The 144,179-nt window shown below is 38.8% G+C and overlaps 1 protein-coding gene across 3 annotated transcripts; it reads left to right on the forward strand.

Moving 5' to 3' along the window:
• The first annotated feature begins 15,134 nt into the window (after window positions 1–15,134).
• On the forward strand, window positions 15,135–112,969 carry LOC149227964 (Homeodomain-like transcriptional regulator). Of its 3 annotated transcripts, none has more exons than XM_089378013.1 (19): window positions 15,135–15,478; window positions 23,821–23,938; window positions 24,142–24,789; window positions 52,081–52,142; window positions 53,640–54,026; window positions 54,720–54,806; window positions 55,016–55,229; window positions 56,110–56,210; window positions 64,049–64,135; window positions 64,519–64,671; window positions 87,442–87,600; window positions 108,015–108,137; window positions 108,330–108,624; window positions 108,705–108,964; window positions 109,411–109,764; window positions 109,926–110,525; window positions 110,887–110,991; window positions 111,101–111,308; window positions 112,251–112,969. In XM_089378013.1, exons 2-19 carry the CDS (start codon window positions 23,842–23,844, stop codon window positions 112,268–112,270), a joined length of 3,960 nt encoding a protein of 1,319 aa, XP_089234139.1. In that variant the 5' UTR covers window positions 15,135–15,478; window positions 23,821–23,841; the 3' UTR covers window positions 112,271–112,969. The 3 variants fall into 3 exon arrangements, with proteins under 3 accessions (XP_089234139.1, XP_089234141.1, XP_089234140.1); XM_089378015.1 differs by having other exon boundaries at window positions 53,664–54,026; XM_089378014.1 differs by having other exon boundaries at window positions 15,136–15,478; window positions 87,442–87,591.
• Window positions 112,970–144,179: the final 31,210 nt, after the last annotated feature.

Genomic DNA, 144,179 nt, shown 5'->3' on the forward strand with positions numbered 1-144,179 from the left:
AAGAAAAGGATAAGTTCTATTGATGGGTCAAAATCTTAAGGCTTGAGTAATAGTATCTTTATATGATTTTGATCTGTTATATGTGGCGCACCCTTGATCTATAAATCTGATAATCTGGGTTAACTAATGTCTGAATATTTGAAGGAGTAAATTATCTTTATAGATCTGTACGCAGGTTCAGTGAAGCTAAGGCGCGTATACACGCAGTTTCTATAAGCCAAAAGTGCGTATACGAAGGTTGGTCTTAACACAAGAGTGTATGCACGCAGGTTTCTGAATATTGAAGTAGCGTACATCTCTTAAATTATGTTCTAGCTGCTTCTGTTGATTACTGCAGTGATCTGGGTTCAGAATTGGTGTATGGTTACTGTTACTGTGTTCTGGGTATAGCTGTCAGAGAAGTGTCTACTTGGTTCAGTTTTAATTGGTGAAGAGGAGATTGTTTGATGTAGAGATTCTTGATGTTTGATTGATGTTATTCATGGATCCAATCTGAAAATTTATGAAACGTGGTCCCTGGAAAAAAGAGAAGGTTGTAGCCTTCTGTAGGTCAACACCTACGTACTAGTACCTCAGCTAGTACAAGAGCTAAGGGGGTTGTAGCTCCCTTCCAGGAGAGGCTGGAAAACGAGAGAAGGTTGTAGCCTTCTGCAGGTTGAAGCCTGCGTACTGGTATAAGTCTGCACCAATACAGAAACATTGTAAAAAGAAGTTTCTAATTAAAAGAAGATAGAGACGAATTGCAGTAGGTGGTTTTCACCCACATTGGGTTTCCACCTTATATCTTGTGTTCTTGTGTGTGATTGTCTTCTTCTCTGTCTTACTGTTCTTGGTCACTGTTTATATGATTCTGATGCACAAATTAATGATCAACATCTGTAGAATAAATTAAATTATAAGTCTGCATGGTATACGCTGGTTTCCTTATCTGTAGTTGCGTATATACGCGGTTTTCTCTAACTGAAGTAGCGTATATGATCTGGGTGTGAAATAAAAATAATTGACTTGATAATACTGATTCACCCCCCCTCTCAGTATTATTTCCAACACATTATGTATATGCATACATATAAGTTATAAAGTATTGTTATTTTTTTTAAACTAAATATTTATATTAATCAAAATCTGCTTTACATGGCTTTACAAAAAATTCTAGAGTGACCATAGGGGACACATATATCTGTAGCAAACCCCATCGTTCAACCAAACTATAAGAATCTCAAATCCCACCAAGACCACAAACACCAAACCCCATATTTCATTAGAGCCAAGGATAGAATTGGCCTGCAACATTACCCCACATACCCGCACAAAGCATATATAATTCCAAAACAAACCTTCAACACACACACACACACACACATATTAATATTTATATAAGTTATAAAGTATTGTTAAAAAACTATTTGTTTTTTCTTTTTGTAACTAAAGCTTTTGATCTGAACTTAAAGAGGAACGCAACAAATTACAGATATAACCATAAACATAGAGATGCAGCATAAATAACACTTCATTTCATTAATATCAAACACTGAAATATGCTTACAAACAGAATGGAAATAAAACTAGCTCGGGCGATGGTAGCTTATCTCTAAGAAGAGATGTGGTGACTACATGCCTCTGAACTGTGTTACAATGAGGCTCAAGGGCCTATTTATTATTGAAAAACAAAAGAAAACCTTATAAAACAAAAAACATAACCCCAGGAGATGGAACACCAAGAGTTTGTGGGCCCCATTGGGTTAGTTGGGCAGCTAATTTCCTGGGGTCGTAACTTGGTCATATTATCTCTGTTTGGCATGTACGATACCTTGTCGGAAAGATCTCTCCTAGTACTACAGTATTTGCAATAGGCCCTTGCACTCAACTATGAGCCTATTGCGGACCTCGAAAATACCTCGTTTAGGGGGGTCAAAATTGCTTCGGAAGTTCATGACCTGAAAAACTGCTAAATATAGTAAATGTTGCAATAAACAAGGAAACAAATGAAACCGACTGGAGTTATAGGTGGAATAGGCAGGTGGCCACCAATATCCACCTAGATCATTTCCCCTTCCTTAAGAAGCAATGGTCTTTATTGCATGCAGGGCCTCCATGAGGTGAGGAAATTTTTGTTGAACCTGATCCCTCGTGAACCACTTGCTCTAATGAAGGAGTTGGTCTACTTTGACAACTTGATATATATGGACCCTCTGTTGGTGCATGTTCTTGATTTGTGTTTCCATGATCTGATCAATTGTGGCATGTTCCATGCAATACGGGTTTAGCTCTGTTGGTGTGAGTTGTTCTGTAATGTCAGATGTATCAAATGTTAGAGAATCTAGGGCAAAGTAGTGTGGTGATGATTCTCTGAGACTTGATAAAAATTTGTGAAGTCTTTTTACTTTTTCTTAGTTAGCTTATACTTATTAGTCTTCTTATTAGTGCATATGTGTGTGCTTCATCAAACTTCTACCAAAACAAAATAACAAGAACACAAAATTTGGCTCTTTGCTAGGGACAAACCCTTTCCACTCTTGAGAGGGAAACCCTTTGTAAGATTTCTCTTATTGAAGCTTCTTATTTGAACAACTGCCAAACCCTAGACCCTCTACTACGATATCCTCCAAGTACGAGTCAAATCCTTCCTCTTTCTGCTAGGGACAAACCCTCTCCACTCTTGAGAGGGAAACCCTTTGTAAGATTTATCTTATTGAATCTTCTTATTTGAACAACTGCCAAATCCTTCCTCTTTCTGCTAGGGACAAACCCTCTCCACTCTTGAGAGGGAAAACCTTTGTAAGATTTCTATTATTGAAGCTTCTTATTTGAACAACTGCCAAACCCCGGATCCTTGACTAAGATATCCTCCAAGCACAAGTCAAATCCTTCCTTTGTCTTCCAACACTTTGTCTCCTAGGTTAGGAAACCCTAGAATATTAGGGCTCCTTTACTTCGCTATAAGGAGGACCTTCTTTGCTTCCTTTGAGATACCTTGTAGACCTTAAAGTACATTCAAGTGAGACTTCTCATGCTGCTGCCCTTGACTGTTGTCAAACCTGTGAAGTTTGCTTGTTGTACGTGTGAATAGAACCTTGGAACAATCCTCCTTTTCCTCGTCTTCTTTTCCTTTCTTCTTTGCTGGAGAGAGAGACCTTCTAGGACTAGATTGCACCCAAAAATAGGGAGATGTAAGGGCCCACACCTTACTTTTGTTGTAGCAGCAGGCAGTCCTTACTCCTTCGCATGTGTGACTATGTGTATGCCCTAAAGACAATCTTTTCTTCTTTGTTTGTAGGGTTGCCTTCAACGTTGGAGTATGAGGCCCTTTTAGGCCTAATTACTAGCCCAAACTATAAGGTATATACCTCTGTCACTTCACTGTTGTTTTGGCCACAAATTGTACCTTATCTCTTCGCACATGTGGTTGTTGATGCCCTAGAAAGCAAACTTGTACCTTCATTGTCCTTCCTCCTATCTTCGCTGCCCTAACAGACTTCTTTTGCCCTTGTCTTCGTCTCTTTTATCCTTCTCTTGTATGCAGATTTCAGAGTGTAAGTGTGTCCAAATGAGGAGTGGACAACCTCTATAAATAGAGGTCTATCCCTCCTCTCTCAAGCTGACATGACTATCCATTAGGCCAACTTGACTATATTCTAGACCGACTTGACAGTTGCATTATATTTCACATTTATTCATCGTTTTTGCTGCTTGTAGACTTCGTTGGTGCTAGGAGAAGATTTGACCATGCATAGAGTAATTTCCTTGACCTTGTATGATGACTTACATGATGTAACGTGCCCTCAAAGGGTCTTTCCATAATTACATTTTGACTTTGACTCTTTAGAAGCACTTCAAAATGTGCTTAACCTATTTTCATTTAGCAAGAAACTCATTGACAAATAATACAAAAATAATTTCTCTTTTCTTGAATAAGTACAAATATCAAAATTACATTTATGAAGACCGAACCTAGTTACATTTTCTCCAACATCAACCGATGGTGGGAAATATCGCTGAAGGCGGTCTACATTGAACACTAGGTGCAGACCAAGGAAAGGTGGGATGCTGAGCTTGAAGGCATTGTCCCCTACATCCTTGGTGATGGTGTATGACCCATATTGGAGCAGGTGAAGCTTGTAGTGGGGTCCAACAAGGCGCTCCTTATACAAATGTAGCCAAACTTTGTTGCCCAATTGGAACTTGTGCAACACTCGATGTTGATCATGGCGTTGCTTGTATTTAGCATTGGCTCTATCCAATATACCATGGACCTGCTGGCGGATGTGTTGAATGCGCTCAATGAAGTTGTTAGCCCTGTCGGCTTCGACTGGACGTGAGTCGAATCTACCTAAGTGGCTGCAAATGGTATAGCCACATCAATGGGACATAATGGCTAAAATCCCAGCCCTACCTAAAAGGGGTTGTGTCTTGTTGAGCTATGGAGAGCTTTGTTGTAGTTGTGCTGGACATAGGGGAGGCTTTCATCCCATGTGTGTGGATGCTTCGAGTTGTACATGCACAAAATGTGTACGATCATCCTATTGACGACCTCTGTTTGGCCATCAGTTTGGGGGTGGAAAGTCGTGGACTTAGTAAGTTTGGTATCCAGCATCGACCAGAGACTTGACCAAAATTCACTTAGGAATCTACTATCCCGATCTGAGACAATGAACTGTGGGATCCCAAAGTGTACCCACACTCGCTCAAAGAAGAGCATAGCAGTGGTCTCTATTTTGATACAAAACACAGTCGTTGCCGTGCTTAGTAGAAGGAAGGCCCGACATGTAATCTATGGAGATGGATTCCCAAAGTCGACTAGGAGTAGGCAGAGGAGTGTATAGGACTTACTTCTTGATGGTTGGTTTGGCAATGGTGTAGACATTGCGAGATCAAATGTACTTCCCAACATTTTAACAAAGGTTCGGCCAATAAAAATACTTCTGCAATACTATCACTATTTTCTCTATTTTGAATGTCTAGCAACCCGACTATAGTGCACCTCCCAAATCATCTTGGCACGCTCACTTGAAGGAACACAGATGTGTCCCAAGTGGCATAACAATGCATATTGGAGGTGAAAATTTGGAACTTACTTACCTTCCAGGAGTGTCTGGTATGTGTTGCCAAATTCTTGATCACTCTTGTAAAGATGTGGCCACCCCGAAGTCTCGTGCCCACAAGAGTCGAGCACAGGGGTTGGTGGTTTGTGTGAATGATCGTTTCCTTCCCCAGAATGTAATGCTTCCATTGATAGCAGGCCTGCACAATGGAATACATTTCTTTGTCATAGGTGGGATACTTTCAGACTGTGTCTGAAAGTGTCTCATTGTGGTAAGCCACTGGATGCCCCTACTGAGTAAGAATTGCACCAATAGCATAGTCAAAGGCATCTGTCTCAATCTCAAATGGTTGTTGCAGGTTTGGTAATGTGAGCACTGGTGCATAGCAGAGGTGATGCTTCAACTCGACAAACACCTTCTTTTGGGTTTCAGGACAAAAGAAATTTTCTTTCGCTCTGCCCTTGATGACTTAACTTAAAGGCCAAGTGATATGAGAGAACCCCAACACGAACCTAAGGTAGAAATTGGCAAGACCTAGAAAGTTGCAGAGCTCTTTTATAGTGGTTGAGGTTGGCCAATCCCAAATTACTTGTATCTTGGCTGGGTCCACATGCACACCTTGCTCATCAATGATGTACCCCAAATATTGAACTTGGGTCATGCCAAAAGTGCATTTCTCCAAATTGGCACACAACTTGTGTTGTCGCAGGGTTTGGAGGACCTGTTGAATATGGTGGAGGTGCTCTTCCCAACTCTGGCTGAAGATTAAGATGTCATCTAAATACACCACCACGAATGCATTGGTGAAGGGTCACAAGATGTCGTCCATCAATCTCATGAAGGTTGCGGGGGCATTCGTCAACTCGAAAGGCATGACCAACCATTCGAAAAGGCCCTCCTTGGATTTGAAGGCAGTCTTCCACACATCAAAGGGTTTGATAGGCACCTTGTGATAACCAAACTTCAAATCAACCTTGCTAAAATATTTGCCCCCTTGAGCTGGTCCAGAAGGTCATCAATCTGTGGGATTGGGTACTTATTCCACACAATGATCTTATTCAAAGCCTGATAGTCAATATAGAGTCTCCAGGTCCCATCCTTCTTCTATACCAATACAATCGGGCTCCCACAGGGTGATGAGCTTGGCTTGATGTGCCCTTCCTGCAACAACTCTTGAATCTGGCTCTTGATCTCATCATTCTCCATAACAGAGTGTTGATAGATCGATCCATTGGGTTGCGGCGTGCCCGGGGTCAAATCAATGGACCGCTTGATCTGATAGTGCAGCAACACCCCCGTAGGTGAGGAGAAAATGTCCCTGTACTCCTCCACAACCTTGTCCATCTGTTGTTACTGTGCGAAGGAGCCCTGTCTGGAAGTTGTGGCCATAATCTTCTTCTTTCCCTGAGCGCAAAATAAGGAAAACAAATATCTTGGTATATGAAATGATCTTACTGCATTTCTTTGCAGTGATCAAAGAGATGGTGGTAGATAGGACTACCTTCGGTATCTTGTACAACTTATTGCCCAAATTAATAGTCACAGAGCGAGATCTAGACTCATATATAGCATGTCGCTTCCATAAGTATGGTTGTCATAATAATACATCACAAACTTCAAGAGAGGCAACATCACATAGTACCTCAACCGTGAAGGGCTTGATGTTGTAGAGAAGTTGACACTGTTGGCTCACGCAAAGATCTCGTCCTTGGTGGAGCCACCCAATGGTGTATGGTTGCGGAAGTGTTGTAGTAGATAGGCCCAACGACTTCACGATCTTTGCTGAAATGAGGTTCTTTTGGTTCCTGTTGTCGACAATGAACTGAAGTGGAGAACCTTTCAACCACATCTATGAGTGGAAGAGGCATCCCCCCTCCTCTGGATCTTCAGGCTCATTCTTCTGGATCTTGGTGGTGGCCATGGTGGCACTGGGCGCCACATTAATGATCTACTTCCTTTGTCATTCCCCTTGTCGGGCTTTGATTCAGAGTCAGAACATGCATTTGATTTGGAACCCTTCAACTCAGCCAAGAGTGACTGCTTGGCCCAACACTTGCTCGTGTTGTGAATGGGGCTCTTATGGAACTCACACCATTTTCCCATGTCCTTATATGGCTTTGTGATGTTGTTCTTTGCTTGCGGCTTCAGTGGGTTGTCCTGGGTCGTCTTGCCTTGCCTTTGTCCTTTTCTCTACAGTTTGGGGGTGCCTTTCCCTTTCTTTAGAATTGCAAATCCAAAGTATTGCTTCTTCTGTTTAAGCTTCTGCTCAATCTTGACAGTGTATCGGTACACCGTGCCGAGCGAGGAGATGCCCAGGAACTCCATCTCGTCCTAGATGCACTTGTGTAGGCAACTACGGTACTTGAGTACCAAATGTCGCTCAGAATCCTTGATACCCAACTTTGTGCGAAGGGTATGGAAAACATTGGTTAACTCTGACATGTCTTAGTCCCTTCCTTGCCACAGTGTGGTCCACTTCATGTATTTATCCTCATAGCTCCCGACAGGGTAGTACTGCTCCTTGATGGCATCCCATAATGAATTCAAAGTGGGTGCGGCTGAAAATAGTGAGGGTGTACTCTCGTCCTTCTTCTCACAGTAGTTTTCTCACCAGTCCTTGACATTGGGGGCGACTTTTAGAAGTGAAAAAAGTAATATTTTTCTAGCTAGAAAATCATGAACAAAAAAATATCCTTCTAACAGATTTAGCCATTTATCTACTGCGTCTGCATCTATCTGACCTTCAAATATGGGGATGTCAAAGTTAACATGTACCTTAAAGAGTGTGGAGCTTCCATAGTAGATGTTGGAAGGAGATGTGTCGCCTTTGGGTAGTTGCTAAAGGATCTGGGCAAAGTTGTCCATCATCGCATTCCTCTATCACTCGAGGGCTTCTTCGAGCAAGATTTTGAAAGGATATTCAACCCCCTCGTATTTTTTCTCTTCTGCCATGGGAGGCTATCAGGATTTGCGAGGCTTATCTTGCAAAGGTTCGACCAATTCGAGCCCTAACTCCTTATATCCTGATCTCGTTGGGGAGATGCAAAGAAAAACAAAGAAAGAGCAAACCAGTCTGATAACACTGATCCAAACTTAAACATGAACACAAAAACATATAGACATAACCATAAATACATAGATGCAGCAGAAATAACACTTCATTTCATTAATATCAAATACTGAAATATGCTTACAAACAGATTGGAAATAAAACTAGCTTGGGCGATGGTAGCTTATCTCTAAGAAGAGATGTGGCGACTACATGCCTTTGAACTGTGTTACAATGAGGCTCAAGGACCTATTTATTATTGAACAATAAGGGAAAACCCTAAGCAACCAAAACACTAACCCAGGAGATGGAACACCAAGAGTTTGTTGGCCTCGTTGGGGTTAGTTAGACAACCAACTTCTCGGGGTCGTAACTTGGTCATATTATCTCCGTTTGGCATGTACGATAGCTTGATGGAAAGATCTATCCGAGTACTACAGGATTTGCGGCAAGCCCTTCCTATGTTTGCAGGCCTGTCGCAGACCTCAAAAAAACATCGTTTAGGGGGTCAAAACTACTTCGGAAGTTCAGGACCCAAAAAATTGCTAAAAATAGTAAATGCTGCAATAAACAAGGAAACAATGAAACCGACTGGAGGTCTAGGAGGAATAGGCTAGTGGCCACCAATATCCACCTGGATCAGCTTTATATTAATCAAAATATGCTTTACATGGCTTTACAAAAAATTCTAGAGTGACCATAGGGGATGCATATGTCTATAGCAAACCCCATCATTCAACCAAACCAAAAGAGTCTCGAATCCCACTAAGACCACAAACACCAAACCCCATATTTCATTAGAGCCAAGGCTAGAACTGGCTTGCAACATTACCCCACAAACCCGCACAAAGCATATATAATTCCAAAACAAACCTTCAACATCCATGACCTTTACGTTGCAAAGGGGTAGCCTAAAACACATGAAACCAAACATATTTTTCAAACCCCATTTACAAAATATCTAGACCAAGGTAATCATCCAGGACTTATATACATTAACACACACACACAAGTTATAAAGTATTGTTTTTTTTTGGTAACTAAAGATTTATATTAATCAAAATCTACTTTACATGGATTTACAAAAAATTATAGGGTGACCATAGGGGATGCATATATCTATAGCTAACCCCATCATTCAACCAAACCAAAGAGTCTCGAATCCCACTAAGACCACAAACACCAAACCCCAAATTTCATTAGAGCCAATGCTAGAACTGGCCTGCAACATTACCCCACAAACCCACACAAAGCATAGATAATTCCAAAACAAACATTCAACATCCACGACCTTTACGTTGCAAAGAGGTAGCCTAAAACACATGAAACCAGACATAATTTTCAAACCCCATTTACAAAATATCCAGACCAAGGTAATCATCCAGGACTTGAGTGCTGTTACGAGCCAAAGAACATACAACAAACAAACCATAGTAACTATCACATGCCCACCATATTGGGCCAGGACCAACCTTAAAGACCAACATGCAACAAGGAAGCCATTAGAAATGCGACACGACCATCCAAACGAGCTAGGAGCCACCACACAAAACCATTGAATTTCACCTCAACCCACTGTGTTCTCTAATCATTGCCAGAAGAAGAGATGTTTGCCAAGCCCTCGCACTAGACCTAGAAGGATCCATTAGGTCCCCCCCATTCGATTCACACGCTATGTGGCTTTCTACATGAGCCAATCGAGAGTCAATTCTATCTAAACAAAACCATTGGTTCTTGAGCATTCTCTTGACATCTTCTAGGAATGCGAAATTATTGTACTTCTCCACTTGTTTGTCCCTCAAAACCATGCCTAGAAGGGTATTCATTTGCTAATGAAGAGCTGTTGAGTTAAGATATTGTTTCTTCCTTCCCCTGGTGTGACTAGGTGTTGTGGCCACAACCACTAAGGAACAACTGCTGTTCCCTAAAGGGAACAACACCGAGTGTTTTTTGTTGTTCCCTCCAGGGAATAGCTGCTGTTCCCTAAAGGGAACAACACCAAGTGTTTTTTGTTGTTCCCTCCAGGGAACAGCTGCTGTTCCCTCTTGGGAATAGCTGTTGTTCCCTCCAGGGAACAACTATTGTTACCTCCAGGGAACAGCTACTGTTCCCTCCAGGGAACAACTACTATTCCCTCAAGGGAACAACACTTTTTTAGTTTTTGCTGTGGCCACAACCACCACCCTATTAATACCTGCTCTAGGGGCAAATTTGAATGGGTCCCTTGAGAAGTTTGAGCTTTCGTCTCTCTGAATGATAACTGTAGTTGTCAGATGGAATTATGTCCTTAAAGCTGAACGGTTCAATGGTTTATTAATTATGGTTGCAATCCATTTTTAATCATCAGTTCCCAAATAAAGATCACCACGCCCTCTTGAAACTTAGAGCCCGAAGGACTCACAGAGCTCCCAGTTACAGAGTCTGTCTCTTTATGAAAGTTTTAATGAAGGCAAGGTTTGTTTTGGGGCCTTTCTATCTTATCTCTCATAATAATAGCTAATGTTAATTATTTCTACAAGCAAGGACCAAGAGAAGAAAAGCGAGGTCGACGAGCTGATGCATAAGCATCAAGAATGGCTACGGGGAGAAGATGCAAGCGAGACTTAGCCGAAACAGAGGAATTTATGACAAGCAACAGGGAAGGCATACACAGTGGGGAGCTACGCAATAGACTACGTGTTCTGTGGATCCTAGAAAAACACCTTCATCTGCTGGATCTGTGCAAGTTTGATAAGGCTTGATGGACGGAAACAACCGCACAACACTCTACCTTGCAATCTGTCGAAGAAATGTATGAACACATCGAAGAAACTTTGAATGAGTACGAAGTCATTGTTGATCGCTGGCCTGAATGCTCGGTTGATTTGAAAAATGCAATCACAGTCATAGAGAGGTAAATACACATGGACAACATATAGCTAAACTCTAAAGAATTCTTCGAGATGCAAAGGGATCAGAAGGTGGTAATGAAATTCGAGAAAGCAACGCAGCCTTTAAATGATCATAGCATGAACAGTACGCCTAGTCCACATGATACCTCTACCAGCTGGATTTTGTTGCCATGTGTTGTGGTTTTGGGACAGAATGGGGTAGGACATCCTAAAATTCTAAGAAGACAGGAAGTAGAACAGATGTTGGTATAAGGGTTCTTGTGTTGCTTTGGGGACTCTAGATGACACCTTTGCATCATCGATGTCGGTGTTGCAAAGACATACTCCGCAAGAAAGGGATATGGAACCACCACATTGTATAATGGAGGCACGCTCTATACTAAGTAAAGGTACTCTTAATAGCGCAGATCCATCAAGTTATTATTACCTCTGGATACACCTTAAATCAAGCCAGATGTTGAAAAATGAGCGCACTGTCTGCATTTGCCTTCAGGGAATAAAAAGGAATAACATTCAGTCAATACGTGTGCAAAGGGATGGCATGCAGTCATTCCTCTTTCTACCGACATCCGTTCATTTTTCTTCAGGAAATAGAACGCTCCAATAGTAATGGCTTCAATGTGTTCGTTGTTTCATTAACCGTTACATTTTGTATATTTTAATTTGAATATGGAAAGGAAGAGGGAAGGTGAAGGTCGGGAGAAACCGATGGTCAATTCTCTTTCTCCATAAGTATCACCTCTGGATAGAGGAAAAGGACTTTTTTTGGCAGAAGAGGGGTCGATTTTATTATGCTAATAAAGAAGACTGTTTCGGTCAAGAAGAAGCCTTTTTTCAGATTCATTTTCCTTTTTCTTTTATGTTTGGAATCAAGGTGTTGTGACTGGCATGAGGATATATATGTTTTGTTTTTGTGCATAGTGATAACAGATAGCTTATGACTAGTCTTGGTTATTTGAATATAATTCATTATCATGGTTAACTCATGAGCGGTCTCCGATTCGAAGCTATATTAAACATCATTTGCAAGTTTTATTTGTAGAAACAGGAATGTGTATTCTTGTATGAATAATTAGATTGCAATTAAGCTTAAATACAACCTTGTTCATCGGTGAACTCAGTAATTGATTCATTTGGACTTGGAATCTATATATGATGTTTAATCTCTTTTATTATGCTCCTGTAGGATAGGTTAGAATAGTTAAGATTAACACAAGTAGGTAGAATCAGTATAGGTAGAGCTTAGTGCATATAGGTTAGCTGTTTCTTTTGTTGATTTAATTGAAGTCTTCCTCCTCCAAGAAGCAATCTTTCAACACCTATAACAGTGGACGAGATCCTTTAAAACCCGCTGGAACTAGCCACTCCAAACGAAAGTGGATCTAATTGGGGTCTGCGATCGGGTTGGTTCCCTTTGTTAGCACAACGAACATTCGACGTGTCAACACTGGGGTCAGGAACCCAAGTTGACATATCCTCCATAAGTTTCGAATATGAGAGGGATTGTCTTTCGACCCCCGCCTGTGTCTCAAGCTTACGGATTTCTCTGTGTGTTTTTGGTGGAACAACGTTGAAAAAGGTGGCAGCTGAGTCATGGGTCAAAAGACGAGCTCCACATTGTTCTTGATGGGCTTGACCACCACTCCCTCTCATACTCATCCCCCTCTGTCTCGATGACATAACTGAATTAGGTTCAGACTTCTAACAATTGCAATAAGTCCCTCTATTTATAAAAGAACATAAGACCCAACTAGACCCAACACCAAGGCGACTAGGGAACCAAGATGCTAAATTGTCATAGTAAGCATTTGACCTCGACTTTACATACGATTTAGTAATTGAAATAAAAGGAGCGACTACTTCATCCACAAGATTTTCCCCATTAACCATTGAAGGCAAGAATGATAAACTTAGGACTAACAAAATACAAATCCTAAAGGAGCATAACCACCCACCAACTTTAATAGTTTGAAGCTTATCCCCCCAAAAACCATACTAAACCCCACAAAGCACCAAATATTTTCTTTGAATGAGACTCAAAATTCCAGACTTGTGACTTGAACAAGGACCTTTGACTAAGATTCGAAAGCAAATTAGCACCAGACCCTAAACAAATACTACCACCCAAGAGCTTGTGAAACAAAAAAGTTCATAACCTAAGATTCTCAGACTAAACACAACTGACCCCCAAAAGAAATAGACCAAGAGAAGCTGATATAAAACTTGAGATTTCGCTCCACGTAAAAGGCTTAGTACCATCCAAGGCCCTCTTGCAAATCAAACCTCTAATGGTCGAGCACCAGGTCGAAAGTCCAGGAAGTTTGATGCCTTTAGACTTGGCTTGCACAAATGTACACATTTGCCTCCCAAGTTTTCAAAACCATACTCCAACCACAACACGATGGGGACTACACACTCAACCAATGCCAAGAAGCAGAACCAGGAGGTCAAGGCCCATTCCTCGACTCCTCTCCACTCACCATCAATTAACGTCCTGCCCAACCAAGCCATTTAATAGACACACTCCACCATATGTTAAATTGCATGCACATGCATGCGAAGGGAGGCTGTGACCTGCCCCCATTAATGCTTGATAGAACTATGGGGTGGCAGGTGCAACCTCCGAGGGCCTTATTAAATCAACGTTAACAACCCCATCGAGGGGTTAAAAAACTACATGTTAAAGTCTATTCACCAAATTTTTTTATTTTAAAAACTTCAATTAACCATATAACATTGCCAATAATTACTAATATCTAATTTATTCAATTCTATTTCAACTTATAAATACATAAGACAACCTCTCTTACTCTTTTATTTAGAATTTATACAGTATATAAGTAATGCATTATCAAAAGTTTTAAATGTTTTATAATTATTTTAACTTTTCATTTTAAATTACATACAACTATTACATCAAAATATTTATAATAGATTGATATAAAAAACTTTGGTCTTAATTTCACTTGTTTTAATTAAACACACTATAAATTTGGCCCTTTTCATCCACTCAAAATAATAAAAAAAGAAATAGCACTACAAAGTTGACTTTTTTTATCCACTCAAATAATAAAAAGAGAAATCAATATTTTTAAGTTAAATTTGATTGCTATTATTTTAAATTAATAAAATTGAAAAAATAAAATATTATCATTACACAATCTAAAATCTAAATCTATTTTTCCATTTAAAATAAATTTTAAAAATAACAAACCCAAAAATAAAAATAAAAAGTAAATAAAAATGTAAATCACTCCATGGCTTGATCTCACATAGAAGAGAAAGAACAAATCGATCTTAGGCCTTTGTGGGCAATGGAGGTGCTGCTGTTGAGGGTGATATTGGCCATTGTAATTCTCAATGCAAATGGAATCGATGGAAGAAAAGAAAGAAAAAAATTATTTTAATGTTTACAAGGCTAAAAAATAATGTATTTCTAAATATGAAAATGCAAAATTTCTCAATAGTTAAACAAATATAAATTATTCCTATGTTATTTTTTTGAATTTAAAAAAATAATGTGATATTTAACATAATTACTAGTAAACTTATGGAGTATACTACCTGTTATTGTTATTATCTCTGAAACCTCATTTAAAAAAAAATAGATATGAAGTAGAAGTGGACCCTACAACAGAACACGGTCACAAAATATCGATTGACATTATGGCTAGTTGAACGTGAACGTGGTAGTGCCCATAATTTGTCAGCAACCCTAGCCGCTATCAACAAAATCTGGGCCCAGGGTTTAGGGTTTTGGGCTAGGGTGTAAAACCTCCCCCTTCCTGTAACATATATTCGTTAATGAAAGATTCTATGCACCCTGACGATACCGCACATTTAATGTTAACGTCAATGGAGTTGTACTGTTACTCTCCTTGGCATAATCGTGGTCACATGGTCAAGAAATCAACAGAGTTAATCACAAAAGGTTTAATCTCCGGAAGTTTCAAGCATCAAATACCTGGTTATTAATGAAACGAAGTGACAGCATCCAAAGTCAAACAAACACTCACAGTCACATGGGGCGGATGTGAAGTCTAGTGATACCGAAGGGGTTAAAATTAATTAGGGTAGGGTTTTGGGTTTAAGATTCTGGTTTTGTCTCAGTTGTAAGCAATTTAGAGGGGATGGGGTGGCCAAAAAACTAGCCACTCATTATGCCAACAAAAGATATTTAGCGGAAGGTAGATAGATACATGGTCAGTGACACTATGCAACCTGTCGACTGCTGCTAATATATCCGATCGCATCGATCCTCCTCCAAATCAAGAGAGGGAGACGACCAAATAAATAAAAATAACTTCCATTTATCCATCCAGCTCCTGCGCTTAAACCCTCCTCTCTAAACCCTTTCAACACTCTGAACAAACATGTCTTCAACTATTTCCCCCTGGCAGGACAGAGAGGCACATCACAGCATGGCGGCTCTTTTTGTATTGAAGCAAAAACAGAGCATCTGACCTTCAAAAAACTTGGGTTCCAGCATATTTCAGGTACACATACGAAATAAGCTCTGTTCTTTATTTCTCCAGTCTTCCGAATGTTGCCTACTGCAGGACACAGTATGCCAGAGACGTTAAATTTTGTTTCCAGCTTTGAACCTTTCTGTTCCCCCCGGGTTTTGTGAATTCTGTGTTCTTTGTTCATTTCATTTCGTGTTTGTTCATTTTATGAACGGTATTCTTTTGACTCTGTCTTGCTGGCATTTTCTTTTTTCTCAACTATTGTCAATTTGAGGTCGTCAATTTCTGAATTGCTGATTTGCGAGAGCGAAAATTCATTGTAAGAGCTCAATTCTCGCGCCTCTCAACCAGTCCGATGGTCAATTCGTCCCATCAGTCCACTCATTGGACACAACCGGGGCCTTGCTGCTAAGTTCTTGACGTACTTGGATAAGATCACCTCATGAGATGCATTGTAAGTTGCAACTTGCATTACCAGCAGTCATAATGGCGGGCCTTCCCTGTCGAGAATTTTCCAAATTCCTACCAGTTTTTTCATCCCATCTAGATTCTAAACGGAGATTCCAGAACTGAGAGACTGATGAATGAGATTGTGAATGGATTGTAAATTGTAATTTGCGAGCCCTAGTGGATAACGTGAATATAATATCTCACAGCGGGCACAGTGGATTTCTTCAACTCTCTCTTTCTGAAATAGGTGCTAGAGTAGGCTCCCAGGAGTAGCAAAAGGGTTCTGTCTGCAAGCCGAATATGATTATTACATTGATTTGAACAAGTTTTGTACCAAATTTCATTGCCTGGAGGCATTTTTGCATGTGGGCGCTGGGACTGGGCAGTGGTGGAGCCATTTTTGCATGTGGGCATTAGGACTGGGCAGTGGTATTCCTCTGTAGCACGAATCTGGTCAGAATTCCAAGTTCCAACGATCACATGTATTTCTCAGCAATCTAAGTCCGCCCATAAGACACTGTTGCTTAAAAATACTCTGATTTGATATGAATTGCTAGATGTTCCTGGCACCTGCAGAGGCTGAATCAGTGTTCTTAGCTTTGGTGTTTACCAGCAATAAAGAAGCTTTTTAATTTTCCAGTTTCTCACGGAAAGCACTACGGGTAACGCTGTCCAAATCATACCCCCTGACTAAATTAGTTCGCAATTTTCCACACTTTTCTTTATCTCTGTGCCCCCTCAGACTCAACCGCCGAATTATGCACTGAAATGAAAAAGCCTTTTTAAATGAAAAATACCACCAGGTTCACGCTGATTGAACCCTCAATCTTGCTCCGTCTCCAGGGCATCATAGTTGGAGAGTTGGTGCCAATGACCGGTCTAGGGTAGCAAACCCATTGAAGTTGAGCCTCTCGGATTGGTCCTCTATAAAGCCAGCGGTATGGGCAAGCCGAGCCTTTTCTAACGCATGCCCGAGCTTGTTGACGGAGATCTTCCCGTCACCGTTATTAAGCATAAGCCCATTTCTTCTGACATAAAAAATAAGCTTAACAAATTTGTATGAGAGAAACGGAAGAGGAATTTACCAGTGCATTAAAAGAACTGTGCACTCTTTTCTCAGCTGTGGTTGCTTATCGCTAAATTGCGTGAAGGTGTTAAGTAGGGGGCTTGGTTGGTAAAACAGGGGTTTTGTTATTCGCCCAACAAGGTTTAAATCACCCCATTTGGCCTGTTTGCCTGCATAAGTAGGTGGTTTCATGTGCAAGTCCTGGGCTAATTTGATGGAGTAGATACTTCCAGTCATGGCATCTTAGCCAAAGGGTAGCTTCCACTAGTTATGAGAATTATCTGCATCATTGTAATAACCATGCTAATGGAGAAGTTGACAAGCCTGTGCAAGAGAAACAATACTAACGGAATCTAAAACAGAAAAAGAAATTTGCACATTCACAGAGTATACAGAAGATTTACTGTGGAAACTCTTAATCAGGAAAGCCAGCATAATTGAGAGCAGCACCTCTCTCCATCTCATTGTATTATTTGAGAGCAGTACTTCTCTCCATCTAATTGTATTAATTCAACCGTTCACCTAACACTGTTATCGGTATTCTGCAGCTTTCAGTTAATCTTAATTGGTCAACCTGGATTAGATTAAACTCATTACAGCGGGTCGAAACCACTGGTTGGAAAGGCGCAAAATGGACCAATTTTCTTTTTTTCCCCCAGGGTTATGCTCCTGAATCCCTGGACAGAATGCCAGCTGACCCTCCATGGCCTGGAACCCCTTTATTCAGGGGCCAGACCCCAGACCATACCAGAAAGAGGCTAAGTCTATTTGCAAAGAATACAACACATATTCAACAGTTAAAACATGCTGCTTGCACGCGTTGACTTGAGGCATCTGAAAAAACATTGCTTTAGTGCTGCAACAAGTGAGACTTTTGAATAACTAAAAAGAGTATACAAGTCATAGGATTGACCTTTCCAGACTTCCGACAAACCACCCTTGGTCAATCTTGGGATAGACATCTTTTGATGCCTTTCCAAGATTTGGGACTTAACACACAACAATTGTTTGATGATCAAATTCCTTGTTAATAGTATGAGCTTGTATGAAAAGAGTAGATTCTATTACATTTTCCTTGAACATGCGTCGCACGTGGGCAGCGCCTGGAGTGTTTCAAAAGGAGTTTAGGTAGCATCCTTTATATGTCAAGTTATTTTCAGAGAATGGTGCATATAAGCTTAGTCTACGACATTATCAATACCCATTTAAGGAGACAACAAAGTAACCAAACCTTACCCTCTGCTCAATCAGAAGTTAGCTATACAGTATTGCAAATTTAGGTATAGTTGATGCATGAATACGAAGCCATCCTTGCTGTTTTAGTTGGATGTGTTTTGTTTGTTTGCCTTCAATGTTTCCTTAGATGCTTGTTGGACACCTAATCCTAAATGGGTTAGTGTGGAAGCTGAATAGACTAAGTAGTCCAAGAGACCTTGGGATGTGAAATCCAACGGTCACAACAATGTACTATAAATGTATACCAGTTGTTAATAAAAATTGTACTCTCATGATTTATCATTCATATTGTTCTTGCTCCCATATGTGTTTAACATGGTATCAGAGCGGGCGATTGCTGGTCCTGCTCCAATTTGAGCCACTTGTTTTGTGGTCTCTATATATATGTCAGTTCTGCGTTACCTGACCTCTGACTCTGCCTTATTCCCCTCAGACCTGAGATAACCTGCCTCTGCCAGCGCTGCACATCTGTCCATATCATATTAACGCTGTCCCATAACAGTTGAATGCGTTTGAATATTAATGTTGTGCGTTGAACTGGCCTGACATGCTGATAATTGAATGCTGGTATGAGCACTGTCTGAACGCTACTGTATATTAAATCATAGCACTGTCTTTTCCAGTTTTAGCGCTGAGGCTGACACGCCACCATCGATGAAGGTCCAGCTCCTGGTATGCGTTGTTGAATGGTATGCGAATGGTATGCGTATGATTCAAGTTTGAATGCGTTATGAAGTTGAATGCGGCTGTTTGAATGCGTTATGAAGTTGAATGCGTTTTGGTATCAACGTTTGGTTATGTTCGAAGTTTGAATGCATATTGCATTGATTGTGGCTGAATCATTTGAACGCATCATTATTCTCCTGCTTAGACACTTCCACTGGCCTGAACGCTGCTCCTGTAGCTGCTCCACCTGCATACAAAACGCTGCTCTCTGCATACAAAATGCTCCTCTCTGTCTATTATTCACCTGTGATTCTCTATTATTCTCAGTATTATTCTACGCATAACTGACCTCTCTACGCTCTCTGGTCTCTCTGCCTGATATTGGTGTAGGTTTGTCACTAAGATTCATAATATGCATGACGGTTATGTAATCCTGTACTCAGGATTCACCTTAAGACAAGAAAATCTGGAGATTCATATTTGCTGATCTAAATCATAAGGGAGGGCCGACCTATCTTAAGGCTGACCTATCTTTTGTTAGTGGAAGAATGCAGACATAAACCTGGAAGAACGGATATTTAGGATCTATCAAGAATGGATTAGTGCGCCTACGCTAAGGGAGAATAAAAGGGCTTTCGGATCATATGTTGTTATGAACCAGCGTCAGACAGACGATCCTTTGTAGTTCTAGCGCATGTTTGAAAAAGGAATTTTGAGTAACACATCGATATTTGAGCAAGTTTTGATCTGGGAGGTGATATGACTACTCAAAAACAGATTTGTGATCATGTTTCCAAACATCTTTAGTCCCTCAATGAAAATCTGTAACAGCGCTTGCATTCACTTGGTATATGCGTTGTTCAAATTTTATATGTCATGTGCTTGACATGGTATCTATGTTGAATGCGTTTGAATAATAACATTTGAATCGCTTCAAATCATAGCTGTTCAAAGCTTGAAGCCGTTGAAGCCATATAAACCTACATCAATTTTGGATGCCTTGAATTGTGCACTGGAATTGTTTCATTATGTTGCGAGTTGTTTTTAAACGGTGGTGCATTGAATTGAAGAATACCTCAATACTAGTGTTGAATGGCCTGAATGACTTGCATATGCGTTGGTGATTTTTTTTAATGGTCGTATTGAAATCCGTGAATAATAAAAATTATGTGGTATATGAATGGTGACTGAAGTAGTAAGAGTGTTGAGAAGAGTCCATGCGTTTCGTGTTGAGAATATATGAATGGTGACGAGCACATTCTAGAGATTCTTGCAGAAAATGATCTTGAATGTGATGATTTGAGATCCATTTGTTTTTCGGATTCGGGAACTTGTTGCTGATGCAGCAACCCTTGATAAGTCGGCTGCCGATGCTGAGTTTCTTCTGAGTTTATGAAAGTTACTAAAATCTCCCGCTTCCTTTGATTTTGTTTCAACACTGCTGTTCTGTCTCCAAAGTAAACCTGATTCTTTGGGCTTGGAGTCCTCTCTTGAAGGAAGGATTGATAAATTTCCCAATAATTCAGTCACACGATCCAGTGCAGATGTAGACATTGATTTTGAAAGAGTGTCTGCACCTCCTCCATATTTGCTTTGCACCTTTAATGAAAAGTCTGTAACATCCAGCAACAACAATTTAGCCTCAAAATAGTGTGCTAATGCCTTTGCAAGCATTTGTAGGTATGGTTCTGCAGGCCCTGACAACAAAATTGCACGACTAGCCGGAGACAAGTTTCTTGTGTGTTTGGAAATTTCAGCTTGATTAAAATGAAGATAAGCAGCATTAGTCAATAGCACCCTTGTTTGATCACTGAGATAATATGGGAATTCATTGAAAGTAACATTACTGTCTTTGCCTTGAACGACCTGCTTGGCGAGCTCTTGCTGAATACATTCAGCCCAATTGACAGGTGGCACAACACTGCCACCCCACTTATTCAATGTCTGCTCAAATCCAAGCCCAAGCTTCTATTGGATTGTGGTACTAGACATTGTATGCTCTGTGTTTGTTAGAAGACTTCTTGGTATTATATGAAAAATAATATACGTTGCAGGCCGATATATTATTAAAATCAAATGTTTTAAAAGCATCTTCAAATCAAGTTCTATTAGTTTGTGTTCGAGTTGTCCTTTGTGGGCAGATTTTATCACTGTCAAAGAGTCAAATCTCCTTAATAATTGGCTGCATATACATCTAAAGCAGGGGCGAGTATTCTCTAATCAACTGGAGGTTTTCCTGAAACTGTGCATAGTTGGAAGGCTATTGAAAGGTCATGGTAAAATACTATGGTATATATGACCAGCACTATATAGTTTGCTAAGTATTTGGACATGTAAGGAGGTCTATCACTGCTGTTTCAGCATGCTAGAGATTCATTCCAATGCCCATGACATGGTGTTATAATTATTGAAGTTTTGATAGCCATCATTTCTGATTTGAAAGTGAAGGAGTACTTGAAGGATCCAAGCAAGTTTGCAGTTGCTGCTGCCCCAATTATGGCATTGTATTTAAAACCCATTATAGTTTCTGTCTACATATATATGCATTGATTCCTTGATTCATTTGCTGCACATTTATACAAGATATCGCTGTGTACTGTAAGTGGATATTACTTTTCTGCATTAAGTAATAATTGTGATCAATTTTTAAGGTGTAAATCTGACATTGAAGAAAAATGGCCAGAATCAGTGAAGTATTAGAGTTCATGAAAACTCTTATACAATCTACTGTTGATGACACTTTACAAATCAACATAGGATCTCTCTCAGAAATTCAGACATGTCTACAAAATGCAAAGGAAAAGATTGATTTTTTGCAGCTTGAATCTCAGCTACAGCAAGAAGAATTAAAACAGAGGAATCATCATTTTGAACCTGTTTCTGTTCAGAACAATGAAACAGACTCCCATAAACAGCAAGTCAATAATGTTACAGTTCATTCTGATAAAGCAGCAGTTGTACATGCAGATGCAGAAACTCAGTCTGCACTTCCCAAGCCCATCATCAGACCTTGGGAACAACTTGTCCACAACAAGCACAGAACTGATCTTGGATATGACAAGGACTTGTCCTTTCATATTCCAGACTACGCCAAGCCCATTCAGTTTCAGAGTGCTGGATTCATTCATGACAGTTCACCTGCTCCTCATGACAGTTCACCTCCAGGTGTTCCAGACTCTGCCTCTCTTCCACAGCAACAACAACAACAACAACAACAGATTGTAAAATGCCAACACTGTGACCGAGTTGGCCATCTGAAAGATCACTGTTTTGATCTTCATCCATGTAAGCACTGTCATAAAACCAGTCATTCTTCAAACAGATGCTTCAAAAACAAACGTCCTACAAGAACAAAGATTCATCTTGGATGGATCGCTTCTTGGCAATGGGCATCAAGAGCCAAGAAGATATTCCAAACACATGTCAGAACTTGTTCTAGAGTATTGAACAGTCTTGCAGTTGAGTTTTCTCCATCTTCTCACCTTGTATCTGATAGGGGGGGAAATGATGGTCATCTACAAGCTTCAAAGCCACATCAAGCGAGCCTGAGCCACAACCTGCCACCCCAGTTTCAGAGTTGTAGCCAGAAACAAAGATGCCCGTGAACATGCCTTCAATTGGCAATCTGGGACACTTCCTCTAGCAGAAGACTTCAGCTTCTTGCCAGTTTTGGAAGAATTCCAGGAACAAAATTGAGAACACTTCCTCTAGCAGAAGACTCCAGCTTCTTGCCAGTTTTGGAAGAGTTCCAGGAATTGCATTAAGCATTCCAGAGTTGTTGGTTATCCTTAAACCATCACAGGTTGAGACTTCCCTTTTCAGGTTGAAGTTCTCCCTTTTATGTGGGGTGAGACCTCCCTTTCATGGTTGAAGGTTTCCCTCTTTAAAACAATAGGATCACTTCCTCTAGCAGAAGACTTCAGCTTCTTGCCAGTTTTGGAAGAGTTTCGGGAACTGCACTAAGCGTTCCAGTGTTGGTGGTCATCCTTAAACCACTGCCCTTTATACCAACATTTCATAGAGCACATTCAGCCTAGTGCTGCCATGCATTTTTTGCACATTTTGTATTATAGCTCTCTTCTTGGACTCATACATAACCCTTCGGATTAAGGGGGGGGGGGAATGTTGGACACCTAATCCTAAATGGGTTAGTGTGGAAGCTGAATAGACTAAGTAGTCCAAGAGACCTTGGGATGTGAAACCCAATGGTCACAACAATGTACTATAAATGTATATCAGTTGTTAATAAAAATTGTACTCTCATGATTTATCATTCATATTGTTCTTGCTCCCATGTGTGTTTAACAATGCTTCTAATGAAAAGAACCACACATCTCATACCTCTAAGTTGAGATTTATTGAGCACATTCTAGGTCAAATAGGTCTTCCCTTTGAAAATTCCCAGTATAGCGCAAAAGCATTGTTTCGAGAACTTTGCAATTTAGTAGAATAATTGACCTATACCTTCAGATGTTCAAATGTATGAAATTTCAAGTCAGACAGCTTAGAGTGTGCTCTTGTTTGTTTAGTGAGACAACCTTCAATCTATGCTACTCAACAAAAGCTTTCCATTATAAGGTGTCGAACCTTTTGGTCAAGACACAAAAGGTCGACTTGTTGAAGTCCTTTAATATTATAAACTATAGTCACTATTGACTAGTTACTAGTTAGTGCAAAATGGTCCTCAAGGCATATTGGGTTGGAGAAGGATCATGAAGAACTTTGCATGTATATTGTGTAACGTTATCCATGTTGTGGACCTACGGTGCATGCAGACAGCTGGTTATACTGATTTTTATTTTTGGACACTAGTGGCTTAGATGAATTGTTTTGTTTTATACGTTTTAGTTCAATACAACTCTTCAGCTTGACTATACACAAGTTTTATCAGCCCTCCTGTAATTTAGACTCTTTGCCTATCTATGAAAACATATGTTTGTGTTAAATTTTGCAGCGTGATACAAATATTAGTATCATGGATTCTGTCAAGGATAATATATATCTGGAGAGCAATGGGAAAAGAAGATTAAAGACACGATCTCAAGTTGAGGGTTTGGAGAGATTCTATGCAGGTATGTTTTAGTTGTTTTAAGCACACAATTTATTACCTTTTAAAATAGGCAGGTCTTAAATTTGAAACTAAATCTTTTAGGATTAAGAATGAAATCTTTTGTATGACTTGAAAGCTGAGTTCCCATTACCGTTTACTGAATAAGCCAGCTTTCCTTTTCAAGAATATTTACTGCAAATTTGTTCTTACAAATGTTACATGCAGAGGAAAAATATCCAACAGAAGCTATGAAAGGCAAACTTGCAGTAGAATTAATGTTATCGGAACAGCAAGTCCACAAGTGGTTTTGTCATAGAAGGCAGAAGGAGAAAAAGAGCAAGATAAATGATACCAACAGTGGTGGTAAACAATATCGTGGCATTGGTTCAAGAAAAGATGGTAGCAGAAAAGTCAAACGTCTCAGTCTTTCTAGTCTCAAAAGGGTTGAAAACCAAATGCCATTAAACATTAGGAATCCTCGAAGTGCAGCCATTGAGAATGTCAATCCAGGAAACTACAATGCTATAGAGAACACTTTTGTAAGAATTATTTCATCACAGGAAAAATCAACATTGCAGAATGGGAGTCCTTGCAAAATGCAATCAACCAGATTGCGGTTACAGAATGGGAATCGTTTTAAAATGCAGCCAAATAGACCACTACACCAGAGGGAAAATCCTAACAAGATAGAATCAAAGAAGAGAAAGAGAAAGTTGGAGGTAGCTACAGGACAGACATATGTGCAGGAGGATGCTTATCATGTGGCTGTTACAGCTGTTCAGAGTTACTTGTGTGGACGCTTTCGTGAAGATGGCCCGCCGCTAAGTATTGAATTTGATCCACTTCCTCCAGGCGCTTTTGACACTCCATTAGGTTGCTCTCTCTCTCTGTATTTCAGTCTCTTATACTTATTTAACCTTTGCTGCCTCTTCTCTTGTGCCTACTTTGAAAGAGAATAGAGTAGTAGATTAATTAGGTCAACTCACTGTAACCTCTTTGGTTTTAATTGTAAAATGCAATTGAACTCTGACAAACCTTGTAATGAAGTTTCTAGTGATTTAATTAAGAATATTTTAAATGCTTACTTTGCACGTAGTTTGAGCATTGAAGGCATCTGTTATATGAGTGAGCAAGTCATCTTTTTATTCTTTATCTTTGTTGATGTATACATCCTAAGCAATTGTTATGATGTATAAATTTGGGTACTTAGTATGGGTGTAAGTTTGTCTTATTGGTGGAAAGCATGAGCATGAGTCTGAACAAGACGGTCAGAACAGGGGTACGTTCACACGAGATTTTGCTGAGGCTAATGTGGTTAATTTTTCAGCAATGTCCAATATGCCGTTGAGGGAATTTCTGAAGACTGACTGTTTAATTGAATGTGGATATGCAAACAGAGATTGCCTTGATGTTTTAGTATGAAACCGTCTTAAATCCAGGGACCTCAAAATTGGCGGTCCTTTCAAACTCAGCAAATGGAGGAAGAATATATATATATATATATATATATATATATATATGCATGTATATTCCAAGGAAAACATAACAGGATTGCCACTCTTTCACAGAATATATGGATGGAGATTGTGTCAACTGCCAGCCACAGAAGCAGCTGGTGACATAGGGGGACTCATCTGGACTATAACCACAAACCTCATCATTCACTTCAAGCTCTGCCTTAAAACAGTCTGCTCTGACCTATTGAACCTGCTGGGGTCTCTCTCTCTCTCTATATATATATAGTATATACCATGTTGCCATGCTCCCATCTGCCAGCCCATAGACAAGAATGAGATTGCTGGTACCTTGCCAGCCCATAGACAAGAATGAGATTGCTGGTACCTTGCCAGCCCCAGTGAACGATTAGCTTATGAAGAGCCACAATCGACAATCCACTTGTGAAGAGTGAACATGTTACAAATGGGATTTGAACCCGGGTGGAGAGGATAACAACTTCGGTTAAACCCAATTGACACATTGAGCTATGTATATATATTCCATGGAAGAAATTTACACCATTTTGATTTCAAGAAAAAACAGGTTATGATACATTTTGTAATCAACTTAAGTGGACTTTGACCTTAGCAGCAGAGGAAACTAGACTACCTTAAAAGCAGATGTAGGTCAGGTAACTGTGAAAAATCAGGCTCTGGTAAGCATATTCTGCACTCTGGAAGTTAACCTAAAATTCTAGATAGCCAAAAACCGAAAAGACCAATCAAAATAACAGCTATAGAGTACGATAGATGACAAACAAATACTGCTGATAATATGAACAGCAGACAAGTAGATCTGACTCTCCAGACTGTTTTTATATTAAATATGAAAGCAATGAACTAAAATGCCATAGCTCAAAAGACTCAAACTCTTGATCAAGGCAGTGGTGTGCCCTGTCTGTCCTTTATAGGCCAGGTAGAGGAGAAGGTGCAATTAATCTGGACACATGCACAATAGTGCACTAACTGAAGGTATCAAAGCCTAACTCTGATACCTCTTCCTTGCATGGATAGATGAGCCATATGGAGTGTGCCTCTATTGGAGATAGTCAAGTATGCTGGGTCCGAGGAAGGTGTAGGGGTGCAGCATAGGAGATCCAGATCAGCCAAGTAGATCAAAGATATATCTAGGGCTTGATTAGCTAGATCAGATCCAGGGTATGTATAAATGTATTTTCCTCAGGTGGGCCATTATCCGACGATGGGAGCCCAAGTAGATTCGGATTATTAATTTAATGAACAATTGACAATTGTTGATTGGGCAGAATTTGTATATGTTACATGTGATTGAGATTGGTTGTGTAATTATGCTTCTGCTGAATAATTGTGTTAAGAATGTAGTTGTGCTTTTATTGAGTAGATTTGTGATAATCCTATTAGGAATTAATTGCCAGATGCTAGGCTTAGAATTTAACATGGTATTAGAGCGAAAACACGGAGAAGCTGGTCTCAAGATGCCAAGTTCATACAGGAGTTGCAGGGACCAGGTTCGTTCGCAACTGTAAGTGGCAGCAAAGAAAATTTTATTTGCAGGGTTTGACTAGATTGTACGCAGGTTGAGGAAAAGCAGCTGTACAGTGGCATGACGCAGTGGCTGGTGATGGCTAAGGCAGTTGAGTAAAATTGATAGTTTAAAATTAAAAAAATATTAAGTGGGTGGTGGATAGGCTTGTTAACCACCCAGCCAACTTACGCAGGTGAGCAGGGCCGTGGAAGTGGTGCATGAGAGACAGCTCTCTGCGGGTTGGTCAATAGTCGAGAGAGACGGGCCGTGGATTGGGTCAACAATGCATGGGAACTAGCTGCCGCCGGATAGCAGGCCGATAGATCTTTGGGACAAGGCCAGGTAGCTAGCAGGCAGATGCAGGAAGGGTAACGGCAGATAAGGTGGCAGACAAAGTTCGGGGTTGGCAGACGGGATAGGAGCTACATGGTGTAGGGAGCTGACATGAAGAGTGTTGAGATAGCTAGTCGAACAACATGCACCACAAGAGTTGGGTAGGCGTTGTTGTGGGCTGAAAAAGGTAAATGTCATTAGAGAATCCATGCAGTGCAGGGATAGCACAATTGTAGCAGAATTGGACATGTAGGATGTGGAGTATTGTGGCCGCAAAGGAAACACTGACAAGACAAGCTGTCGAGCAGGTTAGCACAACAGGTCTGTGTAGATTAATGTATGGAACAAGTGTGCAGGCAGGAATCGACAGTTGCAGGGAGGCTGTGTGTATGCCACAACCAACAACACAGTTGACAAAACAAGGTTCGAGGACATTGGGTCGTTGTGGGTATCATACAGGGTACAACAACAAATTAATTTTGGGGTGTCTAAAGGATTACGTATATTTTCTTTCAGTAAAGCGTGCTTTACAGACTAAGTGCAGATCTTTGGCTAGATTTGGTAAGATATCTGTAGTAGTTCTTTGGTTTGAAGATAGGCTGGATAGAGCCTCAAATTTCCTGCTTGGGTAAGTTAGGGTCACATCCATTCTCAAGAAAAACGATCTCAAGGAGATTGTTGAGAAGGTGATCCCAGAGCTGACAGATGTCAGGGAGAAGGGCGCTCAATGAAAGGGGGGGATAAAGGTACAAAGAGTATGCTTGGGCGAAGGATCATTTTCATCCCTCACTTGTCCGACAAGAAGTTTGCCAAGAAGATGTTCGATGCTTAGGTGGTTTTATACCAGATCAAGACTGTTAATTGGAAAATGGTGTTGAGGGACAAACTGCAGTCTATTGTTATGTAAAAATTTAAGAAGTTTGTAATTATAGGTTAATTAGGCAAAAGGGCATGATCAGAAGGTCATGCCCTTTCGCCAAGAGGCACTCGAGGCAATATATAAGCCAGGGGCCCTTCTATGTAAAATCACCATTCATTCATCAATTAAAATATATATTTGTCTATTACTGAGTTGTATGCTCTATTTGGTATCAGAGCGGTCGATTCTCCGCCTGCAAATGCACAAATTTTTGTGTTGGGTTCGTGTTCCTTCTATCCACCACTGTTCCTTGCATGACACTGCCAGCCACCAATGCCATCGAATCTTCAACTGCCCTTTTTCTTCGTAGCCATCAAACTGTAACCCCTGCCTTTGTTGCCGCTTACATGTCCACCATCCGTCTCAGTGCCTTCGACATCCTACCTGATCCCTCGTTTCACGATTTTTTGTTGACCCTTCGACATCCTACCTGATCCCTCGTTTCACGAATTTTTGTTGATTGTCAACGTCACCGTGCCTCCATTCCAATTTCTGGGAGTTTTTCGTCCCTCGTTGACTGTAGTTGTCCCCGCTCATGTCATCTCATTTATTATACCATCCGCTCATAACATTGACAACGAATATGACTATTAACCATATAGGTATTAATTAATTAATTTATCATTATATATTAATTAAAATTGTTTAAAATAAATAAATAATTAGTTTATAATATATATATATATATATAGTTTATTAAAAGAATTAGTCTATAAAAAAATAATAATTGGTTTATAAAAAAAATAAAAATAAAAATTAGGGTCAAATTAAGGAAAAGGTTAAAGCTGGATAAATATACGCCACCACATACCCGTTCAATGTCGTCATCTATGACGATGGGTTGATTTTAGTAAAAAAATGATAGATCTTGAGGATAAGGTGTTACCAGACATTCTAATGAAATCAAGGAGCTCCAAGATGCAACAAAGAGAATAGAGAGTCAGCTCAAGCAAAATCATAACAAATTTAAAAAGGATCATGCAATCCTTTCAAATATGGTGGATCAAGCGATGGCTATGTTGACTTGTATTTGTGACAAGTTGAAGATTACACCGATCAAATACCCCAGAATAACGAAGCTACTCAACATCCCAATTCTTCAAATACATCAAACTCATCAGAGTCACATGAAACCCCTGAGTCTCCAAAAACATCTTCCATACCCAATCAACAAAATAGTAACACGAATTTTCAAAATATGTAGCTCTGGAATCAATACTCAAATATGCAGTTCTCGAATCAATACCCCTTCTTCACTCCACCAGTTACTACATATCAACGAAGAGCAAAACTTGAGCTCTCCAAATTTGACAATAACGAGAAATGCAGTGTTGCATGGTTCAATAAAGCAGAAGAATACTTTGAGATTTATGGTATTGACAATGATGATGAAAAGATCAGGCATGCATCCATGCAAATGGAAGGTGAAGCATATAATTGGTATATGTGGTGGAAGAAGACGACACTTGCTATCAGTTGGAAGAAATTCAAAAATGCATTCTTTAAGAGGTTCCAAGGTGTCAAGGAAGAAGAGTTCTTCTCAGCACTCACCAGACTGCAACAAAAAGGAGATGTGGACGAATACACTCGAGAATGGGAAACTTTAGCTACACGAGTACTTGAACTATCAGAAACTCATCTATTTCAATAATACATTGCGAGACTTAAACCCCATCTCCAGGTTGAGCTTGAGCTTCATGACGTCACTTCTATAGAAGAAGCAAGACAGAAAGCAAACGCTGCTGAAAAGAAGCACGAAAAAATGTAGTGGCCAAAAGTTGAAATAGTATATTCGAAACGAAGATTTCCCCAAATTGTGAACACGGATAATACAAATATGTTCCACCACATCTTCGTAATGGAGAAAAACTAATTTGGAAATGCAAAGAATGAAAGAAGGTAAGTGCAAACGTTGTGGTGAAAAATGGGACCCTAAACATAGATGTGGTAAGGGAAAAGAAACCAAGACCCTGTATACATGTGAAGCAACCAATGACTTAGATAGTTAAGAATCAGAGGTAGAAGAAACTGAAGATTCTCCACAATTTTCTTCGGAACCAGATAACGAGAATATTCCGCAATTGTCATTGTCGGCCATGACAAGTATATCGTAGCCCCAGACATTAAAGTTAAAAGGACATATCAGAAAGTGCAACATAATGGTTCTAATCGATACCGGTAGCACTCACAACTTTTTAGACTCAACTATGGTGAAAAGGCTCAACATTTTCGCATTTCCCATGCCCAACATGAAAGTTATGGTCGTTGACGGTAAGAAAATTGAAAAAGTAGGGAAATGCCATGAAGTCAAATTACAGATTCAAGACTATAATCTAGAATCTCCGTTCTACATTGTACCATTAGGAGGAGTTGATGTGGTCCTAGGTATCCAATGGCCACAAACCCCTAGGCACTTACTCTGCCAACCATCAAAAGCAATTTATAAAATTTAAATGGGAAGGGCAGAAGTACAAGTTATATGGGTTCCAGACCCCAGAGAATCAAATTGTATCTTCATCATCCCAGATGATGAAAATGATCTGGAAGGGAGCACCAACTTATTTAGTACAGTGTCATCAATTGGAGATGCTAACTTCAAATCTAATTAACGAAGAGTCACCTAGAGATCAAGAACTAATTCAAAAGCACGACAAAGTGTTCCAAGACCTTCTAATGAAGATGCCTCCTAAAAGAGAAATCGAGCACACAATCAAAGTCGAATCAGGATCAAATCCCGTCAACATCAAACCGTATCGATATTTACATCATCAAAAAACCAAAATCGAAAGATTAGTCTAGAATCTTTTAAAATGTGGTATTATCACAAAAAGTAGAAGTCCATATGCTGCTCCAGTTGTATTAGTTCGAAAAAAGGATGGATCATTTAGACTATGCGTAGATTACCGAGGGCTAAACAAGATAACGATTAAGAACAATTTCCAATTCCTTTTATTGATGAAATGTTGTATGAACTACATGGAGCTAAATACTTTTCAAAATTAGATTTGAGATCAGGGTACTACCAAATAAGGATAAGGTTGGAAGACATAGCAAAAACTGTTTTTCGAACACATGGTCATTATGAATTTAAGGTAATGCCCTTCGGATTAACTAATGCTTCGACAACCTTTCAAGCACCATGAATGAGGTATTTCATCCGTATCTAAGGAAGTTTGTGTTAGTGTTCTTTGACGATATTCTAATCTATAACAAAACATGGAAGGAGTATATACAAGATCTGGAGCAAGTTCTCATTATATTGGAAGAACATCAGTTTTATGCAAGATGTCCAAGTGCACCTTTGGAAAAGAAGAAGTAAAGTACCTTGGACACATAATATCCAAGGAAGGAGTAAAAATAGATCCTAATAAGATCAAGGCTATAAAAGAATGACCCAAGCCAGTTAACATCTCCAAGTTAAGAGGGTTCTTCGGGTTGACTGGGTACTATCGACGGTTTATTAAACTATGCCATGTAACTGCATCCCTAACGAACCTTCTAAAGAAGAATTCATTTCGATGGGATGATGAAGCAGGAAGGTGTTTTGAAGATCTGAAGGAAATTATATCTAATGCACTTGTATTAGCAACTCCATATTTTTCAAAACCGTTTGTAATTGAATGTGATGCTTCAGGTTTTGGCATAGGAGCAATATTAATGCAGGAAGGTTACCCAATTGCGTTTGAAAGCAGGAAACTCAACAAGAAAGAATGTCTCAAGTCTACATAAAACAAGGAAATGCTTGCCATTATGCATGCGTTAGCCAAGTGGAGACAATATCTCTTGGGAAGTAAGTTCTTAATATGAATGGACCATAATAGTCTTCAGCACCTCCTCCAGCAGAAAACGCTATCTACAGAACAACAAAAGTGGATCGAAAAAATTGCTGCCTTCGACATGGATATATTACAATTTACATAAGAAAGGGAAGGACAACGTAGTAGCTGATGCCTTGTCTAGGAAAGACGAAGAATTGTCATTATTGGCAATTTCAGTTGTTATCCCATAATGGCTTAATGAAATTCGAAGTGAGTATGCAAAAGATCCAAAAACAAGTGCTATAATCAATAACCTTCCTTAAAATTCAAGATTTGAGTGGAAAAATGATATTTTGTGGTACATGGGGGGAGAATTTACCTAAGTCCAAATTCTAAATTTAAAACCAAAGTTCTCAAGAGTCCCATGACTCACTGTTAGGCAGACATGTAGGGTTCTTTGAAACCTACTATGAAGCACGCCAATCTCTTTTTTGGAAGGGAATGAATGATGATATTCAATAGTAGAAGAATGCGATACATGCGAGAGAAATAAAAATGAGAACATTAGGACACCCAGATTGCTCCATCCCTTAAACATTCCAAATAAGAAATAGGAGGAAATATCAATGGAATTTATTGAAGGGTTACCTGTGTCTAAGGGTAAGGACAAATTTCTCGTAGTAGTCGACATACTCATCAAGTATGCACACTTCATTGGAATGAAGAAATCAGATTCATCAAAAGAGATAGCTGAGATATTTTGCAAGATTATCTACAAATTACATGGATTTCCCAACGTCATTGTTAGTGATAGAGACACTAAATTTAAAGGGAATTTTTGGAAGGAGTTTTCAAACATATCGTAACATATCTCAATATTGGTTCCGCATATCATCCTCAAACAGACGGTCAAACAAAAACTGTCAATAAATGCTTAGAAGCTTACCTTCATTGTTATGTAGCAGACAAACAAAGTAAGTGGGTTCATTGGGTACACCTTGCTGAATGGTGGTACAATTCAACTTATCACACTTTCGCAAAAATGACCCCATTTCAAGCTCTGTACGGATATGAACCTCCTAAATGTAAGGACTTAGCCATCACCGAGACAAAAGTTCCAGTGATTAAGGATCAGTTAGAAGAAACCCAAAAGGTCTTTCAAGCGTAAAAGAAAATCTAAATATTGCAAGAAATCGCATGAAGCAGCACGTTGACCAACATAGAATAGAGAGAGAATTTGAAGTTGGAGAATGGGTATTTGTTAAATGTAAGCCTTGCAAGCAATTATCCCTAAAGAAGAAGGGAAAAAACAAATTGGCGCTAAAGTTTTATGGACCATACCAGATTAACAAAAAGATCAGCCAAGTAGCATACAACTTAAGTCTTCCAGATAATAGTCGAGTTCACAACGTTTTCCATGTATCTTGTCTTAAAAAGGCATTGGGCAAACACCAATCAGCACAGACAACGCTTCTGATATTAGATGATGAAGGCAAGTTCGTTTTAAAACCAAAAGGAATTGTTAACACCAGTGAAAGGAAATTACGATCTCGAGTAATTAAAGACTACCATATCAAGTGGAAGAACCTACCAAAAGAAGGAACCTCTTGGGAGACAGAAACGTTTCGTCAACAACACCTGTTGTTACGTATGCTTTGAGGACAAACCATCTTTTCGAGAGGAAGACAATGTTATGTAAAAATTTAATAAGTTTGTAATTATAGGTTAATTAGGCAGAAGGGCACGATCAAAAGATCATGCCCTTTCACCAAGAGGCACCCGAGGTAATATATAAGCCAGGGGCCTTCTATGTAAAATCATCATTCATTCATCAATTAAAATATATATTTATGTCTATTACTGAGTTGTATGCTCCATCTATGCAGATGACTAGATTTGACTCTTTTGTGGTTACTTGATGAAGATCAGTGAAATTTGTGATTAGCTTGCAATAGCGAGGGAAAAGGTGGATGGCGAAGAGTTAGTGAATGTGGCGCTGAATGACTTCCCAGAGACATGGAATCCATTCATCAAAGGAATTTGTGCTTAGGAGAACTAACCCTCTTTTGATAGGCTATGGGATCATTGCATCTAGGAGATGAGGGAGCAGTGAAAGGCTAAGGCCAGGAAGCATGAAGGTGATGAGGACATTGTTGGTTAGACAATGAAGAGCAAAGGAAAAGTTTCGAGCGAGAGTAAGGAGTCAGCCTCATAGTTGGAGAAGAAGAAGGACTTGACTAAGGTCAAATGTTTTGCATGTCATAAGCCAGGACACTATGCCTCACGGTTCTAGAGAGGAAGAATGGCAAAAATGTTATGCACTCAGTTGTAGTTGCGTTGACAGAAGCTCAGATGAAGAGTTTACCAAGAAGTTTGAAATGAAATTCTCACTTGTTTCCTACCTTTCCTTGAACACCAACTAGTAGGTGCATAACTATTGGATAGTGGAACCACATGTCATATGGCAGGAGCACGGGACATGTTTGATATCTTAACATAGTGGGACTTAGAGTTGCATGTGGAATTTGGTGCTGATACCAAACATGCAGTGAAGGGAGTTGGGACAATGTCATTCTAGCTTGAGTTAGGAGGGATCTTGAAAGTGAAGGATGTGCTGTGGGTGCTAGAACTTAGGAGAAGTTTTCTCTCAGTCTTTATGATAGAGAAGAAGGGGCTTGTTGTAGCATTCCAGGATTGACTAACTGTTAATTTTAGTTAACAATGGTATGTTCTATGCTTAGCACAATTTACTTCAGTGTTCCTTAGCAAACCAATAACAATTTCCAATTTTCAATAGGAATCACAATAATCACATTGACAGTAAAAGAAGATAGAACATGGAACAAAATGCAGAAGTCAAGGCAAGATAAGAGGACATCAGATTTGGCGGATGCCAGGGAAAAACCCCAATGTGGGGAAAACACTTTGATCGAATCTTCTTATTATTATATCAAATGTTCAACAGAGAGAGAGTACAAAAGTCAATTTGAGTTGCCCAATTCAAAGTCAAAACAACCCTGTCAATTTCTGTAGTCAATTGCAGTCAAACTTCAGCCCTAACCAAAAAGTCAACGCCAGTCAAAGAAACAATAGAATGTCCTCAAAATAGCTCGGTCTTCCCCAATCAAACTCGGCTTGATCAAGATGTGAAAGTTAGCCCAAAACAGTGACAAAGTCAGTAGTCAAACTGGCGTCTTGAAATCTACGGTCAACATGCAATATGGTCTACGGTTAAAGTGCTTAGAAAACCTCGATTTTTGTGCCAAAAGCTGTGGCCTACTGAGACAGGAGTATCCCCAAAAGATCGAAGTCAAATGACGCCTAGAAGGGGTTGGTCAATGCTGGTCAAACTGCAGTCGACTCTGTAATTTCGGCCCTGTAATTCAGCGTCTGAAATTTGTCCTTTTTTATCCACATGTGTGAGAGAAGAATGCCTAATGTAGTATGAACCAATGGAGAGAAGGAGAGAGAATGTGTGAGTGATGAAGATGCCAAATGAGGTGGGAGGGCACTTGTATTTATGCAAGTCGATGAGGGTGAAGAGTCATGTTTATTGGGCTTCAAGAGCCTACATGATGATGTGCCGACCTGAACAAATTGTACATGAGTGGGCATAAATTCAAAATAATACTTCTGCTTGTCCAAATGAGATGATCTTGGTCCTCTCGAAAAGAGGAATCTAATGCAATCATCATCTCCATCAAGAGAGCTATCCCAAGGTGGAATTTGGCCCTAGTTGCCAATTTTAACACAAACACTGGTTAGACCCATGGGATCTAGCTTTGATGATGGCCAAATCATGGGAGTTAGAGAGGGCAACCTGAATAGGAGGGCCACTCCATGGCAAGAAGCAAAATAGTGACAGAGAACAAGGAGCAAGAAGCTCTGAAGCTTGAGTAGTTCAAAGGGAGTCAACCTTTAGGTTTAGGTGGAAAGGAGCAGTCAGTAGATCCTTCCAAGTCTGTCAAGAAGGTCTCATGGTATGAGATGACTTTATAGGATGTTCAAGAGCAGGAGGTTTCTAAGAACAAGTCCATAGGGAGCAAGTCTTCGAGGATGATTTTGAACCAGTTGGCAGGAAGGCTTCCAGTTTAGAGGGAGCAACTGTGGTAGCAGGTGTAGTTGTAGGATCAGAGCCAATTTTTGGTGGCAGAAGTACCTCCCTCGATAAGAGGGAGTGTTGATGTTTGTAGCTTCGGTAGGTACTTTTGCATAGGCTTAAGTGTCTAGGGATACAAAAGTCACCGAAAGTCTCTTTAGGAGACTTTCTCAAGTATGGAGTAAGTTACTAAGTCACATGACACGAGGACATGAGACTCAAAGGACACGTAGATACTAGTATTTGACATGAAACATGACGACCCCGGAAACAAGACACGAGGGATACATATATATATATATATATATTAAAAAAATACTGAAATATATAAGGAGACTCACTGAACTCCAAACATTTGAGGCTTGCTTGGATCTAAGACAACCCTTTGACAGACACTTAATATTCTAAGGGTTGTCAATAACAAAATGAAAGGAAATTTTGTAGGCTTCTATAGTGACCTGATTCTTATCTTGGTGAGTTTAACCATTTTCGATTTGCCAACCCAGCTGTAGCATTAGTAAGAAAAAAACCAAAAATATTAGACAAAAGGCACTTGTATGATTAGGTAGACCTCATGCTTGTTTGAGCTTTGTAGTAGGCTGCAAATTGGAAATAAATCCTCATATCCTTCAAACCAAAAGGGCTTGCATGTTCAGTTTAAAAGTGCATTTCCTTATAATGTTTGTGGATAGGCATACTTGAAGACACATGTTGCTACAGGTAGGATTCATAAATGGAAAGGATGAGACAACAAACATCCTTCAATGATATGTGCATGTCTTCACATACAAAGGAAAAAAAAGGGAATTACACTTAAATTAAATTGAAACTACAAAAGTTTTGAAGTATATTATCAATTGAGGTGTATATGTCCCATTCATTTCTTCATGCATAGACATTCATTCTCTCTAAAATGTATCTACTTGAAACCAATGTGAACCCACGAGCCACAATTATGTAGCATCTGTATGATGTAAAAATCCTCCCACAAATCCTTCTGCCCATCTACGAATGCCTTAGTCACATGCTCAACCCTGTCTCAAATCTTTTAGTTGCACGCTCAATCCTACGAATTCCTTAGTCACAACTTTGCTGATTTCCAAACAACGCTATCTCAACTACAATAAGATGTGAGCACTGAAAACACAAGTAGAAAACTCGACTCTGGTGGAATACCTCATGAACAGAGACAAAAAAAACTAGAAAAAAATCAAGATGCATGATTTTAATTTGTGATTTTCGTGGGACATGTGTCTTAAAATTGAAACATGTTAGGGCACATTTTTGCCACAGTGCAAACATGTATCATGATTTTAGGACATGATGAAAATCATGTTTGACATGTTTTATGCGTTGAGTTGTGTTCGACACGTGGAATACAGGACATGAGACCTTAAGGGACGTGTCCTATGACCTAGGTAAGTTACTACTGTAACTTAGCCGAAGTCTAACTTAGGGAAAACACATAATTAATTATGTTGGCTATTGAGCTAAGGAAACTTAGGAAAAGTAAAATATTTATTTTGGTGATCATGTTTTAATCTCAACCATTGATCTCAAGTGAGGCGAGATTTAATCTTGGCCATCCATCACTTTGGAGATTAGGGTTGGGGATTTAGCTCAATGAGAAGTTATAAAAGCAAGGCTAAGGAGAGGAGAAAGACACACGATATAGTGGCCGAAGCCATTGAGAAAGATATTTTCTTAGGTGAGGAGTGAGATACTCGAGTGTGTCGAGTCCGAGGAAGGTGTAGGGGTGCATAATAGGAGATCCAGGTCAACCAAGTAGATCATAGGAGATCCTGGTCAACCAAGTAGATCATAGGAGATCCGGGTCAACCAAGTAGATCAAGGATAGATCTAGGGCTTGATCAACTAGATCAGATCTAGGGTATGTTGTAAATGTATTTTCCTCAGTTGGGCCATTATCCTAGGATGGGAGCCCAAGTAGGTTCAAATTATTAATTTAATGAATAATTGTTGATTGGGCAGAATTTGTATGTGTTACATGTGATTGAGATTGGTTGTGTAATTGTGCTTCCACTGAATAATTGTGTTAAGAACCTAGTTGTGCTTTTATTCAGTATATTTGTGATAAATTTGCTAGGAATTAATTACTAGTTGCTAGGTATAGAATTTAATAGTCTAGCTTGCTGGAAGAGGAAAGTGCTATAGCTGGAACACATTTTGAGCCTATGTCACAGGTTTGCTGAATTCAAACCTTAAGGTTTGGAATTAGGAATCTCACTAAATTTTTTTAAGTTCATTGAGGTTCAACGATGAAATTTGTTGGCCAATCATATAGCATGTGATTTGAAGAACAAACAACCTTTTTTCTTCTCGACTATTGAAAAAGCGAAGAGAAAATACATGTAAAGGTAGGTCATCTAAAGCGGGCATTGAAAAGATTGATCTTGCTCTCTCTGAACACTAAAAAGATAAATTAAATGATAGATATGAACAACATTCAAAAGGATAAAAATAAATGATCCTTCAAATAGAACCAGTGTGCAACGAAAGGATTCCCTAAATCGTGGTCAACACGTGATTGCAAGTCTTTTTTAATTCTGCAACTGTGCTGGTTAATTTTCGCCAATCCTTTAAACTTTTGCCATAGTTCGGTTAATTTGCGTGAGTCCTTTAAATTTTAGTGACAGTGATTTAAACTTATGTTATGTAAGTTATATATGCTAGATATTAACCATATATGTCATAATGTTATTTTTAAAATTTTTTTATGTTAACTTTGTATTATATAATGTTATAAAATATTTTATATATAGTGCATTTAAAATACATGTTATAAAGTACTATATATAAATTTATGAAAAGTTATTTATTATATATAAAACATAAATATATAAAATATATTACAAACTTTATATATATATATATATATATATATCTGAACCTCATTAAAAAATTTGATTTTAAACCGAACTTTATCCTTGTCAAACTATAACTCGAACCCAAACCATGTGACTTAGGTCTGAGCTACACATAGATAAAAACTAACAACAACAACCCAGACATTCACCCATTAGCAACATGACAAAAAATTTGCCCAACAGAATGAAGGAAAAAGTATCTGTTACAAAACTTAGACTGACTGAGTATTATCTAATTTCATCCAAAGCCAAGAGAAATAATACACACACATATATTTCAAAGAAATAATTTCGTGGAGTCCCTCCCACCTTCAATAGCATCCTGGATGGAGGATGGTATTAATCACTAGGTACCCATGCACATTTGGCAACCCCAAAGTGTTTGGTGGGAATGATTTTTGACCTCCCATTAGAACTTTGCCTTTGGTGATATATAACCAACTGAGCTATCCCTTGGGGCAATATTTACGTGCACACTCACACACACATTAATTACAAGTTGCTCACGCATGGTTGGTAACCCCAAAGGGTTTGGTGGGAATGTATTCTACAACTTCCCATCAAAATTGTGCCTTTGGTGATATGGCCAAACCAACCGATCTATATATATATATATATATATATGCAGGGTGATTGCTTAACTCTGGTTGTTATAGGTCATCTAGTTGAAAAATGTTTAACTAGGTTCGATCGTTATAAATATGAAATGTACTTTTGATTCTTGTATAGTGTAATATGAAAGAAAAATTATTATTGTTATTTTGAAGCATGGGTTTTATGCTCAAGGTCTTTTATTTTAGAGGTCAAGCACCCATTGAGTGCTTCTAGGGTTTGTCCTAGGTCAAGAAGTCAAAAGAGTCATTGTCATATGTTGAAGACCCCATTGGGCACATTGTAACTTGTAAAAAGAATTATTTTTGTATTTAAAAGTGTTAAAATACCCTCCAAGACCAAGTCGGCCTGCCAGCTAAGAAGTCGACCTAATTTGAGGTACTTCATCCACCTTGGAAGCCTATATATAGGAGGGAACTCAACCTCCTATGGACACAATTCATTCTCTCATCAAGCAAGCGAAGGAGAAGAAGAAAGAGGCTAGTGAAGGAAGGATGAAGATCAAGTGATTGGGTAATTTCTCTCTCTCTTCACATGTGCAAAGGAAGGAGACTAGGGCTTCTGTTGTTGCAGGATCGAACTTGGAGAAAGTGCGGAAAGAAGGTCAAAGGAAGGCTCATTAGGTCATCCTCAAGCCCTATAAGAAGGAGAAACTCAAGCGAAGGTCTCAAGAAGTCTTAGAAGCCTAAAATAAGCTCACACGTGTGGAAGCAACTGTTGCTGGGAGGGCCGAAAATTTCAGACCTGCAGTAGAGGCCGAAATTCTGTAGTTGGCGGTCAAAGTTATGCTGTTGGAAGAGATTTGATTGGGTTTGACTTGGACAAAAGAAGCACATCATCAAGAAGGTCGGACTTGGTCTTGGTCTAGAGGTATTGGAATTCGTCAATTGAAGGATGTATAAGAAGAAGAGATTTGTAGGTTTTCCTCTCTAGTGGAGAGGTTTTGGCCCTGGCTTGTAGCCTATATCCCGTGTTCTTGTGTTTTGTTGATATTCTTGTTTTGGTAACTGTTTGATGATAAGAACAACATAATATTGAGAGAAGAACCTAATAAGTAAGAAAAAGTAAAAAGACATCACAAGCAGTTATCAAGTATAAGAGAAATCATTCTAACTATTGCCCTATAGATTTCTCAACATGGTATCAGAGCTAAGGTTGGCTAAGGGCATGATGAAGATCACTACTCCCTTGAAGAAGTTTCTAAAGAAGTGTTCGATGGTAGCAAGTCATCTCAAGAAGGGCATCAAGGCATTGTGGAATCTCCTATTTATCAAGAATGATATGACCAAGACATCTACAAAGGACGAAGGACTATTCTCAACTCTTACTGGCACATTTGAAGATGAGAACATTTGGGTAATCGACAGTGGAGCATCAAGACATATGACTGGTGAGCACAAGCAACTAAAGACCTTATCAAGAGGGAAATCTTCTTACTCTATTGAGCTTGGTGACAAGAAGAGCTATCTTGTAAGAGGAATTGGATCAACCTCGTTGGAGCTAGAGAATGGAGGAAGTATTCATCTTAATAACATCCTATTTGTTCCAGTTTTGAAAAATAATCTACTTTCTATTTCATGTTTAGAAGATGAGGGAGATAAAGTCGCTTTTATAGATGGAAAGGTTATAATATGGGATAAAAATTCTAGCATCATAAATGCAAAAATGATTGGGATTCGAGAAGGAAGACTCCATAGAGTGCTAACTCCTCTCTCTCAAGCTTTGGTTCACATTGAAGTAAGCCATGTGAACTTTGGCATAGAAGGTTTGGTCACCTTTGCTACAAAATCTTACCAAGTCTAAATTTAATCGTGAATGGCATCCCCAAACTCAAAGAGTATCATGGAGGAGTATGCAAGGGATGTGCATTAGCAAAAATGTCAAGCGACCATCTGGAAGCAATGCTTCAAGGTCAAAAGAAATTCTAGATCTCATTCATTCCGATCTCTGTTGTCTACAAAGTCTCTAGGAGGTCATCTATATTATGTGACATTCATTGATGACCATTCAAGAGAAACTTGGGTTTATTTGCTGAAATCCAAGGATGAAGTATTAATCAAATTTCAAGAATTCAAAGCTGAAGTGGAGAACCTTACAGAAAGAAGAATAAAGATTCTAAGGTTCGATAATGGAGGAGAATATACTTCAAAGGAAATCATAGCTTTCTGTAAGGAGTCTAGGATTAAGAGGGAGTTGATAGTCCCATACAATCTCGAACAAAATGGAGTTGCAAAATGAAAGAATTGATCTATTGAAGAAAGTGTAAGAGCCATGTTACATGGTCAAGATTTGCCAAAATTTCTGTGGGGTGAAGCAACGAAGGTTGCTATATATACTCAAAACCGAAGTCCTCATAGATTACTAGATAACATGACTCTTGAAGAAGCATTCACTGGGAAGAAACCAAGTGTGGACCATCTCTAAATATTTGGCTGTCCTATCTATATTCACATACCAAAGGACAAGAGAAAGAAGTTGGATCCTACAAGCATGAAGGGAACATTTGTTGGCTATAGTAATACTTCAAAGGCATATATGATCTATATAAAGGAAGGACACCGAATAGAAGTTAGTTGAGATGTGATATTTGATGAAAGTATTGCATTTAAGAAATAAAAGATCTCCCGATGGAGTCTGATGATGAAGAACTTCCTATAGTTGAAGAGGAAGGTACCAGGGAGGAAGAAGGTTCAAATCATGAAGATGAAGGTCCCAGTGAACCTGTGCAGCTTGTGGTCATCCCTAAAAGTAGAAATAGACCTAATTGGTTGAAATCTACTCTTTTAAATGCAGCGAGACATGGAGCAGCCAAAGGCACAATTAGGGAAAGTAAGAAGCCCAAAAGATATTCTGGGTATGCAACCTATATGACAAAACTCATAGAAGCAGAACCATCCACCTTTGAAGAAGTTGTCAAACATCAAGAATCGAAAGATGCCACAAATGAAGAGTATCAATCAATAATGAAAAAGGGAGTTTGGGAGATCCTACCTAGGCCTGAAGACAAATCTGTGGTAACTTCCTGGTGGCTCTACAAGATCAAACATGCATTAGATGGAAGTATTGATAAATATAAGGCAAGATTTGTGACTAGGGGCTTCTCTCAACAGGAAGGCAACAATTATGAAGAGACATTTGCTCCGACAACAAGGTATACAACTATACATTCACTGGTCTCTTTGACAGCATCAATGGGATGGAACATCCATCAAATGGATGTCAAGACTGCATTTCTAAATGGCACTATTGATGAAGAAGTCTATATAGAGCAACCCTTGGGATTTGAAGTCAAAGATAGAGAGACTTATGTTTGCAGGTTGAAGAAGGCATTATATGGCCTTAAGCAAGCACCAAGGGCATGGTATGCAAGGATGGATGCAAACCTACAAAGATTGGGCTTCTCGAAGAGTTCAACGGGTCCGAATCTCTATATCAAGATTGTGAAGGATAAGCCCATAATCATTCTTCTATATGTGGATGTTCTTCTCATGACAAGTGTGGAAGGTTGTATCCAAGAATGTAAGAAGCAACTAATAGCAGAATTCGACATGAAGGATCTAGGGCTAATGCACTATTATTTGGGACTCGAAGTTTGGCAGGGACGAGGTGAGATTTATCTAGGTCAAGGAAAGTATGTGATTGAGATGCTGAAGAGGTTTGACATGATGGATTGAAAACCTATGACAACTCCCATGATCACAAACTTGAAGAGGCTAAGAAGTTCCGAGTCAAGCCTTGTGGATCTGACCAGGTATAGACAATTGATTGGCTCGCTGATGTACCTGGTGAATACTCGACCAGACATGTTTTGCAGTGAATGTTCTCAGTCAGTTCCAAGTAGAGCCCAAGCATGATCATTAGATAACAACCAAGCATATACTGAGATATCTGCAAGGAACAATCCACTACTGCTTGAAGTATGATAAGAGGTGTTGACACCTAATCTTCGTGATTGGGTGAATTTATGTAAATAATTAAATTAGGAATGTGAACAGTCATTGAGAGATGAACTGAACAGTCACTCCCTATTGTATATAACAAAGACCTACCTAATGGAATGATACACGAATCAGTTTTGTTTTGTGGAGTTACTGCCTGGCCTGACATGGTATCAGAGCTAGCTCCTTTTTAGCTCTCATGCTCCTTGTAACTCCTCTGCCTGACACTGCCAACGCTGCTCCTCCATACTGTCCTGACTGCCCTAGCGTTTCATGATAATTATTAGCGCTGTCCTGGTAGCTTTCTCCACATATTAGGTGGTAGCCTGAAACGTTCCTCTGGCCAGCGTTGAATACGTTGATTGAATCCATAAACGTTTGCTGTTCTGACATCCGAAATGATGGCACGTCTTCCGCCCTCACCGTCTTTCTGTAGACCTCAATTTTCAAGAATCGTTTTTCCAATCATCCACAGCCAAAGCAAGCGCGCTTGAATAGCTAACCTGTGGCTGATTTCTCTTTGCCATAATCCAATTTTAAATATGCGCCGGTCGAAACCTGGAAACCTGTGCATTAAAAATCGTTGGTCGTTCATTTATACCATTGATTCATTGCGCTGCTCATCCATGCTACGATGGTAGATTTGGTATGTATGGTGTGCGTCATTGATGTGAAGATTAACTGTATGTATAGCCTGTTGCATTGAGCCCCTTTCCGTGTTGAGTGCCGAGTTTATGTTGCGTTTGCTGTCTATCAGTCACATTTTGAACGCTGTCTATAGTCACATTTGAATGCTGTCTGACCTGGAAAACACTGCTCCGTTGATTGATGGATGAAAAAAAGAACGCTGTCACGTTGAACGCTGGAAAAAAAACGCTGTCACATTGAGCGTGGTCTTGTTTGGAGTCTGATGGAGAAGCGAGGTATCGTGGAGATTTGAACACTGCTTTAGACTTCACGTAGACGCATTTGCGGTTGTTTCTAATTTGTTCACTGGTGCCTCCACGCAGGAACCACCAATACAAGGCTGCGTTGAAGATCTGGAACCATAATTAGGCGCTGGACTATTGTGTTATCTTTAAGCGGAGTTCATGTTTGTTTTCCTCATTTTGTAGATTCTTTAATTTTATTCGGCATCAAGCATGGGATTACTGAATACACAATACAAATTAACACCTCTATATGTACTCGTGCCAATTCCAAATAGTTTGAAGAGAATCCATTCATGTTGTTTCTGCACTTCACAAGTTGTTTTCAGAAAATTGAGCCATTTGTAGCATGAGTTTGGCCAAAATAACTTCATGAGAGGGTTAAATTTGCAATGCTTGTAAAAATGGCAGTGAGAAAATGAACTGTTTCTTGAGCTTATGCTGACCGGGCAGGTAAATCTCAGCCGCTGCCTTTTATTCTGATGACATGGTAATTGAGTTTTTTTTTGCCATATACATATATAATGGTGAATCATGCATATGTAATATGTTGAAGGCATATGTAATATGTAATATTTGCATGTAATGCTGGATGCATTTATATCAAACATTGGAGGCATTTGGAGAAAATACGTGGAGAAAATATGTTGCATAAAGATGTAGCGTGAGGTATTGACGTACATATTGGTATATAAGAAAGAGATTTGAAAATGCCCTTTTGAGTACATTTTACTGTATATTGGCAGAAGTATTTTTTCTATCAGCAGAAGTATTTTTTGTTACAGTATGCATTCAAGAGGAAGAGGAAGATATTTCAGAGACAGGGGGGGCAGACACCCTCAAGAAAAAAAGGCAGATTTGCACTGCAAGCTACCATGGGACAAAATTGAGCAGCAAAGAAACCAACAGAAAGGCAAAACTGATGATACAGACAAAGGTAAAGCACCTGAATCCGCTCACTATATTGTGGCACAATGTAATATTGGAGTAAATGAAGATTTATTTAATGCTTCACTTGCTTCCTGGAAAAATGATTGGTTGCTTGATTCAGGAGCAACCTGCCACATGACTCATAGAAAAGATTTTTTTGAAGATTTCGCTGACAATGTTGATGGAGCAGTATACTTTGCAGATCAATCAAAAATCAAGCCATCAGGGCCTGGCACAATCAGGCTTAAAGTGCCTGGTCTTCCAGACTTTCCTCTGGATCATGTTCTATATCTCCCACAGCTCAAGAGAAACTTGCTGTCCTTGGTCCACATCCGCCAGCATGGTCACTCCATTCATATGTTTGATGGCAAGCTTGAGGTAAGAAAAGCATCTGACCACTCACTTGTCATGAGGGGAATAGAAGAAGAAAGGCTTCTCAAACTGCAAGGAACATCTGCTCATGCACAACATTTCTCATACAATTCTCATTATGAAGAAGGTACACTTCCATCAAGTTTATTATGGCATGCTAGATTTGGACATTTGAACTATGACAGCCTCCGCTTATTGAAGAAAAATGGTGTTGCTGGTTTGCCTACAATTCCTAGAAAACTTAAGCAATGTGATGCCTGCATTCTAGGAAAGCATAGCAAACAGTCTTTTCATGATTCACATTCAAGAGCACATAGGAAACTTGAACTCATTCATTCAGATTTATGTGGTCCAATGCCTGTTCCTTCTGCAAATGGAAATAAATATATCATGACGTTTATTGATGACTACACCAGAATGTGCTGGGTTTATTTATTGAAGAACAACTCTGATGCTTTTCAAACATTCAAGAATTTTCATAAATGGATTGAAAATGATGCACAATCTCATATTGGGTCTATTCGCATTGATAATGGAAAAGAATACACATCAAATGAATTTGAAAACTATCTTGGCCAACATGGGATCAAACATCAAACAACTGTGCCTTATAATCCCCAACAGAATGGTGTAGCTGAAAGAATGAATAGGACAATCTTAAATATGGTACGATCCATGCTCTTCTTCAAGAATGTAAAGATAATGTTTTGGGCTGATGCTATTCTATGTGCTGCATATATAAAGAATAGATGTCCATCTAATGCTATTAAAAACAAGACTCCTTATGAAATGTGTTATGGACATGTTCCTTCGGTAAAGCATCTCAGGGTCTTTGGTTCCACCTATTATGCTTTGATACCAAAGGTACATAGAAACAAACTTGGTGCTAGAAGTCGTAAATGTGTCTTCCTGGGGTACTCAAACACCTCCAAAGCATACCGCCTCTATGATGAAGTAAATAAGAAGTTTGTTGTATCTAGAGATGTAATTTTTCTTGAATCATCCAAAACTGACAATGTTGTTGAGCGGCAACTTGATCGCTTGGATAGGTTCGCAAAAGCAAAATCATTTCAAGAATTTGATAATCAGATTCCACATCTTGAAGGGGGGATTCCTATACTAGATCAATATGTGGAATCTTCTTCTGAAGAACACTCTCCCCCGCATGAAACTCCAACAATGGATGATGCTTTAAGTGATGTAATTGATAGAATTGGGAGACTCAATCTTGATTCAGTCCCAACTCAATCAAGAGAGCAGCCTGGACCATCTCAGAAAGGTCCCCCAAAGTGGCTGACAAAGACACTTGAAAGTGTTCATCCTGATGAAGTTGGAAAGACGGGAACCAGAAATTCAAACCGGCGAAATGGAGGTGATGTAGATGACTCTAATTCACCTGTTGATATGGATGTTTCTTATGATTGTGAATTGAACTTGTCTACAGATTTTGAACCAACTTCCTTCAAAGAAGCTGCTTCTCATGATGAATGGAAAGAAGCGATGCAAAAGGAGTATGATGCCCTCATAAAGAACGACACTTGGAAGCTGGTTGATCCTCCATTTGGAACCAAACCAATTGGCTACAAGTGGGTCTACAAGAACAAGTATAAAGCTGATGGCTCACTTGACAAGCACAAAGCTAGGCTTGTGGCAAAAGGTTTTGCACAAAAGGAAGGGGTCGATTATGAGGAGACTTTTGCCCCCACAGCAAAATGGGCTACCATCCGGACACTCTTTGCACTAGCAGCTCAGAACGGTTGGAAAGTCCATCAAATGGATGTAAAAACTGCCTTCTTGAATGGAGATCTAAAAGAGAATGTTTTTATGTCCCAACCTGAAGGATTTGCTGTGAAAGGACATGAACATAAAGTATTCAAACTTGTGAAGTCCTTGTATGGCCTCAAACAAGCACCGCGAGCTTGGTATGAAAAACTAACTGAACATCTTCTGAAACTCAATTTCAATCATTTTGATCTTGATGATGCAACTTTATTTGTCAAGAAAGTTGGCAAAACAGTTGTATATCTTGTGGTATATGTAGATGATATTTTAATGACAGGGAACAATGAAAGCTACATTGCATCCATAAAGAAGGAATTGGGACAAGTTTTGAAATCACTGATTTGCGCTATGTTCATTACTATCTTGGCATTGAAGTAACCCAACATCCAAAGTCCATATTTCTTTCTCAAAAGAAATACATTGGAGATTTGTTGAACAGGTTTGGCATGACAGAGTGCAATCCTCTTACTACTCCAATGGAACAAAACTTAAAGCTCACATCTATTGAAGGAAAGGAATTTGAGGATGCAACAAAGTATAGACAGCTTGTAGGAAGTCTCAACTACCTAACTACTACCAGACCAGACATTTCATTTGCTGTTGGAATCCTCTCCAGGTTTATGCAAAAGCCTTGTGAGGGACATTGGTCTGCTGCAAAAAGAGTGCTAAAGTACTTGAAGGAAACTCAAGACTTTGGAATCAAGTACACACAGGTGGATGACTTTAGCTTGATCAGATACTCTGATTCAGACTTCGATGGAGACAAAGAAACTGGGGTATCTACTTTAGGATATGATATGAGTCTTGGATCAGGAGCTGTCTCCTGGAGATCACGCAAACAATCAGTTCCAGCAGATTCCACAACAGAAGCAGAATACGTGGCAGCAGCTGAAGCAACAAAAGAAATTGTGTGGCTCAGGAAAATTCTTGAAGATTTGCAGGTAAAACAAGTACAATCAAATCCACTCATGATTGACAATACCTCTGCAATAAAGTTGGCCAAGAACCCAAAGTTCCATGATCAAACGAAGCACATCAATACTAAATATCATCTGATTCGACATCATGTTGAGGCCAAAATCCATCTCTGTTATTGTTCCACAAATGAGCAAATTGCAGACATCTTCACCAAAGCGCTTGGAAGGGAAAAGCTTGAACGATTTAGAATGATGCTTGGACTCACGAACATCTCTTCAGATTAAGGGGGGGAATGTTGACACCTAATCTTCATGATTGGGTGAATTTATGTAAATAATTAAATTAGGAATGTGAACAGTCATCGGGAGATGAACTGAACAGTCACTCCCTATTGTATATAACAAAGACCTACCTAATGGAATAATACACAAATCAGTTTTGTTTTGTGGAGTTATTGCCTGGCCTGACAAGAGGAATGATGTCCACTTGATTGGATATACAGATTTCGACTGGGGAGGCAGTGAGCAGGATGGAAGAATTACTGCTGGAAGATGCTTTAGTTTGAGATACTCCATGGTTGCCTGGATGAGCAGAAAGTAAGAATCAACTGCTCAGAGTAGTGCTGAGGCTGAATATATTGCAGGCTGTGAAGTAAGCAGAGAAGTTTTCTGGTTGAGGAAGCTGCTGTTCGACTTGTTTGAAGGACCAATGGGCCCTACAGTGATACATTGTGACAACACCAACTGTGAAGACCCAATTTTTCATGGAAAGACAAAGCACATAAATAACAAGTATCACTACATTCGAAATCTTGTGCAGGATGGAGTGTTGCAACTACAGTATATCTCCACTAATGAACTAGTAGATGACATCTTGACAAAATCTCTTCCTAATAAGAAGCTTCGTACCTGAGAAATAAGCTTGGAATGGTTGATGTATCCTCCCTAGTTGAGAGGGAGGGATAGACACATCATTCTTCTCTTCACTTAGGGAAGAAAGAATGGAGGATTGGGTAAGCATCTAGCATCTGATACTCTTTGAGGATGTGGTAGGGCATCCAAGATAAGAGTAGTTGTAGAGGACTGATACTCTTCGAGGATTGGGAATCCAAGATAAGAATAATTTTGGAAGGACATAGCCTGTGAGCACCCGGGGTGGGTATGATTACTATATTTTCGTTGGTTGCCTCTTCCATGTGAGATGCATAAATTTGGTGACCTTTTCTAAAATTTTGAGAGACATTGATGATGGTGTCTATTAGCCTTTGGTCTCGCCGGCTTTGTGCTCTGATCTTGTGGAGAGATAGAGTTGTTAGTCAATATGTGACAATGCTAGTTAGTATAATGCTAAACATATGGCTTACCAATTTGACTCTTCTTATGAGATCTCTTTAGATTGAGAAAGTACATATACCATTTATGAATACCTCCCTAGTTAAGAGGGAGTGTTGACAAATGTGTAACTAGTTTTGGTCTTCATAAATATGAAATGTACTTTTGATTCTTGTATATTGTAAAATGAAAGAAAAATAATTATTGCTATTTTGAAGCATGGGTTTCATGCTCAAGGTCTTTTATTTTAGAGGTCAAGCACCCAATAAATGCTTCTAGGGTTTGTCCTAGGTCAAGAAGTCAAAAAAAGTAATTGTCGTATGTTGAAGGCCCCATTGGGCACATTGTAACTTGTAAAAGGAATTATTTTTGTATTTAAAAGTGTTAACATACCCTACAAGACCAAGTCGGCCTAATTTGAGGTACTTCGTCCACCTTGGAAGCCTATATATAGGAGGGAAATCGACCTCCTATGAACACGATTCATTCTCTCATCATGCAAGCGAAGGTGAAGAAGAAAGAGGCTAGCAAAGGAAGAAGGACTAAGATCAAGTGATTGGGTAATTTCTCTCTCTCTTCACATGTGTGAAGGAAACTAGGGTTTTTGCTGTTGGGTTAGGGTTTTTACTGCTGCAGGATCGAACTTGGAGAAAGTGCAGAAAGAAGGTCGAAGGAAGGCTCATTAGGTCATCCTCAAGCCCTAGAAGAAGGAGAAAGTCAAGCAAAGGTCTCAAGAAGTCTTGGAAGCCCGAAATAAGCTCACATGTGTGGAAGCAACTGTTGCTGGGAGGGCCGAAAATTTCAGACCTGTAGTAGAGGCCGAAATTCTGTAGCTGGGGGTTGAAGTTGTGCTGCTGGAAGAGATTTGACTGGGTTTGACTTGGACAAAGGAAGCACATCATCAAGAAGGTCGGACTTGGTCTTGGAAGGGTATTGGTCTTGGTCTAGAGGTCTTGGAATTCGTCAATTGAAGAATCTATAAGAAGAGAAGAGATTTGTGGGTTTTCCTCTCAAGTGGAGAGGTTTTGGCCTTGGCTTGCAGCCTATATCCTATGTTCTTGTGTATTGTTGATCTTCTTGTTTTGGTAGCTGTTTGATGATAAGAACAACATAATATTAAGAGAAGAACCTAATAAGTAAGAAAAAGTAAAAAGACATCACAAGCAGTTATCAAGTATAAGAGAAATCATTCTAACTATTGCCCTATAGATTTCTCAACAATAATCACTAGCTACCCATGCACAGCTGGCAATCCCAAAGTGTTTGGTGGGAATGATTTTTGACCTCACATCAGAACTTTGCCTTTGGTGATATATAACTAACTGGGCTATCCCTTGGGGCAATATTTACACACACACTCACGCACATTAATTACAAGTTGCTCATGCATGGCTGGTAACCCCAAAGGGTTTGGTGGGAATGTATTCCACAACTTCCCATCAGAACTGTGCCTTTGGTGATATGGCCAAACCAACTGAACTATATATATATATATATATATATATATATATATATATATATATATATGCAGGGTTATTGCTTAACTTTGGTTGTTACGGGTCATCTAATTGCAAAGCACATCTTACACTCTGCATGGTATTTCTCGCTGTTGTGTGAGCATTATCCTTTCTGATAAAGTATCTTTTTTATTTGCACTGACATGTTTCAGTTGTTTGGCTGTTATCTTACTATGGATACTATTGCAAATTGATGAACTGTTTATAGCCCACATATTTTTCAGGAGCACTTGGTTGTTATTTCAAGGGTTATTGATGGAAGCAGGCTTTCCAAAATATCGTCATAGTTCAAGTTAGTTGTTTAATCTGCTTTTTATTTCATATCCTCCTTTTCTGTGTTGTATTCATCTATTGTCCTTCATCGCATATTAACTATGTCTGTACCTGTTCCAATTTTTGATTCCTTCGATGCAATTATTCTGTGGCTGGCTATTGTAGTATAGATTACTCCGAGTTATTAAGGCCTCTTTGTAGATTATTTTTGATTAAATGTCAATTACATCTTTTGAAGTCTTCTGCATGCCAAGTCTTGATGATCCATTGTGCTATTGGATTGTATTTATTGTTATGCTTGCAATTGTGTGTTCTAGGTGAGTTCTCTGTACGATTATGCATCGTTGAAATAGACTCTTAATTTTCTGATGGACAAGCTTTATGAGGGATTCTTCTCTGATTAATTGATTAATTTCACTTTTCTCCGTTTCAGTAATAACTATTATGTTGTACTGTTGTTAATTTGTTTGATAAAGCTTCTCTGACTAGCCGCATTTTTACTGAATCAGTAATAACTGTTTGCCATCCTGTTATTAATTTGTTGGATAAATTATCTCTTGGACAGTGCCATGCTATGAGGAAAATCCTGCTTCTCAAGATGTCCAGCTTATGCCAACAAAGAAAAAGGTACTGGAAATAGGCAAAGTCTCATCTCGAATCTGTAGCATAGCAGCTTGGGTTCTTAACCAATTGCCCCACTGTGGGTGAAAGCTTAGTTCTTTGATAGGACATAATAAATGCAAATCTACAGATACATTTTCCTTTAATGGTTGAGATTTTTGGGGATATTTTTGAAAGCTAATTTGTGAAGTTTGTCTGTCATTGAATACTGTGCTTTAAATTCAATTTATTTGCATGTCATGCTGCTCGGTGATTTGCAATTTGTCATATATCTTACTTAAGGTTAAAGTATTTGAAAACATACTCGTGAGTTGCTGCTTGCTGATTTACATTTTGTCGTAACTTTTTTTAAAGGTTAAAGCATTAGAAAATTGATGAATTATGGTAAAGAAGGATACTCTAATGTAAGAGTAATGTGATTTGGATTCAAATGCACAACTTCATCTTTGTATGTACATATGTGAAAACATCAATTTTTGAAGCCAGTCAAATGCTAATGGTGTTAACAAAAAGACAATAATGTTTTGTTCAAATGTGCTGATCAGTTTTACATGCAGTCTTGGGTTGGAAGTTGCAAGTGGTGACAGTCATAGTTATTGGAACTGGCTGGTCCAGACCAGAATTGATAGTTATTGGAACTGGCTGGTCTAGACCAGTTCACCCCTTGCAGTGTCTGAACTGTAACACCAGGCTGGTTTGTCCTGAACTGGCTGATTCAGGTTGGTTCCAATCTGTACTGACCCTCATCTGGATGGACCCCACCCATGTTCCATTTTAACCCAATAAAATGTATCGGCTGGTTTGTCAACTCAGTTTTCTAGCTGACTCCAGTCCGGTACCAGTATGACCCTTGGACTGTTCCAGTTCTGATAGCCTTGGTGACAGTTGCTTTTCACAACTGTGGTTTTTCAAGTGGAGCAATTAATTGCATAAACTGGTTGCATCAATCTGTTTGATGAAATATGCGTTTACCGCTGGTGTCACAAAGCAAAAGTCCTGCGGAAATGTGGCTCCTTTCATGGTTCTAGTATGATGACTTGTTTTTATGTTCTTCTGTAGCATTTGTCTATAATATATATCTTCCCAGTCATTTACCAAATTGCCGAGTGGTGGAACCATACTATTTTCAAACTGTCTTTTATTTCTCTGGTCCAGTTCCTTTATCATGTATGTCAATTACAATTTATTATTTTTTCTATTTGATGAAATTCTATGGCTGTGAAAGAGGGCTAGTTTTTAAAGGTTTTTTGCACTGCAATGTCTAGAGAATGTTCTAGTCCAGATACATATGTATTTTATTGTCCCTTACTATGGGTCTGATCAATGACTTTTCCACCTTTTTGTTAATGTACATGGATTTGCAGTTTGTGCCAATTGAAGTTATTTTGTTTGATCTTTAAGTAGATGGCTGTTAGGAAGTTTTGTGTGCTTTTTAGAGACATTATTCTTTATAGTGAATTTGTACAGAGCTATTGTTGAATTATTATCTCTTGAACCTAACAGAAAGCCTGCAAACAATCTATACAGATGGGGAGAAGCTCCCATTTACCTAAGTTACATTTAAGTCAGCCAAACAGAGATTCTGCCAAAGAAGCTCCTACATCTGCCTTTTTCTCAACGGGCCTTCAATCTGGACATAATAAATTCACAGCAGGAAGATCAGGTGGGAAGGTTCTTTTGCCCCCTAGATATGCCCCAATGCATGCAGAAATTGGAAATATGGATAGGGAAGTGCAAATTGCTAGTCCAAGTGACGATGTTGATCCTTTTCCCGACGTTGAAACATATAGAGGAATCACAGATACATATGCTGGTATGCCTGATGAGTGGCAGAGTAATCTTCCTTCAGTTCAAGGGGAAGATGAAGTTCAACCTGAATATATGACTATGGTATGTATTTATGCTGAACTTCAATTGGCTGTACTTATTTTTAAACTTAATTATTCAGGTGTATATTTGTTCTGTATAGCTAATTAAAGACATGTCGATTTTCAGCCCTTGTATTGCTATTAATAGTCATTATTCCTCCTGAACTTCAATTGGCTGTACTTATTTTTAAACTTAATTATTCAGGTGTATATTTGTTCTGTATAGCTAATTAAAGGCATGTTGATTTTCAGCCCTTGTATTGCTATTAATAGTCATTATTCCTCTAAAAAGCAAAATAATTATATATGTTCAAATTCCTTTGTTAGGTATGTTGTTGATTGACTTATGGCATGGTTGAATATTTGCCACTGTTTAATGGCCCTCAAAATAATTAAACATATAAATAATTAGAGTTTGTGCAGTGGAGAATTCACGATGTATTTAGGTTCTTTTATATAAAAAATGTTCATTTTATATTAAATTACAGGGATGATTTGACAGACAGAAGTGTAGAGATGAAAGTAAATGAGTAAATATGTCCCTTCTTGTGGGAATGAGTCTACTAGATTTGGATGGGTATATGTTTTTGGAATGGGTTTTTACAGCTACTGTATTTTGTTCAGATTATATTCCGGAGAGAAGTAGCTTCATTTTCTGATTTGTTTCATTCTGCATTTGCTATTTTTTGGTGGTTTACCTTTTCTATAATTTCAGAAAAAGAGAAATCAAGAGAAAAACCTACAGAAAAAACAGGGTTATGTATTGAAGCTGAAGCGCAACATATTTCAGGAAGAAAGGAGAGTAAGTATAGTTACGTTTTGTTTTTTGAATTTATAATTTATAATTTCTGTTTAAAGCAAATGTTAGATAGGGAATGTCAGTGTAAAGTGTTTAGTAACTTTGTTCTAAGTGGCTTGGAATTGACTAAATTGTTGAGAAATTTTATCTTCTGGACACCAATGATGACTCATTCGAATTTTTGCCTGAATTCCATTTTCTAAAATATTCAGCTTCAAAGCCAAAGGGAGGTGTGCAAAAGTCAGAAGCAAAGAGACAACACAAAGGTTACTGCTGCCAGAAAAGGAAATACAAAGAAGCAATCGAGAAAGTCGGAAAAGTTAATTGAGGATGAGTGCTTAGAATTGAGAGATCTGCAAATTACATCCAATGCGGTTGGCATTGAAACTGATGAAACTGGCAGACCAAATTCCGAATATCATGAAGGTTATATCTGTTATACTTTGTTTAGAAGATTTTTTTAATCCTTGTTTTGGGCCCCTCGAGACTAATTTTATGCCATTGAAAGCTCAGATATATGTGGCTAAAGTGTTTAATCCTAGCCTTTTGTCATGCTTTTTAACAATCATGAACACAAACTCATGTTATTGAAATTTTTATTAGTAAGCAGATCTGATGTCAAGAAACCTAGTCTCTCCAATACTAAGACTAAAGTCATAGGGTCAGCATTTTTCATGAAAATATTAGATAGCGTTATACATGCTAGTATATTTCAAAACTGAAACTGTTATACGTAGACAGAACATCACTGGTATTTGCAATATTAGCCACGACCTCAAAGAGAGATGTATGTGCAATGGTTACGGGAAGCATTTTTGAACAGCACTGTAGACCTTGGGTTCTTGCTTACTTCCAGTATCTAAGCCAGAGCTTAGCTTCTTGGTTTAAGAGCTAGTTATTCACCTATAGGAAAGCAGAGGTAGTTATTCACCTAAGGAAACTTTTCTTTGTATATTCTGTCACCGATTCCTATTCCTATTCAGAGCTAGAGCATTTCCAAGATGTCTTTTGATTCTAAGCATTGGGCTGTTGAGAGAATATGGGTAAAGCCCTTAAGATTCAATTTGTGGGCCACTTATGCGATTTGATTGAGAGCCTTTTTAGCTCCCACAATGTAATTTTTCATTGTTATTTATTTCCATTGCTTTGATAACCTTTTTTCCATATGCGGTGATTTGTTTTTAGCTTTCCCAGTAAACAGAATCATTTTCATAAAGACTTCACTCTGTAATCATATGTATAAATCTCTCTTTTTGTTTCTGTTTGAAGTTGGTCTTGATGTGTGGGTTTTTTATTGCTTTTCTAGGTTTACCAGGGAGGTTTCCACCTGCTTCATTGAAAATGAAACAACTTTGTCTGGCCCATCCATGGAAGGATTCAAAGGAGAATGTCAGAAATCTGTTCATGGTGATCTTACTTTATTCCATTTGTGTTTACTTATTTTGCTTCAAAAAGGTTTATAGGATGCCATTTGAAAATAGGAATTTGGCTAAGGTTCAAGATAAATGTAACAATAGGAATTTGTAAATGGTAATAAATAAATAAGCAGAGATACCGTATTTTATTTTTTAATGTTGAGGCTGCTAGCCTGTACTCAGAACAAGAAGAATTTTAAGGACTACACTGTTTGTACTAATCTGATCCCCTAAGTAACATGACACGAGGACACGAAGATAAGAGTATCCGACACATGACACGGGGGATCCCCCCAGAACATGACATGGAGGACACATTATATATTATATATTAAAAAATATAAAAAAATAGTGAATTTACACATCAAATATGAAATATACAAAGCATTTACATGATGAGGATACAAATTCAATCACACAACTAATGCATATAACCAAAATAGCATTGAGTGCAATCCATCTCTGAACCAAAAATATATCAACAAAGGTGCCCTAAATCACCTGTATAGTCCAAAAAAAATCATACTACAATAAATAACTAGTACTACATATCATCAAAATCATTGCTTATTTTGGGATCCTCATTATCAATATCGCCCTCTAAGCATTAAAATAAGATAGAAAAAGCTTAACATGTCAAATCAAGATTCTGTTTGAGTGATGGGTACATTTTTACTATGGTCATCACATAGGAGTTCAACAATCTATGATACCAACATTGAGGTACATAGAGGTCTTGGTCCTCTTAATTAACTACTAGTTCCATACCCTCATACATGACAAACTCCAATGGAAACATTGTAATCCCCGCAATCCTGAAATCCTGAAAACTGTTAAGTCTGCTGGATTTTGAGTGGGTTCTAAAATTCTACTTTCTCCATATGAAATCTGATGAGGTCGAAACCACTTTCAAGCATTCTGTGTCAATTCATGGTAATGTTAAAAATTTAAGTAAGGAATTTAACATTACCATTAATAGCATTAGTAGGGCTTGGACAAATCCACTTCCCAACACTTGGAATATTTTCTAGCATTGCTTAATTGCCCCTAGCTGCACTCCAAAACCTTTGAGAGCTCCAAACCCGTGACTGAATTGCATGAGAATGAGGCAATAAATTGATTTTAGGATGTTTTTTTTATTGGACACGTGTCCAATTTTGGGATACCAGCAGGGCTCGTGTTTCACACCAGTGAAACTCGTGTCCTACGAACAAGCCATGAGTCAAACTTATGTCGGACACGTGAAATATGGGACACTGGGGGGGAGGACACGTCCTGTGACTTAGCTGATCCCTAATACAAAAACTGACAAGGTACTCTCTTATGATCGTTGGATCATTATGACAAAGTTATGACCCATATGTCAAAGTGAATATTTCTGTGGTTTTGTGTAATAAATCATGTTTACAACTGCTCACATTCAGGTAGAAAGTTGCCTCATATTTGTAAATTCCTAGCTAGTTCCAATGTTCTTGCTTATGGACTTGCGAAGAGCATTGTGGACCATAAGCCTTTTTATATTTGCAAGTTATACTAGATATTCTTTATATGTTTGTTCAAATCGTGATGCTATAAACAAAACATTGTCTTTAATGAAGGCCTTGTTTTTTTTAACTATAACAGTTATATTAATTATTTAAAACCGGTTGGGCCAAAACCAAAACACACATGCTTACAATATTCAGAATTCCTTTTAGTGGCAGCTCTCCTTTTCCTTACGTAGGTGTAGATTTACTCTAGATTACAGGATCGAGTTCCATGTAGGTTTTTCATCATTCTTGCTTAAGGCTCCTTGTGGCAGGAGGCATGCCAGGTTTGCTTTTGTGTCTGCTTCCTTATTTGAGCCACGTAGAATATGGAAAAGGAGATAGGAAGAGAAGTCTTGGAGCACGTCGTCTGCTTCCTTATTTGAGCCACGTAGAATATGGAAAAGGAGATAGGAAGAGAAGTCTTGGAGCACGTATCTCAACTTTTGAAGTGTCTTGTTGAGTGCCAGATTGCTGAAGTGGTCCTCCGAATTTAATATCTTTATCAAAATTTCCGAGTCCCCGAAGACTTGTATTTCCTTAATGCCTTTTTCACGTGTTATCTGACAGGCTTTTAGCAACCCAAGGATCTCTGCCTTGTTGTTGGTTCTCTGTCCAAGTCCCCAACTGAAGCTATCTTCACGAATACCCTCCCGGGAGCAGATCATTCCGCCTGCTCCTGCTATGCCTGGATTGCCTTTGGAGGCACCATCGAAAAAGATTGTTGTTTTACCCTGTTTCCTCCACCAAGCTTGAAAATTTGCGTCCGCTTCTCGTAGTCTCCATATGAGAGATTTACTGGGGCAAGTGGTGTTGTTTATCCTGTCTCGAAATATATAAGTTCCCATCCATTTTTTTTCTTCCGGGAGAAGCATGTTATCGTTTTTAAGGGGATGATTGGCCACAGTCTCAAGGAGTAATGCTTTTGCTTTTTCTGCCACCTTCAAAGGGGAGGTTAGAATGCTGTTGAAGATCTGGTTGTTTTTGGCGAGCCATATTTTCCAGCGGATGTATTTAGGTACTGCTTTCCAGATTCTGTTCCATGCTGTCTTTCTTTGGGTCATGTGGGGATAACGCATTCTCCAGGTGCTAAAAAGGTTAGCTACTTTGACTTGCGATGGGGCAGAGACATTGAGGCCTTGAAGGATGCAGTCCCAGACTTCTTGAGAAAAAGAGAAATCCACAAACACATGCTCCATGGTTTCCTGGGCTTTGCAGCAGAGAGAACACCGATGTGGCCCGTGAATACCTCTTTTAGTCAGATTGTCGCCAGTTAGCACTTTCCCATGCATTAATACCCAGGTGAAGAAATTTATTTTGGGGAGACCGAGAGGGTCCCAGACTTGTTTCCACACAGATGCAGTATGGCTCGAAGCTTGCTGTGGTTGAAGAGAGGCAAATCCATGCCTTGTGTTGTAGATTCTAGTCTTTCCCCATCCCCATTTGTCCGTCAAACGCATGTGAACCGGTGCCAGTCCCGTTAACGCTTCTTCCAGGAGGGTCTTTTGACTGCGCATTTGATCTAGAACTCGAGGGATTTCCCAAGTTCGCCATTTTCCGGAGTCGTCCCATGTCGAGATATCTGCCAGGGTGAGGACTCCTTGCTGAATGAGCCAGTTCCTGATTTCTTTGATTGCTTCATTTTTTCTCAAAGGCGACTGTCCCATTATGCTGTCTTGCCAAAGCATCGTGTTTTTTCCATTGCCAGGAATGCGATACAAGTGCTTTTGGAAGAACTCTATCCCATGGCAGCAGAGATGCCATATCGACGTCCCTTTGATGCTGTTATCTATCTGTATGTTCCTTAGCGATGAGCCTTTTAGATATTTTTTCTTTATGACCTGACTGACAGGGTGTTTGCTGTTTGAGAAGAGGGTCCAAAGTATTTTACCTCCAAGAGCCAGATTGGCAAGGCCTGGGTCTCTTATTTGTAGGCCTCCTTCAGAGATGGGGCATTTAACTGTATCCCAATTCACTAGATGGAATTTTCTTTGGTTTCCTCTTCCTCCTCTCCATAGAAAATCCCTGATAAGTCTGGAGATCTGTTCCGTGATCTTCTTTGGAGCCAGAAGAAAGGAAGCCTGATAAATAGGCAGGGAGGACAATACAGATTTTATAAGGATGAGTTTGCCAGCATTGGTGAGCCATTGACCTCCCCAAGCTGTAATCTTGGACTTAATTTTGCTTATTACCTCTTTCCACAGTGATAATTTGTTAGGGCCCAGGGTTATTGGTAACCCGAGATATTTGATTTTATCCCAAGAAGTGAATCCCAAAAAGCCTAAGGAGAGGGCTATTCTCTGAATTGCTTGTTGATCCACATTCCACTCGTATATTGCACTTTTCCTTTTATTTATAAGAGCTCTTGATATGCTGCAGAATTTTTGAAGAATTCCACTGTAAACTTTGGCTATCTTGATGGAGGCTCCGCCCAAAAGAAGAGTATCATCTGCAAATAGTGCGTGATTGAGAGGCTCTAGCCCTTTCGTCAACCTGACTCCTGGAGCTGTCCCTACTTTCTTTTCAGCTGTCAGTTTTCTACTTAGCGAGTCTGCCATCAGAATGAACAAGAAAGGGGAGAGGGGGCAACCTTGCCTTATTCCCCTCGAGGCTTGGAAATAGTTTGCTGGCTTGCCATTAACTAAAGGAGCTATCCATGGCTTTTCAGTACAAGCTTTAATCAAATTGACAAAGTTAGAGCTGAAACCAAAGGAAAGGAGGACTTTGTATAGGAAAGAAAGATTTACTCGGTCGAATGCATTTGCCATGTCTAACTTTATGAGCACACCTTACTCTTGCCGAAGATAACTGGAATGTATGACTTCTTGCACTTGTATTACATTGTCCAATATATGTCTCCCTTTGACAAAGTCGCCTTGGGTGGGAGAAATGAGTTTCCCAAGCAGTGGCTTGATTCTGTTTTCCAACAATTTTGTTAGGATTTTGTAAGATGCATTGCAGAGCGCGATTGGCCTAAACCTGTCAAAAGCGACCGGATTCACTTCTTTTGGTATTAATGCAAGGAAGGTAGAGTTAGTACTGCCTCTCACCATGGCTTTTTGATGAAAAGCTTTAATCATCCTCAGAAGATCAGTTTTTATTATTTCCCAGCAGATTCTGTAAAAATGAATTGAGAACCCGTCAGGTCCTGGTGCCTTGTCTGGTTCCATGGACCATATTACTTTACAAATTTCTTCCTCGAAGAAAGGTTTCATAAGACTAGTGTTGTCCTTCTTGCTTACCAAAGATGGAATGTGGGAGAGAAATTCAAAGGTGACTTCTTCACTCCCATTCCCTTCCTCTTTATACAGATTTTGGAAATGATCTTCTGTTGCCTTTTTTCGCTGTTCTTGACCTTTGAGCACAGTCCCATCTGAGCAAGTGATTTCAGAGATATGATTTCGAGATAGCCGGGCGTATTTCGATCTCTAGCTTTAAGCCACAGGCTACGAGACTTAAGCCTCCAAGTCTCTTCTTCATGGCGGAAAGCGCGAAATGATTTGATTTGGGCAGCTTGTTCTTTTTCTAAATCTGAAGCAAAGATCTCCTTACTTTCCAAATCCATTTGCAGATCTAATAAAAACTGAATTGTCTCCTTTCTGTTGCTGGTAGGAGAATTTGAGGGTTCTTTAATCCATTTTTCAGAGCTCTCTTGGTTATTTTTAGTTTCTGCTCCCACACGAAGCTGGGAGATCCTGTCACAGGTATGGACCATGCCTCCAGAATAGTTTCCATGAACCCTTCTTTCCCTGACCAAAGCAGGTTGAATCTAAAGGGGATAGGGCCCAAATTTTCTTCCTCTTCCAGCTGTAAGAGAATAGGTTTGTGATCTGAGGCCAACTTTGGGAGAATTTTCGAGGAGATCAGTCTTTTTCCTAGCAACAAAGAGCTTTGCGCTAGGAAGCGATCTAGGCGAGCAGAGATGTGTTCTGCCCCAGCTCTATTGTTTGTCCAGGTGTAAAGACCTTTCTTCGGTTTGAAGTCAAGAAGATCCCAATGAAGTATCAACTCCTCTACTAATGGAAGCATTTGGTCCCTGCCACTATTGCCACCTCTCTTTTCTTTTGGATCAATGACGAGGTTGAGATCTCTAGCCACTATTATATTCTGAGGGGAGTAAATGTCTAAGAAATCAGACAAGGTCTGCCAGCATTCTTTCTTCTCTGTAAGGTGGACTGGAACATAAAGGTTGAATTGAGAGATGAGAGCTTAATAGAGAGGTGTCGAAGTTCGGTGAATATCCAATGTTGGGTCTCAAAGGAGCTTTCTAGTTGATACTTGTCCTCTGAACACAATGTTGCTAGGCCGCCAGAGGTACCTCTTGCACTAATGGCCTTTCTTGCATTTTTTCCCCATTTTAATTTGTTGATCTCAAGAAGGGTTTCCCCTTCAATCTTAGTCTCTTGGAGCATGAGGATCTCGGGAGTTTCTATTTTCAGAAGATCTTTGACTGCTTCAACTTTCGAAGGGTTTCCCAAGCCTTTGTGATTCCAAGAGACTTGTTTCATTATTTAACAGGATTGGAGTGAGTTGATCCCCCCTTAGAGGGCCTTGTTTTGGTGTTTCTCCCGATAGACATTTCAATGGTGGATTGGCTGCCTTGCATTTTTTGCCTGTCCGCCTCTTCTTCCTTGGCTTCCTTATGAGATTTCCTTCCAACTCTTTTAGAGGGTCTCTCGAATGTCTCGTCTTCCGATGACCCAGAGGTTTCTGGGGGTGTTTTCCTTGCCATTTCTACATATGTGGGTGAGGAGGAGGTTCTTGCTGGGGATTCAAGTTGGGTTACTTCTATGTTCTTCTTTTCTGCTTCGAGCGAGGGAACTTGTCGTTCAATCTCCTCTATGTCTGTTTTTGGAATTTTGATTGAAGTGCTGAGGGTTTTGAATGGGTTTATTAAGGCCGTTGTCTTTAGCTGTTCTCCTCTTCCTTCTGTTTGAACCATTCCTGTTAAGGGAGTTCCAGACTCCATCGGTACCTCTTTCCCTTTATTCTTGATACTCACCTTGGCTTGGACTGCTTTCTGCACCTGGATCCATTTTTCTCCTTTCGACTTCTCTATATCTTCCTCCTCTTTTTTTTGCAGTATCTTGCGAAATGCCCATATTCATGGCAATTTCTCCATTTGAATGGTAGCTGCTTGTAGTCTAACTCTTGGATATAAGACCAGTCTGCTATTGTTAACTTTATGGCTTCAGGTAACCCTATTTCCAAGTCGACTTCGACGCATATTCTTGCACATGAATACTGATCCCTTCTCTCTGCTCTGTCCTTGTATTTTCCCAGGGTGTTACCAATCGTTTCTAGTTACTGTGGGTTCCAGCAGTGTAGTGGAAGATGAGGGAGGCGCACCCACACTGGAACTGTTGACGGCACATCTTGTGTCGGATCGAAATCTGGTGACCATGAGTTTAGATACAGACCCTGAGGTCCCATGAAATATGGTCCATTCCTAAAGATGAGATTTCTGTCTTCTACTGAATAAAAAACAAAGACAAAAAAGCCCTTACCAACCAGGAAGCTTCTGATGCCTTCCTTTACTAGTGGTCGCTAGTTCCTTTGTACCCACGCCTCGACAGCCTTGGGGGAAGGCCATAGCCTTGTAAATTGAACGATGAGCCCTCTTTCAGCTAAGTTCAAAGCAGATCTGCAAGAATCTTCAACGGGCAAGGCGACTGTGGGGATGCTGTCAAGTTTCTTTACAAACTTGCGCTGAGTTTCCCTTGCTGGGCGTTTACTACTGTCGCCGATCAGCTTCCTGAACGCAAGGATCTCTGGTGGAGGAGGTGAAGGAGGAGGGGCCTCAGGGCCCCCTCTCCGGGCCATGGCGATGGAGGGAGTACTGCACCAGGGGCTGCTGCTGCACGTGCGAATTTTCCAGAGAGCGAAGTTTTTATCTTAATGAAGGCCTTGTTATCAAAGAAGTTTGATGGCATTTATTTTTTGATTGTACATGTTAAATGATTGAAATTTGCAGTAACTTGTAGCATTTATGGTCTTGAATCTTGATAGAACTGTTTTGTTTAGTTTTCTTCTTAATTTTGAGGGGACATGAAAAATTTATTTTCCAAGCATGTCTTAGCATTCTTGTTATAACATCATTGGTGTACAAAGACTAGGATGGACAGTGCACATCTCAAGCGTTGCATTGCAAGGAAAAAAATCTAAAGGATATGTGTGCTTTTTCTTGTGTAATCTTAGAAATTACAAGATATACCTTAAAATCAGGGCATTTTCTTTCAATAATTTTCTTGTTATTGTATTGGCTGAGCTAAGGTGAAATTTGTCTTTCTGTTTCATTGTGCAGGTCTTTCGATTTTTATATACTTTAGCTGATGTGATCGGTTTGTGCCCATTCACACTGGATGAGTTTCTTCAGGCTTTCCATGACCATGTATGTTCTTTGATTGTTATTGATTATTTATTGGGTCTCAAAGAAATATATGATGGTTGTGGTTTTTGGATATGAATTGTGTATAACGCTTGATGCTCAAAAGCCAAAGCATACTAGTTCAGCAGAAGCCTGGAATACATGAAAATTCTGTAGGGTTTCATCACATATCGTGAAGATCCTGACATATGACTCCATGGATTTGCAGAACTTACAGAAAATCTGATCCATTCAATCTCTTGATCTCGCTTTGATTCCCCTTGAAGTTTTTGATATTGTACTTATTTAAGTGTATATTCTAGGATATTTTTGCAATATGAATAGTGTAGTTCTCTCTGGGTCTTGCTAATATATTTTAGTAATGTTCTAAATTTATTGGCATGCAGGATTCAAAGCTACTTGGGCAAATTCATATTTCTCTTCTGAAACTTCTTCTAGAAGATGTTGAAAGTGAACTTCAGAGCTCTGTCAGTGCTGGCAAACGGATTCAATGTGATTCTTCTCTAAATGATGGCAGCTTTCTGAGATTAACCCAAGCTGTAAGCTTTTAATACTTAGAGTAATCTGTTTTTTGTTTGTAACAAATTAAATACTAAACTCCTGGAAATTAATGTCTTCTGCTTCTCTCATAACTTCAGTTGTAGTCCAAGTTTTCTCTCAGTTTGCACATCTTCATTTAATGGTCATACTAGAAACCACACCAAGTTTGTTTCTGAATTTTACAAATTTATTTGGGTGAAGACACTTGGTGAAAATGTTTATACTCTGGAGTCTAGTTCTGAGTTGGGTAATAGTTCATCTCAACTTCCGCATCTTCTACAAGCTGTCGAATGGAATAAAATGCACATCAATATGTTTTAACTTTTGTCTGCTTATGGAAAACAGGGTTTTTTGTCAACTTGAGAATTCTTTGGTTATCACAAAAAAATATATTGGGATCCTCATCATCAATATCACTCTCTAAGCATTAAAATAAGATAGAAAAAGCTTACTATGTCAAGTCAAGGTTTACTAGGGTCATGACAGAGGAGTTCAACAATCAATGCCACCAACATCAAGGTACATAGAGGGCTTTGTGCTTTTGAGTAAATGCTAATTCCATACCTGTAATACATGATAGAGTCCAATGGAAACATTGCAATCCCTCCAATATGGAAATCCTGAAAACTGTTAAGTATGCTGGATTTGAGTGGGATCTAAAATTCTCCTTTCTCCATATGAAATCCAATGAGGTTGGAACCACTCTCAAACATCCTGAAACAATTTACTTTGAAAATTTAATATTACTATTAATTACATAGCATTAGTAGGGCACTAGGGTTGGGTATTAGGATTCCCTGCTCATTATTTCTTTTCTTTCTTTATAATTTGAATTTCAAGAGTGCTTAGTCACATCATACAGAACTGGCTGGTTCTGTACACAATCAGCTGTTTTGTCACTGAACCAGCCAGTTTCATACCAAACTGGCCTTTTCTGGTACAGGGCAATTGGCTGTACCAATTTTGCCTCCATACTGGTCTGACTGGTTGTTTACACTGGTCTTGGTCCAGTTCTAGTAACGCTGGTTTTATTATGGACACAAGTGTGCACCGCTTTCTGTTGAAAATAGTAGCAAGAAATTGATTCCTTGATTTGTGCCTTAATTCAAGGAGTCAAATTCGAGTTTCTTCTTTGGCATGCTCGATTTCTTAAAAATTAGGATGAACTATGATGCAGTTAACTAATGTGATTAAGTGGAAGGACGAGTTACTTGTCTGCTAGTGCGAGTTGATTGAGGAAAATGATGAATGGTTGAGTTTCAAGTCTTAGATTTGAGGCAAGATGAGTTGCATGAGAGTTTTCACTTACTTAACTCAATCAATCACAAAATCATTCCTTAATTATAAATTTTCTAAACTTAGCCATTCAAATTGCTTTAAAAGAAGGAACGAAGGCACAATTTGTATCATAATTTGTGTGAGCTTGTGAGATAAAAGTGCCAAGGGACCTTGTGCGAATTATTGGAGAGAGGCAATTTCCCAAGGAAGTGCGCATAGAAATAAGAGGTGAATTTGTGCAAGGAATTTGGTCATCTAGTGTGCACAGACTTAGGAGAGGATCAATATTCTTGTAGATTGTTTCAAGGTTGGTCTGAGGCTGAGCGCGTTGGAAATTGAGAGGTTTTCAATCTTATCATTAGATTTCCATTACATGATTAATTACTTGTGAAACTGTTAGCATTTTGTTATTATGTTTTCATTCTTCATCAAACAATTATCATAAAACATGAAGAACACAAAAGACAATAGAACACCAGATATAGGCTCCAAGCCAGGGCAAAACCCCTCTAAGGGGAAACCTAGAAAAATCTCTTCTTATAGAGTTAGATCAAATGAGATATCCAAAACCCATAACCACGAAGATTTCCACGTATAGATGTCAAGTCAAATCATTCTTCCATCCAACAGATTCACTAGCAAGAAACCAACAACAAGAGATGTACCAAGGCAAATCTTCTTCCAAACATAGGCCTTCCTCACCTTCTCTTTGATATTTCAGACCAAAACCATCTGAGTGTGTGTCCAAATGAGCTCCATCTACGCTCTATTTATATAGGTTAGAGGGGTGCGAGACACGTCCATTGGAGCAGAGCCGACTTGTCATGTAGGCCGACTTGGCATCTAGAGGGGTCTCTGTCCCAAAATTTACATTTAAAAATTTCTTTTCCTTCTTCTTTTACAATAGGGCCAACATAGGACTTTGACTCCTTGACTCAAAAACCTAGAAGCACAAAGAACATGCTTACCTAGAAAGAAATAATAATACATTTTCTTTTGCTTTTTATGCAAAATACATAAAGATGCAAATTATGAAGACCGAAACTAATTACATCCTCCAACACTCCCTCTTAACTAGGGAGATATTCATAATTTGTACACCTGGTACAAGGATAATCTCAAACTGAAAGATTCTCATAAGAAGAGTCAGATTGATAAGCCATCTGTAAGCATTAAGATTATGACTAGCACTATCATTGAGGCCTAACTTGACAAGCTCAACTTCATTTGACAACATTATGTTGAGAGGCGTTACGTGAGATACCACACTACCTCTAAGGCACATACCCCATTGTTAAAACTGGCAACTAGGGCCAAACTCCATGTGGGTCGTCTTATTTATGGCAGCTGATATTTTTCTTGGATCTCTCTCATTGAGAGGTGTAGGATTGATCTAAAGATCATCCGATTCCAATAAGTATTCATGGAGTTATGAAGTTGTTTGTGTTATAAGACAATTTGACAAGGTCAGCCAGAAACCAAATTGCCCCCACTTGTGCTCAACGTTTTAGTATAAATAGAGGTAGCCTTCAAGTCATTTACACACTCACACTCTTGTGATCTCTCTCTTCATTCTGTTTTGGGTTTTGATGAAGGAGAGATCTAGAGGGAGTGCCCTAGGCTCTACGCTGCCCTAATGAAGAAGCCCTAACCATCCTTAACGCAGTCATGGAGGAGACTTCTATAGCGCAGTAAGGAGAAGTCCTAACTGCCCTAAACGCGGGTCTGGAAGAGACCCTAAGCTGAGGTGAAGAGATCTAGCCCTAGCCGCAGATCTAAATGGAGTCATAGCCACAAACAAGCCCTAGCCGCAGTCATGATAAAAGCCCTAGCTGCAGGTGGAGAGGAGAGCTCTAGCAGCCGTTAAGGAAGAGGTCTGGCCGCAATTAAAGGAGGCCTAAATCCGCAGTAACGAGAGGCCAGATCCACAACAATTGAGGAGACCTATACGCAGCTAGGAGAGGAGGCTTAATCTACAGTCAAGAGGAGCTCCTATATGCTATCAAAAGGAAGTTCTAATCTACTGTAAAGCGTAGCCTAAATCTGCAGTAGAAAAGGAGACCTAGCCACGTAAGAAGGAGCCTATGTGTGCTGTAGGTGACAACATGGAAATCCATGTGTGCTATAGGTGACAACATGTTCAATAAGACAGTTACAAGGCATGAGTTGAGCACTGGGAATTCGCTGTCATAAGAAGAAGAAGTGCATTGTAGAAGTCTGCTCTCTAGGCCGAGTTTGCTGGTTAGTAGGCCAAGTTTAGGAGTGCAAGGTCATCACCTTATTTCAGTTCTGGATGGATAGTTTGTGTGGGCAACTATCTTCAGTGTAAGGTGATGACTGTGTTGCATGAACACATGACAGTGACATCTTCAGTCTAATGTATGGCATGTCAGATATATACATGCTGTAATGAATGGACAAAGATTCTGTGATGAAACAACAGGATGTCAAGTGAAGGACAGTGTTGTGGAAGGCAGTGACAACGTTCCCTTAGAGGACAGTTGCAGACAACTCCGGGCAGATTTTGTGACTGTTAGTTGGTTGCACTTTGGACTTGTTGAAGGAGTAGCTGCTTTGCTAGGCTATAAGCCATAACAAGTAGCTAATACTGGTGAGTGTAAATGATTGCAGCATATTGGAGGCAATGATGGATGCAACATATTGGAGGCAGTGATGGATGTAGCACAATGATGAGAGCAACTCAGTGATTGGGAGCAGCACAGTGACAGGTGCAACGGTATGAAGTGTACAACATGGTCATTAGGTCCAACGCTGTGACGAAGGGTGCAACATGGTGAGGCGCTGTATGATGACGAGATGCAACACAATAATAGGTGAAGGAGTCACCTTGGAGAATTAGTTGAAGCAGCATGTCTTCACCTAATCTCACGTATCATCTTCTTAGAGATGATCTATGCTCTTATGTATATAAGTCAAAGTGTTGACTTCTGTTGTAAATGTACTATCTCTCTCTCTCTCTCTGTTGAACTATTGAAGAACATATAAGAAGAATTGATCAAGGGTTTCCCCACATTGGGGTTTGTCCTTGGCTAGCACCACATCTTGTGTGTTCTTGTCTTGGCTTGTCTTCTGCGATTTATGTTTATGTTCTAGTTGCAATTTACTTTAATGCTGATGTGATTGCTAAACTGGAAAAGATATTGAGCTACCTTTGAAAATTGAAATAAATTGCTCTAAGCATAGAACATACCTAAAATTAACATGGTAACAGAGCTGAGGTGAAGACAATGCCCAAGCAAGAGTGAAAGAGCAATCATCGAAGACAATTGAGTAAGGATGAAAGGATCAATGGATTCCTCATCCCTCTTCAAATTCACCAAGGGTGAAGTCGAAGGAGAGAATATTATCAGAATGGCACAGTGGAAGTTTCTGATGGCCTACCTAAAGATCACTTCAATGGGAAGTCAGGATCTAAGGGTGGAAGGAAAGGCAGATGCCTTGGTTATAATAAGTTCGACCATTATGTGAAGGAGTGTCCGAATGGCAGGGACACATCACTTGACGATGATAACATTCATTCCAGGGACATCTTAATGATCAGAGGAATGGCAATATAGGTCATCAAGGAAATGGCCGACTCTTCAGAGAAAGCAAGGAACCCCAGGTATGAAAAATCAAATATTGATCTTGATAAGATAAAGAAGCGTTATCTTGTATTGGCACTCTCCCTCAGATTCTATGGGAATTTGGCTTATTGATTATAGTGCTTAAAGGCACTTCATCGGATAGAAGGGTGCTCTCTCGAATTTGGTAAGAGATGGAAACAATTGTGGGATTATACTTGGAGCCGATTCCACCTATCCGGGAAAGGGTGTAGGGAATGTTACCCCTCAATTGAATAAGGGTAACTTGATTCATTTACAGACTCTCTTTTATGTGCTTGATTGCAAGAAGAACCTTGTGTCCATTTTGGCAATGGAAGTCAAAGGTTTCAGGGTGGCATTCATTGATGGAAAGGTACGTGTTTGAAAATAGAATTTTCAACGCTGCTTTTACTCATGGGTTCGGGTTTGGCAATTTGTATCAAGTTGCAGGATGGTCCATTGGGGACCATGTCAATTGACACATCTCATCTATAGCACCGGAGGTCTTCTTTATGGGGCCTTACCTGTCAGATGATGACGGGGATGCTTGAATTCAAAAGGATCATGAAGGTACATGCTTGAGATGTACCGAAGGAAAACCTTACAAGGGGACCATTCCCCTCATGTAGCAGGTCCACAGGTTTGGAACTACCCGAGGAGTTTGAGATTCATGATCGGGAATCTCATGTATACAGGTGGAAGAAATCCCTCTATGGCTTGAAGCAAAACATCCCGGGCGTAGTATGAGAGGTTTGATAGCTGTCTGATGCATCTGAGATTCACTAGGAGTGAAACCGATCCAAAGTATTGCTCGAAGGTTGTGGATGATAGACCTCTCATACCAGCACCTTCTGTGGACGACCTATTTCTGACAGGTGCAAACCCTCTCATTTGCAGAGGTAAGAGGGAGTTGGATTCCAGATTTGAAATGGTGAACAACAAGCCCGCGACTACCTCGATGGAGCTTAACTTTCAGAAGTTATATGGTGGTGATGCCGGACTAGATTTGGGAAATGCCTCTGAGTTTCATAAACTCATTTGCATTGATGTTCTTGGTGAACTTTCGTCCGGATATATATTTTGCAGTTAGCATGGTGAGCTCATACATGGCTGAGCCACACTGGATTGGTGCCAAGAATCTTCTAAGATATCTTTGGGGCACAATCTCTCATGGATTGAGATACACTGCCAGAAATATAAAGCTGCATGATTATTCGAATGCTGACTAGGCAGGCAGTGTGGAGAATCTCAAGAGCACTTCCGAGTGTTGGTTCTCTTTGGGTTCTGTTCGATATCCTGGATGAGCAGGAAGCAAAAGTCGGTTGCTATAAGCACTACTGAGACCGAATACATAGCTACGAGTATGATCTCGTGTGAAGCTGCCTGGTTGTGGAAGCTCTTCAGCGAGTTGTTTGTACACATGATGGATACCACCATATCCTTTGTGTCAACCAGTGGGGGGGTTCGATTGTTGAGGAATCCCATATTCTATAATTGCTCTAGCATATAGACATCAGATACTACTTTATCTGGGATATGGTACATCGATGAGCGAGGAGGCGCTATCGCATTGAGACTAATGTACAGGTCGCAGAAATTCTGTCAAAGCCCCGGGGAAAGGTCAAATTTGTGACTTTCTCGAACGACTTGGAGTCGTTGAGAGACCTTCTTATAAGGGTCCTGCATGATGCATGCTTTGAGCTCTGGGAGCTCCGGGGGGGCTTGGGGTACTGCTTGGAGCAACACACAACCATAGGGCGACTCACCCTCCCCTAATGGTACGCTGTGTACAGGGTGAATGGCTCAGCCTTCCCCTGTGATACCCCGTGGCGACTTAGGAACAGGATGATTAGTTCTCCTGTCGAGGCATCCTACCCATGCAGTCTGGGACTCATGGGAAGTACCTCTCATCTGATCAATGAGTAGGGAAATGGGGTTAGGGACCATAGTAGTACTATCGATGGACGCATCGTTGTATCTACCATACTCCCTATGCTAGGATGACCTCCATTGATCTAGGATCAGTATGAGTGATTTGAGACACTCTCTTGTGATATTGATCTGGGATCAATTAAACTGACTTCGGGTCAGTAGAGAATGGTATGTGACATTCTCGATCAATTCTTCTCTTCATGGTTTAGCAGAGCAGAACAGAGCAGTGCAAGGCACTGATGGCAGAGATAGTACAGTTGGACATATGGATCAGCGGATGGAGTTCTCCCTAGTTGAGAGGGAGTGTTAAAATTGGCAACTAGGGCCAAACTCCATGCGGGTCATCTTATTTATGGCAACTAATATTTTTCTTGGATCCCTCTCATTGAGAGTAGGATTGATCTAAAGATCATTCGATTCCGATAAGTATTCATGGAGTTATGAATTTATTTGTGTTATAAGCAATGTTTTAAAACTTCGACTCTGACTCCGACTCCGACTCGGACTCGGCCGAGGGTCGACTCCGACTCCGACTCCGACTCCGACTCGGACGCGGCCGAGGGTCGACTCTGTCTCTGACTCCGACTCGGCATCAACTCCGCCGACTCGATTTCAATGACTCGGTCTTTGTAAAAAATAAATTAAATATTTTTTATACATAATTTTAAAGATTTTCATTCATGTCTCCAAACACACAAAATTAGAATATAGATAGAAGGCAACATATGATCAAAGTAGACTCATGAATATATCCATTATATCAAAATGGCACCCAGTGCACTGTCCAATACATATGTGATGATGATATAGAGATCAAAACAAAAACACATAACCAAGGAGGCTAGAAATGGCCTCTACAACAAAAGTAAACAATGACCAGTACTATTGGCTATTGCTAGAGGAGCCAAGATCATCTGGATCAACCACTGGTAGCATATCTACATGCTTCATAGTTTGTAACTCATTTTTAATCTTGTACCCTCATCAATCATCTTAGACCATCCCACCAAGATGGATGTTAATAGATGTATTCATGAGAAGAAACTACAAAAGCAATTTTTATGTGACACAGATCAAGATATAGGATCCCTAACGCCAAAACTTCTGCATCCACATCTACATGCAGTCATGACAGACCCATCTACACCCCATAGAATATTTTGTGGCTATTCTCTAGTTTTAGGATCCCTTGGGGCAACTTCAAGTTTGTTCCCATCAACTTTGTAATATGTATAAAGATAAACTGCGATCTTCCAAGAGAGAATTGCACCTATATAAACATTCTAACTAGGATCACATGTTTGATCAGCATTTCAATTTCATGTGCCCTCTTTATTACATGGTTATCAGATTGTATCATTGTCAATTTTTACTTAGAAATTCACATTGTTCCTTGAGGAATTTTATACAATGAAGGCAACATATGTCTTGCTCCATTCTTAAAGGAGATTTCATGTTCTTAGCAAAAAGTTCACAACATTAGATCCTATCAAATTGCCAGCGCCAGACTCATCACTTTCTATTTTCAAGTACTAAATGATTCATGCCACAGGAAACCGTGTGAACAAGTAAACAACCTACGAAAATAGTCAGCTAATGTGGAATTCATGTGTCCACCAGCTTTTAACACAAATCTCTTCACCAAAAAGCAAGTAAAAAAAAATTATTGCTTTTTTGAGTTTTCAAGCCACTGTCATCGAGCTGGCCGAGTTGTTAGACAACTCGGCCAACTTGTTAGACAACTCGGCCGACTTGTTAGACAACTTGGCTGACTTGGTAATAACCCGACCGACTGAACCGGTTCGATGGCCGAGTCGACCCGGTGAGGGTTTGACTCGGACCAACTCGGTCGAGTCGGTTTCGAGCCGACCAATTCTTAAAACAGTGGTTATAAGGCAATTTGACAAGGTCAGCCAGAAACCAAATTGCCCCCACTTGTGCTCAACGTTTTAGTATAAATAGAGGTAGCCTTCAAGTCATTTACACACTCACACTCTTGTGATCTCTCTCTTCATTCTGTTTTGGGTTTTGACGAAGGAGAGATCTAGAGGGAGTGCCCTAGGCTCTACGCTACCCTAATGAAGAAGCCCTAACCAGCCTTATCGCAGTCATGGAGGAGACTTCTATAACGCAGCAAGGAGAAGTCATAACTGCCCTAAACACAGGTCTAGAAGAGACCCTAAGCTGAGGTGAAGTGGTCTAGCCCTAGCCATAGATCTAAATGGAGTCATAGCCACAAACAAGCCCTAGCTGCAGTCATGATAAAAGCCCTAGCTGCAGGTGGAGAGGAGACTTAGCCGTAGATGAAGGAGAGCTCTAGCAGTCGTTAAGGAAGAGGTCTGGCCGCAATTAAAGGAGGCCTAAATCCGTAGTAAAGAGAGGCCAGATCCACAACAATTGAGGAGAACTATACGTAGCTAGGAGAGGAGGCCTAATCTACAATCAAGAGGAGCTCCTATATGCTATCAAAAGGAACTCCTAATCTGCTGTAAAGCGTAGCCTAAATCTACAGCAGAAAAGGAGACCTAGCCACGTAAGAAGGAGCCTATGTGTGCTGTAGGTGACAGCATAGAAATCCATGTGTGCTGTAGCTGACAGCATGTTAAATAAGACAGTTACAAGGCATGAGTTGAGGACTGGGAATTCACTGTCATAAGAAGAAGCAGTGCATTGTAGAAGTCTGCTCTCTAGGCTGAGTTTGCTGGGCAGTAGGCCAAGTTTAGGAGTACAAGGTCAAAACCTTAATCTGAGTTCTGGATGGATAGTTTGTGTGGGCAACTATCTTCAGTATAAGGTGATGATTGTGTTGCATGAACACATGACAGTGACATCTTCAGTCTAATGTATGGCATGTCAGATATATACATGCTGTAATGAATGGACAAAGATTCTGTGATGAAACAACAGGATGTCAAGTGAAGGATAGTCTTGTGGAAGGCAGTGACAACCTTCCCTTAGAGGACAATTGCAGACAACTCCGGGCAGATTTTGTGACTGTTAGTTGACTGCACTTTGGACTTGTTGAAGGAGTCTAGCTGCTCTGCTAGGCTGTAAGCCATAGCAAGCAGCTAAGACTGGTGAGTGTAAATGATTGCAGCATATTGGAGGTAGTGATGGATGCAGCATGATGGGTGCAACATATTGGACGCAGTGATGGATGCAGCATGATGGGTGCAACATATTGGACGCAGTGATGGATGCAACATAGTGATGAGAGCAGCTCAGTGATTGGGAGCATCAAGTGACAGGTGCAGCAGTATGAAGTGTACAACATGGTCATTAGGTCCAGCACTGTGACAAAGGGTGCAGTATGGTGCAACACGGTGAGGTGCCGTATGATGACGAGATGCAGCACAATGATAGGTGAAGGAGTCACTTTGGAGAATCAGTTGAAGCAGCATGTCTTCAACTGATCTCACGTATCATCTTCTTAGAGATGATCTATGCTCTTATGTATATAAGTCAAAGTGTTGACTTCTGTTGTAAATGTACTATCTCTCTCTCTCTCTCTCTCTCTGTTGAACTATTGAAGAACATATAAGAAGAATTGATCAAGGGTTTCCCCACATTGGGGTTTGTCCCTGGCTAGCGCCACGTCTTGTGTGTTCTTGTCTTTGCTTGTCTTCTGCGATTTATGTTTATGTTCTATCTGCAGTTTACTTTAATGCTGATGTGATTGCTAATATGGAAAAGATATTGAGCTAACTGTGAAAATTGAAATAAATTGCTCTAAGCATAGAAGAAGAGTCAGATTAATAAGCCATCTGTAAGCATTAACATTATGACTAGCACTATCATTGAGGCCTAAATTGACAAGCTCAACTTCATTTGAGAGCATTATGTTGGGAGGCTTTACGTGAGATACCACACTACCTCTAAGGCACATACCCCATCCAGATGTTTGCCGGGCATGTCCTTTTAGGACTATTCTTATCATGGATTTTTATCCCTCAATCCTCAAAGAATATAGGTCCTCTTTGACCATGCTTATCTTGGATACCTGTCATATCCTCAAAGAGTGTCAACATCTTTCCTTTCTTGGATTGTGTATCCTCAAGGAAACCACATATGTGTTATTCAATCCTCCTCCATTCTCCCTCCATGGCCTTCACTTAGACTTACGATTGTTAGTCCTGGTCAAGTGCATGACACATGAAGAAGAGAATGCACATGTGATGCTCATCATCACTCCCTCTCAGCCAGAGAGGATACCCACAACTTTCTTTCAATTGGAAGTAATAACCACAATATCTCTAGCTTGTTCCCATAAGAGTATCAACTATCAGTTCTTCATGGAGATAGTTACATGGTTCCTTCTTTCCTTGGTATCTCTTCCTTCAATCTAGTGACAGGGTTCGGGCCATCGACCTTGCATATCACTTTCCTTTCTTTATCATCAATGAAGGCATTATATTGAGCCTTATCAAACTTCAAGCCAATCATAGCTCCCTCTAAAAGTGATCTTCATTTGTACGAACTAGAACTTCAGGTTATCTCTTCACACTACTACCTTTCAATCCCAAGATGATGATGCAAACATCTTGACTACATGATTTCCAAAACCATATATTCAATCCATACAATTGAACTTGCCTCAATTGTCATCATGTATTCCTGCAATATCTTTCCAGGTAGAAAAACAATATGTTAACCAGATAACCAATAACAAAAATATTAACATCAAACTTACCTCATTATGATGGCCTTCTCATCAAAGCATCAACTTTCTTGAGTTCTTTGAGATCAACATCCTTTTGCATGATCCATCTCCACATGAATCTTTCTTCATGCATTCATTTTAATCAGAGTGCCCATGGATCGAGCTTGATTACCAAGCTGTAATATCTTCCTTGGAGTTGTCATTGTTAACTCCTTTCTTTCTTCCGAAGACTATACTTGATGTTGATCAACATTGTTATATTTATGCCATGCAATCTTGTGAGAGAGTCTTGTTCTCATATACCAAAGCATGTCACATTTCTTCTTTCGGACATCATGCATCCACATGGAAAGCTTACCGAGCACATTTTATATCCAACTCTTTTTGTAAGATTCTTATAGATATGAACCTTTTCCTAAAGAGTTACTTACAATATGCATACCTTTTCTTTTTATACAATCTTCTAGCCATCCCTAATGAGCTTGCTCCTGGAACTTTGACCATCTGCATTCCTTCATCCTTCAAGAGTATTGATTCCATACTAGATGGAATATATACTAGTCATAATGCTGCTATGAAGAATCTTCCAAAATGATGATTCTTATAGCATCTTTATGATCCCTTCCCTCTTTGCAAAATGTCCCTTTCTAACATAATGTTAGAAGATGCTTGGATGAACAATAATATGCAATATGGTTCCAATTGTCTTATTCTCTTTAAACTGGATGATCTTTCCCAAAGCAAATTAAATAAGTGGATGCCATGCTTTATAACAACAAAGACTCTTTTACAAAATGCAACGATGCATGCTTACTCTTTTAATCATCAATGAACTTGTTAGCATCAATTCCTTCAGGGTCCTTACAGTTCCCTCTTTCCATCATGCTCATCATTTTCAAGCAATCAACAAGCACGAGTGTTGCTTTGATTTGTTCTTTCATTCTTCTCATCTTGATTCCTTTATTATGTACCTGCAATATTCACCAACAAGTACAACCAAACAAAATATACAAAGACAAGAGTATGATGTTAATTCTGTGAATCTAGAGTTTTTATGGTATCTCAGAGGGTGTACTCCTAGGGTTCTTAAATTCAAACCCTAAATTCCTCAATCTTACCTTGATAAGGTTTTTACTTTCAGCAGAAACATCAACCCTAGGGTTTGATGTCGCATCCTAGGGATTATCCCATTTAACCCCTACTAGGGTCTACCATATACCCTAGATTCTTTTTGCAAACCGTAGATATCAAGAGCTAGAGTTTTTCAATGAGGGAACAATCATATAGGGTTTCCTTCTCTAGGGCTTTTTGATCCAAGATTCATCTAGGGTGTCAAAAACTTTTAAAAAAGTAAAATTTACAAACCCTAGATTCTTATTATGCTGCAAAACCCTAATTACTTTATAGACCCTATATATCTATGCAGACCCTTTATAACATTAAATGCACATAGAATAATTATATGTACCTCTGCAATACTATCATACCTTCTTGCATATATCCGATCCCTTTTCATGAGTCAACACTTCTTCAACAGGTGGTTTTTGTTATCCTATGTTGAGCTTTAGTTAACTTCATCAAGACTGCTTACACAATTCTTTTGATATATTTGAATCTTGAATATAGGTTGGCTTTATGATAAAGCTCAACCTGCTTATTCATATAGGTCACTGTCTAATATGAAGTTACACACATGAACCATATAATGTGTTACAGGTCCTAAAGCATCATGAGCTACTGTATATACTATAGTGTATACACGAGAGAGCCATGAGCCACGAATTTCAAGCTATTGGATTGTGTATGTCACCAAATTTCACGACCATGGTTGCACTGTCATCCCAACACTATCTCTCATGGTCACTGTCATTGGATTACGGTTTCATAGGTGTCATTGTGATTATAGTCAAACCTCAACGTTATTGCTATAGGAGCGAGATCACTATATTGCTTTATATATACATATATCCCTGACATCAAACATCATTAACGCTGCCGTACACATTCAATTATTCTGTTTATGTCCTAGTATTATTGCCATCACGTATTAATACCAAAAGTCGAGCTAGCCATTGTGATATTTTAAGCGAGCCATTGTAGCAAGTTTACCTTAGAGCATTTGTGATGCCACCACTGTAATGGAGTTAAGCCTACACTGTTTATTGATTCCAACTACCAAGCCAATCAGAGCTTTTGAGGTTATACGAAAGTCGAATGGACTTTTGTCATGTTTGCGAACTTTATATATACGTTTACCTTCAAACACAAACCAATGCAAGCTCTAGAGCGAGACAAGGGTTCTAGTCAACATTGATATGATCCATAAGCCAACAACAAGTGTCAAGAAGGAGCTAATATACACCACTTTAAGTGTGATACCATCTGCTCCAGATCATAGTCACACACTGTGTACATAAATGAAGTGATGTTACTGTAATAAGAATTCGGGCCCCTGTAATCGGGCTATAAAAGCAAGCCATGGACATTGTAATATATATGCCTCAGAGGTGATTTGATCCATTCGTCCGTGTCATTGTCTCACGAGTTTCAAAACAAAGTCAGTGCATGCGAGAGCCACTAAGGTAGCGAATTCAAAAAAAGGTGATTTGAGTGGACCACGAGCCTCACATCTTACAATCGAAGCATAAAGATAACTGCCACTGTAATTTTTGAGATGTGGGTTTTTGGATTTAACACAATGTGCCATCACACAGATATCTTTGAGCCGTTAATTATTACGACCTCAGAGTGATGTGATGCAATTCCTGAGCCATAGAGAATATGATTAATGTGAGTCCATAAATCATTCGATTCATTGTTCTATGAGTTTGGACTGAATGAGCCATAAAACAAGCGACAAAGGTATATGTATCGAGCCACAGATCTTGAGTCATATAAGTCGCTGTGATAGATTTCGTTCCCCAGACTTGATGATTTTTGCCAAAAAGTGATCTTCAAACCTCCGCAAACAAACCTTCGCTCTGATACAATGTTGGAAATCGGGAGGTTTTCAATATTATCATTAGATTTCCATTACATGATTAATTATTTGTGAAACTGTTAGCATTTTGTTATTATGTTTTCATTCTTCATCAAGCAATTATCATAAAACATGAATATCACATAAGACAATAGAACACAAGATATAGGCTGCAAGCTAGGGCAAAACCCAGAAAAATCTCTTCTAATAGAATAAGAACAAATGAGATATCCACGACCCATAACCATAGAAATTTCCACCTCTAGATGCCAAGTCAAATCATTCTTCCTTCCAGCAGATTCACCAGCAAGAAACCAACAACAAGAGATGTACCAAGGCAGATCTTCTTCCAGACTTCGGCCTTCCTCATCTTCTCCATCTTCTCTGTGATATTTCACCAAATCCATCCAAGTGTGTGTGTCTAAATGAGCTCCATCTACCCTCTATTTTTATAGATTAGAGGGGGTGCGAATAGACATGTCCATTGCGGCAGAGCCGACTTGTCATGTAGGCTGACTTGGCATCTAGGGGGGTTTCTGTCCCAAAATTTACGTTTAAAAAATTCGTTTTCTTTTTCTTTTACAATAGGTCCAAAATAGGACTTTGACTCTTTGATTCAAAAATCTAGAAGCACGAAGAACAGGCTTATCTAGAAATAAATAATATTTTTTTTTTTTTTTTGCTTTTTTACATAAAATACATAAAGGCACCAATTATGAACACTGAAACTAGTTACATTCTCCAACATCGAGATCATTGTATTCTCTATTGAAGCAAGTGTATTTGTAAGAGATATATTGCTCAAATTTCTTCAATAAAATTCTCAAGCAAACGAGGATTTTCCCAGTTGGGTTCCCTAGAAAAATTGTTCTATTCTCGTGTAAATTGTGTATTTATTTCTGTTCTATTCTGCTGCAAATTTAGTAGAGAAATTCTGTGTTTATATGAAAAGAAATTATATTTCAGATTGTTCATATTAGCAGATCAGAATTTCGTGGAATTTCTACACTTTCTTCCAATACTTGTAAGAAATAAATGTGTTCTCCAAAATACACCTTACCTATCTTGAGAGTCTTTCTTGGATTGGTTTTCTACCAAACCTTTGAACTTTTTGAATTAAATAAACACATCTGATTTCATTTTCAAAAAATACACCCACATTGTACTGGAAAAATCATCTACAAACAACACAAAATACTTGGCGCCAGAGATTTATGTTGTCTCCATAGGCCCACTAATGTCAGCATGGATCCATTGTGGAACCTCTTTAGCTTTCCAAGCTAGTCCTCCTTAAAAAGGAGTTCTATGCCGCTTACCAGCTTGACATGCTCAATGAATTCCTTATTGATTCTGTATATATGGAAGGTCATCGACTAAGCTTTCTATAACCGAATAAGAAAGGTATATCAAATTCAAATGCCCATACATTTGATGCTAAAGTTTATTGTTATTTTGACTACTCTTGGCCATCAAAGTACACGGTTTTGCTTCTCCTCCATCAAACAACTAGAAAATCCCATGCTCTTCAATACCAAGAGCAAGTGTCTTCTTATTGATCTTGTCTGTAAAGTGGCATTCTGATTGTTGAAAATCACATGTAGGTGGGAGTTGTGCTTCATAATTTCACTAACAGAAAGTGGATTCTTATCCATTCCTGCAACATAGTGAAGATTAAGAAATGTTAACTTTTTAGTTGATAGGGTTATCTACACATTACATTTTCCTTCTATCTAGTAGTCCTCCCCATCACCAAACACTATAGAATCTTTAGAAGATTTGTTAGCAACATAACCAATATACTAGTCTCTCCTATTGGTGAAATGATGAGGTACACCCAAATCTATACACCAAGCAGATGTTTTCCCATTGGCTATATTATTTTGTGCATAAACACAAAGAGGTCTTTCTCTTCTTTATGTTTTGCAGCATTGGCATGCTTCTTTGGCTGTTAGTTATTCTTATCATCATATAATTGTTTTATGCAAATCATTTTCTTATGTCCCTTTTGCACAATAATGACAGTTAAGAGTCTTTTGATTACTCGAGCTATCTGTTCCATTGCATTGATTCTTCTTTGCAAACTTTCTGTTGCGCTTGAAATTAGCTGCCAAAGCCATTCTGAACCCTCATTCCTGCTGCAATTTTCAAATTGTATGTTCCACCTGTCTGGATTCAAGATCTTGGTGCTCAAATCCTCAAACTTCAGATCATCATCAATAGAAGTAAAATATATAGCGTTTCAATAAAATGCTCAAATGAGGGTGGGAAATTCTTGAGAATTATTATCAGTCTTCTTTCATTTTCTGTCCAATGGCAATCAATATTTTCTGAAGTCTTTTATCTTCAACAAATGATATTGTAAAGGGCAACTTTCATCCATTTTGCTTGAAAACAGTAAATTTTCAAGGAAGAAGGCTCTTAATTGTTTCCAAATAGTTGCAAGTTGCAACATTATCCGCAATCTACATTTCATCATTCACCAGAAGCTTTATCATCATCACTGCTTCTCTATTCTGCTCATGAAACTTGGTTTTTTCATTTCTAGTTGTTGTTGGTTGTGTTTTCCTTATCCAACACAAACTGATCTAAACATTTGTACAAAAAATTAATCAACATACACTGTTTCCAGGTGCTATAATCCTCCTTATAAAAATGCTGCTTTCCTTCTAATGTAATGTTTTAGACAAACTAGCAATTAAAGCACAACACATTAGCATATATGTTGCTGAAAATAAATCTGCGACTTAAATAGAGATTTACAGTCAAGAAAATGAGTTTTTCCTCTCCCAAACTGAAGATTATGGAAATAAAAACAAAAATTCTTGATAGAAAACTGATAAACTTACTAAAAAATGCAGAGATCTGTTGCAGAGCTGCCTAGTACTTTCTACATTGGACAAATTTCTCTGCTTTCCTCCCTTAAAAATGCAAATCACTGAGAAAAAACAGATAATTACTTGACTAATCTGACAAATTCCAATCAATTCCCCACTGGATCTGCAAATTTAATTGATGAAATTGAATTATGACTGCCCAAACAACTAAATTTCTGCTGCCAAGTGTCCAATTTCACTGTTGCTGCACTGCAAGTGTCTGCACAGGTCAAATTCTATGCACTGGTTGTTTGTACAGGCTGTTCAGATGCTGGCCATAGGAGGAGGCCTGTACAGATCAGCATGACACAAAATGGCGGCAGCTGTTGTATGGCTTGCTGGCAGCTGTTGTAACTGGCTGTATGACTGCCCCTTCATAACAAAATTTGTTTTTCCTTTAGACTTTTGAAAATTCCCCACTTTTATTTTTTTTTAAATTTAAGAAAAAAATCAAAACTAGCTTTAAATTGGGCAGAAGTAACACAACGCATCTTTTAAAACCAGGAATATGACGTTAGACCTTAGTATTTCATTAGGTCACCAGGACTTGGATATAGATGCATCCGATTTTTGAAAAGCCAAGATATGGATATGGTGGGGAAACGGCAAGTGTGTGTGTGTATTCCAAAGCAAGAAAAATGCTACAATATTCATGGCTATTTGCTTAACCTATGTTGATACGGTCTGAAGATCCCAACATGTAGCAATACTATTTTGTGTAGACAAAACCTGGCCACCCACTGCTGGTACATAAGGGGGCATGTTACATTTCCTTGAAACCTAGCACCTGGCAGTAAATTTCAGACAAACCTTTATGCGATTTATCAATTTATGCACAGCTAAGTTCTTAATGAAAAATGCACAACGGAGACACACAGAAATCATCATCACATATTGGACACATGATATACGCTGGAAAACCCACAAAGGGGAAAACCAACAAACTTGTTCTATTAAGAACTTGGGCTCTCGTACCAAGGATAATGGCCCATCAGAGGAAAGATACAAACAGTTTGAGCAACCTCGCTGCTACTCCCTAACTGCCCCTTGCTCCCTTTCCTCAGGTCCCTGCCCGACCTGCACAAAGGTGCCCTCACCTCTCCCTTAGATCTCCTTTTATAACTTATTAATGACTAAAACCCTAACCCTAGATCTCAATGGCTAAGATTAAATCTTGCCATCTCAAGATCAACGGTTGTGACTTAATCTCTCATTGAGATCACTTAAATCACTTAAGTGACTCAACTTTATAATAAAGTCACTTTTAATCATTAAATACAAAAGGTACTTTATAAAATCACTTTACAAAGTTTATCATCTAGAGAGGCAATCTTCCACATGCTAAGACACCAAGCCATTGTGGAAGTCCTACTGAGCTACACAATCCAACAGGGCAGACTTTCAATCCTGCCATATGCGTCTAGGTTTTGGGCTGCTAACCTATTTCCCTACTTTCAAGAAGGATGACCTCTTTGCGAATTTTTTTTTATAATTTGTAAAATTAAAACTCAAGTAAAAATTTGAAAAATATTATATTTTAAACATATAACATGTATATACATTTAAAACTATGTTGCACTAGTTTTCAGGATAGGGGAATGATGGGGACAGGGGGACACATCCCCGGGACGACTGGTGTACACCCAAATTTTTCAGGGGACGACACTAATAATAATAATAAAAATAAAATCTTGGATTTCAGCATAAACATTTGTAGTTGCTTCAAGCTTGTAAACATAACAAGCTTATACTATATAATATTATGCATAACACTTACACTTGCCAATTTTGAGAAAGCTTGAGCAATTAATGTCTAGGAAGGGTCTATGGGATAGAAAACTGTCTCTATAGCAACTTTTCTTCCTCATATTTCTTGTTAATGATGATTATGTTAAGACATAAAAGCTATGCCCTTCTCGATAGGTCTTGCAGACTTTTACAATTGCGTTGAAAGCCACTATAAAACATTTTGGTTTTGTAAACAGATTAGATTCATATTTCAGATTAAGAAGGTGATTGAATAGGAATTTGTACCCAATCCAAGCCACTACTATTTTTATTTTTTTTTCACAATGCTTGAAGTTGGGATGGTGGAAGCACTGAATTTGAATGACTCCTCGAAATCCACATACAAGATGCAAAAGCTGAGATGACCTAAAAAATGAGAAGAACAAGAGCAATAATCACAAGGATCATCCCTTTGAAATGTTGCATTTCTTGTTTTCTTGACATGGAGGCTTTGCTTCTTATAATGTTGCTGAAAATACAATATTTAAATAACTAGAAGCTCAAATTGAAACCTATCAATCAAAACCCATGTTTTGAGCTGCAACTTGTAAAAAAAAAATATGCCCAGAAAATGCCCAGAAAATCCTAAAATCTGCTCAGAAGATCCCTGAAGTCTGTTTGAAATGTCCTTGAAATCTGCCTGAAACATCTTGGAGATGGCCAACAAGTCCTTGCGTCCCCAATGAAGTCCCTAGCAGTTTGGGGATGTTTCCAAAAGGTTCCCGAGTCCCTAAAATGCAGGGTATGCGGTTTTTTTTGGTTGGGGTGGGGATTGGGTTTCGTGCAGCATAGATTATAAATATACAATACTAGAAAATAAATTAATATATTATATTTTATAAATAGATATAAATATATAAACTTTAATTTACACTGTAATATATTAATTATAAATCATACTATAAATAATATAAATATTAAAATTAAATGGCGTGAGTTTATAATATATATATATATATACCTTAATAGCCATATGTTCTGCTATGCTTATAGTATTGCGACCCTCTTCTACATTCACCATAGCACATCAGTGGTCTTCATTATGATCCTCTTCCACATTCATGATTCACCTTAATGCATTAGACTGTGTCATGACCCTCTTCCACATTCATTGTAGCACTTCAGTCCTGTCATGACTCTCTTCCACATTCACCTTTACGGATCAATCCTGTTGCGACCCTCTTCCACATTCACTGTAACACATCAGTCCTTTACGTCAAAACCCTCTTCCACATTCACCCTAACTCATCGACTTGTATCGCAACCCTCTTCGACATTCACTGTCTTTGAAATTAATGCAGGAGTCCTCCATATGTTAATAGGGCTGGATTTGAATTTTGAGGCTCAGATTAAGCAAACTTGACTTCCAGTTTATGAAATGGATTTACTGTACAAACTTGTGAGGCACAAACTGATTTGCACAATACTGGATGGCACACTTACAATTTAGCGAATTCATGGCTTACTTTGATTTAAAATGTTTGTGAAATGCATCCTTGGCGGATTCAGGCGCATCCACATCTGGATCTGGATTCAATCTGCGAGTCCATGCCCGGGGTTGATGGATCTCTCTCTTTTTTTGGAAAAATAAACCTGGCTTAAACAACCAAAAATAAAAATATACTGAGCTTGCTTTGATAGAAAGCCCTATTGATTTCTGGATGTGTATTGATAGTAGTGCCTAGTCTATTAGTGATCCATGCAAGCTGTCGGTCCTCACCTGCTTTGACTTCCCTCATCGTGGCTATATGATGCTTTATTACAAAACGGTGAACACAGAAAACATGAACACAAGAGAACTTGGAAGAGAGATATTCCTTGGATAATAAAATGGATAGAGCACATCCCTTTAGTGTAAAGGAATGACATAAATAAACCCTGGATGCATGAACCATAAAATGTTTTAAATATAATTTAAGTCATTAATACTGCACTAAAGCATAAATTAGTCTAAATCAACAAGTTAATTTATTAATATTCCCTAGTTTATAGTTTAGATGACCATTTTGAACTAAATAACTCTTAACACTAAAACACACAAATGTGAGTTTTTCATAGCAATTTGCATTAGATACTCGATGATGGTTGGTGGCTGGGCATATCTTGCATAAACTGAGCTGGATATATGTCAGGCTGTCAGCTATATATCTCTTTATGTGATGGCATCATAAGTTAATTTTTGGAGTGCAGTTGAGATAGGCATTTTGTGAATATAGAAGACCTTGAGATACAAGGATATGGACCCAAAACTACAGAAATTTCAGCACGGGGTGGAAGCCACATCATTGCACAATTCAGGAGCCAACTGCAGAATTTTTTTGTCGTTGTTGTTCCCAGCCTAGATAAGTTTGTGAATTTTTGGGACAATTACTTGTGTTTGATATGGCCATCAAGGGAAAGCGCTAAAATCAATGTAAGGGTCATATCAGTGTATTTTAATAAGTGTTAATGCTAGGCATTGGTATTAATTAATAAAGTACTGTAGATAATAAGTGTTAGCAACTTAGCATTAGATAATAAGGTATCACAGTGCAGTAATAAAAGGGAGACAAACATGATATGTATTAGCAGGGAATTAATGACCTACTGTGTCCATAATTTGTGTTTGATTTTCGTAATTTTCACAACAAAAGGCATGGAACAATCACCAGAACTTTGAAACAGATGTCAAAGGAAGACACAAGTGTTGTATTACTATAATAGTAAAATATTTCCAAAAAATTACAAGGTGGGGACACTTGCACATCCAGGGATAAGGTGCACCTCCAAGCCTAGGATTGGAAGAAAGACATCTCCAAGAAAAACTACTTCTGAAGGAGGAATCCAATCATATGCTGAAATCCAAGTATATTCGTGTTAAAGGTTATATATGACGTTTAAATGGTCTTATGTTCCACTCTTTCTCAACACATCAAAACCACAGGGTAGGTATTTTACACAACCTGCTTATAGACTATCGTGTCCCACTTTATGATCGGTATATAATGCATGTGGGAAAAATACTTTAGACAACTTACTAACTATACTAATATTCAACTCACTATCATTTGACTTGTTACTTTACTAATGGACTCATTTAAATCTTTACATTTTTAACCCCCTTTGTGTTGTGCATCTTATTGGAGATATATATTTCCTACATTTGATACCTTCCTTTTGTGAGCTATGATCATTCTATGAGCTGTGCATCCTTTTCCTATCTTTAGGATGTACCTTGAGCTTAGGTTCTTCTTTACAACTGATCATATGCAGCAAGGCTTTTTAAATTTGACAACGAGTTTTCAGATGTGAAACCACATTTGCGTGTTAGAAACAGTAGTCGCATGGAAAATGGGAGACTATTTTGCATTCTTATTCTATGATTTTATTGTACTGTATGGCCAAATAAATAACAAAAACTTCTATAGAATGATTATTGAATTAAAAATCTGAAAAGCATGCTATTAATTTTTCTTTTAATTGTTGCTCGCTGATGAGAATCCATATTCACATTTTTGTTTCCAGAAGCCATTTTTATTGCATGTTTCAAATCTTTATATATTTGTTGTTTATCAAATTTTAGTGTTACATAAACGTCCATAGGTTTTATATGAAAACTTTTGTAAAGGTTTTACTGATGAAGATTTTTTTAAAACATGTTATTTCTTTTACAGGTAAAACGTAGAAGATTTGATGTTACAGTTTGGAAAGAATTCTTGAATCCCCTTACGTGGCCAGAGATTTTGAGGCAAGTTGCAGTGGATGCTGGCTTTTGTCCAAAGCGAAAGAAGGAAACGCAAATGCTTAGTAAAACTGTTGATAAGGTAATCAAGGTATATTGCTGAAAGGGAATATATATCTTTATCTTTCTTGAAAATATTTTAACAAATATCTTGATCTCTGAAAGAGCTTATGCATCTCCTCTTTTAACCATGCCTATTGTCCGACATCTTTGTATGTAGAACATATTGTGGGCTGTAGCAATCAATAATTGAGAGAACACTAAAACATAGATTTTAGATTCCGTTCATCAAAGGGGTGCACCAATGCATGGTCCTTTGTATGCACTAACGTTGTTATTTAAACCTCAGAATTTAGATTCAAAACATAATCTCATAGGAAGTGTTGCACAGGAACACTTGTCTCCTAGCTACACTTGATGCAAAGTGCACTTTGGATGAGATATCTCTCAGGAGCATGCTCATGAAATACTCACATTCGAGAATGCTTTTCTGAGGTCACTCTTGAACTAGCTAGATGCAGTCCCAAATGCTGTTGACCAAGAGTGTGCTCCAAATTGTTCTCGTGAATGCTCCCGATACATGTGAAATACAATGAATTTTTCATTTTGTTTTTTGGTTAATTGGGGCATTGGGAAGGTCCTAATAGGTCCTACATCCAATGGAAGTGTTTAGAGCTTGTCAAAGCACTAATCCCTCTTCTTTTCTCATTCCATCATTGGCTCATTTCGCTCATCGCTTCTTAGGGTTTTGAGAATTGCTTGTGGCAAGAGGAAACAACAATAAGATAAGATGATTTTATTAATGTTCAATGATGACCATAAATAGGTCTATGGGACTGAAGTATACAACTGGTATGAGTACAATGTGGGAGTGCAATTGCAACTCCTAGAAGAATGTCAAAGCTAAATCTATGATAGAATGAAATGAAGTAAAAAATGATACAATAATAGGATAGCCTTGTAAACATGTATATAATTGGATCATGTAGCATTCTAAGTGAATAAACCCAACGTTGGAGGTTGATGATGTCAAGAATGCCCAAGTCCCTAATCTCTGAGGCCAAAGGAAAGAAGCTCTGGATAAATCTTTGGTTGCTTCGCTGGGGCTAGGAAGGAACCTGTCGAGGGAGGGGGGTAGGCTTGTTCGGGAACCCTCTGACGCTTTATGTGTGAGTGAACTATGTTCTGTTCGACACCTCTGCAACGATCTCGAGGGTATTGGTTGGGCTAAGGGGAGACCCTAGGTCTCACTATACCATCCAGAATGCCATGGAGCTCAACTCGTCACTTGTTGCTTTGATTAGTTGGGTTGACCTGAAACTTGAAAGTATGATGTGATTGTCTGAATTGTCCTCTAGTGAGGTCGGGTATGTAAGATTCGAGATTTGTGTCTAAATATCTCCCTGATGAAGAGGGATAGGCATCTCTAGTTAGGGTTGCGAAAGAAGGTAGAGAGGGATCCTTTGGGCTCTATATAGGCATTGATATTGACCTCTAATCTCATAGTATACGAGGCACCAAAAAATGACGTATACCCTGGTAGACCCTGTCAAATTGTGGTATATGGTGATTTGTCTCCACTCGAAGATGCCCTAGTGGGATCCTGAGTGAGTGCATCCAATGTCTGCGAGTATAAAGGGGGTGGATGATGAGGCCATCTCGTAGCTCCAAAAAATTCTCTAGGTAGAAGGATATCTTTGGGCTAAAGGCTCACCAAGGGGGATGTCCAAGTGACCTGAATGTATAATCTGTAGATATCCGCTTTGATGGCCTGATTCTGTTTTTGCTGAGTTGGTAAGAGATGTGCCGATTCATCAAGGAGAAACTATGATGAATTGTCTGAATTGTCCTCTAGTGAGGTCGGGTATGTAAGATTCGAGATTTGTGTCTAAATATCTCCCTGATGAAGAGGGATAGGCATCTCTAGTTAGGGTTGCGAAAGAAGGTAGAGAGGGATCCTTTGGGCTCTATATAGGCATTGATATTGACCTCTAATCTCATAGTATACGAGGCACCAAAAAATGACGTATACCCTGGTAGACCCTGTCAAATTGTGGTATATGGTGATTTGTCTCCACTCGAAGATGCCCTAGTGGGATCCTGAGTGAGTGCATCCAATGTCTGCGAGTATAAAGGGGGTGGATGATGAGGCCATCTCGTAGCTCCAAAAAATTCTCTAGGTAGAAGGATATCTTTGGGCTAAAGGCTCACCAAGGGGGATGTCCAAGTGACCTGAATGTATAATCTGTAGATATCCGCTTTGATGGCCTGATTCTGTTTTTGCTGAGTTGGTAAGAGATGTGCCGATTCATCAAGGAGAAACTAAATGGAGGAATTTTCTTTGGGGGGATGGTCATTGACTGAAGGAGCCAGGATGACTTTCTAAACCATTCACGAGCACGACCTGAGGGGGTATTAGAAGCGATGGCCTCTGAAGAGCAAAGTGCAAGATAAGGGTATCTCTCTCTCCTAGTAGCAGAGTCTCTGTAAGCCCTGACGCTATGGAGCAAAGAAACCAAGCGGAAAGGGACCTCAAGGCGAAATGGGTGGACCTTGAACTCTGCTTGAATAATGGGCTAAGGAACTGCGTGTTTGCAACATAGTATTCAAATTTGTCTGATTCAAACCGTAAATCGGTCAAATCGGTCGGTTCATTAGCTTAGGCCCTCAAACTATTTGAAAAGTCCAGTTTTTTGAGCAACCCCACTAGTTTTTTTGTTTGACATGCCATAAACCGGTCGGTTTATTGCTAGGCCAACGACAGACCCCACAAAATGCAATTTTGTGAGTTTTGAAGCCATTTTGAGGGAAATTTGGCTTTTCTTCCAAAAACAATCCGTCTAAGAAAATCATGCCTCCCCTATCATTTCCTTCACACATCTCAACCCTAGCAACACTGGCAATCAATGGTAATGTTAAATTCTTAAAGTAAAAGTGACATTTCATCCTTTTACTTAAATTTTTAACATTACCATGAAATGACTCAGGATGTTTGAGAGTGGTTTCAACCTCATTGGATTTCATATGGAGAAACTAGAATTTTAGATTTCACTTAAAACTCAATAGACTTAATGGTTTTCAGGATTTCATCGTTTGGGGGATTGCAATGTTTCCATTTGATTCTATAATGCGTGAGGGTATGAGATTGACATTTGATCAAGAGCATGAAGCCCTTTAAGAACCTTGATGTTGGTGGCATTGATTGTTGAACTTTGTTGATGTTGGTGGTGTTGATTGTTGAACTTTGTTGATGTTGGTGGTATTGATTGTTGAACTTCTCTACCATGGCCTTAACAAGAATGTACCCTTCACTCAAAGGAAAATAACTGGTTAGGCATGCTATTATAAGTTTGAGGAGATGAACCTTCACTCAAACCAAAATCAATGGTTAGGTTTGTTAAACTTTTTCAATTTCTATCATATTATAAGGTTGAGCAATCCAAGTCTGAAGACTTTGAGCTAAATGATGTTTTTGTATCTCTTGTTGATGAATAAAATCACATTTCTAGTATCATTGAATCAATGATGAGTTTCATGAGTGATCATGTTGATCAGTGATTTGTGATTTTGATGTCTATTTTTGTTGCTACTACTACCACTACTACTAAGGTTGCAGAGGAGTTTTAGGAGTTCTCAAACTTTGAGCCTGATTATTTATGTAGCTCATGTTGATGATCCCTTGTCTAGTAGTGGTGATGAGTTTGATCATGATGAGGAGTGATCATATTGATCACTGATATGTAGACTTGTAGTAGGCCAGTGGCCCCATAGCTTGTAGCAATGTTTTTGGACTCCAAAGTCCATTTAGAGCCTCATTGATTATGTATTTTGTTGTTGATACATGTTGCACTCGGTGCCAATTTTATATATTCACCTTTACATGGTATATAGATGAGCAAACTTTGCATATTTTGCCTGTATTGGTTTGGAATCATGGTTTTAAATCTTAAAAATAGTTTTCTTCATTAAAAACTAATTATTTCATGTATTTTTTAAATACTGGTTCATTGAAAACTGACCAGTCTCGGTTTTGACCGGTTTCGGTTTGAAACCTGGTTTGATAGGTGGACTGGTCCGGTCGCCGGTTCTGGTTTTGAATACTATGGTTTGCAGTGGATGATAGACCATAGAAGTAAGGTCTGGATTCTTTCTATCGTGCTCCATTATGATTGTAATAAATTGGGTCCCCAAATCTCAAAACCATAGAGGACTATGGGTTTGATAATGGCCTCCATGAGGTGCAGCTTGGACAAGACACACTTGAATTGCGCCTAGAAGCATTGTCGCTTGATGAGGGCTAGAGAGGCATAGCCTTTACTGAGCCGCATTTGGAGAACCTTTCACACGCCAAATCTAGGCCCTGTGAATCGTACCCCCAAGTAGGTTTAAGATGTGGTGATCTTAATCTCTACCCCGCAGTAGTAGAAGTGTAGATCTGCAATAGAGTTCTTCAAGGCATTAAGATAAGATAATTTTATTAATATCCTAGGGTGACCACAAGAGTAGGTCAATGGGACTAAAAGATACGTTTAGTGTAAATACAGGACATGTGGGACTACAAATGAGACTCCAATGCTAAAAAGACTAAAATCTGACTAAAAATAAGACTAGAATGAGATAAGGGTACAATTAGAGAATGTATAAAATTGCATGAAATGACCAAAAATGAGAAAATCGAAGTATGTCTGCTACTGGACTGTGTAACTCCGAAGAAGAAAAAGGGAGCTAAGGATGAGGTCAATGAGGTTAGCATCTCCCGTATTTGATGATTGGTGGCGAGCGACACGAGCAATGCAATCTCTCCCTGTCCGAGTCCTCTGGAACCGTTAGAAAATCCAACTGTATTATCCTAAGGGGAGTAGAGGAGTGAAGACTACTCCTAACATCTAAGGTTGAAAGGAAGAAGCTGTTGATTATTCTTTGTCTATTATGCTGTTGATATGAGGAGGTCTGGCGTGTGGAAGGCACCCATTGCTGTCTTTGTCTTGAACCATTCCCTCTCAAAGATACTTGTGTATCTCATAGAGGGTGAGGGGAGGGGTGTGTGTGTGTGTGGTGAATCCTGAGGTCTCACCCTTCTCATATTTGCTGCATACTAAGACTCTACCTGTCGCTTATTGTTTTGATCAAACGGAACAAAATGGAAGTATGAGGTAATAGTTCTAGAAATGCCAGGGTGAAACTGGCCAACTTGTCAATCTGTCTTTGTAATTCCTCAAGAATAGAAGCCAACAAGACCAAGTCATCAACGGAGCATAGCAAGGAGATCAAAACATGGTATAGTAGGCAACCATCACCCTCCTGTGTATGTTCTCATGGAGGAAAGACTTGGGTTCATCAATATAAATCCGAAAAAGAGTTGGATAGAGTGGACGCCCTTGCTTGACCCCAATGGTACTCTGAAGTTTGAAAGACCATGGGCCATCTTGAGACGCTCTAGCACTGACTTAGAGTCCCATGATAGTAGTTAATAAGATCTATGATATGCCAATGTCGCGGAGTCTTTAGAATAGTGCTTCCAACAGAAACATGTCAAAATCTCTTTGTAAATCAACAAAGCGATTGTAAACCTGCGAAGCATAATGGCGGACCTCCTCAATGATGGCTTTGAGGGTGAAGATGTGATCAATCATTTGGTGGGGGGGGGGGGACCTTGCTTGCTCTGGCTCTGAGATGTCGATTTTCCAATTCCTCAGAAAGCCATTGGTGTAATACTGTGACATAGAGCTTCTAGAATGTGTGGCCCACCATAATAGTTTTGTAGTTATTCGGATCAACACTTCTCCTAGATTTGTGGATCAAATAGATGATGTGTCTTATCCAAGAAGAGGGGGAGCTTGAACAAACCACATGGTTAAAATAATTTGCAATATATGTCTCAAGCGACGGGATGCCATGCTTGAGGAGTTTGGTACTCAAAGCTCTAGCTACTCTTTTGATTGCCAGTTCAAAGAAGAAGTGGCATAAGTTGGGACATGAGGGCATATGGGTAGGAGTTGTCTAGGGATGTCGTAAAGGGAGGTGGTGTGGGAGAACATGGCATGGGGGTCAAGACTGGGAGAGATGGCGTGATGTTTAGGAAAGAGGCACTGCCAAAAAGCTTTCGGGGAGTAACAGAGAGCATCACAAAGTTCCCGTCTTCGTTGGGAGAGGAATGTTCATTTTTTGTGGCGAAGTAGTCCACGACTCTACGGTAGGCTTTGAAGAGTCTAGGGGAGGAAGACGGGTCATGTATAAGTGTCAGGCGTAGCCACTTATGGAAAGATTTGCACTCATCATCAAACCAATGGTTCATGGGATAGGTACTGGGGGTAGTTTTAGGGCGAGACTTGCGAGTGGAATGGGGGTAGGAGTCAAGGGTTGCTTCCATGAGGGCCATGGAAAGTGTGTCGTATTTAGCTGTGGTTGTGTCTAAGGCTCTAAAGTCAGAGATGGGAGGGAGCAACATCTTGAGGCAGGTATTGTATGCATCTGCATAATCTCTACCAAAAAGGAAGGTTTATAACTTTCTAATCATGATATGATTGTTGTTATTTGGTTCAATTTCATTTCCTATTGTAGTTCATTGTATCTGATTCCTAACTTTGGAATGTTTAATGGTTAAATACATTTACATAGTCTTGTGACTTGTATTAAGTGGTTGATGCTATATTCTACAAAAGGACACACTAGTCTATGTTGAATTAGTGTGTCTAAATTAGAATTACAATAACAATTTAGACCAATTTTCTGAATTACAATTTTTTTTTTAATTAGATACATATTAATACAATTTCATAGTTGGATTCTCTTCACAAACTAAATTTCCTTGTAATCGACCACATTGACTTGGTCCCAAATGTTGAGCTAAAAATGGATGCATATTTTCCAGAATATTCCAAAAATAATGTTTTTCCTTTGTTTTCATACGTATCTCACTTTTATTCACTGCATACAATCCATTGATGACTTCCCTAAAACTAGTATTGCCAGAGTCTCGATCAAAGTGGGGAGTAGGAGTAACAACATAGGAGTAGTGCTTCTCATGGGAGCTGTCCACACACACACACACATGCTAGGGAAAACCCAAGGGGTGCTTCCCCACATTTGTGGATGGCATCCCTAGTAAGCCTAAGGGATGCTTCTTAAGTCACACTGTTCGGGTTCGAGTTCGGGTTCAACAACCATTAAGTTCGACTCGGGTTCGAATTTTCGAATAAGGTTCGGCTATATATATATATATTTATTTATTATAAAAAATAAGAAATCACATGTAATAGGAATTTCGATTAATAAATATAAAATTTACATGAAGAAACTATTTTGAATTCGACAACAATATAATTCAATGATAATTTGTCTAGACACTATGAAATTTGATAACATTCATCATTAAATTGAATGAAATTTGATAACATTCATCATTAAATTGAATTATATATATATATATAAACTTATATTAAATTGTATAACGTACATAAAATTTTTAATGCGAAACTTAAATAAAATTAATTATATATAAGTTATATATACAATATAAAATTTATATTGCAATTATATATATGTAAATAAACTGATATATTTTTTTGTAAGCTTGGTGGGACTACATCTTCTTCATGTCGAATATATCACACGATCGGGGCGGGGAATTGAACAGGTGACTTCACTTCAAGGAGTGTCTTAACAGAGCACCCGATCACCATCTATCCAAGACCCCGTGGACGTAAATAAACAGATATTTAATTATGTAATTTATATAAATTTTTTAATATAAAATTTATATAATTAATTATTTAAAAATTACAAGTTAAAAAAGTATATATATATATATATATTTTTTAAATACATATTATTAATATGATTTTTTTAAATACATTACATCTATATAAAAGTTTAAATTTAAAACTTTGGATCGCCAACTCTGTTGGCTTGTAATATTACATTGCGCAGTCCAATGCAATGTTGTCTATGCTTAACAACTAATTTTTTATTTTTAAATACATATTAGTAATATTATTGTTTTTTAATAAATTACATCTATATAAAAGTTTAAATTTAATACTCCAGTTGACCAACTTTGTTGGCTTGTAATACAATCTGCACAGTGCGATGTAACATTGTCCATGCACCAAAACTTGTATGGGCGTAGGAACCTGTAGAAACTTTTGCATCAAACGAAAACCATCAGCGACAGTCAACCTTGTTTACTTTGTAAGTGGCAAAGGGCTTTAGCATATCAGAAATTGATAATCATCTCGTTGGTTCCATATTTTTAATTTTTTTTAAAGGGATTTTGAAAACCCTAATTCAAACCTGAAGTCGATCCTGCTTGATTTTTCCAACAAAATTTCGGATTTGGTTTGGTTCAACTTGAGATTTGTCTTCCAGGTTCGTCAAACCTGGATGAACCTATTTTTTTTTTGGGTTCACCGAATTTCGAACCTAAACCTTTAGGTTCGACGAACCATGTGACTTAAGATGCTTCCCCATGTAGATGGCATCCCTAGTAAATACCTTGGCATAGAGTAGTGTGCATCACCCAAGGGGATTGAAAATTGAGTGTTGTATCTGATTTATTACAAAAGGATTCGAGTGTCGAATCCTTTTATAATAAATACACAGTTAGTCTATATATATCATTAATAGCATGATGACATGGATTGCAAATTGAAGTATACCACACACAAAAAATAGACTTGAAACTGAAAGTATATATTGTAAATGGTTGATTACAATGAATGAATGTAATATCTTCGTATAATATTAGATGGGTTGGTCATGATGAATAGTTGCGACCCTTTGGAAAATGTTCTTAATATTAAATTAATTGAATATGAATTTTTACACACATATACACACATATACATATATTTTTTTTATAGGTTATATGCCTCGGGGAAACCCTTTAGTACTTCTCATTTCAAGGATGGTACCCAAGGTAAACCCTAGAATCTTCATAGCATAAGCCTGATCAACAACAAGATTCAAAGCCATTGCAATGACATATACCTGTTAAGAGCTCAACATGTCACTTGTGGGAATTGAACTTGGGTGGGGAGGATAACAAATTCTTCCCAACCACCCAGGCTAAACCCAATTGATAACTATGACTTTATATATATCTATATATATATATATTCTAGTTACTAGATACTATTATATATTTGATATATTTAGATATGCACCTAAGTTGCGTGAAACGCCGAAACGTCTAGAAGTTTCTGAAATGGGGACGACCCAAAACACGATCCCTGGAAAATGGAAACACGACTGAAATGTTACACGCACACACACACATATATATTTTAACAAATAGTCAATATTAAATAACACGTTATTTTGCAAGAAAAGAAATAATGAGATATATAAATGACAATTTAGAAGGAAATCCAAATTTATATTAACTCCAACAGAGGATTACATGATGCAAATATCCAAAATTAGCCTTTATAGATGAGGCTTTACATCCAAGGCCCCAAAATCAACCTTTATATGTGAGGCTATATGTGCTAAAATTGAAATAAAATATGAGCTAAAGACAATTATGGCTACATTAACATATCATTACTAATAAAACTCCTCATCCTCATCAGCAAAGATAGAACAAGATGTTTTTTCAGCAGAAGAGGCAACTCTACTAGTACTTCAGTTGCACTTGCATCACCACTGTCACAAATATTAAGAGTAGAAAGAGAGAGGTCTAAATTTGGACATTTTGCATCCACATCCCAATCTTTATGAGGTCCACTTGTATATTCTTCATTGAGCACTCCTATGAGAGACAAGGCGTAGGTTTGAATGCACATATACAAGGTCCTCTGCCTTCTGCGTTCTCAACTTGTTACGCTTCACATTATGAATGAAACTGTAGGTGCTCCAATTCCGTTTTGCTGATGAAGAGCTTGCCACTTGTGATAGCATACGAGTGGGAATACTTTGCAAATGAACACCACTTGTCCCATGACAAGTCCACCACTTAACTGGGTCCATGGTCCTCCTCTCATCCAAAGCTGATATGTCTGCAAAATCCTCTAATCCAACAACAAAACGCGCAAATTCTTGCCTTACATCAGTTTGTAAAGAAGTTGGAAACAACTTATGAAAGGCTTTTTTCACTCCATTGGCCAGTTCCTTGTCCTTATCTGGAGCCTTCCTCTTCCCATTGCTTTCAACAATGAATTCTTCATCATAAAATTTTGGATTCAAAGCATGTGCCAAAGTGTGTAATGGAGTGTTGAAGCTATTCCACCTGGTAACAATAATGGACCTCACTTGTTCAACAAAATCAAAATCCACAAAAAGAATAATGGGAGCCTCTTGTGTAATAATTTCCACTTTTTTTTTCAGCCATGGTATCCATGCCATCTTAAACCTCTCCTAGGAAAGGTTTCTCTGTGTCTGCATCTCGGAGAAGATCATATGCAAGTGATGTGAACTTGAGCAAGAAATCAATCTTGCTCCACCAATATTCATCAACCAACACCCTCCTCACCATACTTCCCTTCTCTGAATTTGCCTGTCTCCATTCAGCCCAAGTTGGACCCACCACCATACTCATTAATGCATTTTTAACTTCAACAAGGCGACACAACTTGATGAAGTTTGAGGCATACTTTGTCTCATCAACTTTCAACAACTCCAAGTTGGAGTATTCTCGATATATTGCTTGAGATTGGTGGTGATGAATTTTATAATCTCCCTAGCCTGCCCTGTAACCTCCATAATCCATTCTGTTTTTGCCTCGATCTCTTCTAAAATCATATACAAATTGTGGACAATGCAAGGAGTCCAAAATATGTGATTGTATCTACTCTCAACAATTAAGTCTTCAACTTTGCAAACAGGTGCATTATTTGTGATAACTTGCACCGCATTTTCTGTCCCTACTTATTCAATAACAAAAATTAAAATATCAGCAATGAACTTACTATCCTTTATCTCACCTGAACATTTTTCTGCTTTGATGAACATGGCTCCTTTTAGTGATGATGCAATGACATTAATCTAAGGCCTGCATCTTGTATTAGTCCAACCATCTGAGATAATGGAAAGCCTTGTACTACCCCATGAGTTAGGAATTGGTTTCAGATCATCATCAAGAAGTTGGCTCTCTTTCTTCAACAAAACTGTTATGTCGTTTTCATAGTTTGGCCCCTTGTAACCTTGAGTGGCTTTGTTAATCGCTCTCACCAAATCTTGCCAATATGGGGATCAAACCACATTAAAAGGGATGCCACAAGCAAAGATAGCCCTTGCCACTCTTGAGTCAACTTATTCTCTCCCTTGACTATCAAGCATTTTCAACAATTTGCTTTCTTGAATTGTAGTTGATGGCATTGATAACTTTGCTTCTACTTCTAGTCTCTGTTTTAAAAACTGGCCATTTCGACTCCGAATCGGCCGAGTTGGTCTGAGTCATAGCCCAACCGAGTCGATTCGGTCTTTGAACCGGATCGGCCAGCGGAGTTGTTACCGAGCCGACTGAGTTGGCTAATGACTTGGCCGGCTCGGTAACAACAACTAGTCAAGTCACTTCAGCGCCACTTCTTTTTGAAATTTCATTTTTGGGACCCCAAAGCCCAATGTAATCTGCCTTTGGGTTCTTTGAGGTCCATTCCCCTCTCCTAAACCCTATAAAACCCACCCAACCCCTCTCATTTCCTCACAACCATCTCATTGCATTTGAGTGAGAATTTGAGTGAGAGCTTGTGAGGAGTTGTGGAGTTTATTTTTGGAGCAGCAGTGAGGAGTCTTGGGCAAGCATTGTAGCAGGAGTGAGGAGCTTCTTGGGCAGCCATTGGAGCAGCATTGAGGAGTTGGTTTGTTGGAGCAACATTGAGGAGGCAGTTTGTGCGTAGAGGTATTTTTTTTCACTTGTAAAAATCTGGTTTTGTTTATTTATTTTTTTGTGCAAATCTAGGAATTGAAAAGAGTGTTTTTTGTGAAAGAAGGGAACATTGAGGCAATGCTATTTTTTTGTTTTCATTTTCAGAATTTTTCCTTTGATTTCCAAGTGAAAAAATGGCACCTAGAGTGAAAGATGCTGCTTGAGCATATGTTGAAATGGTTGATAGTCAAATGCATTGCAAATTTTGCCATAGAAAAATTAAGGAAGGTCCTGGGGGCATTAGTAGGCTGAAAGAACATTTGGCAGGGATTAGAGGCGAAATTACTCCATGTGAATCACCAGAAATTGGGGAGATTAGGAAGGATTTGTTAGCCAACTTTGAGAAGTTTAAAGAAGAAAAGGCTAGGCATAAAGAATTAGAGGCTAAAATTGGGAGGAAGAGGAGTATACAAAAAATGATGGCCACCAACCCCCATTTTGATTTTGAGGGTTCTTCTTCTATATCCCTTGTATTGATGCATCCAACCCCTTTCGATATGTTCCTCCCTCTTTGGAGTCTATTCAAGAAAAGGGTAAGGGTAAAATGAAAAAGAAGGGTGATATGAATATCAAAAGTTATTTCACTATCACACCCTCCTTTCCATTAGATGCACATGGTCCTAAGGCTAGTAGAACTTTGCAGCCCACTTTAGATGACCATTGGAAGAAAGAATTGAGGGATACTGCTTGTGATTACATATGTAGATGGTGGTATGATGCTGATGTCCCCTTCAATGCGTCCCATTCACCATATTATGAGCCTATGTTTGATGCCATACATGCTGCTGGAAAAGGCTTCAAAGGCTCTACTATGCATGACATAAGGGGGTATCGTTTGTGGAAAGAAATTGTCTCCATTAATGAGTATTTGAAAGTTTTCAAGGACTCATGGGCAAGAACAGGATGTACCATCATGTCAGATGGATGGATTGATCAAAGGAACCGTACCATCGTAAAATTTCTTATCTTCTGCCCACAGGGAACCATGTTTCTAAAATAAGTTGATGCATCTGATAAGGTAAAATATTGACAATTGTTGTTTCAGCTATTGAATGAGGTTGTTGAGGAGGTGAGGGTGGCTAATGTTGTTCAAGTCATCACAGAGAATGCCTCTAACTATGTTCTTGCTAGTAAACTATTAGAGGAAAAACACAAAACCATCTTTTGGACCCTATGTGCTGCACATTGCATAGATCTCATGCTTGAGGATATTGGCAAATTAGATTGGGTCAAAAACACTGTAGATCATGCCAAAAGTGTAACAAAATTTATCTACAATCATTCATGGATTTTGAGCCTTATGAGGAGACACACAGGGGGCAGGGATATTATTAGGCCTGCCATCACTAGATTTGCTACTCATTTTTTGACATTGCAATCTATGCTTTCACAAAATAGAAACTTGCAAAAGATTTTTTCCAGTGATGAATGGAATCAAAGCCAGTGGTCTCACAAATAGGATGGCAGAGAATTGAAAAAGAAAGTTAATGAAGAAATATTTTGGAGAAAGGCAACAGAGATTGTGAAGGTTGCTGAGCCATTGGTTAAGGTGTTGCAGTTGGTGGATGGGGAAAGATTGGCTATCGGCTTCATTTATGATGCTATGGATCAAGCAAAGGAGTAAACAAAGAGGGCATACAAGGATAAAGTGGCTAAGTATGGGCCCATTTGGGCAGTCATTGATGAAAGATGGAACAATCAACTCCATCGCCCTATACATGCAGCTAGGTATTTTTTGAACCCATGGTATCATTATAAAGCTCTGGCGGCAGGAGCTTTGAAGGGGGAGGTTAGAGATGGATTGATTGACTGCATTGATCGCATGATCCCATTAGAGTGTGATCAGCTGGAGATACACCGATAGGTCACAACCTTCAGCAAAGCCACATGTACCTTTGGGAAGAACCTAGCAAAGATTGCAAGGGAATCAGATGAGCCAAGTAAACAAAAATTTCAATTTTCAAATTCTTAATCCTTATTTTGTTAAATCGTTTATAATTTGAAAGTTGGATATAATTTGTAATTTTGTTGATCTAACTCATTACACTCCTATGTTTTTTGCAGCACAATGGTGGGAGGCTTTTGGTAGCCATTGTCATAAATTGTAGAAGTTTGCAATTCGTATTTTGAGTCAAACTTGCAGTGCTATTGGGTGTGAGCGCAATTGGTTTGTCTTTGAGAGGATTCACACGAAGAAGAGAAACTGTTTGGATAAAAAACGGTTAAATGATCTAGTTTATGTCCAATACAACCTCCGGCTCAAACACAACCAATTGCTGAACAAAAGACCTGATTCAGATCCCATTGTGTTGGAAGACATTGATCCAACATCAGATTGGGTAGTGGAGAGTCATCCAACAGAGTTTGATTCTGATGAGGATCTTGATTTGGATTTACAGGTGGAGGCATCACTTGAACATAATGTTCAGTTGAATGCAGATCCACTTGTACCAGCCTCAGGGCCAGCCCCAAGTCCTCCAGTTGCAGGCGCTTCCTCTTCTCAGCCACGATAGAAGCACATATCTCGTCTATCTCAGCTTGCAGCGGTTGCACAGCTTGCTAGTGCTACCACTTCTACAGTTGCAGTTGGAGATGATGATGAGGAGGAGCCATGGGCTTCCCTGTCTGACTCTGATCCAAAGGTTGAGCCAGATGATGTTGGCTCCTCTAGCAGTAGCCAGTAGTACTGGTCACAATTTACTTTTGTTGTAGAGGCCATTTCTAGCCTCCTTGGTTATGTGTTTTTGTTTTGATCTCTATATCATCATCATGTATGTATTGGACAGTGCACTGGGTGCCATTTTGATATAATGGATATATTCATGAGCCTACTTTGATCATATGTTGTCTTCTATCTATATTCTAATGTTGTGTGTTTGGAAACATGAATGAAAATCTTTAAAATTATGTTTTTTTATAAAAAAATTAAATATTTAATGTATTTTTTACAATGATCGAGTCATTGAAATCGAGCCGGCTGAGTCAATACCGAGTCAGAGTCGACCCTCGACCGAGGCAGAGTCGGAGTTTTAAAACATTGCTTCTAGTGCCCTCCTCTTTCTTGCTTCTTGAACAATCCTTGGCTCAATGCTATTAGACATGCGAGGATTGGTAGTGCCAGTGTTGATTTTGCTTCTTTGATCCTTCAACCTTTGAGCATCATTTCTCTTTCTTGAATTTAGCCCTCACCTTTGGATTTTTGGTATGTGCACACACATTGATGCAGGACCATTCGGCTCAGAAATATCATTCTATTTTAGTAGACATAGGGGGTTTTGTGTTTTCAAGGAAGTTGGTTTCCTGTGTATTAAATTAATGTAATAATTAAGGGTTTTCAAGTAAGTTTGTGATAGATATTTAGAATAGGAATTAATTAGATATTGTGAGGCATATTTGTAAATGTTCTTGAATGTAGGAGAACATGAGTGATTAGTGAGGATTGAGAGATTTTGAAATATTGTAAATCTTAGATTAGGAATTGGTTTTATGATTTTGGGAATTAAAGAGAATCCTTAGGATTTAGTTAAGTTGTTGAGATCCTCAAGGGACCATTGAGAGATTTTAGGACTTGATGAGCAGATTAAGGATTTGGACCAGGAATTGGGTTACAGAACCTTTTGTATAAATGTAAGCCTAAAAGGCATAGAAGAGGGTTAGCTAGCTAGGAGTTAGTAGTTAGAGAATTAGATAGGGTTTGATTGTAAGCCTACGAGCAGGAAAGGAAAAGGCCACTGATTAGAAAATCAGGCCAGAGAGAGAAAGAAAGACTTATTATGTAATTATTTGTTTATATATACACAGGGAGTTAATTCTGAATTGTGCAAGTGTGGATTGAGTAATCGAATGGTAAATTGTGTGAGTCAAAGTATTTGCATAACATAAGTGTGCAGGGAATTCAAAAAGAATCCGAGAGATACGAAGTGCACACAAGAGTGTTACGGGTTTACACACAAACAGTATTGGAGAAAATCCTTAATGGTTACAGCGAAGGGAGAGCTGTAAGGCTTCCTAAAACCTAAGGATTTACGAAGGAAGTGTAAAGGTGCAAAGGAATGAAGAACGAAGCTGAAGCTCGGATTAGAATAATTGAAGACCAAAGGTGAAAGCAAATGCCCAGGCAGAGAAGCCGAATGGACTATTACACAGTAAGAGACAAACGAACGTAGCAGCGTGCACAGGTATTGTTGGATCAGTTAGATCAACGAACAAGAGTGAGAGAGATAGACGGCTAAGATTAAGTCGCGCAAGATAAAGTCAAGAAGATGAATGGCGGAGATTAAAACCACGTGCAGAATAGTGGAGCGGTCTTTGTATGCAGTAAGCAGAATCTTGCGCAGACTCACAGTGGTAAATGGTATTTCTAAATTCTACGCGATTACCCTTAGAGGCCGACACGTAGCACACAATGGAAAGAGAAAACCACTTTTCTGGCGTGCTTTCGGAGTGATAACCGTTGTGCTAGTTGGAGTGCGAGATTGCGTGATCGCCGTGGATCTGACGAGATAGATCAACGGTGGAGATTATCTGGGCTAGTTGATGATCGGGTGACGCGATAACCATCAGATTAAGGAATGAGATCGACGATAGAGGTTGAATGCGCTAAAGAAACATCGATATATGTGCAAAGGTTTGTGGAATGGCGGAAAGGTAAGGTTTAAGTGTGCTTTATGAAATATTTCTATTATACAAGAGTTATAATAGAAATGAGTGGAATTAATGTTTTATGGTTAATGTTGGGTTAAATTGAAACCAGAGTTAAAAGGGTATGGTTAATAAGCGCGGGTAATAAGAATTAACCAAAGACTATGAAAGATTATGAAGGTTCCGCTCAAAGGTTTGTTAAATTTAAGACTTTGGATAGTTAAACGAAACGTTTCCGCTTAAGCATTTAATTCAAGAGAGTTAAACCTTGGTCACGGGAAGGTTTTACTAAGCAGGAAAATTTAAAATTCTTGGGACATGTATATGATATGCGTTTTATATGCATACTGTGGGTAGTTGCGGCTTAGGCTGGCATCACATATCAATACCCTTTATCTCTTCATGCAAAATGTGAGCCTTCACTCTTATGTAAGAGCCCTTGAAGGTCTTTTCATTTTTGCAAAAATTGCACTTCCATTGCCATGTACCACCGGAATTCATCTGCTTCACTTTGGTAAACATACTTCCATAGAGGATAACATTCTTGCTGCCTGGTTGTTTGAGTGGATTTAGGGGCACTTGAAACACAACTTTGAGAAGCCATGAATGCTGCAAAATTAGAAAATGAAAAACTCACCCAATTTAGGGGCACTTGAAACACAACTTTGAGAAGCCATGAATGCAGCAAAATTATAAAATGAAAAACTCACCCAACTAGTTCTGCCTACGCCCTTCCTCTTGCTGCCCATGCTGCAAAACACAAATAAACTCCTTACTGCTTCTGTAGGAAGCTCCTCTTGCAGAACAATGTGTGAGAAATGAGTGAATGAACTGTCTTTTTAAAGAAAAGAAGAGGCTCATAGGGTTTCTAGAGAATTTCATTTTTTCATCTTCTAGAGAATTCTATTTGTAATTTTTTATTTATTAAATTTAGCTAACAGCCACATAAAAATTGTTGTTTTAGTGTATTTGGTGTTAGAAGAGCCCATGCCCTTCGTCACCCCTTGAGCTGGCCGAAAAAGGTAAAAGAATAAATAAATTAATTTCGCCTTCCTGCCGCTCGAAACGCGGCCTATAGAGGCCGAAACAGGGCTGAAACGATGCTGGCTGCGATGTACGGCGTTTTCAAATCACGAATCGCCATACGGTACGGCTGACAGCATTTCGGCCCCTGTTTCAAGGCCATTTTGCATTTCAGACCACCCCCGGTACTGGTACACCACCCTTTTAGGTGTTTCCTGCAACATAGTTATGCACATAACTTATTCTAAGTCCTAGATTATTCTAGAAGGTACATCAAAAGTCAACCCCTCCTGCAATTCTTTGACCTTGAAGCATTAGTGAGGTACCTAGCCACTCTAACAATTTGAGAGTAATATTTATGCTGTATATCTGTGTTTGGATGTCCTCTTTAGTTGTTTAACTTGATAGTGAGTATTAATCATCTTGTGATTTATTTCTTCTAGTTTGGTTTGAAGTATTGGAAGTTGGCTACTGGTATCTGTCTGTATTTAGATCTCAGCTTCATCATCATCCTTGTGCAAAAGGAAATTGACATATGTGGCTTGGCTAAATCTGATCAATTCCTCTTCCCTTAGTTCATAGTGTCAATGAGGCCATTTTCTTTGTAACCCTTTTCCTAGAAGAAATAACATTGTTCAAAACAATGAATATCATCTCAATGACTTTTGTGTTAACCATTAGTTGGTAGTTTTCCTTATTCTTGGATAGGTGTTCTAAGATCATTAGTTGACTTGGGTAGTAGTGATTTTTTAATGCAATATTCCCAAATAAGATGGATGTATGTGATTCCAGCAGAAACATATTGGGGCTGCTCAAAACAATGTTGTAGATGAGGTGGCATGCTCTTGACATTGGGTCAAGGCATGAACACTCAGGATGAATTACTGTAGGGACAGATAATATATCATCATTGAATCTGGAACAAGCAACAATACAGAGTATTGTTGCCACCTGGATGTTGCATGAGGAGACTGGCCCTGTTGCATTGCTTTGGATTGGCCAAACCCATCCACACCTAATCCTCATGATTTTTAGATTGTAACAGTGGCTTGAGTTTTAAGGTTTTTAATTTACTTTATTTATGACTATTTTGTAAGGCATCAACTTCATGGTTTGAGAAAGAATCCTGAAATAGCCTGATGGTGGTGGCCCTGGGTTGAGATCTTATATTCCCTGCAGTCCCTGATCCAAATTATACAGCTTATGTGTGGGCTTGTAACATCAAATTTTCTGTTACAGCTTGAATTAGCCTAAGGTATTTGGATTTGTGCACTATGATGTGCAAGGATGCCTGAATGTAGGTTGCTGGTTGTGAACAACAGAGTTGTGTCCACAATTTTAATACTACGTAAATACACCCTCAGAATTCCTTAGTTTCTTCGCGATTATTTTGTTCTGAATTAATTATTGATGGTGCTGTTTTGACTTTGGGATTCTACGACATAAATGGCAACTGTTGCTTGGGGTTTATTTCCTGTAATTATTGCCTTTTTCCCCAGTCGATGCCGTTAATTATGTCACGAGCCTAAATGATGCCTCATTGAGACACACTGATCAACCTTATATCTGTTGCAATTATTTGTATGTGGCTTGAAATCACAGTTTAGCTCCTGAATCAATCTGAAGATGCAGCACTTGGATCTATGATGAATCAAATAAATGAATGGGACCAACAGATGCTACTTTGCTGTCCTTGTTGCTGTTCAACTTGGTATCTAGAGACCAATATCTTTTGTCCAACCCCAATTATATGTGCAACAAGTGCGGTTAACTGATTGCTCATGTGTTACCTTTTCTCTCATTTTTTTTTCTTTTTGTATTGCTGTATGGCTGCAGACTCACCATAACTTAAAGAGTGAAGGTGGATAGTTTTTTTTAATATCAATCTAGTAAATGGCAGCAGAATGGAATGCAAGCGTGCAGAGTGGATGTGGATGGTCTCCCGACCTAAATTTTGTTTCCATTTGGCAGAAATTCTGTCCCCTGGCCAACAAACAATGAAACCCACAAAAATTTTGGCACCCAACCAACGGACAACAAAGCCTGTAGAAGTTTGGCACCTAGCCAGTTGAAATATCTATCCTGTTACCACTTAAACTTGATCAAACATGCAGAATATACTTGGAAGTATAAATTGTGTCTAATATATATTATAAGTGGTTGATTACAATGAATGAATGTGATATCTTTGTATAGCATTAAATGGGTGGGCCATAATGAATAATCATTACCCTAGGGAAGGGTGCCTAATAATATATTTATCAAGGCATTACATACACACACATTCTAGATACTAGATACTAATATGTAATATATTAATATGTTTAAATGTGTTACATTATCTACCCTGGATTATACTAGAGGTATGTTACACATATAGCACACCTCCTCTCTAATGTTAACAGTTCTAAATATTGTTTGCAGCCATGAAACCAAGACAGGATGTTGGGTCTGTATGGCCCTAATGGTCTTTGTTTTGATGTGCTGTGTTGCATGCAACAAATGAATAAATTTCTTAAATATGTGTTCTATTGTATGTTCCACTCCCTTTACATTTTTTAACATGACATTTCATAATCAGATGGCTGGGCCCTGTACGATCCTGTTTAACAAGCTATCCTTTAGTAGAACGAGTCATTTCTGTGATCAGTTTTTTCATAATGCTGATTGATATCTATGGCCTTGATCTGAATTTATCTACTTCAACTTCAAGGGTTTAAGATACTACAGATTTCCTCGAAAGGGTTGATCTTGCTGTGGACGTTGTTCAGCTTAAAAACAAAGTCTAATGGTTTAGTAACTAGTTTCATATTTTCAAGTCTGTATTTACTATTATCCACAACTTGTTCTTACTGGAGCTAGCAGGGGAAGATGGGTTAGGCAATCCTGTTAGCAAACAAATGCTTGAAGGTCTTAATGAACTGTGTTAGCCAAACACTTGACATTCTCTTTTTGTTTATCTCTTAAACATGTAGGAGGGCAGTCAAACAGGATACCATGGTTTGGTTCCTGGAACATTGAAGGCTGCACTATTCCGCATCCTGTCGCAGGAAGGGGCTAATGGTTTGAAAATTCCTGAGATAGCAAAGCACGTCCAGGTACTATGTCAGCAGCCCTCTAGAAGTGGCTTATTGAAACATTAAAGGTCTTGAGTAGTTTCAAGTCAAGACTGAGAGCATTAAACTTGTTTACTGATTATATTAATTTAACAGTTTAATTGAATGCCTATTGACAGCATGTTTTCTCTATGCATGACCTTGTATCTTGTATCTATGGTTTGAATTTTGAAGAATTGTGATTTGAATGATCTCCCATCAAGTAATGCACTAGAAGCATTAATATACTCCAGTCTTTCAAGTGACATCACTCTATTTGAGAGGATTTCGTCTTCAGCATTTCGTTTGAGAGCAAATTTCATTCATTCAAGAGATGGGGGCCATTCATGCTCAGAAACTTCAGGAGATATGGACAGCGATACTGAGGAAAGTGATTCTGAAGAATCAGATACGAGTGGAAGTGCGGAATCAGCTTACGAAGAACAAGTTACAGCACATGCACTGGAAACTGGGAGAGAGGGCATCACAGGTAAAATTCCTCTGAGCATTTAGGGCTTCTATGAGGGGTCACTTCTTTGCAAAATGATTCTCAGAAATTTATTTTTGTAGGAACACCTCAAGCATCGCAATCAGTGAGGGAGTGCAGAAGTCAACATGAAGCAATATCAGATCTGGGAAATGAGGGCAATGAAGCTGACAGACATTGCACTGATGGAACTGAAATTGATGAGAGCCATGTAGGAGATGCATGGGTGTTAGGTTTGATGGAAGGAGAATATGCAGATCTGAGTGTTGAAGAAAAATTGAATGCTCTTGTGGCTTTGTTCAATTTAGTGAATTCTGGAAACACTGTACAAAGAACCATTAAGGTATGCCAGACATTTGTTTCTGATAAATGCCAGAACATAATCCTAAAGAAGAAACACAGTATTTATAATAGCATTGATTAAAATTACTTCTATTAGGCACCTCGGTGTTGTTTCTCAAATTTTTACCAAACAACGTTCTGTGCAATGGAAGTTTTTGTCTCCAATGTGAGAAAACTTCAAAATATTTGGTAATTTAAATCTCTAAACACAATTTTTTTTCAGTCGCTGTCATACAATATGTTTTTATTGTCTGGTGATGTCTGAAGCCCGAATGTACAAACATTAAATCCTGAAATTAGTTTGTGAATATGCATTGTCACCACCTGGTTTTCTGTAACATGCTATTCATTTATATCAATATGCCTTCTCGGCTTCATTATTTAAAGCAACTAATCTTTAAAGTCTAAGAGAAGCTGATCTTTTTGAAATATGTTTTCTTGAAAAAGGATCCATCGAGAATGGTGTCACAGTTTTATTCACAAGTTGAACTTCATGGAATTGGCAACAAGCAAGGTAGAAATAAGTCTACAGCAGCAAAGAGGCGTTCAGTTAATCCTTCAAGAAAGACCTCAAAGAAACGCAAGAGGGATTTGAAGTTAAGTGACCTGGATTCTAAATCTCAAGCTTCTGACCCATATTGTCCAGAGTCATTTTCCACAGAATCTATTTGTCTGGGGTCTGATCGCAGGCACAATATATATTGGCAATTTTTTGGGGGCAACTTACCAGATCCTGGTCGTGGAAGGCTGTATTTTGAGTCCTCTGAAGATGGACATTGGGAGGTGATTGATAATGAAGAGGTAAACCCTGTATTTCAAAAATCAGTTTTTCTAATCTTCCCTTTCTTATTAATGCTCTTGTAGAAGAATGTATTATTGTAAATGTGATAAATTCTGGTTAGACTTAAATCGGGGTTTACTTGAAAAAATGAATTGCTTACCCAGTCCATGCAACATTGCAGGCATTAGATACTTTGATGGCTCTTTTAGATTCTAGGGGTGTTAGAGAAGCTAACCTTCTTGCCTCATTAAGAAGTCAAGGAACCTTGCTTCGCCAAGAGATGAGGAAGCTTAAATCTGGTGTAAACCAAGAACCAGAAAAGTATGGAAGGGAAATTTTGTCTGGTGACAGTTCTTCTGGGGTATCAATTATAGAGAACAATCAAAATGACACAGCTTTTGAGCCTGAGAATGATTCATCCGTTTTCTCTGGAGCCATTTCACTTCAATTTGGGAGGACTGAGGTGGAGAAGCAACATGACTGGGATCATCATAGAGCTTTTGACAGATGGGTTTGGAGTGACTTTTTCCGAACACTTAAGGTTCTAAAGTATAATGCAGATAGGCTACTTCCTTGTGAAAGTTGTCATGATCTTTACTGGCCAGAGGAAGAGCATTGCATGCTTTGCCACACAACTTTTGAGTTGGACTTCGATTCAGAAGAAAGATATGCTGTGCATGTTGCAAGATGTAAAGGGAGAGGCCAAGATGAGAGTATTCAAGGATGTAAAGTTCTATCTTCACGGCTCCAGTCACTGAAAGCTGGGATGCAAGCTGTTGAGGTGATCTGATTGCATTACGTTTCATGGAATGTTTTGATATGACTACATTTTTATATGCTAATTCGTTCCTTGTAAAAAGTTGGAATTGATAGATGTTCTTATTATCACTTTGACAAATCATACCATGTATCTGAACTAGCTACAGAGTCTTTTGTTTTAAGACAAGTGCAATAGGGCACCGAAATACAATTAAAAGAATTTTAAGAAAATCTAATAGTATATTGCTATTTTTCCCTTTTGGAGCTTCATGAACCCATCTCATAGAATGGATTCTGAAATTTCAAATCTGGAGTCTCAGACGCTGTTTTAAGTTACAATTTAGGTTAAAATAACCGTGCAATAATTTCATTTTTGTCTGTAGGCTGTTTTACCTGAAGAAGCCCTGGAGGTTTCTTGGAAGAGATCTGGTCAGAAAGTTTGGATTAAACATTTGAGACGTGCTTCCTCTCCAACTGAGCTTGCTGAGGTTTGAGCTTCTTTTGTTTTTCTTTCTTGCCATTGATACCACTATCTTTTTTATCTTCAAGCCAACTTAATCTTTCTTTTACTTTATGTAATCCCTTTTTGCATTCCAGGTACTCACAGATCTTCAAAATGCTATCCGTGATGATTGGTTGTTGCGATCACAGTCAACATGCAGAGAGAGGATACCCTTTTTCCCAGGCATTCCACAAACAACAGCTTCTATGTCTTTCTGGTTGATGAGATTGGATGCTTTGATCTCTGTTAACTGGGAAAAAATTTGTCCCAAAGATTCACGTCAGAGAAGGACATGTTCAAAAGGTGTGTTCATGCTCTTTGTGCAGAAGATACTCCCTTAAATATCAAGTGATGCATTCATTTATATTCAGAATACCAAGCTACTATTAACAATCGCTGCTAACCTAGTACGTTATTCAGAAGCTATCACCATAGAGCAAACATTTTTTAGCTAAGATACTTTAATGATGTTATAATAGAATTATAGATAGCAGTGAAACATGTTTCTATGTAAGTAGGTAATAGTTAAAATGGCGGGGATCATTTGGAAAAGTAATTTACACCACAATATTGTGGTTGCAATGTTTATGTGCCACCTGGCTTATAAGTGCTTGCTTAGCATGACATGCTTATAAAGAAAGGCCGTTATGCTTCAGCAGGTTGCAAACAGTCATACAAATTAACCTTTCTGCATATGGAATGGTCACCACAGATGCCAGGAGATTGGGAATTCTGACACTAATGTATATGGATTGATCTCTAACATTCTTGGGTATACAACTATATAGGGCATCATGTTCCCCGTTCATTTATTCTTTTGGTTGGAGCTACAATCAGCATATAGGAAAATCTAAGGCATAGAGTGGACACTTTACTGTGCAACAGTATGATTGGCTGATAGCACCATCGGCGGAGATAAATTTAAAGATTAGTACAGACTTGTTCAGTTATTCATTTAGTTCAATTTGCAATTTGCATATAGGAAAATGTAAATCATAGACATCTTATGGTGCAGCAGTATGATTAGTTGATAGCACTGTAGGCAGAGATGAATTCAAAGATTAGAGCAGAGACTTGATTGTGTCGTTCTACTAATTCTGACGGTGTATATTTTGAACCGAGGTTGATGGGTTGTGGTAATGTACTTAAAAGTTATCTGTGGAGTCCCTTTTATTGGCTTTCACTAAATAAATGAATTGTGACAGAATGCTTACTCGAATTTTGTGGTTTTCTGCTCTGCTGCAGGAAAGTCTGCCCTTTCATGATCACCATTGTTGCAGTAAAAGTTTTGGGGTATGTTTCTCCAAGTGCTGAGCCAGATGTGCCCTATGGAGTTCAGTGTGGTGATACTAAGTATCTCTATTGTGCCATAGGAATTTGGATATGCAGATGTATTGGAAGAATGACACATTCTAGGGGCAAGGTTTTCCCTTACTGTCATACATTCACAAGAAACAACGGTGGCATAAGATGCAAAAAGCACTACAATATCTGATATCAATGGGCTGTGCAGGATATTTGAGTTAAATATTATCTACGTTTGCTGCCTCGTTTCAGATTATTGCATTGGCAAAGGAAAGTTAGCAACTGATGTACAAACGAGCTAGCTGCTGATATTATATATAGTTCGTTCATAGCTTAGGTTCAACACACGGGAAGTTACAAGGCCTTGGGATTGTAACCTTGTTTGAAGGTTGAGAATTTAATTTGAAGTATGCAGGAGAAGGATTTATTATAATGATACAGTCCAGCACATCTCATCTCCAGAACTGTTGGGGAATTTGAGATAGATTGCATGGCTTATGTAAAGTAGATTTCATCTACTAATCAGATACGAGGATATTATCCACTCATTGGAGTGCCTGATTATAAGTAAAGATTACAATTCTCCAATGATGTATTCTTCAAAGAGGAGCTGATTTTGATACATATAATCAAGATGATTCTTGGTGTTCTTAGGTTAACTCTGGTATTGTACTACTCATATTCTTTTGTATTATTCTCATTTTGTCATATGGGGCCATTGATGCTGATGATCTCGAAGCGATATAGGAATATAAATTATTTGGTTGACATTTTGTCCAATCCTTGTCACAGGAGTTTTTTAGTTGACACACAAAGAAAAACTTCGGCCTTCAACATCACTGTTGGATTCAGCGTATTCTTCGTTTTATATTGTGGATGACAACGCTATTAATCATTTTCCTAAATTTCATATCAGATAAATGGATATAGTTATATCCACTGGATACCCATTTCGATATTCTTGTTTAATAAATGAAAGACAACGTTGGATACCCATTTCGATATTCTTGTTTAATAAATGAATGAAAGACAACGCTATTAATCATTTCCTTTCTGGTATCACTTCTCCCAAAAGATTAGCAATCGTGCTTTAGTTTCCAAGGGTGAATTGTTTCTATTGAAAGCTTCAAAAGTAATTCATGTTAATTTCCAATTTTAATGAATTAATTTCTAAAAATAGAAGTGACGTTCTAACTGGATGCCTATTGTCTAGAATGGTCAAAAGATCTGCATTTGTACTTCTAGTTTCCTGGTTTATTTCTGATTGTTGAGGTTTATGCTTTTATTAGTGTCTGTCTTAATTCATGGTGTTGTGGAGGACTGTGGGTTCTCCCTTTCATGTTTTTACCTTGCTGCCTCTCTGGTTTACTGATTTCGACGGGCCAACGGCGCTGGGCTCCCACTGGTTTTTTCCCGACTGCCGGAACTTTGCTTTTTCTGGAAGTCGTTACAATTCTCGGCGGGTTGGTGGCTTGTACCACCTTACAACACATCACATTTATGGCCACATGTCATCCAGACGGCTTTCCATGTGATCTCATGCTTGCTCATCACTCCAAATCTCGCTGATTATTCCATCTGTCAGTCTCCTTCGCATTTTCCCGTTTTGGATGACCTTCTGACGATGTCCTGTTCCTTTGCGAGCTGGTTGATTTAATTCCCACACGCTCTCTCTCCCTCGTAATCGATGCTTTCTTGATCCCGAGGTACAGTATGATTATTTCGGGACATTCTTTCCTGATTTCCCATCTACTTTCCTGCACTTTTCATTTACTCTGTCAGAAGGGCCTACGGGTAATATCACTGTTCATTCCATTAACAACTTGGATTATGGAGGGTTTGGCATGTGATGTGTTTGTCAACGAGGCTCTCATCCGAGCCACCTTGGACGCTGAGTCTCATTGAATAGGCACAACTGGCTTCGACCGTTGTGGTGGCTCACACTCCCTCGATGCATGGCACACTATCCTAGGGGATGATCGGGTGCCAGATGGTTCTCATGCGCTTCCTATTCCTCAGGGTGGCACACATGCATTTCATGGGCGATGTTCCAAGCATCGATCTATCAAAACTATCACTCCTCCTCCAGCACTGGCCTTGGATAATGCTGCTCTGTTTGATCGTATTACCAGCCTCTAGAAGAGGGCTCTCGTCGGTAGATGGTATTTTTCTGAAATGGGTGACTCTAAGATGTGTAATTGGGTCGAAAAGAAATGGAAATCGATGCTTGGGTACTTGCCGACTGTTGTTCGCCTGTTGAAAGGCTGGTATAGCTTTCATTTTCTCAGTCAGGAGGACTTGGAGAAAATCAAAGCTATCCCGTGGATTAATGGAAAGAGCTTCCTGGCTCTCCACTCATGGTATATAGGGGGTAATTCACTTCATAACACGCCGCAGAACAAATTGGTCTGGGTTAAATTGCTTGGCTTGCCAATTGAGTTATGGACTAAGCAGGCTTTAATGGATATTGGCAATGCAATTGGAAAATTTGCATATCTTGACCCGCGCTGTTTGGGGGCACCAGACAAAAGAGGTGCCTGGATACTTATTGAGAAAGAGTATTGAGGGGGTTTTTCGGACCACATTGAATTGCACTGGGGTGACACCCAACTATATCAGAGGCTGGACTACTGGGGCGTACCCTTCAGATGCTCGTTCTGCCACCATACTGGACATCTGTTGGCTCAGCGTGCTCGTCGACTAGGTGGCCGTTTGCATGGTAGGAAAGGTCATCGTTGTCACACTCTGGCAAGAATCGTCATGGTTTCAAAGGGCAACATGGTGCTCCACTTTCGCATCAGACAGGTATGCTACGTGGACCTAATTTTCACTGACCTCATGCTTTTGGTTCTTCTATATATGGCTCTTATCCCATTTTTGTTCCGTCGTCCCCGATAACCTCTGCCAAATCTGATTTTCTGGTTCCTGGTAGCCCTATCCCATGCATCCGCCAACCTCCTCCGGGACCATATCCCTGTTAGGAAATACCTGCTCCATTTTCAGCACCACACCCTTTCCACGACATGCCATCCATCTCACATATCTCGTATGTTCCCTCTCCGTCACCCCCCCGCCGCCATTATAAGGATAAGGGTCCTAGGCTTAGTGTCACGCCACCTAATTCGCCACCAACCTCGCCCACTAACTCTGTCGATAGTGACTTGGACTTCCTTTTACAAAGGAAGACGTTGGATTTATGCACTCTCACCATTCATAAATCGTCGGATTCCACTTCACCTCACATCAGCCCATCCTCGGTAGGAAACATTACAGTCCAATGGAAACAAAATTGTGGTAGCCGTCATTTTCGGGGACGACCCAAGCCTAACCCATTTTCCTCCCCTATGGATCGTTTTCTGGTTGATGTACCTATTGTTGACATCCCCCCCCCCCTCACGGGCCCTTAGAGCACGGATGCTCGAAAATGAACTCTCATGAATTTTATCATCTCACTTAATATCAGGGGTCTGGGGGTTGCCCCTAAATACCTGGCTCTCAAACGTCTCCTCTCCTCTTTGCATCCATACATCATTCTTATACAAGAAACCATGCATTCTGTTCCACAAGTTGTTCTTTATTTTCGGAAAATGTTTCCGAACTGGTATATTTCCGCTACTGCTTCTGAGGGTCTCTCTAGTGGTCTGATGGCCTTATGGGACCCCAGATGGGTCAAGATTAAAGCCTATAAGTGCTTTGCGGGCATTTTGCTCGAGGGAAACATTCGCGACCTATGTGGCCGTGTTCATATTCTGAACATTTATGCTCCATACAAAGATAGGTTTGTTTTCTGGGACAAGTTGATTACTTCTGGTATGATGGAGATGGCCTCGCTCATCATCATTGGGGACCTCAACTGCACTAACGGACTGGACGAAGTGTGGGGACGCACTAGGAAGGTCGATCTCCTGGCTAGGATGATTCAAGATGCCATTCTGATGCACGACTTTGTGGATATCTGCCATGCGAAAATGGCTCCCACATGGGATAATCGCTGTACTGGCGCGACATATGTTGCTAAGAGACTGGATTGTTTTTTGGTCCATGAACAGCTGCTACGCCGACTTGGTGATGTCCATGCTGATATCATCAACAATTTTATATCCGACCATAGACCCATCACTTTGCAATGGAGGTGAATGGATATTCGCATGGGCATACCCTTCAAATTCAACAGAACCTGGTTGGAGGATCCAGACTTTAATAAGTTGGTGTTGGATACATGGGGTCGTGATTGTGTAAACGACCCTTCCCCAATGGTTAACATTCTTGACAAGCTAGACATCCTTCGCGGGGAAGTCAAATCTTGGCAGAAACAGAAATATAGGGACCTACAAAAGGATCTCCTTGACATTCAACGGGAATTGGATTCTATTCTTCCTATGATGTCCTCCAACTGTCTTTTTGCTTCTACTCGGTCCCGTATACAAGCCCTTGAGCTAAAGAAGAAACAACTCCTCTCTATAGAGGAATCCACATGGCAGTTGAAAAGTCGGGCATTATGGATAAAGGAGGGTGATCACAACACCAAATTTTTCCACTGCTATGCAAATCATCGACGCAACATCAACACTATATGGGAGATAAAAAGAGCTGATGGACAATATATCTAGACACAGGAGGAGATTAGTAATGCCGCTGTTGAACATTTCCAAAGTGCATATGGCCATAATGAAGATATTGTTGTGGAGGACCTCATATGGGGGATTGAACCATACCTGATTATGTATGATGAGGAGACAAATGATGAATTTTATAAGGAGGTCACAAAGGGAGAATTACTTGGCGTTCTAAAATCATTCAAGGGTGATAAAAGTCTGGGTCCAGACGGATGGACGATAGAACTCTTCACTCATTTTTTTGATCTTTTCAAAGAAGACCTATTGGGCATGGTGGAGGAGTCGAGGATCACTGGTAATATTCATCACCATATCACCTCCACATATATTGCACTCATCCTGAAGCGTTGTCCATCTAATAGCTTCTCAGACTTCAGACCTATATCACTCTGCAATCTCATATACAAAATCATATTAAAGACCATTGCTGGCCGTATGCGTTGCACCTTGTCTCACCATATTTCCCCTGAACAACATGGTTTTCTCCAGGATAGGCTTATACATGACTTTGTTGCAAATGCACAGGAATGCATGCATACGATTCATACCAAACAAGTAAATGTTGCTATTTTGCAAGTTGACTTACAAAAGGCCTATGACTGTCTGGATTGGGGTTTCCTCAGACTTGTTCTCATCAAAATTGGATTACAGCCCAGATGTGTAGATTGGATCATGGCGTGTGTAGACAATGTCAATTATGTTGTTATCATAAATGGATATCCATCTAAGTTCTTCCGGGCTGGCTGGGGTCTCCGCCAGGGATGCTCCCTTTCACCTCTACTTTTCATCTTGGCGATGGATGGATTGAGCTTGCACATAAAAAAGGCGATTGCACAGGAACAATTCCAGGCTCTGAAGTTGGGAAACAACATCAGCATATCACATAGTTCTTCGTCGACGATGTACTCATCATGGGTATGTTATGTCGACTTGCATGGTTATGTCTTTTTCATATTTTCAGAAGATTCACAAATGCCATTGGCTTGCATATGAATGTTCATAAATCTATTTTGTATCATGGACAATGTGACATGGATTCTATTGCATATATCAAAAGCCTTTTCGGCATTGAGGCAATGCAGATCCAAAATGGTATGAAATACCTTGGATACCATATAAAACCTTGTAGTTACAAAATTGCTGATTGGTAATGGCTTGTAGATCGTTTTTTCAAAAGGATATCTGGGTGGGAATTTAGGTGCCTGTCTTTGGGGGGTCGGGTCATACTCACCCAAGCGGTCCTTACTCAATTGGGGGTTTACTGGGCACATCTTTTTTATATCCCCGCCACTATTATAAACTGTCTAAATCGCATAATGGCTAATTTCATCTGGGGGGAGCCATGGCCAAAAAAAATACCACCTGGTCAAATTATCCAACATCACTTACCCAAAGGGAATGGGAGGATGGGGAGTCATGGACCTGCGTCGTTTTGGGAGGTCTCTTCTGATCAAATCCCTTTGGAGGGGTATATTTGGGTCTGGCACTTGGAGTAGGGTCATCCAACACAAATACCTTAAGGACCAAGATTTCTTGTTTTGGTACCACAAAGGCACCATTGGAATCAGACATGGATCGACTATCTGGCTTAGTTTTCTTAAAATTGCAAAAATATTTATTCAACATCTTGCATGGAAGATGCAATCTGGCAACAGAATCCTTATCGGTATAGATCCAATTCTAGGTGCTGGCATTGAATGTAACATTTCTGAGAGGCTTATTCATTTCTTAAATGGACGTGGCATATACTTCTGGTGCCAAGTCATTGAACATTGGCAGGGACCATGGCCCATATGGAAAAGCGCACAAGAGATAGGACTGTTTGGACAAAAGGGAATGGAGTGGAACCAGATTATTACTGGCATGAAGCAACTCGGTATTTGCCGTACGAGAACACAAGATAAAATCATATGGACCGGGAAGATGGCATCAGATAATATAATTGTTGCTGACACATACTTATCTCTGTGCAACTTGGATGCTAGTCAGGGAGAGCATCAAGTCTTATATGCCTTCTGGAAAACCAAAACTCCATATAAAATTATCATCTTCACATGGCTGATCTACCACAACAAAAATATTATATGGGAGAATCTGTAGAAGAGGCAATGGCATGGACCTGGTATGTGCTCCATTTGCAAAAGGGATGTCGAGAACAATAACCATATTTTTCTCCAATGTCCATATACTGTACAGATATGGAAAAAACTTTCAGCCCACATAGGTTTTCCTTATATACAACAAGACTGCATTGTGGATTCTCTAAAATGGTGGAGTACTCAGAAAACTACATGGAGAGTCATACCACTTTTCCTTTTCTGGGCGATTTGGAATTGGAGAAATAGGTATATTTTCCAAAATTCCACAGAAGATTTCTACATGGTTTTTGAAAGAATCATCACAAATCTTTCCATTCACTCCACACAATCCACATGTTCCAATATCAAACAACACAAGCAAATCAACATGCAGTTCAAATATCCAATGGGTTTCTTTGATGGGGCAGCACAAAGAAATACGTGTCGCTGTGGTTTTTGGATTGCAATTTCCATTGATTTGTCCTACAGGGTTTACTGGAATGGAGGTAACGACACCAACACCAGGGCGGAAGCCATGGAACTATGGGGCCTCCTTTGGTTCCATAATTTCCTTGGTATTCCTCACATTCATCTATATGGAGATTCCAAGATCATCATAGATCAGGTCATGGGCAAAGCATCCATAAACAACCCCATGTTACATGGCTGGCTGGGGAGAATTGATCTACTATGGCAACAACTCAGCGACTCCACAATTCAACATATTGACAGAGAACAGAACAAGGAAGCTGATAGACTATCGAAAAAGGGACTGCATGGTAAGATCGACAATATGCACATGGAGGTAACATGGGAACAAAATGTTTTTGAAGTTGGGGAATTTCCATTACCAGGGTAACTTTTTCTCTACTCCAACTACTTTTTTGTAAAATTTTGTATAATGGTTTTTTGCTTATCTTCAACAGCTGTCCAACCAATACAGATGATAGATATACTGGCACTCAATTTCCTGGACAGATAGTATGGTTCCATTTTGGATCTTGTCCTGATATATTTATCTGTGCATAAATTTTATTTTGATGGACTCTTTTTGGGCACATGGCCGGAGTATATTATATAGTTTTTTAGACCTGATACTTCTGGGTGGGGATGCATGATATGCTCTCCTACATACCATGATTGATGTTATGATGTGGATAAACATTTCCTATATATTATATGAACATATAATATAATATCATGTTTGTTTCCTTCTGAAAAAAAATAAAAATTGATGTTAATATCTCCAACTTTAATTAATAAATTTCTCAAAATACAAATGACGTTCTCCGTGACAGTGGGTGCTTATTGTTTACAATGGTCACTTACAATAAAAGCAATTTTTCTTTTTTTGTTTGGTTTGGACAAATACTTATAAAATTTCCATGGTTACGCTGTTACGTTGCGAGGAGTGTATCTATGTAGCCAAAGATACCCAGGACTAGGACTTGCACTTGATGAAATTGATACCCACTTGAGGGGTTTTGAACTTGGGTCTGTAAATTCCCATAGGCATCAGAATAGATTCGTTGTTGTCCCACGTGTCTACTATCACATGTGCACTCATGTTTGCAATCGGTAACCGTCCTGTCTCATGTGGTCATCCTTGCAATTTTGATCAACAGGGTGTCAAATTTTACTCTTAACGAAGTCTCATATGTGACTGTGTATCCCTGATATTTAAGAATGTCTCTACCATGTTAATATTTATTCTGTTGTTGCGCAAATAAAATATTTCATATATTATTTCTATGTTTCTCTCGTTTGTGGGCATTATTGGTTTGTTAACACGGGGTTCTATTTATCTAGTCCCTTCTCTACATGATGTTCTCTATATTATGTGGGCATGGACAAAACATTCTATCATTGTATAATCAATACCCATAAGTTAGTGTTTTTGCAGTGATCACTACGCAGAAATTGTCTGTGTTTTTGTAGGGCAGTGAATGTCACTAAGCACTATTGTATTTTGGTTTGGAAGTGTTTATTGAACATTTGTTTACACATACGCTTGTGTGGCTTTCAAAGTGTCAGTGGTCTTTCTTTACGTTTGGATCATGCAACAACATTTATGAATCATGTAGGCCTTTTTGCTGGCATGCTTGTGTGCTCTTAGTGGATGTCTTCTTACAAACTCGCCTTCACATATGGCCTTTGGTTATGCAGTTGCCACCAATGATTAATCTTTGAACATGTCTGGTCTTTTATGATTTTTGTGATGGTGCTAGACATTTTCTTCAAACTTCACATTAGGGTCTTGTCTACCTTCGATCTTTGCTCTTCTCCTAAACTTCGTCCAGTTCATTTTCAAAGTTCACCAGCTTATTTTATGAAGAATCCAAGTAATTCAATGTTCACTAGCGTACCTTGTGAAGATTCCAAGGGATCTCTTGTCGTGCTTTCCAATTAAATTTGTATGCCTTTGATGATCATTTTTTCCCATTAAATTACAACGTTTGAACTTTCCATTTAAATTTCTGACATAGAAAATAATTAAGTACAACTTGGTCTAGTGTATAGTTAAGTAAAGTGTGTTTTTTTAGTATGTACTTTTTGTAACTTACAATCCGACGGTCACGATATGTTTTAGACATGAAGTGTTCCGACGATTCATTCTCTCATCAGTGTTACCGACATTTGATCCATGGCTTAACACCCGATTGGTCCATGATTTTTATTTAAAGAGCATAGAGGGTCATTTGTTAGGTGAGCACTCATGAGAAAAACTTATGTAAATTTTCTTTCTTTTACATTAATAAATTATCTGAAGTGGTTGCGTTGGCTCAGACCGTGGACTGTTTCCCTCTGAGGGTTTTAACCACGTCAAGAACACTGGTGTACTGATCTGTGATTTGTTTGTGAGCGTTGTCCTGTAAATTCAACTATCTAAGTAGTTTACCTGTAAATTCCTACATGGGCCGCATCACTTGGTGATCCAAATCCGAAGCCGGTACAATTGCATTCAACTATTGTTTCCTAGATCTACTATTTCTGACTGATTTCGCGCAGGACTGCTCTATTGTGTTAGGAACATCTGTTCCAGTGAGGAACCCCTTTCGTTTCATGCGAAAATGTTTCCAGTAGCCCTCGCTATGTCATTTTTAAGTTTTGGAGGTATACAATTTTTATTTGTAGTTATAGTTATTTATCTCTGGTTATTTCGGTTTATAGTCATGTATATTTTTTTTATTACCGGATCTATACCTTTCATTTTTGCGTATGTTCTTTGCCCCGCGACTCTGTGCAATCTGCGCAAATCAGAAACAAAAATAAATAATTTTTCTCACGCGTATGCTTTTTTCTGCTGCGCCTTATTGTGATTTCGGAAAATCAGAAACATTGAGGAAAATATATAGTTTTTGGGCAAATCTAACTTTAAGCCGTAAGGGTTGGATTACTTTTGTTTGTTCATTTGGTTGTGTGGTTGTTTTTTTTGTTTTGTATGCAAAAGTGAGTTTTTTAAGTAAGCATGCACTTCAAAGCTCCAATGAGCTAAAAAAAACCCTTCTTCTTGTTCAAAAATCACTAACCTTTTAAACTAGCTCACTTGGTCTAAAATTACTTTATGAAAATAGAGGTCTTGGGTTCAAGTTTGTTTTTTTTTTAGTTATTTTTTTCAAAAAACACAAGAAATTATGTTTTAAAGTTACTTTATGTAAAGTGTTCTCACCCATAATAAAAAGTAAGTCACTTATAATTCTAAAATCACTTTATCTTTCATTTAAGTTACAATTTAGTGAATAGTTCATAAAATACTATTGTAAAAATGACTTTCACTTATTTAAATAAGTGGGTCACATGAAGTAATCTTTTTTTAAAAGTGAGCTTTTATTTAAGTTACAATTTAGTGAATAGTTCATAAAATACTATTGTAAAAATGACTTTCACTTATTTAAATAAGTGGGTCACATGAAGTAATCTTTTTTTAAAAGTGAGCTAATTAGATTAAGTTTGGAAAGGTGGGGCTGGGGGGGCAGGGGGACGGGGGTTTGGGTTTAAATATAGCATTATCATTCACTTCCCAACATTCACATGGTTTGTTGGCATCTTCAATAATTTTTCTTCAAAAAGCCATAACTTCTTCATACGGAAGCCGTTTTCAACGCTGTTTTTTTTGAATCGACTTAATTTTTTGAGATCTTTTCATTGGAACACTTAGTTTCAACATTTACAACTTTAGTTTATTTTAAAATGGAAAGTCCATACCTAGTTATTCTTGATAGCACCAACTACTTCCAATGGCTATCCTACATGGTGGATTGACTTAGAAGTTAAAGGTCTTTATAGAGTAACTTCAGGCCAAGAGTCTAAATCTAAAGCTGAAGATAAAAAAGCCAAATGAGAAAATAATCAAGATCAAGCACGTGGGTTGATATAGATGTCTAATTCTCGAGACCTTAGATTCCATATCGCAGAAATTGATACCCCCAATGAAACAATGAAACAACTTAATAAAATTTTTGGAATTAAAAATAAATTAGAGCCCATCAATTCGAAAATGAGTTGCTTTCATTGGACCCCAATAACTTTTCTTCCATTGAAGATTTTTTGTCCAAGTTAAAGACCCTTAGACTTCTCTTGGAATGTGTTAATGTTAAGAAAGAAGATGGTAGCCTTATCTATTCCATTTTTACTAAGATAGGACCAGCCTACTCTGTGTTTGTTTCCACCTTCCATTCTACTAGAGAAGCATTTATTTATCTAAGACAAGACTATAAGTCCCCCTCTTTTGATGCCTTCTGTGATTATTTAATAAGAAAACAAGAAAAACTCCTACATCTTGGTCTTCTTAATATTGGAAACTCTTCTAAGAAAACCTTAGCAGCCCAACAACAACCAAGTTCAAAGAATCCTAAGAAGCAACATCCTAAAAATAATGGTCTTAAACCAAACAAGGGTCCTAAGCCATTTCAATCTCAAAATGAAAAATCAACTCAACAAAATGATAAGCAACTAAAAACAAAGGGAAGAACACTGATAGACATTTCAACTTTTGTAATCGTGATGGCCACTTAGAATCCAAAGGCTTTAAGAAGATGGAAGCCTTGGAAGAAACAATGAAGAAGCATAACATCCATTTGGAACACTCTTCAACTTCAACTCATTTTCAGGAATAACACTTTCTGCATGTGGCTATCAAGCATCTCGGTTTGGTCATGCACTAAATGTATCTTCTTCTTCTCATTCTCATGAGTGGCTCATTGATTTCGGAGCTTCTTATCACATCAACAAAAACAAAACCATGTTTTTTTTCTTTAAATGATTGTAACACCAAAAATATTTATGTTGGTGATGATAGATCTCTTAGTGTTGTAGGGACTGGAACTATTCATCTAGACAATGGTCAATTTAATGATGTATTATGTGTTCCTACCTTATTTTGCAACCTTCTATCTGTATATCAGATAACTCATTCAGGTGAAGGTAAAACCGTTGAATTTTCACTTCATGATGTTGTAATTAAGGACCTAAGAGATCCTAGACAAATTTTAGTTATTGGCATTGCTGATGATTCCACAAGGTTGTATAAGTTTAACAACTTTGGGTCATTAACTCTTCCCTCGGTATTTGTTGCTCATAATGATGAAGTGAACAACCTTTGGCACGAGCGATTTGGTCACTTAAATTGTCGCTCCCTTCAAAATCTATGTAAAGAAAATATGGCGACAGGTCTTCTTATCGCTCCCTTCAAAATCTATGTAAAGAAAATATGGCGACAGGTCTTCTTATGGTATTTTGCAGAGATGGTGTTTGTTCCAGATGTGTACTCGGAAAACATCATCGGGATAGTTTTGAAAAACGCGCCTCTTGGCACGCCTCATCCCCTTTACAACTTGTGCATAGTGATTTATGTGGTCCACTTCAAGTGGTTTCATTCTCTGGCTACAAGTATTTCTTAACTTTTATTGATGATTTTTCCAGACGCACTTGGATATACTTCTTAAAAATCAAGAGTGAAGTCTTTAACATGTTCTTGGCCTTTAAGGTCTTTGTTGAGAAACAATTTGGACATCAAATTCTTAAGCTAAGATTTGATAATGGCGGAGAATATGTTAACAACAAATTCATCAACTTTTGCACTGAGCATGGAATTCAATTGCAACATACTGTTCCATATATTCTAGAGAAAAATGGTGTAGCTGAAAGGAAGAATCACACCTTAAAGGAAATGGCTAATTGTCTGTTTCAATCTAAAGGACTTAGTTTTAATTTTTGGGTAGAAGCAATTAACTGTGAAAATTACATAGTAAATCACACTCCTACTAAGGCTTTAAAGAATATCACTCCAAAAGAATCCCGAAGCTCAATTAAACCAGATGTCAGTCACTTTCGTGTTTTTGGAAGTGAAGCATGAGCCCATATTCCAGATGAGAAACATAAAGCCTTAAAACCTAAGAGTGAAAAATGTATTTTTGTTGGATAATCTGAAGATGTTAAAGGCTATACACTTCTTCATCGTAAATCCAAAAATGTTATCATTAGAAGAGATGTAAAGTTTGCTGAAAATATATCGGCCTACGAGCCTAGTTTGACGGATGTGCCACCTCTCTCTATCCTTTCTACTTCTGAAAATATTCTTTCTTTAGATGAGGATAGCGACGATGACAATCCTCCCCCATCTTCTCGGGATCTTTCTTCAGTGCCTCAACTTCGAAATGGGTCCGCGCCACTCGGGATGCAGTAGGTGCTCTTGCAGGTGATCCTACAGATCAATGTCGTACACGTTCTCAGTTCGATAGAGCCTCTTTTTTAATGGCTCAAGCTTCAACGAATTATGATCCTGACACTTTTGCAGAAGCTTCAGGCCATCCAGATTGGGACGCAACTATGAATGAAGAATATCGTTCATTATTGGCAAATGATACATGCTATCTTGTTCCTCTTCCAAAAGGACGAAAACTTGTTATTGGCAAATGATACATGCCATTGAAGTGGTGTGCTTGTGGAGTTATGGAGGGCCCCCATGGCCTCACTTGCATGCTTATTTGTTTATAATTTACTTTATGTTTTTGTTTGATTTCAGCTTTCAAGTTTTATTAAATGTTCTAATATTGGAAGGATCTTATTTGAAAGTGTTTTTGTAAAAGAACCATAAGATCTCATACAATGATTAGATCTAGGTTTACTTCATTTCCGCTTTTAAGTTCTAATTAGATGATCTAATTTTGGAAGAGATCTTGTAGAATATGTTCTTGTAAGAGAATCATAGATCTCAAACAATTGTTAGATCTAGGCTTGATTAGTTAGTGAAAGAGATCTTAATGAATATGTTCTTGTAAGGGGACTTTAAGATCTTGGACAAATTAGAAATCTTTCTAGATCTATATATTTTAGATAAGCACTTCTAAGTTTACCTTCTCGGGTTGACATTAAATTAAACTCTAATTTGCATCTGCATTTTAGACCACACAATTGGTTGGTTTCATTGATTCTGATTGGGTTGGTGACCTTAATGATCGTAAGTCTACTGTAGGTTATGTCTTCACTCTTGGTTTTGGACCTATTATATGGGCTTGCTAGAAACAAAGTGCCATTTCTCTTTCTTCAGCAGAAGTAGAGTATTGCGACACCGTTGAAGCTAGTAAGAAAGCCCAGTGGCTTCGTCAGATCCTGTCAGAGTTTGGTTTTCAGCAGCAACATCCCACTACACTTTGGTGTGATAATCAAAGTGCCATTCAACTATGCAAAGATTCAGTCCAACATTAGTGCAACAAACACATTGAACTACACATGCACTTCATCAGAAAGCTCATTCATGACCATGTTCTTGAAGTGCAATATTGTTCAACCGATGATCAAGTTGCAGACATCTTTACAAAGGCTATCGCAGAGGCAAAGTTTACTAAACTTTGATTTATGGTTGGAGTTCAGGAAGTTGTCACTAAGGGGGGATAGGCTCTAATGCCTCATTCCTTCTCCTATTGTGTCATCTTTGCACATCCTTCAATCCTATCCCAAGTTGTTCTTAAGGGGGGATGTTAGGATATTCCGACACATAGGAAATAATTAAGTACAACTTGGTCTAGTGTATAGTAAGGTAAAGTGTGTTTATTTAGTATGTACTTTTTGTAACTTACAATCAGACGGTCACGATATGTTCTAGACATGAAGTGATCCGATGGTCCATTCTCTTGGTATTACCGACACTTGATCCGTGGCTTAACACCTGATTGGTCGATGATCTCTATTTAAAGAGCATGGATGGTCATTTGTTAGGTGTTCATGAAAGGAGCTTATGTAAATTTTCTTTCTTCTACATTAATAAATTGCCTGAAGTGACCGCATTAGCTCAGGCTGTGGAATTTTTCAATATTTGAAGGTTTTAACGTCAAGAATACTGGTGTACTGATCTGTGATTTGTTTATGAACGATTTCCTTTGGTGTTCTATCTAAGGAACTTACCTTGTGAATTCCTACAATTTCTATGTTTATCTCATTTGTGGGCATTATTGGTTTGTTAACATGGTGTTCTATTTATCTAGTCCTTTCTCTGCATAATGTTCTTTGTATTATGTGGGCATGGACAAAATATTCTATCATTGTATAATCACTACCTATAAGTCAGTGTTTTTGCAGTAATCACTACCCAGAAGTGGTCTGTGTGTTTTTTTAGGGCAGTGAATGTCACTGAGCACTATTGTCTTTTGGTTTGCAAGTGTTTATTGAACATATATTTACACATACACCTTTGTGGTTGCCAAAGTTTCAGGGGTCTTTCTTTATGTTTGGATCATGCAACATCATTTATGAATCATGTAGGCCTTTTTGCTGGCATACTTGTGTGCTCTTAGTGGATGTCTTCTTACAAACTCACCTTCACATATGGCCTTTGGTTATGCAGTTGCCACCGATGATTAATCTTTGAAAAATTCTGGTCTTTTATGATTTTTGTGATGGTGCTAGACATTTTCTTTGAACTTCACATTAAAGTCTTGTCTACCTTCGGTCTTTGCTCTTCTCCTAAGCTTCGTCTAGTTCATTTTCAAAGTTCACTAGCTTATTTTATGAAGAATCCAATGAATTCAATGTTCACCAGCGTACCTTATGAAGAATCTAAGGGATCTCTTGTCGTGCTTTCCAATTAAATTTGTATGCCTTTGATAATATTGTTTTCCCATTAAATTACAAGGTTTGAACTTTCCATTTAAATTTCCATGACTCTATAATTTTTTCCCCTTAAATTGCAAGGTTTATATTAATGAGTGACTCTTTTAAAAAATATGTCTACGATGAAAAGATCTAGCTCTTAAATTGTAAGGCCTACACTAGTGAACAACTCTCTTCAAGAACGTGTCTAGATGAAAAGTGATTCTTAAATTGCAACGTCTATACTAGTGAGCAACTCTCTTAAAAAACATGTTTATGATAAAAAGCTTTAGTTCTAAGTGCTCAATTACCGTGTTAATTTCTAGAGAAGATGTAGACACATGCATGAACGTGAGTGATAAACAATTATATTGATATAAGTACAATGTACGTGAGTTATCATTGTTCCAACATTTTTTTGAATATCTATAAAAATATTTCTCGACTATTTTTACATTTGCTATGACCCTAATAAAGGTATACATGGAAAATGTGTAAATCGGCATACACAATGCACATCAAATATGGGTGTGGAGCACAACACCCAAGTGATAACAATGATGAGTTACATAATAACTCATACACCATGTGTAAATTGGCATACACAATGCACATCAAATATGGGTGTGGAGCACAACACCCAAAGTGATAACAATGATGAGTTACATAATAACTCATACACCAGTGGATCCATTTCCAAATTACCCAAGAACATCCATATATCCAAACAACAAGGGTTATGCTCAATCACTCCATTGATCTCTATATATGTGTTCTCATATATTGCCAATGTTCATAACATAACATAATTAACCCACAAATTATTTGATATATTTTGTTGAATAATGGTTCTTTGATACCACATTCTTGAATATCAATGCTTTTGTGATTTTCCTTGGAAATGTTGATGCCTATATTTCTTTCTTTCTTGTCAACTCTTTTGGTAATGAGAGTGTCAATATGGTACCACCTTTAATAGTTTTTCTTCAAATTTTGTGCCTTCATCATCAATTTTATGGCAATGACATGCCTTCAGCATTTGTGCTTGATCTTTAGGTATGTTTGTTAGAAAGGGAATGGTTTTAAATATTTTTTTTGATATTCCAATTTGAATTTCATCTTATGTAGATGGATTTGAGTGTCTTCATTAATTGTCTGTTGTTCTTCCCATGCTTTCTCATCACATTTCAATTTTGAATGTTTTTCCCCAAAGAAAAATCGTAACTTTCATTATACAAATATTGAAAATTACATGCTGTAGATACTTCAAAGGAGCATATCTCAAAAATGGTGATCATGGATGACAACACCACTGTAACATAAACAAAAAATATGAAGATGGAACAATATCAGTCCATAAAACAAAAATTATACAACGAAATACATAAGCAGTCATAATCGAAACATCTATATGATCAGATATACAAAAAAGTCCATAATATGCTACTATAGATCATGAAAGAGCTGCATCATGTGGCTGATAGTCGATGAAAGGTCGATGATAATATTGATAGAATTCCTGTCCATTTTGTTCAGATATCATCCAAGTACCAAAAACTTGTTGTGTTGCTTCTCTGGATAAACCGTCTGAAACTTGATTTCTTTCCTTGTAAATATGATGAAAAATCACATAATCAAATTGAGATTTTAAAGATAAAACTTCTTCCAACAAATTTATGAGTGTGTCCACATGACATTTTTGATTGAACTAGTGAATAATGATTTTAGAATCTCCAAATATCTGAAGTTGTCGACAACCTTTCTCAAGGGAAAAAATAAGCAAGAGCTTAAGACTGTTTAGCTCTGCATAATTGTTTGTACCCCTTCCTAGTCCCATTTTCATTTTGAAAGAATGTTCATTTTAAAAATAGAACCACACCACCTCCACAACCATCTTGCTGTGATGACCCATCAAAATAAGCCTAGGGGAGAGATTTGTATGTGGTTTCAGTGCGGATGTTACGAGGTCTCTGATTTTGTTCATCTTCAGGAATCATACTAAAGATCGCCACTATTTGAGCATCGATAGAGGCCTAGGGTTTGATTTTTTTGGTTCCTATCTAACCAGATTCCCCAACAAACTAGAGGAGGGAGATTCCTAAATTTTGTAGGGTGTGCCATCTCCCACCATGCTTCCTAAGTTGCAGTAAAAGAGTCTCCCTGCCATCTAATATTAATTTCCAAGGCTTGATATAATAAGTTCCAAATTTGAGTTGTGAAAGAGCATTGAAGAAATAAATGATTTATAGATTCTTCACTATCCTGGCACAATACACACCATGACGGTCCCTGAAAATCTTTGCATTTCAAATTGTTCCCTGTGGGGACTTTATTTTTCAAAAGACACCACTTTAAAAGCTTTGATTTTGCTGGAAGTTTAAGCTTCCATAATGGGCACCATCACCAAGAAGAATTTTTAGGTTCATGATTTGCACAAATAAAAGAATAACCTTCTTTTGGGGAATATCTGCCATGGGAGGATAGGGACCATATGAGCTCATCCTCGTGGTCCTAAATTCTAATGTGCGATGCAGAGAGAACATTGGTAAATTGTAACCAAACATGATGCCTGTGATTAGGAAGCTGAAGCTCTTGAGTGGATAACCATTTTTTCCCAAATAAAGTAGAGTTCAACAATTTGGTCTAGGGTCCGCCTCCTTGAGTCAGTAAGGAATTGGATCAAACATGGAGGGAGAAAATGTGCATTGCCACTTCCAAACCATGCATATGTTCCAATACGAACCTTCGCTCCAGATATGACTCTCTCCACACCAATCTTGCTTTAATGTATCCAAAAGAATTTGGGACCACCCTCCATATCGTCGAAACATCTGACTTGTTCCATGATGGTAATCAAATCCATTTATCAATTAGGAGGGGGCTAATATTTTTCCTAATCACTACTTCTGTCCATAGACAATCTGATGTGATCAACTGCCAACCCAATTTTGCTGCTAATGCTTTTTAGAAACAATAGAGGTTTTTCATACCCATCCCCGCCATTTTTTGGGGAGCGCAATGTGATCCCATTTGACACATGTAAATAGTCTGCCTTCCTTCTTTCCTCTCCAGAGGAACTTGCAAAAAATCTGTTGAATTTTTAGAAGAATCCCCTTAGGGATCCAAGATAAGGACATCTAGTAAAAAGGGATGGCCTCCAATACCGATTTGACAAGAACCAATCGATCTGCCCTTAACAACCATCTGTGATACCATACATTTATACGACTCTCAATTTTTGACACGACCACATCCAATCTGCAATTTTGTAATTATTTGGTTTAAGCCTCAAACCCAAATATTTCAATCCTTCCTCGAACTCCAGATGCCGATAGGGAAACCGATTCTGTGCATAATTCAATTCATATTGGGAGCACGTGTAGCTGATAATGTTGAATCTTGATTTGCCTCCATACCTGTGGCTTTACAAAATATTTGAAGGATGCTATTAAGGGAAGAAGAATCACTGATAACTCCATTCATAAATATGAGGACATCATCTACAAAGAGTAGATGAGTCAGAATAATGTTATCAAAAATCTTTACTCCTTTGAATCTCCCTTGATTCCTTTCCACAAATATCAGTCTGCTTAGGCCTTCCATTACTAATAGAGATAAGAGTGGCGATAGCGGGCAACCTTTGACAAAGGCCATGTCCATCATGAAAGAAATTTGTTGCAAAACCATTAATGATAATACTAAAAAAAAAAAATGTTATACAACACATAATCCAATTAATAAAAACATTTTGAAATCCTAAGTGAGTCATCAACATCTGAATATACAACCTATTGGTCCTGTCATAGGCCTTTGATAAATCTACCTTAAGAATAATGATTTTTAGCTTTTTTACTTCTAGGAAATGGAGGCCCTCCCGCGTAATTCCTATGGCTTCATGTATTTGATAATTTTCCAGAAAGGCAAACTGTTCTTTGGAAATATGCTCAGATAAAATAGGCTTAATACGATTTGCAATAATTTTAGCAATGATCTTATATATGCAATTACATAGAGAGATAACCCGGAAATCATTAAAGCTCCTAGGATTATCTGATTTTGGGAATAATGCAATGAAAGTGGTGTTGAAGGCTTCATATGGTCTTCTTGTTGATCTGCATACCTCAACCACTTTTAGGATGTCTTAACCAGTGAGCTCAAAGAAAGCTAGAAAAATTTCAATCGGCCATCTGTCCGGGCCAGGGCTCTTGTCTTTTTTAAACCATTTCAGAATGGCCTCAAGCTCACCCATCGAAACCAATTGATTTAATTCTTCATTTACTTCATCATCTACAAATCGAGGAAAGAGTCTAGCTACCCTGATGATTTCAGCTAAGGACGCTTCCCTTGGTGCTCTAAACAGAGACCCAAAGTCCTGAGTACCCAAATTTGCCATACTCCTGGAAGTATGAACGATCGTACCTTCCTCGTCTTCCAAGGACCAAATCATGTTGATAGCTTTCCGACCTCTCGCAAATTGTTGAAAGAATTTTGTATTTTCATCTCCCACCTATAACCAGATGACCCGAATACTTAGCCGCCATGTTTCCTCCCTTTCTTCCAACAATCTATGTTTCTCTGCCTCTAGTTGTGTAATATGCAATTTTGATTCCAGATTGTATTTCAATGTTGAATGTTGATCAAACCATCAACTTCTTTCATCCTTTGATTTCAGATTTATTTTTGATTGAATGTGTTTCCGTATTAGGTTTTTTCTGACCTTGTTGCAAGATTCTTTTAAAAAATTTCTCCTTGAGTTTGTGGTAGTTTCTTCTTCTAAAATATTCATGTTTTCTTGATTTTCTTGTATATATATATATTTGTTTCATTAAGGGCTTTCATATTAGACAATTCATCCTATTTTTCATGACCTTTTCTTTTGTTTCCTTCCATTCAACTTTTATTTTCTGCTTATCCTTTCATTTTATTATTTTATCCATCTTTTTGAGATTGTTTTTCAAAATTTTCACAAATGGAGATTTTTTTTTATCTTCATTAAGAATTCCCCCCTATTCATAAGCTTCACCTTATAGGCATTGATAAAAATATATCATTGAAATTCTCTTTAACAATATTCGACCATTCCCTATGATAAGTTTCATTGTCATATCCACTAACTTGAGGTCCTATTAATATATTTTTTAAGCACTTAGGTTTAGCCGAAGCCCTACTTCACCATCTTCTATATATTTATCCCAAATTGTTTCAAACCTTTTATCAATATACTCTTTTTTTTCCACTTTCCAGTTACTTTTGAATCATTTTAACCAAAGTTCCTAATCTAAAGCTATGTCAATTAAGTTAATATACTTTTTAAATATTTATTCAAGCATTGCTCTATACAATGACTTTGCAACTAGGGAATTGGTGAAATCTCCATGGATTTCTTGCTGAATCTGGATAGGAAATATTTCATTTAGTCTTTTCAACCATTTAAGTCTCATTTTATTTAGAGCCCCCTAATGAAATTTGTTATGGAGAAAATTTAATGTATTTATGATAGAATCACAAACCAACATATACACAAGGCACACCAAATATGGAATTGGAATAGGACTTTCAAATTGAGATTGACAATAAGTTAAATACTAGCTCTTTCTATATAAAGAGAACAATTCCCAAATAATCCAAGTACATCCATACATCCAAATCATAAGTATTTGTCCACGACAATGACTCTATATGCACATTCTCATTCATTACCCATTTGATCCCATTTTAAGGCTAGCCCATATATATATATATATATATGAACCACATATACCCTCATTAGAGTCATAACAACATTCCTCCCTTGACCCCAAACTAATATTAAGAGAAAAATTCCCAAATAATCCAAGTACATCCATACATCTAAATTATAAGTATTTGTCCATGACAATGACTCTATATGCACATTCTCATTCATTACCCATTTGATCCCATTTTTAGGCTAGCCCCTATTACACACACACACACACACACACACACACATATATATATATGAACCACATATACCCTCATTAGAGTCATAACAACATTCCTCCCTTGACCCAAAACTAATATTGTGACATTGTTTTGGAGTTGCATACTTGATATTCTTCTATTAATACATCCATGCCTTGGGTTTTCATCCAACTCCATCTTAAAAATAGGATCTTTGATCTGTGTAATTAAAACCAACATTGGTTGAATTGAATATTTCATTATCAATTTAGGTTTTTGGTTGATCTAACATATGATACACACATTTGATTTATGGATGTTTCAAAAACCTATTTCTAAGAAGCAAGTATACATTTTTGAATATAAGGACCAAAGCTTTCATGGTTTTGTAACAACCTAATATTGCTTTTAGTACATTTAGAATCCCATGAAACATTATTGCAAGAAAAGGAAGTTTCCTTATAAAAAAAAGGATAGAGCATCTTTAATTTGTAAAATGCGTAGTCATTTTACCGATAAGTATACTTGAAAGAAAATTAAATATCTATATGCAACGTATGCAAAATTTGGATAGTAATGGGATTAAATCCAAATAAAAGAGTAAGACTTTGAATTGGATGTTGATGTTTCTGAATTATAATTTTTTGATGAATATGAAGAAGATATATCTAAGGTCAACATAGAGTACCTAGTGAAACCTAAATGGAACACTGCCTAGATGATGACAAAATATTTGTAAAACCTACTAAAACCACTCTTAGTAAATATGACATCTTAATTATTCCGAAGAAAGAGGACATGAAATAAAATACAAGGATGAATAAAAAACCTTAAAATGACTGAGAGGACACGTCTAATATATGTGTGTGTGTGTGTGTGTGTAAAGCGCCATGGGGAAACTCTTGAGCAATTCCCCACATTTGTAGATGCCTTTAAGTGCAAACTTGCTGGTGTTTATTATAATGCAAGTCCAAACAAGGACATCAAGTGAAATTCACAATAAAGGCAACTAGTGTAGGGGGTCAACCCCAAGGCCTTTTGCATGAAGTTCAAAGCACTCTACCACTCTAGCTTGTTGACCATGCTATGATTGAGAGAGCTCTAGCTTGTAGATCTCTTATGTATTGACTTGACTTAATAGAAAAATCCAACGTTACCACTATCTAAGGGTGGTATCAAAGCCAAAAATTGATTTTACACATATTATTTCTCTCCTTTAAGAAAATTATATCATTTTATTTGAGTTTTATATTGCATTCTAATTGAATATACTCATATAAAGGGACACAACATCTCGAATGAAGGCCTCACAAATTTTCCATAACCTCTAATTGTAACAGAGAATGGATATAGAGTGTTCAAGTAAACATGTAGTTATACTTATACCAATTCTCAATTGGATAGATACGTTATTTAAATAAATCTTTTGAATATATTTTGATCTTTCATTCAATTATAAGCCACCAAGGTGCACCATTTTCGTACAGTTCTATTGGTGATTCAAGACACACATCTCTAAATTTAGATAGATAAAAAACCACATAGAAAGATACAAATCCTAGTAGTGGTGTGCATTAGTCTCAACTTCTATTGCTAGATTCTTGCTCTTATGTTAGTTGTATTTGTATGCACATTGATTTAAATTATCCATATTAACACGAGTTTAAGGATGTTTAGAGGTTTTCGTGTTGCATTTTTATGCATGACTAGTTGTAGTTTTGTATTTTGGTCACCTTGCTTTACCCTCTATGTTATCTAAGATATATTCCTTTGACACAATGTCAATGTGATGGTAGAATCACTAAACCAACTAACGTAGTCTTATAGTTAGCTCTAATTATGGAAAATCATAGAATGGACCTTTTTAACAAATTAAAGATCCATATGGAGTGCCTCAGCCAATAAAGGCATTAACAATGTCATAAATATGTACAAAGAAAAAACAACCATTATACATAGAAATGACAATCTTGCATTTCTCAAAATAGTCATTATAGAACTTTGTAACAAAACAAATACAATGGCTACATTCACAACAAAAATCAAATAATCATAGGTAGATATTGTAACCATTGAATCAAGCATAGTTTAGGTATTTCTACCATTTATTAAAGAATAAGAATATCAAATATGGGTATCCAATGGATATAAATATATCCATTTACCTCATATATAATTTATCATATATCCTCTTTCTTCACATGATCTAGCATGAGAATATCTAATAAAGTACATTAGCCATAGCTCATCTTGAATGGATTGAGGCATGTAGATGCCATTTTAAAGGAGGAATCGACAAAGAAACATTTTGGTTAGTACTGCTAAATTATAACATGGATTAAGCAAATCAAATCAATCCCCATAGACTAGTTGTGCATATAACTCAAGTGAGTTAGTCTTTATTAGAAATATCCTATCTCTCCATTGGCGATAGTGTAATATTTAGATTACAACCTTTTCTTCCTAATGAAAATATGCCCCAAGGAATTTGGTTCCTAGTAATGGAAATTCAATATGGTTGTGCAATGGACATACAAGGTTGCATTATGGATAATATCCCTGTGATAAAGGAATACATAAATAGAAAAAATCTCTCAATAGAGACTATGCAATAATTTAGGGACAAATTGTCCCTAAAGGTTAGGCCAATAAATAGAGAACCAGCATCATTATAATTTATGCCTTATGTTGATTAAATAAAAGCCTCTACTTAGAATCATGTTGCTCATGATGAAAAACTAGATGGATATGAAACCTTCAAACAAGTGTGTGAAAGAATTTATATGTAGGTCACTCAAAGATTTGATGTTTTAGTGAATAAAATAAACTCATAGTGACCTCAGTCCTCTAATTTCCGAGATAGCCCTGGAAGTGCATGAAAAATAAAATGATGACTAGAAAATTTAAAATGAAATAGTGATGAGTTTTCAAGGGACATGAAAATTGGCATAGTAAATGAATGACATCAACCCAACACAAATTGACAATCTCTAAGTGCGGTTGAATATGGTTGGTGCTAGAGTAAATACAGTGCTACATTTGTAATCCGGACTTAAACAGGAACGAAACAAATTACAGAGATAACCATAAACACATATATGCAGCAGAAATAATACTTCATTTCATTAATGTAAAATACTGAAATATTCTTACAAACAGTAATGGAAATAAACCAGCTAGGGAAATAGTAGCTTATCTCTAAGAAGAGATGTGTGGTGGCTACATGCCTCTGAACTGTGTTACATGAGGCTCGAAGGCCTATTTATTGTTGAGAAACAATGGAAAACCCTTAACATTCCAAAACCTAACCCTAGAAGATGAAACGCGAAACTGTGGGCCCCATTTGGGTAAATTGGTACATCAACTTCCCGGGGTCGTAACTTTGGCATACGATCTTTGTTTGATGCATACAATAGCTCATTAGAAAGATCTATTCGAGAAATACCACTTTGGGAAGGGCAACATGGACCCATGTTGCCCCCAAATTTCCCAAAAAACGTCGTTTAGGGCCTCAAAACGGCTCCGGAAGTTCAAGACCCGAAAAACTGTTAAAAATAGTAAGTTGTGCTATAATTAAGGAAACTGAAAATGCTGAGAGAAACAATGGTGGGGGTCCAGGTGGACTTGGAAGGTGGCCACCAATATCCACCTGGATCATTCCTCTCCCCTTAGGAAGCAATGGTCCCCATTGCGTTGAGTTCCTCCATGAGATGAGGAAACTTTTGCTGAACTTGGTCCCTCGTGAGCCACTTGCCCTGGTGAAGGAGTTGGCCTGCTTTGACAAATCTATACAGTTGGATATTCTGTTGGCGAGTGTTCTTGATCTGTGTGTCCATGATCTGATCAGTTGCAACTTGTTCCATGCAATCTGGGTTTAATTTTGTGGGTGTGAGCTATTCTGCAATGTCGGATGTGTCTAGCAATGGTGGAAAGTATGACCGAAGGCGGTCCACATTGAACACTGGGTGCAGGCCAAGGAATGGAAGAATGCTGAGCTCAAATGCATTGTCTCCCACAACCTTAGTAATGGTGTAAGGACCATAGCGGATTGGTCTCAGTTTCCAATAGGCTCCAGTAAGGCGTTCCTTTTGCAAATGCAACCAGACTTTGTCGCCCACCTGAAACTTGTGTGGCACCCGAATTTGATCATGTCGCTGCTTGTACTTGGCATTTGATTTCTCTAGAATGTCATGGACCTGTTGACGAAAATGTTGGATGTGCTCAATGAAGCTGGTTTCCTTATCTGTTTCGGACTGGACATGAGCCGAATCTGTGTGAGTAGCAAGTGGCATGGCCACATCAATGGGGCATAGTGGCTGGAATCCCAAGCCCACCTGAAAAGGGCTATGGCCAGTCGAGCTGTGAAGAGCTCGGTTGTAGCTATGCTGAACATAGGGGAGGATCTCGTCCCATGTGCGTGGATGCTTTGAGTTGTACATGCACAGAATGTGTACAATCATCCTTTTGACAACCTCTGTTTGGCCATCAGTTTGAGGATGGAAGGCTGTGGACTTAGTGAGTTTGGTGTCCAGCATTGACTAGAGACTGGACCAAAATGTACTGAGGAACCGACTGTCCCGATCTGAGATGATAGACTGTGGGATCCCAAAGTGCACCCACACTCGTTCAAAGAAGAGTTTAGCAATGGCCTCTGCTGTGATATTCTTCTTGCAGGCCGCCATAATGGCCATCTTCAAGAACCTGTCGACAACCACAAAAACACAGGCATTTCCATGCTTAGTGGAAGAAGGCTTGACATGTAATCCATGGAGATGGATTCCCAAGGTCGACTAGGAGTAGGCAGCGGGGTATAGAGGTCTTGCTTCTTGATGGTCGGTTTGGCAATGTCATAGGCAGTACATGATCTGATGTGCTTCCCGATATCCTATCGAAGATTCGGCCAATAGAAATACTTTTGTAGTACTGCCACCATTTTCTCGACCCCGAAATTCCCAGTAGCCCGACTGTAGTGTGCTTCCCAAATCATCTTCGCACGCTCGCTTGAAGGAACACAAAGGTGACCCAGGTGGCATAACAGGGCATCATGGAGGTGAAAATCTGGAACATGCCGACCCTCCAAGAGTGTCTGGTATGTGTGGCCGAATTCTGGGTCTCTTTTGTAGAGAAGTGGCCAATCAAAAGTCTCGTGCCCACAAGAGTTGAGCACAGTGGTTAACGCCATGATCGGTGGTCGACTGAGGCAATCTGCAACATTATTGGTGTTGCCCTTCTTATACTTGATATTCAAATGGAACTGTTGCAGGTATGTAGACCACTTCTAATGGCGATCATTCTGCAATTTCCCTTGTGTCTGTATGAACTGCAGGGGTCGGTGGTCTGCGTGGATGACCGTTTCCTTCCCCAAAATGTAATGCTTCCATCGTCGACAGGCCTGCACAATGGAATACATCTCTTTATCATAAGTGGGATATTTTTGGACTGTGTCTGAAAGTGTCTCACTGTGATATGCCACTGGATGCCCGTGTTGAGTAAGGATTGGCCCAATAGCATAGTCAGAGGCGTTTGTCTCGACCTCAAATGGTTGTTGTAAATCTGGTAACGCGAGCACTGGTGCCATGCAGAGGCGATTTTTCAACTCTATGAATGCCTTCTATTGAGATTCAGACCAAAAGAATTTTGCTTTTGCTCCTCCCCTGGTGACTTGACTCAAGGGCCAAGTGATATGAGAAAACCCTAACACGAACCTGCGGTAGAAGTTGGCAAGACCTAGAAAGTTGTGGAGCTGTGTTAGAGTGGTTGGAGATGGCCAATCATGAATGACTTGGATCTTGGCTGGATCCACATGCACCCCCTGTTCATCAATAATTTATCCCAGATACTAAACCTGGGTCATGCCAAAAGTGCATTTCTCCAGATTGGCACATAGCTTGTGTTGCCGCAGTGTTTGGAGAACCCGTTGGATGTGGTGGAGGTGCTCTTCCCAACTCTGGCTGAAGATCAGAATGTCATCCAAGTATACCACTACAAACGAGTTGGTGAATGGCCGCAAGATGTCATCCATTAGCCTCATGAAGGTTGCAGGAGCATTCGTCAATCCGAAAGGCATAACCAACCATTCGAAAAGGCCCTCCTTGGCTTTGAAGGCAGTCTTCCACACATCAGAGGGTTCGATTGGTACCTGGTGATATCCTAACTTCAGATCGATCTTGCTGAAATATTTTTCCCCCTTTAGTTGGTCCAAGAGGTCATCAATCCGCAGGATCGGGTACCTATTACGAACAGTGATCTTGTTCAACACTCGATAGTCAATACAGAGTTTCCAAGTCCCATCCTTCTTCTGTACCAACACGATCGGGCTCCCACAAGGCGATGAACTCGGACGGATGTGACCTTTCTGCAGTAGCTCCTAAATCTGCCTCGTGATTTCATCGATCTCCAGAACGGAGCACCGATAAATTGGTCCATTAGGTAGCGGCACACCCGGGGTCAAATCGTTGGAGTGCTTGACTTGACAGTGCAGAGGAACCCCTGCGGGGGAGGTGAAGATGTCCTCGTACTCCTCCACGACCTTGTCCATCTGTAGTTGTCATGCGGAGGGGCCCTGTCTAGAGGCCGTGGCCACCATCTTCTTCTTTCCTTGAGGTCGTATCATCAGGAAAACAAATTTCCCGGTTTTGGAAATGAGCTTACTGCATTGTTTTGCAGTAATCAAAGAGATGGCGGTAGGCGGTGCTACCTTTGGTATCCTGTACAACCTATTTCCCAATGTAATAATAACAGCACGGGGCCTTGATTCATACACAGCATGTCGCTTCCACAAGTATGGTTGTCCTAATAATACATCACAAACTTCAAGGGGAGAAATGTCACACAATACCTCATCCGTGAAGGGCTTGATGTTGTATGGAAGGCGACACTGCTGGCTCACGCGAAGATCTCGTCCTTGGTGATGCCACCTGATGGTGTACGGTTGTGGATGTGATGTGGTCGGTAAGCCCAACCGCTTCACGACCTCTACCAAAATGAGGTTCTTTTGGCTCCCGCTATCGAAAATGAACTGTAGCGGGGAGCCCTTTACCCACATATGGGAGTGGAAGAGACACTCCTCCTCCTCTGGATCTTCGGGTTCATTTTTCTGGATCTTGGCGGTAGCAACAGTGGCATTGGGATCCGCATCAACCCTATGTCATTCCCCTTGTCGGGTTCTGACTCAGGGTCAGAACATGCATTTGATTCTGAAACCTTTAGCTCAGCCACCAGTGATTGCTTGGCCTGACACTCACTTGTGTTGTGAGTGGAGCTCTTATGGAATTCACACCATTTTCCCGTGTCCTTTTTCGGCTTCGCGGCGTTGTTATTTGCTTGCAACTTTGGCGGGTTATCTTGGGCTACCCCGCCTTGGCTTTGTCCTTTGTTCTGTGGTTTAGGGGCACCTTTCCCTTACTTCAGATTCGCACATCCAAAGTCTTGCTTCTTTTGTTTAAACTTCCGCTCGACCTTGACGGCATATCGGTATGCTGTGCCGAGTGAGGAGATGTTCACGAATTCTATTTCTTCCTGGATGTACTTGTGCAAGCAGCCACGGTATTTGAGTATCAAATTCTGTTCTGAATCCTTGATACCCAACTTTGTGCGAACGATATGGAAAAGATTGGTGAACTCCGGCATGTCTTGGTCCCTTCCCTGCCGCAGCGTGGTCCACTTTATGTATTCATCCTCATAGCTTCCGACAGGGTAGTACTGCTCCTTGATGGCATCCTGGAATGAATTCCAGGTGGGTGCGGCTGAAAATAGTGAGCCGTTAATTTCATCCTTCTGCTCGCAATAGGTTTCCCACCAGTCCTTGATGTGGGGGGCTGCTTTTAGAAGAGCGAAAACAATATTTTCCCGACTCGAAAATTCATGAATAGAAAAATAACCCTGTAGCAGATTTAACCATTTATCTACGGCATCTGCGTCTATCTGACCTCGAATATGGGGATTTCAAAATTAACTTGTACCTTAAAGGGCGTGGCATTTCCAGAGTAGCTGTTGGAAGTTGATGCGTAGCTGCTGGAAGGCAATGCGTCGCTTCTGGGTAGCCGCTGAAGGATCTGGGCAAAGCTGTCCATCATCGTGTTCCGTTGTCGCTCGAGGGCTTCTTCGAGCAAGATTTTGTTAGGATCTCTTGCCCCCTCGTCTTTCTTCTCATCCGCCATGGGAGGCCGTCAGGATTTGCGAGGCTGGTCTTGCAAAGGATCGACCAGTTCAAGCCCTAACCCCTTATATCTCGACCTCGTTGGGGACATGCAAAGAAAAATAGAGAAAAAGCAGGCCGCTCTGGTACCACTAATCCAGACTTAAACAGGAACGCAACAAATTACAGAGATAACCATAAACACATATATGCAGCAGAAACAATAGTTCATTTCATTAATGTAAAATACTGAAATATGCTTACAAACAGTAATGGAAATAAACCAGTAGGGCAATGGTAGCTTATCTATGAGAAGAGATGTGCGGTGGCTACATGCCTCTGAAATGTGTTACAATGAGGCTCGAAGGCCTATTTATTGTTGAGAAACAATGGAAAACCCTTAACATTCCAAAACCTAACCCTAGAAGATGAAATGCCAAACTGTGGGCCCCGTTTGGGGTAAATTGGTACATCAACTTCCCGGGGTCGTAACTTTGGCATATGATCTCCGTTTGACACGTACAATAGCTCGTTAGAAAGATCTATCTGATAATTACCACTTTGGGAAGGGAAACATCAGTCCATGGACCCATGTTGCCCCCAGATTTCCCAAAAAACGTCGGTTAGGGCCTCAAAACGGCTTCGGAAGTTCAGGACCCAAAAAACTGCTAAAAATAGTAAGTTGTGCTACAATTAAGGGAACTGAAAATGCTGAGAGAAACAATGGTGGGGGTCTAGGTGGACTTGGCAAGTGGCCACCAATATCCACCTGGATCAATTTGGGGTCAAGGTCCAACATGAATGAATTTTTCATGCATCGAATGCACACCAAATCATCTTGGCTCATGATCATCCTACATTTCAGAGTGACATTGTTGGTATATCGTTGAATATGTGATATTGTCTCATTGCTCAAACGTCACTTAAGCAATAGGAATAAGAAATTATTTAATTTCCTAGTTAATATTTCCTAGATGTAAAATAACTAATGTCCCTTTGATGTAACATTAACATCTATTTCTTGCTTAATATTAGCCTTCCACATCCCTCGCAACCATTGATTTTCACTCATTGACATGCATTTGATGTTCTAAGTTGAATAGACATTTTATAACCAATAGAAAAGATATGACTAAATCCACGTGGCTTCCACATTAATAAATATACCCCCAAATGTACATTCTTTAAAAAAATATGGCATCATACCCAATTATATAATGGTAAATCGTAATAATAAAATCCTATTAGCCGCTACAAACAATAGGTCATTAACTAGTTAGAGACATAAACTTGCAATTGTTGAAAAAACAAATATGTCAATGGACAAATTTATAGGGAAAAGTTACAAGAGTTAGGAAATTCGAAACAAATCATAAAATTAGTTTTAAAATAGGGATTTTTTTGAAGGCCAATACGCATTTGGGAATGGACTAGATTGCAACACGCAAGAACACACTCACACACGAAGAGAAGTATTGTGAAGGAAATCCAAACATCTTTGTTTTCAATCTTCATATGAATTTATACATTAGGGAACTTGTTGGAGTGGTTGTACCCATTCCAACTAATTGTTTGTTAAGTGTATTTACCCTTTATTACATACTGTTGTCGCTGCAGCAACAAGCCCCCAAAATTTTAGACTATGTCAATTTTGGAGCCTACGATAATTGTCGTTTCAAACCCCTTTGAGTCATCACGTTGTTTGACTTGTTATCTATGTGTTTTCTCCTAGTGTCGCATCCCCCTAAGTCAATGTTTCTTAAGTACCATCACTTAACCATTAGAAGCACTTGAATTAATTAGTCCATGGTTAGGTGAACTCATGATATTTATAGACTTAGAAACTTTTCTTATCACCATGCACACATTCGAAAAACACTCAAAAGCATGAAAAAACAAAAAAAAGAAAGAAAATATCTTACAAAAGAAAAAATGCACTTTAAGTTGACGAAGACATGCACTTGGGTTGAGAAAATTCATTTAGGCTGAAGGAGTGCGCCCTACTTGAGTGCACCCTTTCATGTTGAGC

The sequence above is a fragment of the Pinus tabuliformis genome, chromosome J, assembly GCF_031772625.1.
Source record: "Pinus tabuliformis cultivar Carrire ecotype Pingquan chromosome J, CPIR1, whole genome shotgun sequence".
NCBI classification, from domain to species: domain Eukaryota; kingdom Viridiplantae; phylum Streptophyta; class Pinopsida; order Pinales; family Pinaceae; genus Pinus; species Pinus tabuliformis.

Coding starts and splice junctions, on each gene's coding strand:
- LOC149227964 (XM_089378013.1), top strand. CDS start 23,842: ATGGATTCTGTCAAGGATAATATATATCTGGAGAGCAATGGGAAAAGA. Junction 108,138..108,329: donor AGATAGCAAAGCACGTCCAG/GTACTATGTCAG, acceptor TGAATTTTGAAG/AATTGTGATTTGAATGATCT. Junction 110,992..111,100: donor CTCCAACTGAGCTTGCTGAG/GTTTGAGCTTCT, acceptor TTTGCATTCCAG/GTACTCACAGATCTTCAAAA.